This window comes from Coregonus lavaretus (assembly GCF_964263955.1).
Source record: "Coregonus lavaretus genome assembly, chromosome: 4".
NCBI classification, from domain to species: domain Eukaryota; kingdom Metazoa; phylum Chordata; class Actinopteri; order Salmoniformes; family Salmonidae; genus Coregonus; species Coregonus lavaretus.
The window spans coordinates 47,857,570-48,001,748 of NC_139991.1; the positions used below are offsets into that span (position 1 = coordinate 47,857,570).

The 144,179-nt window shown below is 44.4% G+C and overlaps 3 protein-coding genes and 1 long non-coding RNA gene across 5 annotated transcripts in view; 2 read left to right on the forward strand and 2 right to left on the reverse strand.

Annotated features, from left to right (window-relative positions):
• LOC311127128 overlaps positions 1-1,005 on the reverse strand; it is a 4,508-nt gene extending 3,503 nt beyond the window's left edge. Inside the window, exon 1 of the long non-coding RNA XR_014613091.1 lies at positions 867-1,005. This is a non-coding gene — a long non-coding RNA (uncharacterized lncRNA). The remainder of the gene's footprint in view (positions 1-866) is intronic.
• Positions 1,006-26,331: 25,326 nt separating this feature from the next.
• Positions 26,332-43,719, forward strand: LOC311127366 (gelsolin-like). Of its 2 annotated transcripts, none has more exons than XM_084159208.1 (16): positions 26,332-26,515; positions 31,680-31,877; positions 32,342-32,496; positions 32,811-32,972; positions 33,286-33,435; positions 33,630-33,719; positions 33,871-34,003; positions 35,072-35,376; positions 37,346-37,479; positions 37,565-37,655; positions 40,687-40,857; positions 40,976-41,150; positions 41,246-41,373; positions 41,461-41,538; positions 41,872-41,932; positions 42,133-43,719. In XM_084159208.1, exons 2-16 carry the CDS (start codon positions 31,685-31,687, stop codon positions 42,300-42,302), a joined length of 2,196 nt encoding a protein of 731 aa, XP_084015334.1. In that variant the 5' UTR covers positions 26,332-26,515; positions 31,680-31,684; the 3' UTR covers positions 42,303-43,719. The 2 variants fall into 2 exon arrangements, with proteins under 2 accessions (XP_084015334.1, XP_084015333.1); XM_084159207.1 differs by lacking the exon at positions 26,332-26,515 and adding an exon at positions 26,612-26,772.
• A 9-nt stretch (positions 43,720-43,728) lies between these two features.
• Positions 43,729-82,284, reverse strand: LOC311127367 (stomatin-like). Its single transcript, XM_084159209.1, has 7 exons — positions 82,164-82,284; positions 77,103-77,212; positions 57,644-57,716; positions 50,980-51,062; positions 50,683-50,886; positions 48,853-48,987; positions 43,729-45,503 (listed from the first exon to the last, which is right to left on the reverse strand). Exons 1-7 carry the CDS (start codon positions 82,225-82,227, stop codon positions 45,312-45,314), a joined length of 861 nt encoding a protein of 286 aa, XP_084015335.1. The 5' UTR covers positions 82,228-82,284; the 3' UTR covers positions 43,729-45,311.
• Positions 82,285-118,311: 36,027 nt separating this feature from the next.
• LOC311127923 (barH-like 1 homeobox protein) lies at positions 118,312-122,558 on the forward strand (the record flags this gene model as incomplete). The annotated part of the gene is made up of 3 exons (XM_084159822.1): positions 118,312-118,765; positions 120,910-121,135; positions 122,267-122,558. The coding sequence occupies 3 exons, from the start codon at positions 118,312-118,314 to the stop codon at positions 122,556-122,558; spliced, it is 972 nt and encodes a 323-aa protein (XP_084015948.1).
• Between the last annotated feature and the right edge of the window lie 21,621 nt (positions 122,559-144,179).

The window sequence follows — 144,179 nt, forward strand, 5'->3', positions numbered from 1 at the left end:
TAGCTAGGTGGCTAATGTTAGCTAGCTCGCGAACATTAGGGTTAGAGAAAGCGTTAGCTAAAAAAGTTACGTTTTTGCCTTAAGTAACCATCTGTCTTAGTAGTTAAAAAGTAGCTAAAAAATAAGTAAGTAGTTGAAAAGCTGCTAATTAGCTAAAATGCTAAAGTTGTCCGTGATGAGATTCGAACTCGCAACCTTTGGGTTGCTAGAAGTTTGAATTATACACTCGTTCTACCCCCACCCACATACAATATGTTACGTATTTGCAAAACGTACAATATGTTACGTATGATATGTTATGAATTCTAGCTTGGTGTTGGTGGCTAACGTTAGCTAGACTGCTAACATTAGCTAGACAAGGGGTTAGGGGTTAAGGTTAAGGTTAGGGTTAAGTTTAGGAGTTAGGTTAAAGGGTTAAGGTTAGGATTAGGTGAACGGTTAGCTAAAAGAGTTACGTTTTTGCCTTAAGTAACCATCTGTCTTATGTAACCATACCAAACATAAGATATCATACTAAATGGAATGCTCTGAGACCAGGTTGTGTTTCTCTACTGATTACAGTATAGGACATTGCATAACTGCTAAACTTTGGGTAGGCTATTGAGCTCCACAATGTCGTTAAGAACATAAATATACAATGTGAATCAAACAGACACTTGTTTGTCTGACATACTTCTATTGGTCTTTGGGTATACCTTTATGTCAAATTACGCACTGTTCATTGCGTTATGGCAGTTTACGCGCACAGGAAAAAACATTCAACACCTTCACACAGACTTTCGAAGCTACTGATTATATTTAAAACGAATTCAAATCGCACACAAATTAACACAATCTATTGGAAAATATCTCAAACATCGTCTTACCAAGGTTGATGTTCTAGCTCGGGAGGTGTAGGATACCTTTGTATGAATGTTGTCTTCCCTTCTAAAGTTACAAAACTTGTAGACTACAGAAGGCTATTTTCACTTTCGCTTTCTGATGCATTATGCCTCGATCACACCGACAGCTCTGGCACTTTGGTACACCAGAAGTACATTAATTTCCAGTGGAACGCTGTGTTTGCCTTGTAGCATTGCGTTGCAGAAGCAGTTGCAGTGCATTCTGTGTGGTGCATGCGTTGGATTTATCGAACGTATGAGTCAAACTGTATATGTATGGCTTGACGGAAATGGTAGCAGAAGGTGAATGTTGAACTTTTGTTACACACATATCCAGATAGTGCTGTTATGCTATACGTTTCATCGGTGTGATCGAGGCGTTAGTGTATCATCGGTGTGATCGAGGCGTTAGCCTATCAGTGCTGGCAGTTGTTGTTGTAGGCCTATAAAGGAATACAACCACATATGGTTGTTAATAAGAACTCAGAAATGAGATATGCATTCAATTTCGAGTCTAAGTTGCATGTCCTTCATAAATCACTGAACTAACCTCATTTACTGCCTTTGCCAGGACCGGCCCTAGCCTTTTGGGGACCCAAAGCGAGATTTAGCGGGCAAAATATTTTAGTGGACCCTGTCTTTACAGCAGAGAAACAGTTTTTAAAAGTTAATTTCCTGCAATTTGAAACATTTTGTTATGGGGCGGAGAGAAGTTGAGCAGTTTTAAAGCTAATTTCCTGCAATTCGACACATTTTGCCAAGACTTATGCCGTGTTAATGATATCTGAGAGAGAGTGACTAACAAAATCAATGGGCCCCCCCTGGAGGTCAGGGCCCCTGGGCACATGCCCTGCGTGCTGGTCGGTATTCGGCCATGATTACTACAAGTTTACATAGCTGGTTAGACTAATTTACCAATCTAAAAATTGTTAGCTAACATGGTTAATTGAGTGATTGTCAGAGACTGACATAACAAGAGATAAACTGCTGATGCACAACCACATTTCGAAATTGCACCTTGTGTATTATACTATTTGAACTCAACAGTAAGTTGAGACCCCGACTAAGGGACCACTTATGTCACTTATGTCTGGAGCCGGCCCTGGCCTTTGCAAATGTGTTTTTGTTGTTGCTAAAATACATAAAAAAATGTTTAGCATAGACCTAAGCTATATATTTCACAGCACAAATTATTTATGCAAACAAGACAAGAATATCTAGGCAATGACAAACAGCAAGAGAGAGCTGAACGAGTCCACTATTAGGCCTAGGTTCATGTAATGAAAAGGGGCCATATCAAATCCACAGGGATCTCCTGCCTCTGTGGAATCATATATGGAGTCAAAATACATCTGCATTTCAGCTAGGGCCAGCTCAGCTGAAATGGAAAAAGTTTAGGATTATAATTTTTTTGACCAGAGAACATGCTATTTCACAGTAAACAAATTATCAACTGACTTTCAGCAAGCTTACAAGGAAGGGCACTCAACATGCACGGCACTTACACAAATGACTGATGATTGGCTGAAATAAATAATAATTGATAATGTTTTGTTAGACTTCAGTGTAGCTTTGACATTATCAATCATAATCTGCTGCTGGAAAAACTTGTGTTATGGCTTTACATCCCCTGCTGTAGTGTGGATCGAGAGTAATCTGTCTAACAGAACACAGAGGGTGTTTTTTAATGGAAGCTTCTCCAACATTATCCAGGTAGAGTCTGGCATTCCCCAGGGCAGTTGTCTAGGCCCCTTCATTTTTTCAATCTTTACTAATGACCTGCCACTGGCACTGAGTAAAGCCTGTGTGTATATGTACTGTATGCTGATGACATAACATTATACATGTCAGCTACCACAGCAAGTGAAATCACTGCAACACTTAACAAAGAGCTGCAGTCAGTTTTAGAATGGGTGGCAAGTAATAAGCTAGTCCTAAATATTTCAAAAACTAAAAGCATTGTATTTGGGACCAATCATTCATTAAACCCTAAACCTCAACTTAATATAGTAATTAATAGAAATTCAGCAAGTTGAGGAAGGAAAGGAAAATGGATACCTAGTCAGTTGCACAACTGAATACGTTCAACCGAAATGTGTCTTCCGCATTTAACCCAACCTCTCTGAATCAGAGACTAAACTCCTTGGTGTAACCCTGAATTGTAAACTGTTATGGTCTACACATATTGATGCAACAGTAGCTAAGATGGGGAGAGGTCTGTCCGTAATAAAGTGCTACTCTGCTTTCTTGACATTGCTATCAACTAAACAAGTCCTGCAGGCCCTAGTTTTGTCGCACCTGGACTACAGCCCAGTCATATGGTCAAGTGCCACAAAGAGGGATATAGGCAAATTACAGTTGGACCAGAACAGAGAAGCATGGCTGGCCCTTAAATGTACACTGAGAGCTAACATCAATGACATGCATGTCAATCTCTCATGGTTCAAAGTAGAGGAGAGACTGTATCACTACTTGTCTTTGTGATAAGTTATGACATGCTGAAAGCACCGAGCTGTCTGTTCAAATGACTAGAACTACATGGAACTTTATTTCACATCAAGTAACTTATGCAAGCAGTAAAATCAGTAAAAAACTGATAAAACTACACCTTATGGAACAATGTGGATTATGAGGTGACACACACACAGGCACACACACATCCAAGTGTGTGTGCACACACACATCCAAGTGTGTGTGCCAACACACATAGTGGTGTAATAATGTTATATGTACTGTTTTATAAAATGTTTGTTTTTGCCTTAATTTGTTTGGACCCCAGGAAGAGTAGCTGCTGATCCTTAATAAATAATCAAAAGGGGACCATTGCGCTCTCCCAGAGGTTTGGTTGGTGTGTAAAACCAGTGAATCCAGATAAATAAAAAGGTGTGACGGGTCTGCACTCAAAAAGATGTCACATAAAGCTTACTTCATTTTTTATTTTTTTATTTTTTTATTTTCACTGCATCAGGGATAGTAAACACAGAGGTTTCGGCTTTGTAGACTTCTTCAGTGTGTAGATACAAATCTTTTTCATTCAAAATAGCATTTGTAGGGAACACAGGTGAGCAATCGATGAGCAGCAGGTGCTTCTAATCAGAGTTGCCACTCATCTGCCAATCAGGGATATGGCTTCTCTGGTCTACCTGTGGACAAGTTACAGTCACAAAGAAATACCGAATTATACGGTATGGGAGCGGACACGAAGGGCAATTGAGGGCATAAGGCGTGAACCATTCATTAATCAATTGCCTCAGGTGTCTGCTCACTTTGATACATTATATCAATTAATGAGATAGCTTATCACAAAGGACATAAATATGTGGGTCTAACTCATAAATGATAAGCAAAATCAGATATGGACAGCGTTCTTGTATAACAGTCTAAATTTGGCATATATGAAGGAGGTGATCTAGTTATTTGTTTACACCATGTAGGGATGCGGAATTGAATTTACACTGAACAAAAATATATACATTCAAATTACTAGAGATTAAATGCAATTGTATTCGTTGTCCGTAGCATATGCCTGCCCATAGCATAACACCACCTCCACAATGGGGCACTATGTTCACAACGTTGACATCAGCAAGCCGCTTGCCCACACAATGCCATACACGCTGTCTGCCGGATTCATCCGTGAAGAGCCCACTTCTCCAGCGTGACAGTGGCCATTGAAGGTGAGCATTTACCCACTGAAGTCGGTTACGACGCCAAACTGCAGTCAGGTCAAGACCCTGGTGAGGATGATGAGCACGCAGATGAGCTTCCCTGAGACGGTTTCTGACAGATTGTGCAGAAAGTCTTTGGTTGTGCAAACCCACAGTTTCATCAGCTGTCCGGGTGGCTGGACTCAGACGATCCCGCAGGTGAAGAAGCCGGATGTGGAGGTCCTGGGCTGCTGTGGTTACATGTGGTCTGTGTTTGTGAGGCTGGTTGGACGCACTGCCAAATTCTCTAAAACGATGTTGGAGGCGGCTTATGGTCGAGAAATGAACATTAAATTCTCTGGCAACAGCTGTGGTGGACATTCCTGCAGTCAGCATGCCAATTGCACGCTCCCTCAAAACTTGAGACATCTGTGGCATTGTGTTGTGTGACAAAACTGCACATGTTAGAGTGGCCTTTTATTGTCCCCAGCACAAGGTGCACCTCTGTAATGATCATGCTGTTTCATGAGTTTCTTGATATGCTACACCTGTCAGGTGGATGGATTATCTTGTAGACCCTCTCTATGTAGTCTTTTAACAGATAAGGGAAAACAGCGGGTTCACTAAAGTGCCAGGTTAGGACATCACTACACCATGTGCATGTGCTGAATGTGAAAATGTAGGCATATCATCCCATTTTGAAGGGGTGCCATGTTTCTCTGCCTGCTCCTGCCACGTCTATGATGGACCAGGCCCTCAAAGGTGCCCATGGGTAATCAATGTGGCCAGTTATGTTGAGCAGGAGAGTTCATCACTCAAAGGTCACTAAGTTCATCATCTCAATAGTCAGCAAGTAACATCGGAAGTTGCTGATACTGCAGCCTTCGCTACTGCCAGGCTCAACATGGTGGTGAAGCCCTCTATCTAGTGGATAATTTAGTAATGACAGCTCCAGGATGTATCTTTTTTTACTGACATTGATATGAAATTGGGTCCAATTCTATACAGAGAGTGGGGTTGATTGTTACCAAAGATGATCCTTACACTGATCCCTATGGGTTTGGAAATCAAACCTGTCACGGTTTCGGCCGAGGCGGCCCCTCCTCCTTGTTCGGGCAGGTTTCGGCGGTCGTCGTCTCCGGAGTACTAGCTGCCACCGTTCTATGTTTCTTGTTTGATTGGTTTTGTCTGTTTGTCACACCTGTTTTGTGTTATGTCTCATTAAGCACCCTATTTAGTTCCTTGTTGTGAGTTTAGGTGTTGTGTGTAATTGTTCCTATTGTCGTGTTGCTGCGCTACCCGTTTCGGTGCGCTATTTGTGGCTTACCTCCTTGTTTGTTTAGGAGAAGATTACGCACATGTTTAGTGCACCTGTTTGTTTACGTCTGTGCGCGCTTTTCTCGCCTCCGGGCTGTTTTTGGATTATATTTTGTGTGATCTACTAAAAGTCTTTGTTGGACTTAACTTCTGCGTCCTGCTCCTGATTCCACACCACACCTACCTACAGCAACACTTGACAGAATTACACACCATCGCATGGAATCAGCAGGAGCACCCACCGACATCATGGAGGAGCGTCTCCGAGGTCAAGACGATCGGATTAATCAGATCGGGCACGCCCTGGACCGGGTGATGAACATTCTCCATCGTTGGGAGACCAGCGATGTACCCACACCTCCACCTACCGCACCATCACCCTCGGTCAGCCCACCCGTCCAACAACCGGAACCCAGTGGGATTCGGCTCTCGCTCCCGAGGGCGAACGACGGCACCGCTGCCGGGTGTCAGGGGTTCCTGTTACAGGTGGAGCTCTACCTTGCCACCATACACCCGGCGCCCTCGGGATACGAGAGCGTTTCCGCCCTCATCTCCTGTCTCACCGGCAAGGCGTTGGAGTGGGCCAACGCCGAATGGAGGGGAATAGACGCCGCCACAGTCACCTATGCGGAGTTCTCCCGCCGCTTCCGTGCTGTCTTCGACCATCCACCAGAAGGGAAGGCGGCGGGGGAGCGTCTATTCTACCTCCGACAGGGGATGAGGAGCGCTCAAGAGTTTGCGCTGGAGTTCCGGACTCTAGCGGCAGATGCAGGGTGGAATGAGCGGGCCCTCATAGACCACTTTAGATGCAGCCTTTGGGAGGACGTCCGCAGAGAGTTAGCGTGCAGGGATACTACACTATCATTTGACCAGTTGGTGGACATGGCCATTCGGCTGGACACCCTGCTCGCGACCCGCGGACGTCCCAGGTGGGGGTCGCCCATTCCACCCTCCAGCGCCTCCGAGCCGAGCCCGATGGAGCTCGGAGGTGCTGGCGCTAGAGGGGGGAGAAGAAGGAGCCCGAGGGGGGCAGTCTCCTGCACCAACTGTGGCCGCGGAGGGCACACCGCGGCTAGGTGCTGGGGAGGGTCCCCTGGTGAGGGAGATGGCAGGTCACACATTGGGGAGTCCTCCCAGGTGAGTAGGCGCCCTACTTACCCAGAGCTTTCTGTCGTACACATAACTATACCTGTTTGTTTCCCACAGGTTGCACCTCGTTCCCAGCATAAGGCGCTAGTCGATTCAGGCGCAGCTGGGAATTTTGTAGATCGTAAATTCTGTGTTGAGTTAGGGATTCCCCTCCTTCCGGTCGATAAGCCTTTCCCTGTACATGCCCTAGATAGTCGTCCGTTAGGATCTGGGTTGATTAGGGAGGTCACGGCGCCACTTAGGATGAAGACGCAGGGGGGTCATGAGGAGACGATTCAACTCTATCTGATCGACTCTCCTGCGTATCCGGTGGTACTGGGGCTTCCCTGGTTGATTACCCATGATCCTACGATTTCGTGGCGAGAGAAGGCTCTTAAAGGGTGGTCTGCTCAGTGTGAGGGGCTATGTCTGGGTGTTTCCGTAGGGGCGACCTCGGTGGAGAGTCCGAACCAGATGCCAGCACTGCACATTCCGCCTGAGTATGAGGATTTGGCACTCGTGTTTAGTAAGACAAGAGCGGCACGGTTGCCGCCTCATAGACAGGGGGATTGTGCGATAGACCTCCAGGCAGGAGCTGCGCTCCCGCGGAGCCATGTGTATCCTTTGTCACAGGAGGAGAAAGGGGCAATGGAGACATACATTGCCGAGTCTCTGAGACAGGGATACATACGGCCCTCCACTTCTCCCGCGTCCTCGAGCTTCATTTTTGTGAAGAAAAAGGATGGAGGTTTGCGTCCGTGTATTGATTACCGCGGTCTCAATCAGGTACGGGGCACGGTTCTTCACAAAATTGGACCTCAGGAGCGCATATAACTTGGTGCGCATTAGGGAGGGCGATGAGTGGAAGACAGCATTTAGTACTACCTCCGGCCATTACGAGTATCTCGTCATGCCATATGGTTTAATGAATGCTCCATCAGTCTTCCAATCTTTTGTAGATGAGATTTTCCGGGACATGCAGGCGCAGGGAGTAGTGGTGTACATAGATGATATTCTAGTGTACAGTTCTACTCGGGCCGAGCATGTAGCCCTGGTGCGCAGGGTATTGAGGAGACTGTTGGAGCATGACCTGTATGTCAAAGCCGAGAAATGTCTGTTCTTCCAGGAGTCAGTCTCCTTTTTGGGTTACCAGTTGTCTGCGTCAGGGGTGAGAATGGAGGTTGACCGTGTGTCTGCCGTGCGTAATTGGCAAACCCCAACTACGGTTAAAGAGGTGCAGCGGTTCTTGGGTTTTGCGAATTACTACCGGAGGTTTATCCGGGGTTTTGGACAGGTGGCAGCTCCCATAACGTCTCTTCTGAAGGGGGGTCCTGTGCGCTTGCAGTGGTCGGCTGAGGCGGACAGGGCTTTTGGGAAACTGAAGGACCTGTTTACCTCGGCTCCAGTGCTGGCGCACCCGGATCCCACTTTACCCTTCCAAGTAGAGGTAGACGCGTCTGAGGCCGGTATCGGGGCAGTTCTTTCACAACGGTCCGGCACACCACCTAAACTCCGCCCCTGTGCTTTTTATTCTAAAAAGCTCAGTCCGGCGGAACGGAATTATGACGTAGGGGACAGGGAGCTGTTAGCCGTAGTACAGGCCCTAAAGGTGTGGAGGCATTGGCTTGAGGGGGCTCAACACCCTTTCCTCATTCTGACCGACCACCGTAACCTGGAATACATTCGGGCAGCTAGGAGACTGAATCCTCGCCAGGCTCGATGGACTATGTTTCTCGCCCGGTTTGTGTTCAAGATCACTTACATCCCTGGGTCCCAGAACGGGAAGGCAGATGCCCTGTCTCGGCGGTATGACACAGAGGAGAGGTGCGTGGAGCCCACTCCCATACTACCGGAGTCTTGTCTGGTTGCACCGGTGGTATGGGAGGTCGATGCGGAGATCGAGCGGGCATTACGCACCGACCCTAGCCCTCCACAGTGTCCGGTGGGTCGGACGTACGTCCCGCTCGAGGTCCGGGATCGGCTGATTTATTGGGCTCACACGTCACCCTCCTCTGGACATCCAGGTATTGGCCGGACAGTGCACTGCCTTAGTACAAAGTACTGGTGGCCAACGTTAGCCAGGGATGTGAGGATTTATGTCTCCTCCTGCTCAGTGTGTGCCCAGTGTAAGGCGCCCAGACACTTGCCCAGGGGTAAATTACAACCCCTGCCCGTTCCACAACGACCCTGGTCTCACCTCTCGGTGGATTTTGTTACCGACCTTCCCTCCTCACAAGGGAATACCACCATCCTGGTCGTTGTGGATCGGTTCTCGAAGGCCTGTCGTCTCCTTCCCATGCCGGGTCTTCCTACTGCCCTACAGACCGCTGAGGCTCTATTTACTCACGTCTTCCGGCATTACGGGGTACCTGAGGATATAGTGTCTGATCGAGGCCCCCAGTTTACCTCCAGAGTCTGGAGAGCCTTTATGGAACGGTTGGGGGTCTCGGTGAGCCTTACCTCGGGTTACCACCCGGAGAGTAATGGGCAGGTCGAACGAGTCAACCAGGATGTGGGTAGGTTTCTGAGGTCATATTGTCAGGGCCGGCCGGAGGAGTGGGCGAGATATGTGCCCTGGGCAAAGATGGCACAGAACTCTCTCCGCCACTCCTCCACTAGACTAACCCCTTTCCAGTGTGTGTTAGGGTACCAGCCGGTTCTGGCACCTTGGCATGAGAGCCAGATCGAGGCCCCTGCTGTGGATGAGTGGGTGCGGCGCTCGGAGGAGACGTGGAACGCTGCACACGTCCATCTGCAGCGAGCCATCCGTCGACAGAAGACGAGCGCCGACCTACACCGCAGTGAGGGGCCAGTGTACGCACCTGGAGATCGAGTCTGGCTCTCAACCAGAAACCTGCCCCTCCGCCTGCCCTGCCGGAAGCTGGGTCGGCGGTTTGTGGGGCCTTTTAAAGTCCTGAGGAGATTGAACGAGGTGTGTTACAGGTTACAACTGCCCATTGATTACAAGAATATTAACCCCTCGTTCCATGTGTCTCTCCTCAGGCCGGTGGTAGCTGGTCCACTCCAGGACTTTGAGATAGAAGAGACTCCTCCGCCCCCGTTGGACATCGAGGGGGCTCCGGCGTACACTGTTCGGACCATCCTGGATTCGAGACGCCGGATGGGGGGTCTCCAATATCTCGTGGAGTGGGAGGGGTACGGTCCGGAGGAGCGGTGCTGGGTGCCGAGGAGGGACATTCTGGATCCGTCCCTGCTGACCGAATTCCATCGTGGTCATCCTACGCGCCCTGCTCCGCGTCCTCCTGGTCGTCCCCGAGGCCGGGGGCGGCGCACGGCTGGAGCCGCGCGTCAAGGGGGGGGGGGGGGTACTGTCACGGTTTCGGCCGAGGTGGCCCCTCCTCCTTGTTCGGGCAGGTTTCGGCGGTCGTCGTCTCCGGAGTACTAGCTGCCACCGTTCTATGTTTCTTGTTTGATTGGTTTTGTCTGTTTGTCACACCTGTTTTGTGTTATGTCTCATTAAGCACCCTATTTAGTTCCTTGTTGTGAGTTTAGGTGTTGTGTGTAATTGTTCCTATTGTCGTGTTGCTGCGCTACCCGTTTCGGTGCGCTATTTGTAGCTTACCTCCTTGTTTGTTTAGGAGAAGATTACGCACATGTTTAGTGCGCCTGTTTGTTTACGCCTGTGCGCGCTTTTCTCGCCTCCGGGCTGTTTTTGGATTATATTTTGTGTGATCTACTAAAAGTCTTTGTTGGACTTAACTTCTGCGTCCTGCGCCTGATTCCACACCACACCTACCTACAGCAACACTTGACAAAACCAGAGCCCACATACACATATAGGTCTCTGACCTGAGAGTTGTTGCCTGGCCTTTTGTGAAGTTCGTTGATAAAAACATTACAATTAAATCCATTTTAATTCCACTTTGTAACACAACAAAATGTGGAAAAAGTAAAGCGATGTGAATACTTTCTGAAGGCACTGTATATATTATACAGCATACGTTATTTAAACAAATAAAACAAGAAAATGTAAGCAACGACACACAGCCAGAGGAAGCTGAAATAGTCCACTATTAGGCCTTGGTTCATGTAATGAATAGGGGTAATATCAAATCCACAGGGATCACCTGCCCCTGTGGAATCATATATGGAATCAAAATATATCTGCAGTGCAGCTAGGGCCACCTCAGCCCTAGACACAATAACATGTTTATTGATTCATGGTATGACAGATAAGACAATGTCATTGTAAATTAATTTCTAATTCATGTAATGTTGAAATTTAAATAAACTATCCTAAGGTTGCCCATCCTGGTCTCCAGAGCTGTCTTGTGTGTCTTCAGGAAATCATGGCCTGATGAGGGGCTGGTGTGCTGGGATGCTGCAGGCGAAGGGACTGCAAGAGAAGAGGACCGACCCACAGTTATAATACATTTTGGCCTACCAACTTACATCTGTCCATCAAGATAACGCAAATGGAAATATTTTCTAGCTGCGCAATGCGCCAGCTCGAACGATTGGTGTGATTGAGTTTTATGTTAATATTAGTCAATAATTTAACTTTCGTCTCTCATATGAGTACAATTCTCTGTCTTTTTATTTTGTGCTAAATCCTTGTTTAAAGTGTAGATTGTACACTACTCATCATCACCTGTATGATAATGGATTGCTCCAATGGTGTTACCAGTCATTATGGGAGCGTTGACACTGGCCCCATTCTGGGCTGAGATGTTGATGGATCAGACAGAAGAAGACCCCGATTCCAGACCAGATGCCTTTGTAGGTCACTAGACACAGAATATTAGGATAAGAGGGAAAACATTATCTATTTCATTTTGTAAAGTTGACTGAAAACATTGATTTATCAATGCAAACAGATATGGAGACAGTATGCACCCAGTTTGAGTCAAGTATCATGCAGACAAAATAGGATTGCTGATTTTATCTACAAACATCTACTCAGCCAATGTTAAGCATTGTCTCTCAACCTGGTCTCAGAGCATTTTGTATTATTCTGTACGTAAGTATTCTGAAAGTATGCACCCCTTGACTTTTTCAACATTTTGCTACGTTACAGCCTTATTCTAAAATGGATTAAAAAATAAAAATAATCTCATCAATCTACACACAATACCCCATAATGACAAAGCAAAAACAGGTTTTTAGAAATGTTTTCAAATGTATGAAAAATAAAATACAACTGAAATATCAAATTTGCTTAAGTGTTCAGACACTTTACTCAGTGCTTTGTTGAAGCACCTTCGATTACAGCCTCGAGTCTTCTTGGGTATGACGCAACAAGCTTTGCACACTTGTATTTGGGGAGTTTCTCACATTCCTCTCTGCAGATCCTCTCAAGCTCTGTCAGGTTGGATGGGGAGTGTCGCTGCACAGCTATTTTCAGGTCTCTCCAGAGATGTTCGATCGGGTTCAAGTTTGGGCTCTGGCTAGGCCACTCAAGGACATTCAGAGACTTGTCCCGAAGCCACTCCTGCGTTGTCTTGGCTGTGTGCTTAAGGACGTTGCCCTGTTGGAAGGTGAACCTTCCCCCAGTCTGAGGTCGTGAGTGCTCTGGAGCAGGTTTTCATCAAGGATCTCTCTGTGCTTTGCTCCGTTCATCTTTCCCTCGATCGTGACTAGTCTCCCAGTCTCTGCCGCTGAAAAACATCCCCACAGCATAATGCTGCCACCACCATGCTTCACCATAGGGATGGTGCCAGGTTTCCTCCAGACGTGACTCTTGGCATTCAGGCCAAAGAGTTCAATCTTGGTCTCATCAGACCAGATAATCTTGTTTCTCATTGTCTGAGAGTCCTTTAGGTGCCTGTTGGTAAACTCCAAGTGGGCTGTCATGTGCCTTTTACTGAGGAGTTGCTTCCGTCCGGCACTCTACCATAAAGGCCTGATTGGTGGAGTACTGCAGAGATGGTTGTCCTTCTGGAAGGTTCTCCAATCTCCACAGAGGAACTCTGGAGCTCTGTCAGAGTGACCATCGTGTTCTTGGTTACCTCCCTGACTAAGGCCCCCCATTGCTCAGTTTGGCTGTGCGGCCAGCTCTAGGAAGAGTCTTGTTGATTCCAAACTTCTTCCATTTAAGAATGATGGAGGCCACTGTGTTCTTGGGGACCTTCAATGCTGCAGAAATGTTTTGGTACCCTTCCCCAGATCTGTGCCTCGACACAATCCTGTATATGAACTCTACGGACAATTCCTTCGACCTCATGGCTTGGTTTTAGCTCTGACATGCACTGACAATTGTTGGATCTTATATAGACAGGTGTGTGCCTTTCCAAATCATGTCCAATCAATTGAATTTACCACAGGTGGACTCCAATCAAGTTGTAGAAACATCTCAAAGATGATCAAAGGAAACAGGATGCACCTGAGCACAATTTTGAGTCTCATAGCAAAGGGTCTGAATACTTATAAATAAGGTATTTCTGTTTTTTAAGAACCTGTTTTTGCTTTGTCATTATGGTGTATTTTGTGTAGATTGATGAGAAAAAAATTGATTTATTCCATTTTAGAATAAGGCTGTAACGTAACAAAATGTGGAAAAGGTCAAGGGGTCTGAATACACCTTGCCTCCATCTTGTAAAAGTTTTGGAAGCTATAGAAATGCATATATTGATGTCTACATTAGTTTTTGCCACATTGTACATAATGTTTCTGCCATCGTCTCTTATAACCAAAAAGAGCTTCTGGATATCAGGACAGTGATTACTCATCTCGTATTGGACGAATAATTTTTCTTCAACGAGGCGGCCGCGAAGGATATCCTACAGACACCCGACAAGGCCCAAATCCCTGTCATTCGCATGAGGAAGAGACTGAGATATCGTGGACGTAGGTCGGGGTGCCTTGTAAGGATCCGACGGCGAGCGAGTAAACTGCCGCTCCCATCAATCCTATTAGCCAATCTTCAATCATAGGAAAATAAATTGGATGACCTAAGATTACGGTTATCCTACCAACGGGACATTAAAAACTGTAATATCTTATGTTTCACCGGGTCGTGGCTGAACGACGACATGGATAACATACAGCTAGCGGGCTATACGCTACATCGGCAGGATAGAACGGCTGACTCCGGTAAGACAAGGGGTGGCGGTCTGTGTATATTTGTAAACAACAGCTGGTGCACAAAATCAAATACTAAGGAAGTCTCAAGGTTTTGCTCGCCTGAGGTAGAGTATCTTATGATAAGCTGTAGACCACACTATTTACCAAGAGAGTTTTCATCTATATTTTTCATAGCTGTCTATTTACCACCACAAACCAATGCTGGCATTAAGATTGCACTGAATGAGCTGTATAAGGCCATAAGTCAACAGGAAAACGCTCATCCAGAGGCAGCGCTCCTAGTGGCCGGGGACTTTAATGCAGGGAAACTTAAATCCGTTCTACCTAATTTCTACCAGCATGTTAAATGTGCAACCAGAGGAAAAAAAACTCTAGACCACCTTTACTCCACACACAGAGACGCATACAAAGCTCTCCCTCGCCCTCCATTTGGCAAATCCGACCATAACTCTATCCTCCTGATTCCTGATTATAAGCAAAAACTAAAGCAGGAAGCACCAGTGACTTGGTTAATAAAAAAGTGGTCAGATGACGCAGATGCTAAGCTACAGAACTGTTTTGCTAGCACAGACTGGAACATGTTCCGGGATTCTTCAGATAGCATTGAGGAGTACACCACATCAGTCACTGGCTTCATCAATAAGTGCATCGATGATGTCATCCCCACAGTGACCGTACGTACAGTGGGGAAAAAAAGTATTTAGTCAGCCACCAATTGTGCAAGTTCTCCCACTTAAAAAGATGAGAGAGGCCTGTAATTTTCATCATAGGTACACGTCAACTATGACAGACAAATTAAGGAAAAAAAATCCAGAAAATCACATTGTAGGATTTTTTATGAATTTATTTGCAAATTATGGTGGAAAATAAGTATTTGGTCACCTACAAACAAGCAAGATTTCTGGCTCTCACAGACCTGTAACTTCTTCTTTAAGAGGCTCCTCTGTCCTCCACTCGTTACCTGTATTAATGGCACCTGTTTGAACTTGTTATCAGTATAAAAGACACCTGTCCACAACCTCAAACAGTCACACTCCAAACTCCACTATGGCCAAGACCAAAGAGCTGTTAAACGACACCAGAAACAAAATTGTAGACCTGCACCAGGCTGGGAAGACTGAATCTGCAATAGGTAAGCAGCTTGGTTTGAAGAAATCAACTGTGGGAGCAATTATTAGGAAATGGAAGACATACAAGACCACTGAAAATCTCCCTCGATCTGGGGCTCCACGCAAGATCTCACCCCGTGGGGTCAAAATTATCACAAGAACGGTAAGCAAAAATCCCAGAACCACACGGGGGGACCTAGTGAATGACCTGCAGAGAGCTGGGACCAAAGTAACAAAGCCTACCATCAGTAACACACTACGCCGCCAGGGACTCAAATCCTGCAGTGCCAGACGTGTCCCCCTGCTTAAGCCAGTACATGTCCAGGCCCGTCTGAAGTTTGCTAGAGTGCATTTGGATGATCCAGAAGAGGATTGGGAGAATGTCATATGGTCAGATGAAACCAAAATAGAACTTTTTGGTAAAAACTCAACTCGTCGTGTTTGGAGGACAAAGAATGCTGAGTTGCATCCAAAGAACACCATACCTACTGTGAAGCATGGGGGTGGAAACATCATGCTTTGGGGCTGTTTTTCTGCAAAGGGACCAGGACGACTGATCCGTGTAAAGGAAAGAATGAATGGGGCCATGTATCGTGAGATTTTGAGTGAAAACCTCCTTCCATCAGCAAGGGCATTGAAGATGAAACGTGGCTGGGTCTTTCAGCATGACAATGATCCCAAACACACCGCCCGGGCAACGATGGAGTGGCTTCGTAAGAAGCATTTCAAGGTCCTGGAGTGGCCTAGCCAGTCTCCAGATCTCAACCCCATAAAAAATCTTTGGAGGGAGTTGAAAGTCCGTGTTGCCCAGCGACAGCCCCAAAACATCACTGCTCTAGAGGAGATCTGCATGGAGGAATGGGCCAAAATACCAGCAACAGTGTGTGAAAACCTTGTGAAGACTTACAGAAAACGTTTGACCTGTGTCATTGCCAACAAAGGGTATATAACAAAGTATTGAGAAACTTTTTTTATTGACCAAATACTTATTTTCCACCATAATTTGCAAATAAATTCATTAAAAATCCTACAATGTGATTTTCTGGAAAAAATATCTCATTTTGTCTGTCATAGTTGACGTGTACCTATGATGAAAATTACAGGCCTCTCTCATCTTTTTAAGTGGGAGAACTTGCACAATTGGTGGCTGACTAAATACTTTTTTCCCCCACTGTACATACCCCAACCAGAAGCCATGGATTATAGGAAACATCCGCACTGAGCTAAAGGGTAGAGCTGCCGCTTTCAAGGAGCTGGACTCTAACCCGGACGCTTATAAGAAATCCCGCTATGCCCTCCGACGAACCATCAAACAGGCAAAGAGTCAATACAGGACTAAGATTGAATCGTACTACACCCGCTCTGACGCTCGTCGGATGTGGCAGGGCTTGAAAACTATTACAGACTACAAAGGGAAGCACAGCTACGAGCTTCCCAGTGACACAAGCCTACCAGACGAGCTAAACCACTTCTATGCTCGCTTCGAGGCAAGCAACACTGAAGCATGCATGAGAGTACCACCTGTTCCGGATGACTATGTGATCACGCTCTCCGTAGCCGATGTGAGTAAGACTTTTAAGCAGGTCAACATTCACAAGGCCGCAGGGCCAGACGGATTACCAGGAAGTGTACTCCGAGCATGTGCTGACCAACTGGCAAGTGTTTTCACTGACATTTTCAACATGTCCCTGACTGAGTCTGTAATACCAACATGTTTCAAGCAGACCACCATAGTCCCCGTGCCCAAGGACACTAAGATAACCTGCCTAAATGACTACCGACCCGTAGCACTGACGTCTGTAGCCATGAAGTGCTTTGAAAGGCTGGTCATGGCTCACATCAACACCATTATCCCAGAAACCCTAGACCCACTCCAATTTGCATACCGCCCCAACAGATCCACAGATGATGCAATCTCTATTGCACTCCACACTGCCCTTTCCCACCTGGACAAGAGGAACACCTACATGAGAATGCTATTCATTGACTACAGCTCAGCATTCAACACCATAGTGCCCTCAAAGCTCATCACTAAGCTAAGGATCCTGGGACTAAACACCTCCCTCTGCAACTGGATCCTGGACTTCCTGACGGGCCGCCCCCAGGTGGTAAGGGTAGGTAACAACACATCTGCCACACTGATCCTCAACACGGGGGCCCCTCAGGGGTGCGTGCTCAGTCCCCTCCTGTACTCCCTGTTCACCCATGACTGCATGGCCAGCCACGACTCCAACACCATCATTAAGTTTGCCGATGACACAACAGTGGTAGGCCTGATCACCGACAACGATGAGACAGCCTATAGGGAGGAGGTCAGAGACCTGGCCGTGTGGTGCCAGGATAACAACCTCTCCCTCAACGTGACCAAGACAAAGGAGATGATTGTGGACTACAGGAAAAAAAAGAGGACTGAGCACGCCCCCATTCTCATCGACGGGGCTGTAGTGGAACAGGTTTAGAGCTTCAAGTTCCTTGGTGTCCACATCACCAACGAACTGTCATGGTCCAAACACACCAAGACAGTCGTGAAGAGGGCACGACAAAGCCTATTCCCCCTCAGGAGACTGAAAAGATTTGGCATGGGTCCTCAGATCCTCAAGAAATTCTACAGCTGCACCATCAAGAGCATCCTGACTGGTTGCATCACCGCCTGGTATGGCAACTGCTTGGCCTCCGACCACAAGGCACTACAGAGGGTAGTGCGTACGGCCCAGTACATCACTGGGGCCAAGCTTCCTGCCATCCAGGACCTCTATACCAGGCGGTGTCAGAGGAAGGCCCTCAAAATTGTCAAAGACTCCAGCCACCCTAGTCATAGACTGTTCTCTCTGCTACCGTACGGCAAGTGGTACCGGAGTGCCAAGTCTAGGTCCAAAAGACTTCTCAACAGCTTCTACCCCCAAGCCATAAGACTCCTGAACAGCTAATCATGGCTACCCGGACTATTTGCACTGCCCCCCCACCCCATCTTTTTACGCTGCTGCTACTCTGTTAATTATTTATGCATAGTCACTTTAACTCTACCCACATGTACATATTACTTCAACTACCTCAACTAGCCAGTGCCCCGCACATTGACTCTGCACCGGTACCCCCCTGTATATATAGCCTCCCTACTGTTATTTTATTTTACTTTTTTGTTGTTGTTTTATTTTACTCAGAAAGCTTAAATGATTGTTAATCTATCTGCAGTGTCCAATTTACCGAAGCTATTACAGCAAAAGAATACCATGCTATTATTTGAGGATAGTGCACAACAAGAAAACACTTTTATCTAGGCAACTGTTTTGATACATTCACCTCTGACAGTAAATAATATACTTACATTCAGTAATCTTGCTCTGATTTGTCATCCTGAGGGTCCCAGAGATAAAATGTAACATAGTTTTGTTTGATAAAATACATTTGTATATCCTAACATGATGTTGTATACAGCGTTTTACATGAATTCCGACTCTTTCAACTTGCAACAAAACAATTTATGTAATCTAATCTGCAACATGTTTTTTTAACCGGTCAAATTCGGTTTCTGTGCAATCCTTAGACACCCTAGAAGGCAACCGAATTTGTTTCATCATTCTACATCAAGTATTGGCTACACAGCACGTCAATTAGCCCATGAAGGTCAGCCATCATTACGCACCAATGAGACGAGCGGTGTTCACTTGATTGACAGTGTCTTGGTCCAATGACCACCTATCATTTTGAAACATAGCTAGCGAGATAGCCAATGAGCTGGGCTTTACAGTAGTATGTGAACGCCCTTTGTACGACAAACAGCCATCAAGCTAGACCTGTGCACAACCGTATTCATTCTAAAGGGGAAAGAAAACAGGACGAACAGTAGTTTACATTACGCAGTGGTTCGTTCTCTTCGACAAACTTTTCTCAAAACTGAAAAAGTAAAACTTGGCTACCAAGCGTGGAAAGGCTAAATCGAAGTCCAGTCAAAAGTTTGGACACACCTACTCATTCAAGGGTTTTTCTTTATTTTGTATTTGAGATTCTCAAATAGCCACCCTTTGCCTCGATGACAGCTTTGCACACTCTTGGCATTCTCTCAACCAGCTTCGCCTGGAATACTTTTCCAACAGTCTTGAAGGAGTTCCCACATATGCTGAGCACTTGTTGGCTGCTTTTCCTTCACTCTGCCATCCGACTCATCCCAAACCATTTCAATTGGGTTGAGGTTGGGGGATTGTGGAGGCCAGGTCATCTGATGCAGCACTCCATCACTCTCCTTCTTGGTAAAATAGCCCTTACACAGCCTGGAGGTGTGTTGGGTCATTGTCCTGTTGAAAAACAAATGATAGTCCCACTAAGCCCAAACCAGATGGGATGGTGTATCGCTGCAGAATGCTGTGGTAGCCATGCTGGTTAAATAAATCACAGACAGTGTCACCAGCAAAGCACCCCCGCACCATAACACCTCCTCCTCCATGCTTTACGGTGGGAAATACACATGCAGAGATCAACCATTCACCCACACTGCGTCTCACAAAGCCACGGCGCTTGGAACCAAAAATCTCCAATTTGGACTCCAGACCAAAGGACAAATTTCCACCGGTCTAATGTCTATTGCCCGTGTTTCTTGGCCCAAACAGGTCTCTTCTTCTTATTGGTGTCCTTTAGTAGTGGTTTCTTTGCAGCAATTCAACCATGAAGGCCTGATTCCCACAGTCTCTGAACAGTTGATGTTTCTTGCCCATGATGTAGAGTTATTGACCTCACAGTAAGCCAGATTCGACTAACTTACATTGTGGAGCTTAAACTTGAAGCAGCAGTGGCGGCACAATAAATCGGAAATTGACAGCTCATGGTGCTGAAAGTAGGCAAATTACAGTAGGCATAATTCATTTAAATTAGACTTTACTAACAAGAGGGCTGTGTGTTGGAGCCTATTACTTCTTATTTAAGAAATATGAGGTAGGCCTGTTTGACAGACGAAATTAGGCTATAGGCTGCGATATACACAGATTTGTTGACCAATTCCACCCACCATGCAATAGGCTAAGTTAAAACCAGGACTCGAATTGACGGGGTATGAGAGGGTATGCCATAGGCCTGCCTTTTAAAGAAAATGGCAAAAAGCTTAAGATTTAAGAAAAAACAGATCTGATTATATAAAGTAATCTATAACGGTGCTTTGGTCCTCAAAGCTTTATGCTAGAATCAAGCTGTAAAATACCGGGGAAAGACGTTTCTCCGATGCATATGGGGATATCATCTTTTCACATTGAAGAGGAGCTACAACCTATTGCAGAGGAGACAAAAATCACTTTGCGTTGACATTTTTCTGCATTGGTAGGCCTACTGTCTGGGGTGGAAAGGTAGACCTAACTTTTGAAAGTACCATGCTCAGATTCCTAATGTCTCAGATTTAATTATTTTCAAACAAGACACACTGATTTGGCAATGGAGAAACACATAAGATTAACACAATCTTAGCTCTGTCCATTCTTTAGACTATAATTTCAGTAATTTGTGGTGAAATGTAAAACAAAACTGCATTAAATGTTTATAAAAGGCAATGATAGATTGATGCAATGCTTTTACTGTAAAGGTAAAATATATTTTGCTCAAAGGAGGGCCATACATTTTCCTTTCAGAGATCTGATTTTCTCCATGTAAGACTTATAAATAATGCGCACTCCCTTAGCTCAGGGATTCTTCAAAGTCACAGGGATACTTTTTTTAATAGTTACATTGATTTTGTTGCATTATTTGAGCAAAATTTACATATGATTTTGAAATTAATCATTCTCACAAATGTTTGTATTGAACTATTTTTTAAGGCAAAAAAAAGAAGAAAAAAAAAGAAGGTGAGTATCTGTTGTCAACTCAGTCAGTGGCTTTTCAACTCAGTCACTGATGGCTAACCCCCTTGTAAAATAGCTTAAAAGTCTGGGTAGGTAGGGTGCGAGGTAACATAATGGGTATATCTGCAAGAACACAAGGAGAGGGTAGCCTTTGGACTTTTTATTAAAGCAGCTTTTTCTGTAGGCTTATAATGATGAGAAATGTCACAGGTGATGAAAGATGTAGATGAGGACGTTGAGAAATGGTTATGTCTAGGTACAGACAGAAACAATGTTAATTAAAATAAGAGGCACATTGTAAACATACCCAGAATAAATCCAAACACAGTGTTACACAATTGGCAAATAAGGGAAGTGCACTTACATGTACAACAATCAAACAGCAAACAATATAAATGTACATAACAACAACATGAACTAAAAACTTTAGCCACACAATACTCACAGTCAATAACACATCTCTAGTGGTTTGGTTGAAAGAGTATGCTTAAACAATTTAAGTATTTACTGTGCTAGACCTAAAGAATATTGTTTGCTTCATAAATGTTGTTTGTGGCAAAGGTCTCCTCATTTCTCCTAAGTGGAGATTTTCTATTTTCTCCCTCTCTCACCTGTCCATCTCCTCATTTGAATTCCATGTGTCACTGTCACTTGTCCACTCAAGCTTAACAGTATTGTCATCTATCGCCCACCAGGTGCCCTTGGAGAGTTCCTCAATGAGCTTGACACCTTGATAAGCTAATTTCCTGACGATGGCTCACCGCACTTCATAATTGGCGACTTCAACCTCCAGACGTCTGCCTTCGATTAATTTATTTCCAACTCTCTCTTTCCCCGTCTTGTCTCTTTTGACCTCACCCTTTCCCAATCCCCTCCAACTCACAAGGCAGGCAATATGCTTGACCTCATCTTTACTAGAGGCTGTTCGCCTACTAATCTCACTGAAACCCCCCTCCAGGTCTCTGATCACTACTTTGTTTCCTTTTCTGTCTCCCTTTCCTCCAACCCTAACCACTCAGCCCTTACCCAGATGGTCTTGCGCCATCGCAATCTTCACTCTCTCGCTCCCACTACTTTCTCCTCTTCTATCCTATCATCTCTCCCTTCTGCTAAATCCTTCTCCCTCCTGTCTCCTGATTCTGCCGCTTCGACCCTACTCTCCTCCCTTTCTGCATCCTATGACTCACACTGTCCCCTTTCATCCCGGCCGGCTCGGCCCACCCCTCCTGCTCCGTGGCTGAGTGACTCACTGCAAACTTGCAGAACAGGGCTGTGGGCAGCGAAAATTGAGGAAAATTAAACTTCTGGAGGACCTATCATCCTTTCACGTCCTCTCTACCGTCTCTTCCTTTGTATCCACTGCTAAAGCCACTTTCTATCACTACATTTCAAGCTTCTGCCTCTAACTCTAGGAAACTCTTTTCCACCTTCTCCTCCACCCCCTCCCTTCTCCCTCTCTGCGGACGACTTTGTCAACCACTTTAAAAAGAAGGTTGACGACATATGCTACTTATTCATTCAGCCTATTGAGTATACTGGTCTCACTCACATAGAACTACCCTATGCCTTGACCTCCCCTCTCTCTCCAGATGAAATCCTGCAACTAGTGAGGTCTGGCTGCCCAACAACCTCTACCCCATCCCCTCCTCCCTTCTCCAGACCATCTCTGGAAACCTTCTCCCATTCCTCACTTCCCTCATTAACTCATCCCTGACCACTGGCTGCGTCCCCTCTGACTTCAACATGGCCCGAGTCGCTCCCCTCCTCAAGACACCAACACTCGACTCATCTGACCTCAAAAACTATAGACCTGTATCCCTTCTTTCCTTTCCAAAACACTTGAGCATGCTGCCTCTGATCAAGTTTCTCGTTATCTCTTTCAGAACGATCTTCTTGACGCTAACCAGTTAGGCTTCAAGACGGGTTACTCAACCAAGACTGCTCTTCTCTGTATCACGGAGGCTCTCCGCACTGCCAAAGCTGACTCTCTCTTCTCTGTTCTCATCCTCTTAGATCAATCCGCTGCCTTCGACTGTGAACCATCAGATCCTACTCTCCACCCTCTCAGGGCTGGGCGTCTCAGGCTCACCTGGTAGGAGCATCGTACCTGGCAGGCCGCTCCTACCAGGTGATGTGGAGAGGATCTGTGTCTGCACCACGTACTCTCACTACTGGTCTCCCCCAGGGCTCGGTTCTAGGCCCTCTCCTCTTTTCTCTATACACCAAATCACTCCAAATCGACAAGACAGAGATGCTCTTCCTCCCGGGGAAGGCCTGCCCACTCAAAGACCTCTCCATCACGGTTGAAAACTCCACAGTGTCGCCCTCTCAGAGTGCAAAGAACCTTGGCGTGACCCTGGACAACACCCTGTTGTTCTCTGCAAACATTAAAGCAGTGACTCACTCCTGCAGGCTCATGCTCTACAACATCCGTAGAATATGACCCTACCTCACACGGGAAGCAGCCTAGGTCCTAATCCTGGCACTTGTCCTCTCCCGTCTGGACTACTGCAACTCGCTGTTGGCTGGGGTCCTTGCTTACATTTACATTTACGTCATTTAGCAGATGCTCTTATCCAGAGCGACTTACAAATTGGTGCATTCACCTTATGATAGCCAGTGGGACAACCACTTTACAATTTATATTTTTATATTTTTCTAATTTGTTAATTTTTATTTTTTATAGTATATTTTTAATTTTCATTTGTTTTATAAATGTATATATATATATATATATATATATATATATATACTTATTTTTTTGTGGGGGTGGGGTAGGGGAGGGGTAGAAGGATTACTTTTATACTATCCCAGGTATTCCTTAAAGAGGTAGGGTTTCAAGTGTCTCCGGAAGGTGGTCAGTGACTCCACTGTCCTGGCGTCGTGAGGGAGCTTGTTCCACCATTGGGGTGCCAGAGCAGTGAACAGTTTTGACTGGGCTGAGCGGGAACTGTGCTTCCGCAGAGGTAGGGGGACCAGCAGGCCAGAGTTGGAAGAACGCAATGCCCTCGTTTGGGTGTAGGGACTGATCAGAGCCTGAAGGTAAGGAGGTTCCGTTCCCCTCACAGCTCCGTAGGCAAGCACCATGGTCTTGTAGCAGATGCGAGCTTCAACTGGAAGCCAGTGGAGTGTACGGAGGAGCGGGGTTCCATCAAACCCCTGCAACTTATCCAGAACGCTGCAGCCTGCCTGATGTTCAACATTCCCAAGTTCTTTCATGTCACCCCACTCCTCCGCACACTCCACTGGCTTCCAGTCAAAGCTCGCATCCACTACAAGACCATAGTGCTTACCTACGGAACAGCAAGAGGAACTGCCCCTCCCAACCTTCAGTCTATGCTCAAACCCTACACCCCAACCCGAGCACTCCGTTCTGCCACCTCAGGTCTCTTGACCCTCCCACCCCTACGGGAGGGCAGCTCTTGCTGATCCCAGTCCTATGATTAAACAATCAAGGCCTTTAAAAATAATAATAAATAATAATATAATATGCCATTTAGCAGACGCTTTTATCCAAAGCGACTTACAGTCATGCGTGCATACATTTCTTTTTTTTGTGTATGGGTGGTCCCGGGGATCGAACCCACTACCTTGGCGTTACAAGCGCCGTGCTCTACCTGCTGAGCTACAGAGGACCACTTGTTGGACATGTAAACACTTGTTGGACAATAATTGTAAAAATGAAATGCCTTTTATGGTGTCTGCGGGAGTTTACATAAATCCAGTTAGTTGCATTTTAAGATACAAACATTAATAAATTGGAGGTTGTTCCTTTGGAAAAGAGGCCGTATGAAATCCACATTCTAGAATCACCTCAAATGACTGGGATCACCTTCATCCAACCATACTTTAGCCTCACCAGTATGGAGGACTAAAAGTGCCACAATTAAATAAATAAATACACCATTAAATAATTACTTAAATGTGTCATTAATTAATTAAAATTAGAATTAAATACATAAATGTGTTATTAAATGTGTCATTAATTAATTCAAATACCGATTCATTTTATGTAAAATACATATATAATTATTTCACTATTTACATTTACATTTCATGATCCTGCATTGCAGTGATTCATGAATTACTTAAAACTGTCAAACTGACCCATCAAAAGTTGGTAGGCGGAACCTAACGCCTGATTGGTTACCCTCTGCATCAAGCCAAGACAAATCAATTCCGGATTATGTCAGCAGGTCCTGCTTCTACATCCTCTGCTAAGTTTAAAATGTCTCTAACCAACTCCCTGGAAAGTTCACGGAGATCCTCCATTGTCTCTATCCAGGTTGGCCTACTCTACTTCAGACCAAAGCAATGGATCAGACTAGATTCGCGTTAGCCCCGCCCACTGACTTTGATGGGTCAGTTTGACAGTTTTAAGTAATTCATGAATCACTGCAATGCAGGATCATGAAATGTAAATGTAAATAGTGAAATAATTATATATGTATTTTACATAAAATGAATCGGTATTTGAATTAATTAATGATACATTTAATTACACATTTATGTATTTAATTCTAATTTGAATTAATTAATGACACATTTAATTAATTAATGACACATTTAAGTAATTATTTAATGGTGTATTTATTTATTTAATTGTGGCACTTTTAGTCCTCCATACACCAGCAGATGGTGCCATGGTCCTTCCAACTGACAGATTTCACTTGCCATCATAATGACTCACTCTAGTAGGGAAGATGTAGCTAAATCAAAACGGGATATTGTATATGTCAAACCAGGGGCACAACTTTCACTGGGGACGGGGACGGGGGGGACGGGGGAAATTACATTTTTGTCCCTACCAGTTTTATCATTGTAATGTGATACAAAACGATGCAACGGTGAGCTTTAGGACCATGCGGACGCCTCCGAGCAGTCGGGTAGGATGTTTGGAGTGTTTATACAAGAAGAAAAGAAATAATATATATAATGATTATGTCCCCCCCACTTCTAAAACCAAAGTTGCGGCCCTGTGTGAAACCTTTGTGGGCAATGTTTTCCAGTGTTTAGTCAATCATTTTTCAGTGTTTTATGGTCTCGTTTGGATGCATAACATTGAGAGAAAAGGGGCCATTTTTATAATGTGCTTTCAAACAAGCCATTAAAAACAGAGTATTTGCAAGACGCAGTTGTACTCCATATCCAATTAATACAAAAGTGGTGGGTTGTAATAGGCTATCATGCTCCGTTGTCATCTGTGGTCGTCATCCAGACAGGGAGGGGTTATGCCACGTTCATGTGCTAGTCGGAACTCTGAAATATCCGACTTGCTAACTGCTTGTAGTTATACACGTGCAGTTCCTACTAGCACTTGAACGTGGCACTAAATGCGAGCTTGCTCCCCCTGTAGCACTAGTGTCATAGACTAGCACTTGAACGCGGCACTAAATGCCAGCTTGCTCCCCCTGTAGCACTAGTGTCATAGAGGGAGATGCCCGGCACAGGCCAGACGCACAAACACACCCTGCCAAGCAACACTGTCCTGCCATATTAAACCCTATCCTGTCCCGCAGCCCCAAAACACCCGCCGCGGCTTAGAAAACGTCTAAATCAAACAGCATACGGTAAGCAATTCATTTTTTAAAGTTTTAATTTGTGGACCGCCCCTCTGGTGCCTTTGTTGCAATGATGCGTTAAATCAATGAAGCAAGATAGATGCCATTGACAGCGCTGATTTAACCAGAACCGGACCGTTATTCTTTCGATGATCATTAGGCTATACTCATAGGCTACGATTTAAAAAATAAACTAAATATGCAATCAGTCCTATTCTACTGGCGATGTTTCGCTGGTTTGATACTATTTGCTGCAACTTTTAGTGGTGAGTCGAGTGTTTTTTCCCCTTCTGTTCATGCATCCGATATTTGGTGAATGTTGATTTTTGTGCGTAAATGTGCATAATTGGAGTAAAACAACCATCATTATGAATTACGAAATGTTAACAGAGACAATTACTTAAATTGAGCTATGCCAAATTATTATATCTGAGGATGCCATATAATATATGGACCAACAGTGGAAAACTTGGATGAAACCATAGGAAAAAACAAGGTAATTTGCCAATAAAAAGAGAACAAAGAAAATAATCCAACATCAAGATGAGGTCAGATTACATTTAGATGCACAAACTGTTATAATATGTAAAATAAGATCTTACACTCTGATGATTCCCCCCTTTGTAAACTATAGTTAATGAAACTGTTACAACTTTGTAATAACATAATAACTTTGTTAAAGTTGTATAAGCCTTTATAGGTCTTGCACGACAGAGCGAGAGAGAGAGAGAGAGAGAGAGAGAGAGAGAGATGCTTCTGAATGCATGCTTCACTATGCACAGTGACTGTCAAATTATTAATGATCATTTTACAATATCAAAATATTCCTGCTAAATGTATATTGTTCGAAAGGGTGTGCAAGGGTGTGTCAATCAAATGGCACACATGATTGCCTGTTTGTCTATGCCTACTGTGCATATCCACTCAAATGCTGGGCATTCTCTTATCCATAAATGGACATCCTTAGTCACCATAGAAACACTCACAACTCCAAACACTGGCCTTGCATGATGAATAACCAATATAAGAGGAAGTTGGTGTCGCACTCAACACTGACACAGTGTTGCGTATTGGCCTGTGGTTGTCTATAAAAAGTAGTGTGTGTGTGCATGCATGAATGCGTGTGTGTGTGTGTGTGTGTGTGTGTGTGTGTGTGTGTGTGTGTGTGTGTGTGTGTGTGTGTGTGTGTGTGTGTGTGTGTGTGTGTGTGTGTGTGTGTGTGTGTGTGTGTGTGTGAGACAGAGCAACCTAGCACTCAGTCAGCAGGGGAAGTGTTGTGTATGATTCTTACACCCGCAGCTGTGAGAGGGCCCAGACCAGGGCAAGCTGTCTGACGCCACAGATTACAGCACACCTAATCCCCCTGTGCCTCACTTCATCACACTTTATCCACTGTGTTAGCTGGAGCAATAACCATATATAAGTGTGTGTGCGTGCATGTGTTATGTGTGTCAATACTTTAATGCGAGAGAGAAAGAAAGAGAAGCCAGGTAAATAAGATGTAAATAAGACTTTGGACCTTTTTAGAAACAGTACCCACCCGCGCACAAGTTTAATGTCCGGCCCTATAACCGGAGTTATGTGTCTACACTGCCATAAAGTGCAGTCTGGCTCTGATCCTCTTCCTCTCCAGGTGATGTTATACTCTGTGTAAACACTGGGCAGAGTTACAGGAGACTGCAGTATGTAGATAGAGTGAAGGGGTTAAAGGAGCCAAACGGAATGGCTATGTGGGGAGGCCTGTAGAGTTGAGGGTAGGCAGATGATACACACTTAGCTGAGGGAGAGGCCTGAGTGGAGAAAATGAGTCACCCCTAAATCCCCCTAGTACTGAGGAATCTCTCTTCCAAACCAAACTTTAGGAAACTTAGGATGGACATGAAGATCGTCATCAATGCATTGATTTGAGTACTAGACAGAACTCTATCAGACTGCTGAGAGCAAAAATGAGGAAACGGAAAACCCAAAAGTTATGATCGTGTATTTCATGTAATCTATAACATAATTGGTTTATAGCAACAGCTCTCAGTACAATGTAGTTTGTCGAATCCAGCATCCCTCTTTTCTCTGGGCCTCAGTTAAGGCCTTGCAGCAGCCAACCCAGAACACATTCCAAGCTTTTTTTCAGTTCATCTGATACTGAGGAATAAAAAGGGGCTGGTTGGTGGGGGAGGGGTGCAGCGTACAGGCCAGCAGCAAATCTCTGGGGGCGAGAATCCTGGAATGACTGACACATTTTTACGTGGTTGTGGAAAAGAGGGAAGGGTTATGACTTGCGGACGTCCTGAGGATTTGCATGGGGCAACTCTGTTATCCTCATGTGCCAATGAGACTGGGACCAGCAGTCAGGTGACCTGTTCTATTTATTCTCCCTCCTGTGGAGTGTGGAGTCTACCAAACTACCCTCTCTGAATCACTGACCAGAACACAGAGCAGATTATCATCAGAGAAGTGACTGAGTTACTGTGTATAGTTTGTGTTGACAGGGACACATAACATAGGTATATAGTATATAGTCATTTCTGCTAGTATAGCCTAGCTAGTCAACACTGTGAGGTCCAGGGACATGATTTTACAGTAAACAAATGACATCCCCTCACCTAGCACATAAGCAGACAAGTAATTACAGAGGAAGATACTGTTGCTTGTATCTAAGTAAAGTAGCAGCAGTGTCACTTGTCAGGTTGCTGCAATATATTTTGATTAATGCATGTATTCATATCATATACAGAAAATAATCATCTATGGAATGCAACTTCATTAGCTACTTTCTCTGATGAGACGTGACAGTGGGACCGGAGAGGAGCTGGCTTCCTGCTCAAAGAAGGATAACTTCCTGCTGGGTTCTTGCTCAGATGATGTTTCATATGTAAATACCTTGGTAGTGATCTAGCACTGGGGGCCTTGATGTTCTCACAGACAGACAAAACAGTCCCCTCTGTCAGAGTAGAGATCACAGTTACAGGTGTTTGGTTATGTAAAACCATACTTCATGGAACATCATACTTCATGCTGCAAGTACTTCCAAAAAGTTTTGAATTAACTAGTGAGAGTACATTTCCCATGATCATGGGATTGCATTTAATGCAAATTGATGAAGGTCAAATTGCCAGGGTTAGAGCTTTCAAGCCTGTTCTATTCATTCATATTTCTATGGTTCTCTCTATCTGGAGACATGGCAATGTTCATGGTGTTGGACAGAGTTTCAGGTAACAGCTGAGCTGGGCTTATCTGTCAATATACAGTAGATCCCTGTGAGCTGTAAATCTGACTTTATGATCTGGTGTTTATGAAATGGCTATATATTCAACTGAAACAGGAATCAATGTGTTGTTTATGGCCCATGGTTTGTTCTCTGTTTGCTCTCCACAGTGGCAGATTGTTCCCCCTGTGAAATGTGTAACAGGACAGATACTTGTGTGATTGAAAACTACAATACATCAAAATTGAACTTTAAGATGATTATGATGGCTATAAGACTTACTACCATGTCTTCATGTTAGAAAAGAGAAGAGGAAAATAAGTATGTGGCTGCTTGTGAAATGAGTCATAGGTTACGAAAGAGTAGAAGAGACAGAGGAAAAAGGAGCATCAGATTCTTTGGGGTTAGGGTTGCCTGAATTCTCTCCCAAACAAGGTCACGTGTGGATTTTTTCGATGGTTGTGGCCAGTGCGCTGTCAAGAATAATGGCAAAGCCTGCTCTGTTGCTGAGGGTTAGTCATATAAATTGAGAAGTAGCCCCAAACTGCAGTCTTTCCCTAAATAAATGAGTTGGAGACTTGAGTCCTGAGGCACGCAGATGGGCCCCAGTGCAGAAAACACTGTGTTTACTCTCTAGAACATGGCCTCATTTAGGAGCACAGAACAGCCTGTGTCACCACTTCCGCCGAGGCTGCCTCCCCTCCTTGTTCAGGCAGGTTTCGGCGTTCGTGGTCACCGGCTTACTAGCTGCTGCCGATCCATTTATCATCACTCCACTTGTCTTGCCTAATTAATCACACACACCTGGTCCTTATCCCCAATTAGTAATTGTATAAGTGTTCCCTCTGCTTCCTTATCTGTGTGGGTGATTAATTAGACAAGACAAGTGGAGTGATGATAAATGGATCGGCAGCAGCTAGTAAGCCGGTGACGACGAACGCCAAAACCTGCCCGAACAAAGAGGGGAGGCAGCCTCGGCGGAAGTCGTGACAGCCTGTTTGCGCTGTTTGGAATGTTAAGTGTGGATATAATTAATTCAGGGTGTGTTATGCTATGTGGATGTAGGCCTACCATAATAGTAATTTAACTTTTGATTTTTATGTGAACTGTTGTTGTTGTGTCTTTGAAAACGGATAAAAAATGAGGCCTTGTAATCTTATCTTGATCAGTTACTGTTTACGAAAAGCTGTAGCAAATATAGATGTCTGTGGGCAACACCTTATGTGTTTGTGTGCTTTGGAAACAGTGTGTGGCAGAGCTACTGTGTAAGTACAGGAACCAACTTGACGACTGACTGAACATTTTGACATGGTTTTCTGTGATCACTATAGTAACCTGCAAAGAGGATAGGAGGAAGGAGTTGTCTGCGAGTTAGATATTAACAGGATATGCTGCTCATGTCTTAAAAATTTCAAACATTTCCACATGCCAAAATGACCTCAAGTACAGTAGGTGATAATCTCACTGAGCGTAGGTGCCTCATGGCTTTTTGGTTTCTGATATGACTGAAGTGTGATATTTGTGGGCTTGTCCCATTGGGCTGAGTGCTGTGTGTGTGCACTGTGCAGTAGTTCATCTATTGTCTCTCGCCTCTCTTCTCTACACACACTTATTCTGTGGTGGCACCACTGCTGGGGCTGCCCATCTCAAACCGAATCACAGCACTTCCTCTTCCTGTTCAGAGAAAGGAGGAAACACCCAACAGCACAGGGCACCAATGAGTCACCACATCACACATTATTAACTCACTACTCAAAATGTTATCTTTATATCCATGACAACAGCTCTCAGTAAAGGGAGTGGCTCCCTTCTGCAAACTTTGTCCATAAATGATAGAGATGTCTTTTACTAGATCTTGGTCCTGAGGTCATATTTTTTAAATTATCTTAGTAGCTGTCTCAGTATAACTTGGCAATTGGTGAATTAACAGTGTTCCATATCATCAATATCGTTTGTTATTTTTCCATGCAGGCAACATGGTGGACCATCCTGAGTTTGAGAAGGCTGGCCAGCAGGCGGGCCTGCAGATGTGGAGGATTGAGAAGTTTGACCTGGTGGCCGTGCCAGAGAACCTGTATGGAAGCTTCTACACGGGAGACGCCTACCTCATCCTCAACACTATCAAGCAGCGCTCCGGGAACCTGCAGTATGACCTGCACTTCTGGCTGGGTGAGGACAGAACCAGGAGCAGGATGGGTTGCATTACAAACCCTGGTGGATATGATTGATGTCATATAAATACTTTTACTAGAATGGGCATCCTCCTTCAAGTCACTGTGACTTGTGGTGGGTGTGTACTGTAATTCTATCTCAGTGATTGATGTGCACAGACAGAATGCTGAGTCAGGCCCATGTCATTGTATTGATCATGCCTGCGTCTAGGCAGCCTGTTAGATAGAACCTTAGCAGAATGTTATGGGAAATGGACTAAGTGAGTGATACTCAAACTTGGTTCATTCGATGTACCGGTATGTGTCCATTGAGTTTTGCTTTAGGGAAATAGTCATCCATGACATCTGTGGAATCTAGCAGACTAAGCAGCCAATGGGGGTTGGGCCTCCGTTGACAAAGACAAGAGAGCAAACGTTACAATTCAGAGTGTGAGTTTAACCTCTGTGGTTTCTCTGCTCCAGGCGACTTCTGCACCCAGGATGAGAGTGGAGCAGCAGCCATCTTCACTGTCCAGATGGATGACCATCTGGGAGGTAAACCCATCCAGTACCGTGAGGTCCAGGGACATGAGTCCAAAGTATTCCTGGGTTACTTCAAGGCTGGATTGAAGTACTTGGTGAGGAGATGTTATTTGAGATGACAATTATAATTTTATTTGATAGTTTTAGCATTATTGCTACAAATCCTGGCCATGACACACATAATATTGCATTCATACCTCAGGCAGGGGTATTGTTATAAACTATACAGTAGTCTCTATACCTAAATGGCTTTGGAGTACATCAACCTTTTAATGGGAATAAAGTATGCCCTCCTTGTATTATCCCCTTGTTGGGATAATAAAGTTAATCTAATCTAATGGAGGAAATATGCCCTAGAAATGTGAATGGCTCCATAATAACTGTGCCATATCTTTTGTCACTGTTTTAGAAAGGAGGCGTAGCATCTGGGTTCAAACATGTTGTTACCAACGAGGTGGTTATGCAGCGGCTGCTACAGGTCAAAGGTCGGCGTGTTGTCAGGGCGACGGAGGTGCCTGTCAGCTGGGACAGCTTCAACCAGGGAGACTGCTTCATCCTGGACCTGGGCAGCGTGAGTTACCATTAGCATCCTCCTTCAAGTCACTGTGACTTGTGGTGGGTGTGTACTGTAATTCTATCTCATTGATTGATGTGCACAGACAGAATGCTGAGTCAGTATACTTTTAACTTCATAGTACATAGCGTCATCAAACATTGGCGGGACATTTCAATAAAATAAACAGAGAGAAAAGAGAAACTTAAGAGAAAAGACAAACTTTTAATAGAGAGATTGTCTGAATACAATTAAAATTCATGCAAACAAATTCCTGGTCGATGCTGACCACATCACTTGTCCTCTTTGTTGTGTATCCCTCCTCCCACAGGAGATCTACCAGTGGTGTGGCTCCCAGAGCAACCACTTTGAGAAGCTGAAGGCCACTCAGGTTGCCAAGGGTATCCGTGACAATGAGCGCAGTGGGCGAGCCCGCGTGTACGTGTGTGACGACGGGGCAGAGAGAGACAAGATGATAGAGGTGAGATCATAAACAGCTAAAGAACAGGAGAGTCTTCTTACTCTCTTTATCTCTCTTTGTTTCTGTGATTGGTTGATGCTTATTATGGTGTTTAATGGTGCATAATGGACTTTTGAATAAACTCCAGCTGTGGTTAAAGCATTGTTTAATTTTCTAAAGTATATCTAAAAGGGATCTTCTCTGTGCGTCTTCAGGTTCTGGGAGATAAACCCGACCTTCCTGAAGGATCTTCTGATGACATCAAAGCAGATGCCTCAAACAGGAAGATGGCCAAACTGTACAAGGTGTGAATACAGTGAACAATCTACTGAAACCAAGACCAACTGGTCTAGCTGCATTATGAGAACATCTCATATAGACCCTGAGGACTTTTCACATACACGTCTCTGATCTCTCCTCTAAAATTCTTCCTCTGTCGCTCCTCCTCTCCCCCAGGTGTCAAATGCCAGTGGAGACATGGCCATGTCCATGGTGGCAGCAGAGAACCCATTCTCTCAGAGTGCCTTGGAGTCCAGCGACTGCTTCATCCTGGATCACGGCTCCGACGGCAAGATCTTCATCTGGAAAGGTCAGCTGGGGTCACCCAATATCAAAGACGTTTATGATCAGCTGATTTTTCACAGTTTGTAACACTCTCCACCAATTCAGCCAGTCAATGAAAGCATAACACTGTAGCTGGACTTGTTTTGGCATGGTATGGCTGCTGTCATGTCCATTTGGTAACACATAGCATTACAGACCACATTTAGAGAATGAGACATTGTCTTGGACAGTGTCATATGATGAACTTCAACAGAGAGTATATGATGACTAGGTGAAAAATCTGTCGATGTGCCCTTGAGCAAGGCACTTAACCCTAATTGCTCCTGTAAGTCACTCTGGATAAGAGCGTCTGCTAAATGACTAAAAATAAAATAAATAAAATAATGCAACCAGGGGCGTAATTTCAGCTTAACCTCCAAGGAAGTTTTATAAAATTGAAGCTCATTTACTGCATTTTTACACCATTTAAAAACTGTAAAATGCTATTTGGAGAACAGCAAAAACAACTTTCAGCCATTATCACCTTGTTGCTGTAGCTTCTTTCACCTCCGTCAATAGGGGACTTAACATTCTACAAACACGTCATAAAATAATTAGTTGCTACGCACTAGCTCAGCACCGGGATTAAAACTCTAGTTTAGTTTAATGTGAAGTCAAACAGCAGTTACCTAGCCAAAGCCATCTACTATAGCCATCTTTACCTCTGCACTGTTTTGAGAAAAATTCTTGCTATTCCCTGCAGCTGCATCGAAGCGCTTTCCATAAAGCCAGCCAGCTACACAAACACCCTTCCCTCCAACTCTCAGGTGTCCGCATAGTTCTAAAGTCAGCCTTCTAATACCACTAAACTGCATTTGCCTTTTAATCGTGATTGGAATGATTTTAGTAGTCTATTTTAAATTGTTGGTGTTGAGCTAAGGTATTGCGACTGCCATACCCAATTGATGCCACTGGATGCAACTGAAAGGTGTTGTTCTTATTTCAAAAGATAACTGTCCTCCGTTATTTTTCAGTCTTTATAGTTTCTAAGTGGTTGAATTCATTAAACCCACTTTTTGTATTTCTCTCCCCTCTTCCACACACTCTTACCCAGGCAAAGAAGCCAACCTGGATGAGCGTAAGGCAGCCATGAAGGCAGCAGATGAGTTCATCAAGAAGATGGGCTACCCTAAACACACCCAGGTGCAGATCCTGCCGGAGATGGGAGAGACGCCTCTCTTCAAACAGTTCTTCAAGAACTGGCGTGACAAGGACCAGACGGAGGGTCTGGGTGTGGCCTATGTCTCCAACAGCATCGCCAAGCTAGAGAAGGTGCCATTTGATGCTGCCACGCTCCACGACTCCCCCGCCATGTCTGCCCAGCACGGCATGGTGGACGGCGGCAACGGAGACAAGCAGGTGGGTGGACAAGACGAACGGCTGGTCCTGTGCCCACATTGTACAGCAAGCCTTCCCAGTAATCTTTCTTAGAGTAACTATCAGGATGAGTATTGCTGTGAGTAACTATCAACTTTATGTATTAGGGATATCATACAGTAATAAGCATTCTGTGAGCTAATCTATGTAGACTGTGAGGGAGGTATGCTAGGGTTTCAGCCCAATGCAGCCAGTAGAGGAAGGATACTAAAGTAGGAAATCTCTGATGAACAGATAGCAACGAAATGAAAGGGGTATGAATTTGTATTTACATACAGTACAGTGGGGAAAAAAAGTATTTAGTCAGCCACCAATTGTGCAAGTTCTCCCACTTAAAAAGATGAGAGAGGCCTGTAATTTTCATCATAGGTACACGTCAACTATGACAGACAAAATGAGATTTTTTTCTCTCCAGAAAATCACATTGTAGGATTTTTTTATGAATTTATTTGCAAATTATGGTGGAAAATAAGTATTTGGTCAATAACTAAAGTTTCTCAATACTTTGTTATATACCCTTTGTTGGCAATGACACAGGTCAAACGTTTTCTGTAAGTCTTCACAAGGTTTTCACACACTGTTGCTGGTATTTTGGCCCATTCCTTCATGCAGATCTCCTCTAGAGCAGTGATGTTTTGGGGTTGTCGCTGGGCAACACAGACTTTCAACTCCCTCCAAAGATTTTCTATGGGGTTGAGATCTGGAGACTGGCTAGGCCCCTCCAGGACCTTGAAATGCTTCTTACGAAGCCACTCCTTCGTTGCCCGGGCAGTGTGTTTGGGATCATTGTCATGCTGAAAGACCCAGCCACGTTTCATCTTCAATGCCCTTGCTGATGGAAGGAGGTTTTCACTCAAAATCTCACAATACATGGCCCCATTCATTCTTTCCTTTACACGGATCAGTCGTCCTGGTCCCTTTGCAGAAAAACAGCCCCAAAGCATGATGTTTCCACACCCATGCTTCACAGTAGGTATGGTGTTCTTTGGATGCAACTCAGCATTCTTTGTCCTCCAAACACGACGAGTTGAGTTTTTACCAAAAAGTTCTATTTTGGTTTCATCTGACCATATGACATTCTCCCAATCCTCTTCTGGATCATCCAAATGCACTCTAGCAAACTTCAGACGGGCCTGGACATGTACTGGCTTAAGCAGGGGGACACGTCTGGCACTGCAGGATTTGAGTCCCTGGCGGCGTAGTGTGTTACTGATGGTAGTGTTTGTTACTTTGGTCCCAGCTCTCTGCAGGTCATTCACTAGGTCCCCCCGTGTGGTTCTGGGATTTTTGCTCACCGTTCTTGTGATCATTTTGACCCCACGGGGTGAGATCTTGCGTGGAGCCCCAGACCGAGGGAGATTATCAGTGGTCTTGTATGTCTTCCATTTCCTAATAATTGCTCCCACAGTTGATTTCTTCAAACCAAGCTGCTTACCTATTGCAGATTCAGTCTTCCCAGCCTGGTGCAGGTCTACAATTTTGTTTCTGGTGTCCTTTGACAGCTCTTTGGTCTTGGCCATAGTGGAGTTTGGAGTGTGACTGTTTGAGGTTGTGGACAGGTGTCTTTTATACTGATAACAAGTTCAAACAGGTGCCATTAATACAGGTAACGAGTGGAGGACAGAGGAGCCTCTTAAAGGAGAAGTTACAGGTCTGTGAGAGCCAGAAATCTTGCTTGTTTGTAGGTGACCAAATACTTATTTTCCACCATAATTTGCAAATAAATTCATTAAAAATCCTACAATGTGATTTTCTGGAAAAAATATTCTCAATTTGTCTGTCATAGTTGACGTGTACCTATGATGAAAATTACAGGCCTCTCTCATCTTTTTAAGTGGGAGAACTTGTACAATTGGTGGCTGACTAAATAATTTTTTTCCCCACTGTATATAGCTCTGTTTTGGTAGCCTGCCACCACTAGGGGTCACATAATGTGTATGTTTATGTACAGATCTGGCGTATTGAGGGATCAGACAAGGTAGAAGTGGACCCCTCCACACACGGACAGTTCTATGGCGGAGACAGTTACATCATCCTCTATAACTACCACCATGGAGGACGCCAAGGGCACATCATCTACATGTGGTAAGACAGACACTAAAGTAAAAGTACAATGAAACAGTAGAGAGACCATCAGAAGAGATACATTGCTAACTAGAATATCTCTCAGGCAAGGAAGTGACTCTTCCCAGGACGAAATTGGTGCTTCAGCCATCTTGGGTGCCCAGTTGGACGATGAGCTTGGTGGTGGGCCTGTGCAGGTAATGAATGTGTGTTTGTGAGTGGGTGTGTATAGAAGAAGTGGCTTTCTTTTCCCATCGCATATTCCTTTTTTCTATGGTTTCCTCTTAGCCTCATCAGTCCAGTAACCTCCTTCCTTACCAGTGTGTCACTCTCCCTCTTCCTCCTCTCCCTCCTCCTCTCATTGCTTCCTGTCCTTCATTTGCTTCCTGTTTGTCTCTCCAGGTTGCAGGTGCTCCTATTACCACCCAGGTACTCTCCTCTCAGGGCTGTAGAACTCAGTACAGAGCAGTGTATTTAACTGATATGGCTCAATGTGTTTACAGAGAAATCAGCTGGTTCAAATCAACAGGGACCCCAAACAGGACATTCCAGGGCCATGTTTATGAGGGAGTTCCCTTTATCCTCTCTGATTTTGTTGCTTCACCACTCTGACACATAGTTACTGTTCCCAGACGAGCCAATTCCCAGACCTGTTGTAGGGACAAAGAGCTGTCTTGCTTGTCCCTATGAGATGTATAGAGGCCACCAGTGATTCGAGGTCAGCGTTTCCCAAACGTTTTGGTTTTTGCCCTAGCACTACACAGCTGATTTAAATAAGGAACTCATCATCAACCTTTGATTATTTGAATTAGCTGTGTAGTGCTAGAGCAACAACCAAAACATGCACACCTTGGGGTCCCCAGGACCGAGTTTGGGAAACGCCGTTCTAGGTTGTCTTATATACTGCAGTTCTTTATGATTTAGCTAGATCATGCCTTGGCTCTGTATAAGGTTCCATGCACTGGGAATGTCTGCGACCACCTCTTTCTGTGTTTCTGTCTGTTTGTGCCTGTCAGTGTCTCACCTTCCTGTCTATAGACAGGGTGAAAAAGTGGGATCTGCAATACGTAGTTATTTAATTGATGTGTTATAATGCATGACTAACAGTAAAGCCCACCAGGGTGGAAACTTCAGGCACAAACCTGTTTCTGTTCCATCAAACTGTTCATGATGTCTAACAGCTGATGACACACATCATCATACATACATTTGTAACAGTGTGATTCATAGTCATGCAACAGAAACAGAATTTAGAGGAACTCAATGAATGGAAATACATGGCAATTAGTAATCACACTAAACATCCAAGATTGCAACATTGCCTCACACGTTTTCAGTACAGAGGTAGACTTCTTCATTAACTCTAATCTCTCCGATTAGTAGTCTCCAATTTTGAAAGCAAAAAATACTGAACAAGGCTTTGTGCAGGCTCACGCAGGTCCCAAAATGACAGGAATGGTGTTAAGAGGAGAACAAATGCACTCTTCAGTGACTAAACAGTGATAAATGAACATAGTCAGATTTTGGATAGCCCATCTCTGGTGATAGTTAGGGACTATCAATAAATTACACAATGTAAGCGGGATAATATTTTCATGTTCCACATCTTTTAGTTGTCTCATTAAATGCTTTCAATATTTGTATATGATTTTCTACAATTTATAGTTGATTTTAGGTTTTTAAGTCATTGACATTTGAAGCTATGGACCTTTTAAAATATTGTCCCATGTACATTGTGTAATTTACTGATGGTCCCTAACTTGCCCCCATAGGGAGATCGAATGTCAAACCAAATTGACCATGGGCATTACGTTTGGGTCGCATGCAGCTGCACTCTGAATTGACGATTACTTGGGTGCTGCCAGCTGTGGGAAGGATTCAAATTAACCCAACCCACGGAAAACTGTTACTGTACCCGTCATTCCGTGACATACTAAACAATTTTTTCCTATCATCTCGCAAATCTCAGTTTTGGACGAGACTGACACTATTTACACTTTGTAGTTAATTTTTACACTGAAATACATTTTTCTGACTGATATCGATGCCAGGACATTTTCTAAACAAGAAGTTGCTTTTTAGGAGCAGTTGCTCTTTAAGGGGAGGGGGAGAGAGCAGGCTTCTTTGTGCTGGCAGATGTCGTGTCAAGCTTGCTGCATCCACTAAACATGACGTCCTGCTGTCAGCCAGCCAGCCAGACAGACACACAGCATGCTGGGAGAGTAGGGTGGGGAGCGCTGTAGAACACTTGGCGCTTAGTGTTTTCGTGCCTTGTTGTTCAGAGCTCACTGCTGCCACCCTGTGGGACATTTTTGCAGACACATGCAAGGCTGCGTTGCAATTATGTCCGTAGATTTCCAAATAGATGTAATTAAATACAATTATATTCTTCCAAATATCCACTGCTTTTTGTTTTTCACCGCATCGGCCCATGTTGACCAATACTTCCCACAGTTGTGTCAAGTTGGCTAGATGTCCTTTGGGTGGTGGACCATTCTTGATGCACACGGGAAACTGTTGAGCGTGAAAAACCCAGCAGCGTTGCAGTTCTTGATACAAACCGGTGCGCCTGCCACCTACTACCATACCCCGTTCAAAGGCACTTAAATGTTTTGTCTTGCCCATTCACTCTCTGAATGGCACACATACACAATCCATGTCTCAATTGTCTAAAGGATTAAAAATCCTTCTTTGACCTGTCTCCTCCCCTTTATCTACACTGATTTTAAATGGATTTAATAAGTGACATCAATAAGGGATCATAGCTTTCACCTGGATTAAAAATCCAAGCTAATCATGGCTACCCGGACTATTTGCATTGTCCCCTCCACCCCACCCCTTCTTTTTACGCTGCTGCTACTCTCTGTTTATTATCTCTGCATAGTCACTTTAACTCTACCCGCATGTACATATTACCTCAATTACCTCGACTAACCGGTGCCCCCGCACATTGACTCTGTACCGGTACCCCCTGTATATAGCCTCCCTACTGTTATTTTATTTTACTGCTGCTCTTTAATTATTTGTTATTGTTTACTTATCTATTTTTTACTTAACATGCATTGTTGGTTAAGGGCTTGTAAGTAAGCATTTCACTGTAAGGTCTACACCTGTTGTATTCGGCGCATATGGCAAATAAAAGCTGATTTGATTTGATTCACCTGGTCAGTCTATGTCATGGAAATGTTCTGTATACTCAGTGTAACTAGTTTGCTCTGTGTGGTCCAGGTGAGGGTGGTCCAGGGCAAGGAGCCAGCTCACCTCATGAGCCTCTTCGGGGGGCAGCCCATGGTGGTGTACAAGGGAGGTACGTCCAGAGATGGGGGCCAGTCCGCCCCCGCAGAAACACGACTCTTCCAGGTGCGCTCCAACTCTGCAGGGTGCACAAGAGCTGTGGAGGTGAGTGACATGGGGACAATGCCTCTCATATTTCAGAAATTAGCTACTAAACTGCAATATATTTACAGACATGACACTCGTGGTCATTTTCTACCCACCATGTCTCATCCACCTCTAGATTGATGCTGTGTCCTCCAACCTGAACTCCAACGATGCCTTCCTCCTGGTGACTCCTGGAGCCTCCTTCGTGTGGGTTGGCCAGGGGGCCAGTGACACTGAGAAAAATGGCACACAGCAGCTCTGTGTTATCCTGGGGGTGTCCTCCTCAGAACTGCCTGAGGGCGGAGAGACCGGTATGTACATTGTACCAATGGACATTGGCTTTTCTTTGCTCTGTGGCTGTCTGTGGCATGTCCTAGCTAACTGACTATTGTGTGTCTCTATGCAGATGATTTCTGGGAGGCTCTGGGAGGGAAGTCAGCGTACCGCACCTCCTCCAGACTCAGAAGCAATGACAAGATGGACGCCCATCCACCCAGGCTCTTCGCCTGCTCCAACAAGACTGGAAACTTCATTGTGAGTCCCATTATTATTACCATAAGCCATTCATGGTTAAACCTTTAACCCTGGTTTTTCTAATGCCTTGTCGACTTCTCCACCCAGATTGAGGAGGTGCCTGGGGAGATGACCCAAGAAGATCTGGCCACTGATGATGTCATGATCCTGGACACATGGGATCAGGTAGATAAATTAGCATGTGGTATTTTCTGAGATGTGAACGTTATTAAGTATGCAGATATAGGACCTTAATTTGACCTATACTTTAACAGCAAAATAAGGTGGACGAAAGTAGACTACATAAAAAGTGCAATACTCTTAATATAACCCTGTCTTAGTGTGGGTTGTCAGTGAATTTATGTAAATCACAAAGCTCATCAGCATTTCCTGCGGTAAAGGAACATTCTCAGCAACAAAAGAGTGATCAAATTAAGATCCTACACCTGCACAGTAACACAATGGATAACAGATGAATTGCTGTACATAGTCTAATAAAAGTTGAATATCCTCTTCTAGGTGTTTGTCTGGATCGGGAATGAAGCCCAGGAAGAGGAGAAGACTGAGGCGATGGCCTCCGGTAAGTAATAAAATGCAAAACAACTGCTAAATTTAACAAATTCTTAATTAATTATCTTGTAGACGTTTTTACATAGAGAATGTTCATGCCATCTTGCTTTTTTGAGTGCATTACTCAAGACCAAAATCATTTGATTGAGAAGCTTCCCACTGGGAAAACTGCTCTCTATAGAACTACAATTTAATCCCCTCCTCCCCCAGCTGTGCGTTACATTGAGACGGACCCTGCCAACCGTGACCGCAGGACACCCATCGTGAAGATCAAGCAAAGGTTCGAGCCACCCACGTTCTCCGGCTGGTTCCTGGGCTGGGACCATGAGTACTGGACCAGCAACCCCCTGGAGCGGGCCATGGCTGAGCTGGAGCTGTGAACCGTCACCTTTAACCCCTAACCCTGCCGCCTGGCTTTACCGCACGCACTGAGCAGCTCCAGTCATGAGACTTTCAATGGGGAAGCCTCTATGCCCCGCCAACCTCCTTTCTTCTGACTGCCAGTGGGAGAATGATTTTTGTTGAATTTTTAAAATTTTGAAAGAAATGTGTCAAAGAATATTGAGCTTTTAGGTTTGAATGTGTTGCTTTGATTAGAGAGTAGAAGAGGCTTTCATACCCCTGTATATCTGATACAGAGCACAGGTGCACTATCGCAACGCCATTAAGGTACTGTGATAGACTAGCTCTACTCCCCCACCACATGTAAAACATATGTTTCTCATTTCATGTTTTCGTATTGTCATGATAATGTTTTGTGTCATTATTTCAGCCCACCCCTGCTTCTAAATTCATCCAAGGATATTTAGGAGCAGTGACCAATGGATTCTCCTGATAATAAACTGGAGACTTTATTAGCTTTTATACATATGGAAATAAGCATGCAAGTGACCAATAACAAGGGCTTTAATGGAACCACAGGCTTAGATAAGGCTTTGCACCTGCTACAATCTGCATGGAGATTGAAATATATTTTTTGTATGAGATATTTTCTACGTGTTTTCTACGATGCCAACAACAGTAGGCTGTTTCTATTCAGTATCTCACCATTAAGAAACCTAGCATATTACAATCATCTGAACCAAGAGGCAGGGAGCCAAAGCCTTTGAGGAAAAAACACTGCCAGACATAAATAAATAAATAATATGCCATTTAGCAGACGCTTTTATCCAAAGCGACTTACAGTCGTGCGTGCATACATTTTTGTGTATGGGTGGTCCCGGGGATCGAACCCACTACCTTGCCGTTACAAGCGCCGTGCTCTACCAGCTGAGCTACAGAGGACCACACCAAACATAACATAACCTTACTTAAGTAAGGTCTCCGAAAACGCAGGAACATTGCCTTTAAATTTCAATTGGGCTTTAGCGCTGAATTTCTGCGATACGGATTGAAGTCCCTAATGTATGATACTTCATGTTCGGTATGAAGTGACACATCAATTCAGGGGTTCTCTGCCATAATGGAAAGGAACGCAGGGGAGAGGGATTGAGGGAGTGTAGCAAGCCATATTTGTTTTTATTTGGTGTCAGCCAGTCAGGAGTAGGAGGCTCACTCAATTAGTGCTTCTATTCTGGGTATTATAGACAGAAATACTCAGCCTCACTCCTCTCCTCACTGTGGTCAGTGCATGTTCGCTTGCCTCTTTCTACAGCCTCTAATACTATTCTTCATGGGGAATCCAAAGCTTTGCTGCTAGAACCATCACAAGCCACACCTAACAGCAGTCAATGTCAAGTTCAATGGTTTTCCCCAGGCCTTACTATTGTTTCAATAAAACCTCTTATGTAACTGACACTAGATGTGTTCATTTAAAGTGTATATCATTTTTATTTAAAGGCTGAATCATAGTGAAAATAACAATACAGCTTTGAAGGACAACAGTTTGTTTTGAAGTGCAGTTTCAAATGTATGTCAATACATATACAATTAATCATAATTAACATTGACCTTTATAGAAAATGTTTACCAGCAAGTTTGCATGATGTGGATATGAAAATATGAACATGATAAGAAATAATTTAAATATGAGAAAAATAGGTTACAACAGAGCGGTTTAGTAACATGAAATAATGTAACTGTGTCCTCCTTTACACATACAGTAACACTATACACTATAAAACCATAAAACAGAACACATACACTGACTATACAAAACATTAAGAACACCTGCTCTTTCCATGACAGACTGACCAGGTGAATCCAAGTGAAAACTATGATCCTTTATTGATGTCACTTACATTTACATTTACATTTACGTCATTTAGCAGACGCTCTTATCCAGAGCGACTTACACTTGTTAAATCCATTTCAATCAGTGCAGATGAATGGGAGGAGACAGGTTAAAGAAGGATTTTTAAGCCTTGAGACAATTGAGACATGGATTGTGTATGTGTCATTCAGATGGTGAATGGGCAAGACAAAAAAATGTAAGTGCCTTTGAACAGGGTATGGTAGTAGGTGCCAGGTGCACCGGTTTGTGTCAAGAACTGCAACACTGCTGGGTTTTTCACGCTGAACAGTTTCCCGTGTGTATCAAGAATGATCGATCACCCAAAGGACATCCAGCCAACTTGCCACAACTGTGGGAAGCATTGGAGTCAACATGGGCCAGCATCCCTGTGGAACACTTTCAACACATTGTAGAGACCATGCCCCGACAAATTGAGGCTGTTTTGAGAGGACGCAATTCAATATTAGGAAGGTGTTCCTAATGTTTGGTATACTCAGTGTATAACACATACCATGTTTTATACAGTAAAGTAATGTATACTGTATAGGTACTGTAACAGCATCTGAAGAGCGTGTAGTCTTGATTATAAAATATTGGTATTTTAAAACAGATTAAAATGAACTTCCAATTTCCATCGAGATATGCATAGAAAGTGTATGAGATGAGTACATCGACTCCATGGCAATGATTTAAGGCTTTGAGCTGATTAAATGGCCATAGTAAAGAGGTTGCTTCCCATGGAGACAGACAGACAAACAGGGTCCCTAGTACATCCTGGTCTCATAGCAGTGCAGGAAACACCACACCCCAGTAGTACTGGCGAGTGGCGACTCAGTTTCCCTTGGTTTTGTTCAAACCCTGCTTCTCTGTTCCATTCAATGGGAATTCACAATTCAGAATATAGTCTTAACACACAAAATACTTACATTAAGTTATTTGACCCATAAAGCGCAACCAAGCTGTGTAACTATCCTCCTCTGCACCAGCTGGCATTGACATAATAACATTTGACACAAGGGAAAGGGTTTGTTCAATCACAGCCACTTCATTTCTACAGCCGATTCCCAAAGCAGCACACTATGATATATGTGGGAATGTTTGTTTCGTGTGTGTGAATGTGTGTAACAGCACTCTCACAGCACCCAACAGGCTCTCCTCAGTCTCTCTTCATGAAGGCCTGCATCATGTCCATTGGCAGGGGGAAGATGATGGTGGAGTTCTTCTCAGCAGCTATGGTGTTGAGGGTCTGCAGGTAGCGCAGCTGCAGGCCCGATGGAGACTCAGCGATCACCAGAGAGGCCTCCTTCAGAGCCCGCGAAGCGTTCATCTCCCCCTCCGCTGCTATCACCTACACACAGAAGGCAGGAAGGAGGGGGACAGATAGAGAGATGAAGGGAGAGATGGAAGAAAAAGAGGTTAGGTAATGACCATTAAGTAATGAAGATAGATAATGGAGAGAGAGAGAGCAAGAATTCCACATTGTCATGGAGCGCATGTCCATGACTTATAGACAATGACACTGAAACAAATTATTGGTTGGAGAGACTCTTTATTGTACAGTGGGGAAAAAAAGTATTTAGTCAGCCACCAATTGTGCAAGTTCTCCCACTTAAAAAGATGAGAGAGGCCTGTAATTTTCATCATAGGTGCACGTCAACGATGATAGACAAAATGAGAAAAGAAAATCCAGAAAATCACATTGTAGGATTTTTAATGAATTTATTTGCAAATTATGGTTGAAAATAAGTATTTGGTCAATAACAAAAGTTTCTCAATACTTTGTTATATACCCTTTGTTGGAAATGACACAGGTCAAACGTTTTCTGTATGTCTTCACAAGGTTTTCACACACTGTTGCTGGTATTTTGGCCCATTCCTCCATGCAGATCTCCTCTAGAGCAGTGATGTTTTGGGGCTGTCGCTGGGCAACACAGACTTTCAACTCCCTCCAAAGATTTTCTATGGGGTTGAGATCTGGAGACTGGCTAAGCCACTCCAGGACCTTGAAATGCTTCTTACGAAGCCACTCCTTCGTTGCCCGTGCGGTGTGTTTGGGATCATTGTCATGCTGAAAGACCCAGCCAAGTTTCATCTTCAATGCCCTTGCTGATGGAAGGAGGTTTTCACTCAAAATCTCACGATACATGGCCCCATTCATTCTTTCCTTTACACGAATCAGTCGTCCTGGTCCCTTTGCAGAATAACAGCCCCAAAGCATGATGTTTCCACCCCCATGCTTCACAGTAGGTATGGTGTTCTTTGGATGCAACTCAGCATTCTTTGTCCTCCAAATACGACGAGTTGAGTTTTTACCAAAAAGTTATATTTTGGTTTCATCTGACCATATGACATTCTCCCAATCCTCTTCTGGATCATCCAAATGCACTCTAGCAAACTTCAGACGGGCCTGGACATGTACTGGCTTAAGCAGGGGGACACGTCTGGCACTGCAGGATTTGAGTCCCTGGCGACGTAGTGTGTTACTGATGGTATGCTTTGTTACTTTGGTCCCAGCTCTCTGCAGGTCATTCACTAGGTCCCCCTGTGTGGTTCTGGGATTTTTGCTCACCGTTCTTGTGATCATTTTGACCCCACGGAGTGAGATCTTGCGTGGAGCCCCAGATCGAGGGAGATTATCAGTGGTCTTGTATGTCTTCCATTTCCTAATAATTGCTCCCACAGTTGATTTCTTCAAACCAAGCTGCTTACCTATTGCAGATTCAGTCTTCCCAGCCTGGTGCAGGTCTACAATTTTGTTTCTGGTGTCCTTTGACAGCTCTTTGGTCTTGGCCATAGTGGAGTTTGGAGTGTGACTGTTTGAGGTTGTGGACATGTGTCTTTTATACTGATAACAAGTTCAAACAGGTGCCATTAATACAGGTAACGGGTGGAGGACAGAGGAGCCTCTTAAAGAAGAAGTTACAGGTCTGTGAGAGCCAGAAATCTTGCTTGTTTGTAGATGACCAAATACTTATTTTCCACCATAATTTGCAAATAAATTCATTAAAAATCCTACTATGTGATTTTCTGGATTTTTTTTTCTCATTTTGTCTGTCATAGTTGACGTGTACCTATGATGACAATTACAGGCCTCTCTCATCTTTTTAAGTGGGAGAACTTGCACAATTGGTGGCTGACTAAATACTTTTTTCCCCCACTGTATCTCTTTAAGGTATAGCCAAGAATCCTGAAACAAAAGAGAATATGTTGGATTGAGTAGCACATTCCGTTTGCCAACAATACTTTGACATAAGGCGCCAAAGTCGAGTGTTTGTTGTGCACACCAATTACTAAAACAATGTAACTTGTTAACCATGTTTCTACAGTGTATAAAGCTGCCCATTTAAACGTACATGCTCTAGCAATGTGAAATATATTAATAGAATAACGATCAATGTGTTGGTAGAGTATAATCATATCATTTAACATACCTTGTGTGTTTGTCTGAAGCGCCGCGCTGTTTCCTTGTTGAAGTGCCGCTGTGCTTTACGCATGACGCAAATTAGTCTACGAGTCATCGAGGAACATTTATTGGTTGACGGGAATAACCAAAGTGATGAATTATCCCGGGGGTGAATTACTTCATGAATGTGTATTGTGTGACTTAAAGAAGAAGTTATGGCACAAGTTATTGAAGTGTGTGTTTATGTAAAACAGTTGTTTATGATGTTATATGTCCATGGGAAATTACGCATTTATGGTAGAAATTTGTTTTGGGGCTATCATGATGGAACATTCCTAGCTGAAGGGAGTTCCTGGAAAGAGTACTTAGGATGTTGTTGGCTTTTGCCCGGGGGAGAGCAGGCTGGGCAGGTAACAGGTTGGCTAAAGTAGAGTTATACCCAAGTTTTGTTAGAGGCAAAGAGTTGTTGCCAGAATAGTTTATACTGAGAATATCTTTGAAAGTCTTTGTCAACATCCTGTTTGTTATTTTCTGTACAAAGTTTATTGGCCAATTAGTCCTGCACCTGTTAATATTGTAAATAAAAGCCTCTAAGAGAGGTGAGCACCAGAACATCCTGTCTGTCTCCTCACTGTCCGATCCGCCGCTTCGGCTTCTTCTTCACACACATCCACAGATCAAGTGAATGTAAGCATATAGAAAGTACCCAGAGTGAGAGTGAATGCAAGCATATAGAGAGTACCCAGAGTGAGAGTGGATGTAAGCATATAGAGAGTACCCAGAGTGAGAGTGAATGTAAGCATATAGAGAGTACCCAGAGTGAGAGTGAATGTAAGCATATAGAGAGTACCCAGAGTGAGAGTGAATGTAAGCATATAGAGAGTATCCAGAGTGAGAGTGGATGATTAAATAAATCAATCCCAGGGAGCCCTCTTATCTTTAACCAGCAGATTGAAGATGATATCCAATTTGTGTAATGGCCGATGGGAGGAGACTCGGGCAGAGGAGCCCCAGCTTTTGACCTGCTATGCTCTCGGGTTCTTACGACATGACCACCGGTTGCTAAGGAACAAGGGAGATGACGTGTTGACCCTTCAAGAAAACATTTTCATCTGGATGATTTATTTTGGGAGTCAATAAAATCAACAAATGATATAATAGAAGACAAGTGGGATTTTTCACTCAGAGGAAAAGGATTACCTCAACTCAAGGGACTGAAAAATAGACTAAAGACCAATGCCTGTATATTCAAGTGTGTGTGTTACCCTGGTCTGTATGTGTGTCAGTACCGTACCTTTGCCCTGGCCTCGCGGCTAGCCTCGGCCTCTGCAGCCATGGCCCTCTGGAGCTGCTGGGGCAGTTTGACGTCCTTGATCTCCACTCGCTCCACCTTGATACCCCAGTCATCTGTAGCGTCATCCAGGGTAGTCTGAGGAAACGCAGGGGATAAGACATTGAACTCTACATCCAACACGGTCCTTTTGAAACCTCAGGTCCTAATAGGCCCAGACAGGGCTCTAAAGTGCAACCATTATGGTCGCATATGCTCCTAAATGTTTTGCTGTGTGACCTGAAATTAAATGTAATTTTATGAGCACCAGTGCGCCTAGAAAAAATTGTTGTCATGATTAGGCTTCGTTGTACCGTTGTTTCCGAGTGCCCTCGAGAAAAAAGCGAGTGCAGATTCGTTACTGTCACGGCTGAACCATTACTACAGAGAAAACGAATTGTTTCTAGCACAAACAGATAAAAAGTTATTACCCGCACCATTACTAGTGGGTTTTGTCCAACATGTCTCGGGACATACGCATTGCCACAATCATAACCTGGATCTATGTTTGTCCCGTGGAATAGATATTGTGGATCTAAATGTTTTTCCTCATAATCCTTGACTATTGAATCACTATCTTATTACGTTTGCAATCGGAACAAATTATTCGCTCAGACCCCAACCAAGGATTATCAAAAGCAGCACTATAAATTCCTAGGTGCACTTCCAGACTCCCTCCACCTACCCAAGGGCGCCGGAGTAAAACAATCTGTTAACCACCTAACCGAGGATCTAAATGTAACCTTGCGTAATACCCTAGATGCAGTCGCACTGCTAAAAACATTCATCAAAAGAAACTAGCTCCCTGGTATACAGAAAATACCCGAGCCCTGAAGCAAGTGTATTTTTAATTTTTGGACTGACTCTCTTGCACTGGCTCTATGCACACTCACTGGACTCTACCCACACATACTATACTGACACTCCAAAACACACACACACACATATTGATGTCACACACACACACACTTCCACACTCTTCACATACGCTGCTGCTACTCTGTTTATTATATATCCTGATTGCCTAATCCCTTTTACCCCTACCTACATGTACATACTGTATTACCTCAATTACCTCAACTACCTTGTACCCGGCACATTGACTCGGTACTGGTACTCCTTGTCTATAACCTTGTTATTGTTTTTATTGTGTTACTATTTACTTTTTAATTTAGCAAATATTTGTCTTACTTTTTAACTCTGCATTGTTGGGAATGGGCTTGTAAGTAACATTTTACTGTAAAGTCTACAGCTGTTGTATTCAGCACGTGACCAATTCAGCGCATGTGAAGCGTTTTCCTAAGATTTCCTTCATTAAAGTCCCCAGCTACAATAAACACGGCCACAAGATATGCGGTTTCCAGTTTGCACAGTCCATTGTAGTTTCTTGAGAGTTGTCGTGGTGTCGGCTTGGGGGGGGGGGGGGGAATATACACGGCAGTGACAATAACCAAACAAAATGATCTCGGGAGGTAATTGTTGAGGTATTCCAGATCGGGAGAACAAAAGGACTTGAGTTCCTGTACGCTACCACAATCACACCATGACTTGTTAATCATGAGACATACCCCTCCACCTTTGCTACCTAGTGGCATTTAGTGAACTCTAGCAACATCTCCTGTTTTATGGCAATTATGGCTTGCTGCAAAGTGTGGTATTAAGTTGCTATAGCAAGATTAAACAAAGAACAGACCACAGTGCATTAGAGTACCTGCATGCTGTGAAGTATGGTGCGTGTGTATGGCCAGGTTATGGTCAGTACAGAGTGAGTAGTAGGATGCTGTGGTCCAGTACCTGCATGCTGTGGGCTATCTCCTCACGGTCAGACAGGATTTCAGCCAGGTTCTTGGTGCCCAGGACATTCCTCAGGGTGGTCTGTGCCAGCAAGCGGGTGGCAGCGTCAGCATTGGTGATGTTGGCCACAGCCAGGATGGCATTCTGAACACGGTAGTACACCACACCATCAACACTGACCGTCACTGAGTCCTTAGTCAGAACCTGGGGAGAAGGAGAAATGAGTTACTACTGACAACACTGATCATAACTGGTATTACATGATAGAGTAATCAAGGTAATGGGGGGGGGGCTCACCTCTTGTGGCGGGATGTCGAAGGTGATGGTGCGCATGTCCACGTTGATGAAACTGTCTGTGCACGGCAGGATGAAGAACAGGCCTGTGGGGTGCACACACACACACACACACACACACGTTTAACAGCCACGCTTAAAGCTAGTTAGTCTCACACAACCAGACTGTTGTTGATCATGACAGTATACATATCCTGCATTCATTAACTCCTCTTTGTTTGCACACACTCCGATTCATCATTGTACAATACAGTACAGTACAGTGCAGTACAAACACAGAGTGCTGGGCATGATGGTGTGTAAGATAATGTAGCTTAGGCCAAAGAAAGGGGATTAAAAGGATACTTCGGGATTTTGGCCTCACTGCCAAAATCCCCAAGTATCCCTTTAACAGAGGCATTTGTCCCATGCAACTTTCACTAATGTAAACATTTCCTTCTCTTTCTAGAATAATTCTTCCCAGCTGGGACTTCAGCCAAGTGCCAGCTGCTGGCCCTGGTTCTACTGTACTGCAAGTCTGCAACACAGGAGTATACTCTGAATTTGCTATGCAAAGCATCATGTGATATGATGGAAAATTCCATGGATTCCCACCCTAAAAATGGCACTGGATCACTCACCACAACAACTTGGTTTAGGCTAATGCAGAGTAACACCAATGCATAAAGCATCAGGGAAACCTCTAACATAAAATGCAATGACTACTGACTAGCCCATAGCCTGACTTAAAACAGTTGATTCTGTTAAAAGATCTTATCTGGCAGTTGGACAAGACGTGCTATGGAGGGAGAAGGGAAGACCATGAAGATAATGAGCAGAGTTTAGTTGGCCAAACCAAATATTAAACTAAACTTTGGTGTTTGTGTCTCCGGGCAGCAGGGGAAGTTGAGGGTCCCTCCGTGACAGATGGACAGGGTCTATTATTACCTCAGGCTGTTATCATGCGGCTGTTCCGGAATCCTGCTAGATCATGTTTCATCCATGGAGAGCAAGGCTTGAGAGTTTGAGGTCCATAACCTGGCTATGGTAGATAGACTACTGTGGCCACTTTATAGTTACACTGAAGGTTGGAGATTTGTATGGGAATAGCGTATCTTGCACATTGTTAAAGTGTAAATACAGCTAATCAATCAACTATCTTAAGAATGCCACTATATACTGAGGGTGAAATGTTAACTTTTCCACTCCAACTACAAAGAGATAGGCATGCTCTCTGCTCAGCTAGGGGGGAATTCCGACACGAATTAAGCGCATAAATGGAACATAATTCTCTTTTTATAGACTTTTCTCTCTACGTGTATTCTGACCTTGAACTTAAGCATGAGAATAGCATGCTATTAACCCGCTATACGTTTGGGGTGGAGATCAAAGGAATGAAGGTGTGACGGAGGTGTGTCTGCAGATACGCCGTATTCTGACCTTGACTTCATTCCCTCATAATTCCACCACCTTTACGCACGATGAATAAGGTCAAGCAACCTGTCGGTTCCAAGTGGAACAACATCTACTTTCTTTTTTTTCTCTGATAGAAATAACACCAGTTTCCATGCACTGTAATTTACTAATTGATAAGAGCTATTGATAAGAGCTAGGTAAATGAGTAAGCCGTTTGGATAAGGGGATTGTAAATATAAATGACAATTGTTTTAGATCCATTTTACCTTATGATCACTGGAGACAAAGGTCAAACCAGTCATATGGCAGCAAACTGAAGCAAATCAACACCTTTTCCACAGTGAAGTTTACGAAATACTGGCCTTATAACTTGCAGGGATGACATTTGGAGTCCCAAGTTATAGGCTTCTTCCCAAGTTATAGGCTTCTTTAGCCATGCGCAAATGACAGTTTAGCGCCAAATCTACAGAGTTGATTTTTGATTAGTAGAATGCTTCAATTATATGCCCAGACTTTTCTTTACACTGTATTCTTTTACAATTTGCATCGTTTTAAATATTAGTCACTATCGGTAGCCACCGTTAGTTATACCCACATACATTCCTAACTGTCACTTTAGTGTTAGCTTCCTTACATTTTGCATCATTCCATTACATCATTAGTTTACCTTTCTTTCCTCTGTCACATTCGTGTGGTTGTTCCTGAGGATCGCTAGCAACAGTGGATCATATTAGGCAAATGCAAATTGCAAAGACAGGCAATCCAGCTCATAAAGTTATACATATATAGGTAGGAGCTACCAAATGTCATTTTTGGTGAGTTTGGACATTTACAAATGAATGTGAACGAGAGACATTGTCCAAATGAACAAAGTTATGACGCATGCTTGTCTGAAGGAAGAACAGTACTGGCTCTCCAGCAGAATGTCTAGATGCTGTGTCTGTGTGGAGTCTGGAGTCGCTAGGGCAACGAGCCTGCCGTGCTCAGAGAGGAAGGGGGAGGAGCAGATAGGCCGAGAACGGAGAGGAGAAAAAATGCAAGGAAATCAAGATAGAAGTGGCAGCTGTACAAATAACCCATCCAAAGGGCTTTGACTTCTCAAACACGTCAGAAAGCTAACCCAATATGATGCCCCGTCGCCTTATTAATTCAGCCACTTACATTACCAGTCAAAAGTTTAGACACACCTACTCATTCAAGGGTTTTTCTTAATTTTTTCTATTTTTTACATTGTAGAATAATAGTGAAGACATCAAAACTATGAAATAACACATATGGAATCATGTAGTAACCAAAAAAAGTGTTATATATATTTTATATTTGAGATTCTTCAAATAGCCACCCTTTACCTTGATGACAGCTTTGCACACACTTGGCATTCTCTCAACCAGCTTCATGAGGTAGTCACCTGGAATGCATTTCAATTAACAAGTGTGCCTTCATAAAAGTTAATTTGTGGAATTTCTTTCCTTCTTAATGCGTTTGAGCCAATCAGTTGTGTTGTGACAAGGTAGGGGGGTATACAGAAGATAGTTGTATTTGGTAAAAGACCAAGTCCATATTATGGCAAGAACAGCTCAAATAAGCAAAGAGAAACGACAGTCCATCATTACTATAAGACATGATGAAACTGGCTCTCATGAAAAATGCCACAGGAATGGAAGAACCAGAGTTACCTCTGCTGCAGAGGATAAGTTCATTCATGTTATCAGCCTCTGAAGTTGCAGCCCAAATAAATGCTTCACAGAGTTCAAGTAACAGACACATCTCAACATCAACTTTTCAGAGGGGACTGTGTGAATTAGGCCTTCATGGTCGAATTGCTGCAAACAAACCACTACTAAAGGACACCAATAAAAATATGAGACCTGCTTGGGCCAAGAAACACGAGCAATGGACATTAGACCGGTGGAAATTTGTCCTTTGGCCTGGAGTCCAAATTGGAGATTTTTGGTTCCAACCGACGTGTCTTTGTGAGACGCGGTGTGGGTGAATGGATGATCTCCGCATGTGTAGTTCCCACCATAAAGCACAGAGGAGGAAGTGTGATGGTGTGGGGGTGCTTGCTGGTGAAACTGTCTGTGATTTATTTAGAATTCAAGGCACACTTAACCAGCATGGCTACCACAGCTTTCTGCAGCAATACGCCATCCCATCTGGTTTGGGCTTAGTGGGACTATCATTTGTTTCTCAACAGGACAATGACCCAACACACCTCCAGGCTGTGTAAGGGGTATTTTACCAAGAAGCAGAGCGATGGAGTGCTGCATCAGATGACCTGGCCTCTACAATACCCCGACCTCAACCCAATTGAGATGGTTTGGGATGAGTCGGACGGCAGAGTGAAGGAAAAGCAGCCAACAAGTGCTCAGCATATGTGGGAACTCCTTCAAGACTGTTGGAAAAGCATTCCAGGTGAAGCTGGTTGAGAGAATGCCAAGAGTGTGCAAAGCTGTCAAGGCAAAGGGTGGCTATTTGAAGAATCTCAAATATAAAACATATTTTGATTTGTTTAACACTTTTTTGGTTACTACATGATTCCATACAATTCTAATAGTTTGCCTAACTTCTGTTTATGTGACAAAACAAGCAATGTATACTGTAGAAAATCCGCTATGAAATCTATTTTCAATAACCACAAATATTGTATTTTCAGCATGCATGTTAGAGCAAAAACCAAGCCATGAGGTTGAAGGAATTGTCCGTAGAGCTCCATGACAGGATTGTGTTAAGGCATAGATCTGGAGAAGGGTACCAAAAAATGTCTTCAGCATTGAAGGTCCCTAAGAACACAGTGGCCTCAATCATTCTTAATTGGAAGAAGTTTGGAACCACCAAGACTCTTCCTAGAGCTGGCCGCCCAGCCAAACTGAGAAATCGGGAAAGAAGGGCCTTGGTCAGGGAGGTGACCAAGAACCTGATGGTCACTCTGACAGAGCGCCAGAGTTCCTCTGTGGAGATCGGAGAAACTTCCAGAAGAACAACAATCTCTGTAGCACTCCACCAATCTGGCCTTTATGGTAGAGTGGCCAGATGGAAACCATTCCTCAATAAAAGGCACATGACAGCCCGCTTGGAGTTTGCCAATAGGCACCTAAATGACTCAGACCACAAGAAACAAGATTCTCTGGTCTGATGAAACCAAGATTGAACTCTTTGGCCTGAATGCCAAGCTTCACATCTAGAGGAAACCTGGCACCATCCCTATGGTGAAGCATGGTGGTGGCAGCATCATGTTGTGGGGATGTTTTCCAGCAGCAGGGACGGGGAGACTAGTCAGGATCAAGGGAAAGATGAACGGAGCAAAATACAGAGAGATCCTTGATAAAAACCTTCTCCAGAACACTGAGGACCACCAGACTGGGACGAAGGTTCACCTTCCAACACGACGACGACCCTAAGCACACAGCCAAGACAATGCAGGAGTGGCTTCGGGGCAAGTCTCTGAATGTCCTTGAGTGGCCCAGCCAGAGCCCAGACTTGAACCCGATCGAACATCTCTAGAGAGACCTGAAAATAGCTGTGCATCGACGCTCCCTATCCAACCTGACAGAGCTTGAGAGGATCTGCAGAGAAGAATGGGAGAAACTCCCCAAATACAGGTGTGTCAAGCTTGTAGCGTCATACCAAGAAGGCTGTAATCGCAGCCAAAGATGCTTCAACAAAGTACTGAGTGAAGGGTCTGAATACTTATGTAAATATGATATTTCCGTTTTTTATTTGTAATAAATTTGCAAAAATGTTTTGTATACTCTGTGTATTTTGTGCGTAAAGGCTCTCCAAACTTTTTTTTTTATTATTCATAAATACTTTCCTAACCCTAAATAATATACAAGATCAGAGTATTTTAAAATTGACCAATTGGTACTGAAAAGGAGACGAATATGTGTGTATTTACATGGGTTTCTTTCATTGATCCCTAATATTCTGAACCATTCTCTCCATATATTAGTAGTAGTGAGTCTGTCGAGGAAATTCTAATTAAAAGGTACACCAAATTTAAAGAGATGCTTTAGATAAATGTACTAAAAACAGCATTGAATGAAAACTCCACGAGACAAAGTGTTGGCCAGCAAGTGGGGTGGTTTTCAACGGTTGAAATAAATGTGCTCAGTGCACGCAAGGGAATCACGCCTGCAAAGCCTGTTATGCTCCTGCATAAGGTAATTCTGAATACCAACTACTGAGAAGTGCGTAGGAAAGGTGTGCATAGAAAAAAAGCGTACATTTCCTAAGACTGAATCGGGCCATTGGAGAAATTAGGAGAGATTGCAACCACAAATACCCATTGCAACCTCAAGTTAGCATCAATCAAAGGGTAATATCATTAGAGTGAAGGAAAGCACAAACAGGAAATACACTAAATGGTCTTCCGAATAGGCGGTTGGTAGTAGGCAAAAGAAAGATCAGAGAGAGCTGAGGAGGGATGTGGGTGTTTATTCTGCACTACCAGTTCAGTACTATGACTCAGGCCCACTGCTTCTCATCAAGACATCAGTTTGTATCTGACAGCAGCGGAGCTCTCAGATCACTAATTTAGACAAGAGATTTAGTTTAAGCCTCTTAAGCTCATTAGTTAATTGATTGCAATTGCTGCCAAATTCTGTGACTAATTGTTAAATAGAGACCTCTCAAAGTATTCCATGAAGATCGATTTGAAGGCCAACTACTGGTATATTCAGTTTGTCATACCAAATATACCCCAGACGTCTTTTACAGTGTTACCAAGGCAAAAATCCTACCACACAAACTATGCTTTTGAAAAGAAAGACCGGCACTATTTTAACTAATGTGCTTGCTGAAAGTATTCCAGCATGAACCCTGGAATTCGGTTTACGTTCTGGAATTCTGTTTAAACATAAGCTACAGCAGCACAGGAGTGTTTAAACTAGAACACAGGAAGTGCATAACAGATCCGTTGCAGTGAACTCCTACACAGTGGTTCAATGGAAGAACAATAGTAGTGTGGTAGCCCACCACAATGTAAAACAAATAGGTGAAAGCAGAATTACCCCATACCACATACAAACTAAGTAGGGTCTTGACTCCTCCTCCTAACGTACTTTCACAGCTAAGGTGGTTTCAAGACAGACCCACATTCGGTTTAATGCGATTTTCGTCTATCTCATACTCTCGTCTATATCATACTCTTACAGACTTTAAAAAGTCATTTTATGGGACCTTGAGAGAATCATAGCTAATAGGCACAGTGTTAGGCACAGAGTTTCTCCAAGGACAGTGGGTGTGAAGGTGATGATGGGAAGTATGCTACCTGGCCCTTTAGCTCTTCCTCGTAGGATCCGCCCCAGCCGAAAGATGATGGCCCTCTCATACTCCTTCACAATCTGGGAGAGAAAGTAACACAGGCTGGGTAATCATTATAGTTCTCCCCTCTCCCCTATTTGACTAACTTTTCACTACACTGGTAATTAAGATATCATATTTAAAGTCTAGGAACATACAGAGAAGGAACTGTCAGATGCGTCACAATACCCCCTGAACTAGCCACACTGGGAGCAAAATTTGAAATGGAATACATTGAATACATGGAGCAGGGTGGAAAATTAATTATAAACAGGAATTTAAATGCATTTTCGGAAGGTCTGTGGTCACCATTCATATAATATATTAAATATACAGTTGAAGTCGGAAGTTTACATACACTTAGGTTGTCATTAAAACTCGTTTTTCAACCACTCCACAAATTTCTTGTTAACAAACTACTTTGTGCATGACACAAGTAATTTTTCCAACAATTGTTTACAGACACATTATTTCACTTATAAGTCACTGTATCACAATTCCAGTGGGTCAGAAGTTTACATCCACTAAGTTGACTGTGCCTTTAAAGGTTTCCATTTATCATCCTTGAGATGTTTCTACAACTTGATTGGAGTCCACCTGTGGTAAATTCAATTGATTGGATATGATTTGGAAAGGCACACACCTGTCTATATAAGGTCCCACAGTTGACAGTGCATGTCAGAGCAAAAATCAAGCCATGAGGTCGAAGGAATTGTCCGTAGAGCGCCGAGACAGGATTATGTTGATGCACAGATCTGGGGAAGGGTACCAAAACATTTCTGCAGCATTGAAGGTCCCCAAGTACACTGGCCTCCATTATTCTTAAATGGAAGAAGTTTGAAACCACCAAGACTCTTCCTAGAGCTGGCTGCCCGGCCAAACTGAGCAATCGGGGGAGAAGGTTTGCCAAAAGGCACCTAAATACTCTCAGACCATAAGAGACAAGATTCTCTGGTATGATGAAACCAAGATTTAATTATTTGGCCTGAATGTCAAGCGTCACGTCTGGAAGAAACCTGGCACCATCCCTACAGTGAAGCATGGTGGTGGCAGCATCATGCTGTGTGGATGTTTTTCAGTGGCATGGACTGGGAGACTAGTCAGGATCGAGGCAAAGATGAACAGAGCAAAGTACAGAGAGATCCTTGACTAAAACCTGCTCCAGAGCGCTCAGGACCTCAGACTGGGGCGAAGGTTCACCTTCCAACAGGACAACGACCCTAAGCACACAGCCAAGACAACACAGGAGTGGCTTCAGGACAAGTCTCTGAATGTCTTTGAGTGGCCCAGCCAGAGCCCGGACTTGAACCCGATTGAACATCTCTGGAAAGACCTGAAAATAGCTGTGCAGCAACGCTACAGTGAGGAGAACAAGTATTTGATACACTGCCGATTTTGCAGGTTTTCCTACTTACAAAGCATGTAGAGGTCTGTCATTTTTATCATAGGTACACTTCAACTGTGAGAGACGGAATCTAAAACAAAAATCCAGAAAATCACATTGTATGATTTTTAAGTAATTAATTTGCATTTTATTGCATGACATAAGTATTTGATCACCTACCAACCAGTAAGAATTCCGGCTCTCACAGACCTGTTAGTTTTTCTTTAAGAAGCCCTCCTGTTCTCCACTCATTACCTGTATTAACTGCACCTGTTTGAACTCGTTACCTGTATAAAAGACACCTGTCCACACACTCAATCAAATAGACTCCAACCTCTCCACAATGGCCAAGACCAGAGAGCTGTGTAAGGACATCAGGGATAAAATTGTAGACCTGCACAAGGCTGGGATGGGCTACAGGACAATAGGCAAGCAGCTTGGTGAGAAGGCAACAACTGTTGCCGTAATTATTAGAAAATGGAAGAAGTTCAAGATGACGGTCAATCACCCTCGGTCTGGGGCTCCATGCAAGATCTCACCTCGTGGGGCATCAATGATCATGAGGAAGGTGAGGGATCAGCGCAGAACTACACGGCAGGACCTGGTCAATGACCTGAAGAGAGCTGAGACCACAGTCTCAAAGAAAACCATTAGTAACACACTACGCCGTCATGGATTAAAATCCTGCAGCGCACGCAAGGTCGCCCTGCTCAAGCCAGCGCATGTCCAGGCCCGTCTGAAGTTTGCCAATGACCATCTGGATGATCCAGAGGAGGAATGGGAGAAGGTCATGTGGTCTGATGAGACAAAAATAGAGCTTTTTGGTCTAAACTCCACTCGCCGTGTTTGGAGGAAGAAGAAGGATGAGTACAACCCCAAGAACACCATCCCAACCGTGAAGCATGGAGGTGGAAAGTCTTTGGGGATGCTTTTCTGCAAAGGGGACAGGACGACTGCACCGTATTGAGGGGAGGATGGATGGGGCCATGTATCGCGAGATCTTGGCCAACAACCTCCTTGCCTCAGTAAGAGCATTGAAGATGGGTTGTGGCTGGGTCTTCCAGCATGACAACGACCCGAAACACACAGCCAGGGCAACTAAGGAGTGGCTCCGTAAGAAGCATCTCAAGGTCCTGGAGTGGCCTAGCCAGTCTCCAGACCTGAACCCAATAGAAAATCTTTGGAGGGAGCTGAAAGTCCGTATTGCCCAGCGACAGCCCCGAAACCTGAAGGATCTGGAGAAGGTCTGTATGGAGGAGTGGGCCAAAATCCCTGCTGCAGTGTGTGCAAACCTGGTCAAGACCTACAGGAAACGTATGATCTCTGTAATTGCAAACAAAGGTTTCTGTACCAAATATTAAGTTCTGCTTTTCTGATGTATCAAATACTTATGTCATGCATTAAAATGCAAATTAATTACTTAAAAATCATACAATGTGATTTTCTGGATTTTTGTTTTAGATTCCGTCTCTCACAGTTGAAGTGTACCTATGATAAAAAATGACAGACCTCTACATGCTTTGTAAGTAGGAAAACCTGCAAAATCGGCAGTGTATCAAATACTTGTTCTCCCCACTGTATATATATATTTTTAAGCCATTTTGAATTCATGATGTAACACAACAAAATGTGAAATAAGTCAAGGGGTATGAATACTTTATATCCACACATTTTTGAATGATCTAAATGATGATGATGGTGAAGGGGTGATTGAAATTAGAATTTACAACGGCGGTTGGCAACTAGGTTTGGCCTCCAGCCAATTTGTTCCTGAGCTAGTAGGTGGGCCAGAACATAATTAGCCTACTAGCAAATAGCCTACTAGCGGCCCAATTAATAGCCCTACACATTTAACACGTGGTTAGTGGGCTAATCAATTCAATGACAATAACATGATAAGTCAAGTTTGACTCATTTCTCTCTGCCTCCTTCTTTCCACTCCTCTCCTCTTTTGACCTCACCCTCTCACCGTCCCCCCCTACTCACAAGGCAGGCAATACGCTTGACCTCATCTTCACTAGATGCTGCTCCTCTACTAATCTCACTGCAACTCCCCTCCAAGTCTCCGACCACTACTTTGTTTCCTTTTCTCTCTCACTCTCCTCCCACACTACTCACTCTGCCCCTACACAGATGGTAATGCGCCGCCGCAACCTTCGCTCTCTCTCTCCCACTACTCTCTCCTCTTCCATCCTATCATCTCTTCCCTCTGCTCAATCCTTCTCCCTCCAATCTCCTGATTCTGCCTCCTCAACCCTCCTCTCCTCCCTTTCTGCATCCTTTGACTCTCTGTGTCCCCTATCCTCCCGGCCGGCTCGGTCCTCCCCTCCAGCTCCGTGGCTTGATGACTCATTGCGAGCTCACAGAACAGAGCTCCGGGCAGCGGAGCGGAAATGGAAGAAAACTAAATTCCCTGCCGACCTGGCATCTTTTCACTCCCTCCTCTCTACATTTTCTTCATCTGTTTCTGCTGCTAAGGCCACCTTCTACCACTCTAAATTACAAGCATCTGCCTCTAACCCTAGGAAGCTCTTTGCCACATTTTCCTCCCTCCTGAATCCTCCCTCCCCCCCCCCCCTCCTCTCTCTCTGTGGATGACTTCGTCAACCACTTTGAAAAGAAGGTTGACGACATCCGATCCTTGTTTGTTAAGTCTAATGACACTGCTGGTCCTGCTCACACTGCCCTACCCTATGCTTTGACTTCTTTCTCCCCTCTCTCTCCAGATAAGATCCTGCGACTTGTGACTGCAGGCCGCCCAACAACCTGCCCGCTTGACCCCATCCCCTCCTCCCTTCTCCAGACCATCTCCGGTGACCTTCTCCCCTACCTCACCTCGCTGATCAACTCATCCTTGACCGCTGGCCATGTCCCTTCCGTCTTCAAGAGAGCGAGAGTTACTCCCCTTCTCAAAAAACCAACACTCGACCCCACTGATGTCAACAACTACAGACCAGTATCCCTTCTTTCATTTCTTTCCAAAACTATTGAGCGTGCCGTCTTTAGCCAACTCTCTTGCTATCTCTCTCAGAATGACCTTCTTGATCCAAACCAATCAGGTTTCAGGACTGGTCATTCAACTGAGACTGCTCTTCTCTGTGTCACAGAGACTCTCCGCACTGCTAAAGCTAACTCTCTCTCCTCTGCTCTTGTCCTTCTAGACCTGTCTGCTGCCTTTGATACTGTGAACCATCAGATCCTCCTCTCCACCCTCTCCGAAATGGGCATCTCCGGCGCGGCTCACTCCTGGATTGCGTCCTACCTGACCGGTCGCTCCTACCAAGTGGCGTGGCGGGAAGCTGTCTCCGCACCACGTGCTCTCACCACTGGTGTCCCCCAGGGATCGGTTTTGGGCCCTCTCCTTTTCTCCCTATACACCAAGTCACTTGGCTCTGTCATATCCTCACATGGCCTTTCCTATCATTGCTACGCTGACGATACACAACTAATCTTCTCCTTTCCCCCTTCTGATAACCAGGTGGCGAATCGCATCTCTGCATGTCTGGCAGACATATCAGTATGGATGACGGATCACCACCTCAAGCTGAACCCTGGCAAGACGGAGCTGCTCTTCCTCCCGGGGAAGGACTGCCCGTACCATGATCTCGCCATCACGGTAGACAACTCCGCTGTGTCCTCCTCCCAGAGTGCGAAGAGCCTAGGCGTGACCCTGGACAACACCCTGTCGTTCTCCGCCAACATCAAGGCGGTGACCCGCTCCTGCAGGTTCATGCTCTACAACATTCGGAGAGTGCGACCCTGCCTTACACAGGAAGCGGCGCAGGTCCTGGTCCAGGCACTTGTCATCTCCCGTCTGGACTACTGCAACTCGCTGTTGGCTGGGCTCCCTGCCTGTGCCATTAAACCCCTACAACTCATCCAGAATGCCGCAGCCCGTCTGGTGTTCAACCTTCCCAAGTTCTCTCACGTCACCCCCCTCCTCCGCACACTCCACTGGCTTCCAATTGAAGCTCGCATCCGCTACAAGACCATGGTGCTTGCCTTTGGAGCAGTGAGGGGAACGGCACCCCTGTACCTTCAGGCTCTGATCAGTCCCTACACCCAAACGAGGACATTGCGTTCATCCACCTCTGGCCTGCTGGCTCCCCTTCCTCTGCGGAAGCACAGCTCCCGCTCAGCCCAGTCAAAACTGTTCGCTGCTCTGGCACCCCAATGGTGGAACAAGCTCCCTCACGACGCCAGGACAGCGGAGTCACTCACCACCTTCCGGAGACATTTGAAACCCCACCTCTTTAAGGAATACCTTGGATAGGCTAAAGTATTCCTTCTAACCCCCCCCCCCCCCCCCCCCCCCCCCCCAAATTGTAAAGTGGTTATCCCACTGGCTATAGGGTGAACGCACCAATTTGTGAGTCGCTCTGGCTAAGAGCGTCTGCTAAATGACGTTAATGTGCCCTTGAGCAAGGCACTTAACCCTAATTGCTCCTGTAAGTCGCTCTGGTTAAGAGCGTCTGCTAAATGACTAAAATGTAAATGTAAAATGTAAAATGTAATGATAAATTCGATCTGATTACATTTACATTTTAGTCATTTAGCAGACGCTCTTATCCAGAGCGACTTACAGGAGCAATTAGGGTTAAGTGCCTTGCTCAAGGGCACATCGACAATTTTTCACCTAGTCGGCTCGGGGATTAGAACCAGCGACCTTTCGGTTACTGGCACAACGCTCTTAACCACTAAGCTACCTGCCGCCCCGGTGTGCCAAGCTTGTAGCGTCATACCCAAGAAGACTCGAGGCTGTAATCGCTGCCAAAGGTGCTTCAACAAAGTACTGAGTAAAAAGGGTCTGAATACTTATGTAAATGTAACAAAATGTGAAAAAAGTCAAGGGGTCTGAATACTTTCCGAATGCACTGTATATATACATATTCATAAGTACAGTTAAATTAGATCTTTAGAAAGAGAAGAGGCGCTGTGATACAAGATGTTTATCTGTTTTTTAAAGCTAAACTTGTTTTAGCCTGAGCATTCCACGATGACATGGCTCTATACATAACTGATCAACGCATTAAATCTGTTTTGGGTTTGGGTACCGTGAAGAAACCCATAGTGGCGTGTCTGGTGGGGTATGTTTGAAGTGTAAGAATGGAAGTCCAACCACTCAAGCAATATCACCACCAAGATGGTCGCCGGTGCTGAAAGTAATCTATTTACCGGAGCACATCTGCACTCTTCCCCAAGATGATTACAGTGGTAAAATCACCAGTCTCTATTAATAGGCTTACCTACTCTATTAAAAATATATTAATCTTACTGTATTTCTCCAATGCCAAACCAGTGTGTCTTGTTTGCAACGGAACTGTCACTGTTTGCAAAGAATTCAATCTTTGATGTCATTATGAATCTAAGCATGGTACATTCGGAAGTCGATTTTCCACCCCAGACATAACATTTACATTTACGTCATTTAGCAGACGCTCTTATCCAGAGCGACTTACAAATAGGTGCATTCACCTTATAGCCAGTGGGATAACCACTTTACAATGTTTTTTTTTTTTTTTTTTTGGGGGGGTTGGGGTAAGGGGGGGTAGAAGGATTACTTTATCCTATCCCAGGTATTCCTTAAAGAGGTGGGGTTTCAAATGTCTCCGGAAGGTGGTGAGTGACTCCGCTGTCCTGGCGTCGTGAGGGAGCTTGTTCCACCATTGGGGTGCCAGAGCAGCAAACAGTTTTGACTGGGCTGAGCGGGAACTATGCTTCCGCAGAGGTAGGGGAGCCAGCAGGCCAGAGGTGGATGAACGCAATGCCCTCGTTTGGGTGTAGGGACTGATCAGAGCCTGAAGGTACGGAGGTGCCGTTCCCCTCACAGCTCCGTAGGCAAGCACCATGGTCTTGTAGCAGATGCGAGCTTCAACTGGAAGCCAGTGGAGTGTGCGGAGGAGCGGGGTGACGTGAGAGAACTTGGGAAGGTTGAACACCAGACGGGCTGCGGCATTCTGGATGAGTTGTAGGGGTTTAATGGCACAGGCAGGGAGCTAAGCCAACAGCGAGTTGCAGTAATCCAGACGGGAGATGACAAGTGCCTGGATTAGGACCTGTGCCGCTTCCTGTGTAAGGCAGGGTCGTACTCTCCGAATGTTGTAGAGCATGAACCTCCAGGATCGGGTCACCGCCTTGATGTTAGCGGAGAACGACAGGGTGTTGTCCAGGGTCACGCCAAGGCTCTTCGCACTCTGGGAGGAGGACACAACGGAGTTGTCAACCGTGATGGCGAGATCATGGAACAGGCAGTCCTTCCCCGGGAGGAAGAGCAGCTCCGTCTTGCCAAGGTTCAGCTTGAGGTGGTGATCCGTCATCCATACTGATATGTCTGCCAGACATGCAGAGATGCGATTCGCCACCTGGTTATCAGAAGGGGGAAAGGAGAAGATTAGTTGTGTGTCGTCAGCATAGCAATGATAGGAGAGGCCATGTGAGGATATGACAGAGCCAAGTGACTTGGTGTATAGCGAGAATAGGAGAGGGCCTAGAACTGAGCCCTGGGGGACACCAGTGGTGAGAGCACGTGGTGCGGAGACAGCTTCTCGCCACGCCACTTGGTAGGAGCGACCGGTCAGGTAGGACGCAATCCAAGAGTGAGCCGCGCCGGAGATGCCCAGCTCGGAGAGGGTGGAGAGGAGGATCTGATGGTTCACAGTATCAAAGGCAGCAGACAGGTCTAGAAGGACAAGAGCAGAGGAGAGAGAGTTAGCTTCAGCAGGGAGAATGTGGCAAAGAGCTTCCTAGGGTTAGAGGCAGATGCTTGGAATTTAGAGTGGTAGAAAGTGGCCTTAGCAGCAGAAACAGATGAAGAAAATGTAGAGAGGAGGGAGTGAAAAGATGCCAGGTCCGCAGGGAGTCTAGTTTTCTTCCATTTCCGCTCAGCTGCCCGGAGCTCTGTTCTGTGAGCTCGCAATGAGTCATCAAGCCACGGAGCTGGAGGGGAGGACCGAGCCGGCCGGGAGGATAGGGGACATAGAGAGTCAAAGGATGCAGAAAGGGAGGAAAGGAGGGTTGAGGAGGCAGAATCAGGAGATTGGAGGGAGAAGGATTGAGCAGAGGGAAGAGATGATAGGATGGAAGAGGAGAGAGTAGCGGGAGAGAGAGAGCGAAGGTTGCGACGGCGCATTACCATCTGTGTAGGGGCAGAGTGAGTAGTGTTGGAGGAGAGGGAGAGAGAAAAGGATACAAAGTAGTGGTCGGAGACATGGAGGGGAGTTGCAGTGAGATTAGTAGAACAACAGCATCTAGTAAAGATGAGGTCAAGCGTATTGCCTGCCTTGTGAGTAGGGGGGGACGGTGAGAGGGTGAGGTCAAAAGAGGAGAGGAGTGGAAAGAAGGAGGCAGAGAGAAATGAGTCAAATGTAGACGTAGGGAGGTTGAAATCCCCCAGAACTGTGAGGGGTGAGCCATCCTCAGGAAAGGAACTTATCAAGGCGTCAAGCTCATTGATGAACTCTCCAAGGGAACCTGGAGGGCGATAGATGACAAGGATATTAAGCTTAAATGGGCTAGTGACTGTGACAGCATGGAATTCAAATGAGGAGATAGACAGATGGGTCAGGGGGAAAATTGAGAATGTCCACTTGGGAGAGATGAGGATTCCTGTGCCACCACCCCGCTGACCAGATGCTCTCGGGGTATGCGAGAACACATGGTCAGACGAGGAGAGAGCAGTAGGAGTAGCAGTGTTTTCAGTGGTAATCCATGTTTCCGTCAGCGCCAAGAAGTCGAGGGACTGGAGGGTAGCATAGGCTGAGATGAACTCTGCCTTGTTGGCAGCAGAACGGCAGTTCCAGAGGCTGCCTGAGACCTGGAACTCCACGTGGGTGGTGCGTGCAGGGACCACCAGGTAAGAGAGGCAGCAGCCACGCGGTGTGAGGCGTTTGTGTAGCCTGTGCGGAGAGGAGAGAACAGGGATAGGCAGAGGCATAGTTGACAGGCTGCAGCAGATGGCTACAATAATGCAGAGGAGATCGGAATGAAATGAACTAAACATCTGGGAAAGGAGAGAGCGGGGCCTCCCTCACCACAACTCCCAAATATAACTCTCCCAACTTCCACCTCAGAAACTATAATTGTTGTAAACTACAGCGGTTCAAAGTTTTCTAGGAATAGACTAACTTAGTTTATTCAGCTAGCTAACTAGGTGCAGTATTATTCCGTGAAAATCGTCCGGGCACCTAGTCATAAGACGCCACAGCCAGCTAGCATGCCGGACTCCAACAACACGGTTTAGCGCCAATACTCGGCCACAACAAACCACCAGTGTATCAACACGCAAGCAGATCGTTCGTGTCTGTGTCTAACGTTGTGGGTTAGTCCCGACAGCTTGAGCGAGTCCGTCGTCAACTTATTCAGCCAGTTAGTTAGCTAGAATAGTTAGCAAACTAGCTAGCCATTGCTTTCAGACAAAGAAGAACCCCTCCTTTCACGGCACGAACACACAGAGAGAGCCAAACTAACGTTAACTAGTCACCCATGTCCCGAATTCCTTGAACGACTCGGGCTATCAATATGTAAAAAACAAAACACAAATGTAGGTTATGACTTACCCCTAGCAGCTACTGTTAGCTAGCCAAGTGCAAAGCTAGCCACTGAATTGACTCAGCCAGTTCGCGTCTGTTCGCTCGGTCGTTCCAGCTATTGTTTACTAGTAGCTATCCAGGTAGCAACAAGCTAGCTAAATTTCAAGCACAGTAGCCACTTGCTACCTAACGTTAACGGTTCAGACAATGAGGTTAGAAAACAGCTGAATGGTAGGCAATTATTGTATGTAATTATTGTAGGCAGCCAGCTGGCGTAATTACAGGCACTCTCAGGCGTGAAACAACTATACCGTTGCTAATAGCTACTCGCCAGCTAGTCCAGGTGGTGGGTTAGCTAGCTAGCTTCGTGCTACACCGGGCACAGCCTAATACAATACTAACCTACAATAATTACATACAACAACCCACGATAACTACCTACAATACCTAACTACAATCTAAATACATAGTTTAAGCCTTATTCGACAAAGCCCAAGCTATGTATAAAGCCAAGCTTACCCGACGCCAAGCTTACCCGACGACATAAGGCCCGAGTCCGATGCAGAAAGGAGGTACACTGTAAGACTTGTATGTAATCTCAACAGTAAAACACTGTAGAATGCACAGTAAAATACATTAATGTTGTTACCAATTTGAGTAAATGTAATTTGTTCCAAATTAAAGTATTAAGCTGGCAACTCTGGTGCCAGTATAATGATGTCAATGTACAGGGAAATGTCTTACAGTGTAGGCTAGGCCTATTTAAGGAGTGCATGGTGACAGTATTGGAGGAAATAGCTATACTGCCAAATATATGGCTAACATAATTGTGTCTGTCAAACAGGTATTATTTCTTAGTGCTCCAACAAAGCCCTGTTGTTAGTAAATTTGCCTACTCAACTTTCAGCACCGGGCACTGGGTAAAATCACTGGGGAAGCCAACCCAAGCCAGTAAAAAAGCCATATTACAATCTAGGTTGTGATAATTGCGTTGTTTGCTCTATAACCCATTCGTTCATATGCCACCGTGATATACAATAAGGCTGAGACAACGAAAAGACAACAGTCACACAGTGGCGGAATAAATTCAACTACACATTAATTTGTATCATCACAGACCCGGAGAACAACATCTGTACAAAGTCCACAAAGCAAATATTGCATGTAACAAACAGTTACATGACCTAATAGCATGGTCCAGCAAGTTAATGTTTTCTACAGTTTACTAAACAACTACTGATTTAGAACCACGGAGTTACCGCAAGTCAGCACAAAGACAACAGGAGCACTGCCTCCGCTATTCTAGCACCGTTTCATTGAAACATCATCAAATCAACTAGGCTATAATACAGCAAAAACAAACTTAAAGACAATTTAGTCCAATCAATGTTACTAAATATAATGTGGCTATCCATGGCACTGATGTCTGTCTGTGTGGGTGTGTGTGTGTGTGCACGTACAAGTAAAAACATTTGACTCACCCTACTTGTGAACGCTAATTCCATCCTCCTCTCTTTCATGTTGGCAAAACGGTCTATGGCTCTGTCATACAGTACGCTTTTAGTTTTTGTTGTCATAGGCTGCCTAGCTAAAATGCTTGCTAGCCTAACTTCCTCGCATGGGCAACAATGCTAGCTAGTTAACGTGAGCCTATTAGGCTACATCTAGGCTACATATTGAACTTCAATCATCTCAGGCCAGTGGCACAATATATGAATTTATGGTTAGATCAGAATCGCCGTCATAATCATTGGCCTGTACAGATACTGTAATTAAGTCAAAACCACATGTCCAAATCCCCATCTCAAATCAATGGCTTAGCAAGCTAGCTACTGCAGGACAACAACACAAGCAGACTAGAAACAGACATGTTTTTCTAAGAATGACGTTTTTCTTTAGATGTGATTTGATTGGTGTGAAGCCAAATACAAACTGGCCTCCCTTGGGGGGCATTTTACGGTGCCTGGACAACCCACAGTTGAGCTCAACTCAACGCTGATTGGCTAATTATTTTAGACTTAAAAAAAAAAAAAAGCTTGCTGGCATCAATCAATCAATCAAATGCTACGGTGGCAACATGTCACTCTTTTGGTCCAGACAGCATCAGATACATGGGCTACACATACTGAGACAGAGGGGCACTGTTTCCCTCACTCAAATTATTTATCCGGTGAGATTCAGCCACTTGTGAATTGAAGGGAAATTATGAAAACACAAAGACTAAAGATAAATGATTTGATCATTTTTATTGCTCAAATATTTTGGGAAGCAGGGGGATTGGAGGGACGCCATGTGCGACTGACGTGTTTTCCGTTTGCTCCCGTGGTATTTTTAAAGTTTATGTGAATTTTGCAGCAAAACCGTATTTATTTTCATATATTATTTTGGTGATCCCTTCCCGTAAAAACCAAGACTACTTTACTTCCAAATATCAGCATGTCGACGAAACATAAGGCCAAAAGCATGACTTTGAGAAAACCCGGCCTACAAGACACACTCTCATCACCGCCCTCCCCTGAGCCTGACGACCCGGGGACTGATACTCTACCCGGGGGGGCGGCTTGGCCTGGCGGCGCTGAAGTGAACATTCTCGAGGCCATCAAACTACTACGCTCTGAGATAGTTGAAATGAAAACGGAGGTGGTTGCTACGATTGAGGCCCGAATAAAGGAGGTTTCTGATACTTTAAAAGCAGATCTAACCATCCTGCGGAACGAGACGGTGCCGGCAATCGCATCACTCAAAACAACAATGGAGTCGCACACTACAACGATTGCAGCACTGGAGACCTTCGCTACAAATGTCTCCGACTTAACTACATCCCTGGAGGCTGACGTGAAACGCCTAGCTGCGGACTTGAAAAAGGTGAAGGAGAGCTGTGTAAGTTTGGAGGGATTCTCTCGCCGCAATAACCTGAGACTTGTATCAGTCCCAGAGTCAGCGGAAATGCCTCGCGCCACGGATTTCGTTTCTGGGCTGCTGAAGGATGTTCTAGCCTTGGATGAAAAGCCCCTGATTGATCGTGCCCACCGGTCGCTGCGCCCAAAGCCCCGGGATGGGGAGAGGCCCCGTGACATAATTCTTTGAGTGCACTTTTTCCATGAGAAGATGGAGATTCTCCGACGAGCCCGCAATACCACTCTGAGCTTTCAAGGACAGAGCTTCTCCATCTACCAGGACTACTCCCCCACTGTTTCCAGGCAGCGCGCAGCTTTCGGACAGGCCAAACGACTACTTCGGGACCATCCAGGTGTGAAGTACGGACTGCGATTCCCGGCCCGTTTATGGCTATCTCATGATGGTAAAGACTACACATTTGAATCTCCGGATGAGGCTCTCTCTCACATTCAACGTCACATCAAGAAGTCTTGAACTTGCTCATAGTTCAGCAACTGTTGCTAGTGAACTGTGGATAGTAAGTAACCCACCTGTGGTACAACTATGTTTAGCTACAACATGCTAATTTTGTATAGTTGGGGGGTTGGCGTACCCATTCAGGCTTATTTGATGTGATCTAATGTTTTGATCATCTAGTGTGCTTGCCTTACAAGCATTCAGTCATTTTAATCTCATTGTATTGCGGTTTTACTATACTCCTGTGTTTTCTAGGCTGTCTTGCTCACCTATTCAGTTTGTTTACATAGTGTCTCAGTGACTCAAAATATTCTTGGTTATTTGCTTACTGCATCTGTTTGCATTGACCCAGTAAACAGTAAATGCTTCCCGAGGCGACACGTTTTTTTGGGGTCTTCACTTAAATTTTAAGGCTCAGAGCGTCATTTATGCCCAGCAAGCGTTAAACGTTGCGCACACGTAGTTTTTTGGTCTTGGTTGTAAGCTGTCTCAGCATTCAACTAGACAACTATTATAATAATAATTATTATTATCATTTTTGATTGTCTTACTACGATTTCCTTACTTCAAATTAGGTTTTCGGCTGAGAGCCGTTACACATTCTATTTATTTTCTTTATTTTCTCTCTCAAATGCCTGTTATAAGACTGGGAATATAATTATATACATCTACAAGTGGTGCTTTTGTAATTTCGTCTGCACAAGGGATTCACCTTAATTTATTTTATTTAAAAAATGATTATCTCTTTTTGCTGTTTGATCCACTAACAAAACACGACTTTAAAGAGCGGGACTGTGGGTTTAGGTTTAAGACCGCACTCTCACAGACATACTGTGCGAAGAGAACATGCTCTATTTAGGCTTGTACCTCGTTTGGGGAGGTACTGTCTGGGATGGGGGGAGGGGGTGGGGGGAGGGGTTTAATTGTTCAGTTCTAATGTTGTCATTCTGTCTTTTTTTTTTTTTTTTTCGGTACTTTTTCTCAACATCTACCACCGTACATTATTACTCTGAGACAAGTTATTCTGGGGTTTCTGGGCGCTCATTGCTTTTCCATTCTATGCTCTAATGACGGGGTTGTATAACGGGAATGCCCAGAGGGGCCGAAACAATGCGATCAAATACATTTCGTGGAACACCAAAGGGGTTAATAACCCAGTGAAACGTAAGAGGGTGTTGACACACTTAAAGGGTTTGAATGCAAATGTTGCATTTCTACAAGAGACTCACTTGAGGACTGGTGAGCACTTTAGGATGCGTAGGGACTGGGTTGGTCAAGTGTTCCACTCTAACTTTCATAGTAAATCAAGAGGGGCTGCCATTTTGGTTGATAAAGTCACTCCCTTTGTAGCTTCTGAGGTTATCGCTGATCCTAAGGGACGATACGTCATAGTAACCGGTAAACTGTTTTCTACCCCTCTTGTTTTGGCTAGTGTTTATGCTCCCAATTGGGATGACACAAGTTTCATTTCTTCCTTTTTGTCTGCTATACCCAATTTAGATTCTCATTTACTGATTTTAGGGGGGGATTTCAACTGCAAAATGTCCCCAGTTCTTGACAAGTCCTCACGAACAACTACAGGCCCATCTAAATGTGCCCTACTTATTCAAGCCTTTCTTCAGAAATATGCCATGTTTGAGGCCTGGCGTTTCCTACATCCTACAGATAGACAGTATTCCTTTTATTCTCAGGTTCATCAAACATACTCCCGGATTGATTACTTCTTTTTGGACAAAAAACTTTTGCCTAACCTTCGGCAGTGTACTTACAAGAGTATTGTTATTTCGGACCATTCACCATTAGTGCTTGAACTAGAGTTTCCCCAGCGACCTCCTATGTGTTATCAATGGCGTCTTAACCCCATTTTACTCTCAGATAAGGAGTTTGTCAATTTCATTTCTTCTGAAATCACCTTATTCCTAGAAACTAATTCAACACCAGGTATGTCCTGCTCTACCATATGGGAGTCTCTCAAAGCATACCTACGTGGCCAAATTATTTCTTATACAGCCAACCAAAACAGAGTTCGCTCTCAGCGACTTCGGGACCTGAGCGAATCCATAGCCACATTGGATGAGAAGTATGCCACGGTTCCTTCCTCTGATCTGCATAAAGAGCGCCAACTACTCCAATCTGAATTTGATGAGCTTTCTACCAGGCAAGCTGAACAGCTACTCTTGCGAGCTCGGTACAGAGTGTATGAACAAGGCGACAAGGCCAGTAAACTCCTTGCACATCAGATCCGTAAATCTGAGGCCTCACGTTTAATCCCACAAATAAGGACCCCGTCTGGTGCCACCACAGTTATACATAAAGAGATCAATTATCAATTCAAACAATTTTATTCTGCGCTATACACCTCTGAATCCCCTCAAGACCCTTTGCTGATTGATTCCTTCTTTAATGGCCTGAATATGCCTTCAATTGATACAGACACCCATGACTATCTAGAAGAAGAATTTACACCTGAGGAGATTGCAACAGCAGTGTCCGCAATGAAAAGAGGTAAATCACCGGGTCCGGATGGTTTTCCAACCGAATTTTACAGGACGTTTTCTGGTCTGCTTTGCCCATTCTTGTCTCGACTATTTGCAGAGTGCCTTAATACCTCAAAGCTACCGCCTAGTCTTTATCAAGCTTCAATTTCATTACTATTAAAGAAAAACAAAGACCCTCTGGAATGTGGATCCTTTCGCCCAATCTCGCTTTTAAACTGTGATTACAAAATCCTAGCCAAGCTTTTAGCCATCCGTATGGAAGGCTCGCTGCATCAAGTAATACACTCTGACCAGACTGGCTTTGTGAGAAATAGGCATTTGTTTTTCAATATTAGGCGCCTTATGAATATACTGTACTCCCCTGCGTCGGAGGACCCAGAGGTGGTGGTCTCACTTGATGCAGAAAAAGCGTTTGACCGCGTTGAGTGGGATTACCTAACAGCCACCCTTTATAGATTTGGCTTTGGCCCCAAATTCATTGCGTGGATAAAGATTCTTTATTTTTCCCCCATGGCTTCGGTACGGACTAACAACTTGTCCTCTGACTATTTTCCCTTGCACCGCGGATCCAGACAGGGCTGTCCACTCTCCCCCTTGTTGTTTGCTTTGGCAATCGAACCTCTCGCCATTGCATTACGCTCTAATGATGCCATTCAAGGAATAATCCGGACGGGCTCAGAGCAGAAAGTCTCGCTATATGCGGATGACCTCCTTTTGTTTATCTCTAACCCTGATACCTCATTGCCACGCGCCTTATCTGTTCTTAAAAGGTTTGGATCAATCTCAGGGTACAAGCTGAATCTAGGCAAGAGTGAGCTTTTTCCTGTAAACAAGGCTGCTTTAAAGTGCTCTTTTACAAGCTTTCAGTTTAGGATTGTCCGGGATCAATTCACCTACTTGGGAGTTAAAGTGACAAGGAAATATTCAAATCTGTTTCAGGAAAACTTGGTTGCTCTAGCAGACAGTTTGAAACAATCTTTTGCTTTTTGGAATGCGCTACCTCTTTCTCTTATCGGAAGGATTAATGTCATTAAAATGAGTGTGTTGCCCAAATTTCTATATTTATTTCAATGTCTACCCATTTTTATTCCAAAATCTTTTTTTATTTCACTGGATCAAACATTCATGCATTTTATTTGGGATGGCAAGGTACCACGGATTGGTAGAAAACATTTACAGAAGCCTAGGTCATTGGGGGGTTTAGCTCTACCAAATTTTCAGACATACTATTGGGCTGCAAATTTCAGAGCCCTTCTGTACTGGCTGCAGACTGATCCTACTGGCCCTAGACCAATCTGGGTCCAGATGGAGTCTGAATCGTGTAAACCTGCTGCACTTTCTTCTGTGTTGTGCTCGTCTCTCCCAGTGTCCCTAGGCAAAAGGTGTGTCAACCCAATTGTAAAGCAGTCTCTTAAAATTTGGAATCAGTTCCGCTTAGCCTTTGGCCTCCGAGGCTTTTCTCTATCAGGCCCAATCAATCAGAACATTTTATTTCCTCCATCTTTGAATGATGGGGCTTTTGACATCTGGCACTCACTAGGCCTCTCCTCACTAGCCCAATTATTCTTTGATGATACATTTGCCTCTTTTGCTCAGCTACAGGAAAGGTTCAACCTCCCCCAATCCCACTTTTTCCGCTATCTCCAGACTAGGAACTTTGTCAGAGCTAACACACCTGAATTTCCCCATAGGCCTGTGAATACAGCTATAGAGAGCATCCTGGAGCTGAACAAGCTTCCTAGGGGCGCAATTTCAGATGTATATACAATCATTCATGACTTACAGAACCCTTCTTTGGTGCCTTTAAAGACTCGATGGGAAAAGGATTTGGGGGAGGAACTTGGGGAAGACACCTGGGAATCTGTGCTGCGCAGGGTGCATTCGTCCTCTTTTAGCACTAGACACAGCCTCATTCAATTCAAGGTGGTTCACCGTATCCACTGGTCTGGGGCCAGACTTGGAAGAATATTCTCTGATTTTGATCCTACCTGTGTCAGATGTAAAATTGAACCGGCCACACTGTTGCATATGTTCTGGGGCTGTCATAAACTGTCAGGTTTCTGGGAATTAATATTTAAATGTTTCTCTGATATATATAACACTGTTATAGATCCCTCTCCCCTTACAGCCCTTTTTGGAGTACTGCCCATAAGCACCCCCCTGTCAAGAATCCAGTCGGACACTGTTGCTTATACAACTCTTTTAGCTAGACGGCTAATACTACAGAACTGGAAGATGGCAGCTCCCCCATCTTATAAATATTGGGTGAGAGACGTGTTGTGCTCTCTGAAACTAGAAAAAATTAAATTCAATTCACGTGGGAACCCCAAACTGTTTAATGAGGCTTGGGCTCCATTCCGGTCTTACTTTAAACAGTCCATCCTCTGATAGCATTCCTATTAAAACCAAAATAAGTCTGTATTTGACCCCCCTGTGACTTAGGGGTTGGATGAGCGTTTCTCTGTGTTTTTTTTCTGGGGTGGGGGTGGGGGACATTAAGGTTGATGTGCTTATTGATTGTGACCTGCGGATGCCTTGTTCATCTCGCCCGGGCAGAGACTAAGGTGTGAGCTTGTTTTTCCCAGTTATTTTTATTTTTTTAATTCTGTTCACGCCTACATAAAATTATCAATATTCATTTTTTATTTTAAAGCATTGTAACTTTTTATTTTTGGTCCAGTGGATGATTGGTCTGTGGCCTTGACTGTCTGTGAGTGGTTGCATTTCTCCACCCCATCCCTTAACTGTTTACAGGAACAATGGTGAGGTGTTTGCTCTGTCCCTATACTATAGATTGCCCTTTAACCTTTTGTAGCCTTCTGCCTGGTGTGTTTAACTTGTCTAAAGTATGGTATCTTTAAAGTTATTTTTATTTTTTATTTTTTTATTTTTTTATATGTATTATTTGTATTTTTGTCTAGTTGAGTATATTATTTATATTGCTTTGTCTTGTCTGTGTGTGTGTAAAACTTAATAAACAGAGTTCTCAAAAAAAAATATATTTTGGGAAGCCTGGCTTCCCATGGCATCCATGAATACAGATGTGAGATTTTTTTCACTATAGAAGTACTGGTCCTCTTAAATTGTAATTCCAAGATGTACATCAAAATATTTAGGGTCATATGACGGTCTGCTCTGCCATTCCTCCCCTTCACACCAGGGCTGCCAAGAATATAGGGTTGCTATAAGAGGTAAATAGGAAAATAATGGACCTTGTCAAAAAACTTTCAAGCAGCTTCCCACTACCATGAGATGTAAATATTAAATGTATTACATGAATGGTGACCCAGCCCTTGCGAAAATACAGTACATTCAAATCATGTTTTTTTTCACCCTGCTCCATGTATTCAATGTATTCCATTTCAAATTTGGCTCCCATTGTGGCTTTTCTTCCGGGCCATTATGCCACATCTGGCAGTTCCTTTTCTCTATGTTCCTAGTTTAAAGTGAGTAAATATCTAACAATACAACCCTGACCGATTGTGCTGCATCACGAGTAGGAGAGAAAGGCCATTTCCATGGGCAGGCCATTTCCATGGGCAACGAGGCATGCTGGTTCGTGATCAATTCACAGAATAAATAGAATCACACAAATGACACCCCTAACCAGTTCTCAGTTGACGGACCATCCATCTTGTGTGGATGTATAGGTAATGACTGTACCTTAATACACATCCATATGGAGAGAGGCAGAGTCGCGAGCATCAGAAGGAGGGATAATCCGACTATGATCCACCCACATAAGCCAATGCCAGTATCCGGGCTCTCCAAGGCTGAAAGACAATACAAAAACATACCAACGGCATGAAATACAACTGCATACAGAAAATGTACATTCTCACATCCCAGCCAACCCAAGAGCAGCCCCTTCCACATCATGCATTTATGGAAACGTCTTTCTTCTAAATTGTTCAGCCGTATTCTTCTGTGATTTGCCAAGTCTATGTAGCTGAAATTGTGCATCAGATACCTAGGCTACAAACAATTAGGCTGAAAATTGTTTTAGAACTACTGGTAATACCCAGATATGCATGTCTCAAGTTAGCAACCAGCGAAAGCATCCAATCCAGATCACTGGGATATCACACTAACTTCTCCCTAGATTCACACTCTGAACCACCTACCACAACAATTAATCAATCAGATTGTTGTTAGATTCGGAGGAATATAAACAGTCTAGAAGAGATGAAGCTTATCCACTGAGAGACTGTTTAAATTAAATGTGGTTAATGCAAACAGCCCTAAAGCTTTACTTGTTGAATTAAACCTACCTAGTTAGCTATCTAACAAGCAGCTAATTCCACTGACATACTCCAAGGCACCTACCTGTATCAGAATCAGCAAGCAAACTACAGAGATACTGTATGCCATAATATACAAAAGACTCACAATAGTAACATTACAAGCCTTGGCATTAACATGAGGGGGGATACAGGGTTGGGTCAATTCTGAAATGAGTTGAGTGATTCCACGCCAACGGGAGCGGAAAATATTTTGGGTATCTCAGATTGTTCTGACAATTCTCACATAGGAGCTTCAATGGGAGGAAGGATATTTAACATGCTTTTTACATTTGTATCACAAACCATTTTTTTTGAAAATCATGCTGAAAGTGGCCATTTTAGAACCTTTTTAGACCTATTCGTATGTCTCCTGTAAGACCCTATGATCTGTGAATCGTACATGATACAGACAACAACTTGGTGTCATTATACTCCTTATAGTGTTCTCTCAAATATGGAGCATGTCTAGGTCTAAAAAGGGCCTAAAATGGCCACTTTCATCATGATTGTCTCAAAAATGTTTTTTTGATACAAATGTAAAAAGCATTTCAAACAGCCTTCCTTCCAATTAAGTTTCTATGTGAAAATTCCCAGAACAATCTGAGATACCAAAAATATTTTCCACTCCCGCTGGCATGGAATCGCCCACTTGCGAATTTCTCTTTAATTCCAATTAAATTCTTGAATTAAATTCAGAAATACCTAATTGACCCTAACCCTATACTATAGGGCTATACAACCTGGACTCAGGGGTAGACGTAAACATAGTAAATGTAATTCCGGGACATTTCAATTAGTATGATCAGTTACGTTTCGTATGGTATGTATTAATTTGTGGTATGATATCTTACGAATTACAATTCATATGATATATTACGAATTGCAATTTGTACAATATATGCCCACCCATCCACCCCGACCAACCACCCTACTTTCGTTTTTTGCCTTAAGTAACCTTCTGTCTTATGTAACCATACCAAATGTAACATATCATACTATAGGGCGTTCACGCATTGCTATAGAATGTAGTGAAATATGCGTAAATTCAAGAGGGTGCTACTAAATTAATGTATACACGTAGTTTTCTTTAGCCTATGTCATTGTGAATCACATACAATTCATCATTAAATTGTTCTCTACAATATTATAACCTTAATATGCTTGTTCCTAACAGTATTGACTAAATAAAAACGTTAGTTTGTTGTGACCGTTTGCTAATTCAGACCGTGCCCCTTGGTTGTATCTCTTTCATATTTCAGAGTTGAGAGGTGGTAACATTTGGACGTGTTTTCGCACTTTGGACCAATCAAAATCAACTTGATACCGTCGTCATTTTCATTAAATCGTCATTTTCATCTCCCGGTCCATGGCTTTCTATTCCTCTAACCCCCATCAATCAACATGTTGAGAGGGGTAATTTCTATGGCGATTTAAACGGAAATACACCATCAAAACTGGAACAGACCCTTTGTTGGCAATGACACAGGTCAAATGTTTTCTGTAAGTCTTCACAAGGTTTTCACACACTGTTGCTGGTATTTTGGCCCATTCCTTCATGCAGATCTCCTCTAGAGCAGTGATGTTTTGGGGATGTCGCTGGGCAACACGGACTTTCAACTCCCTCCAAAGATTTTCTATGGGGTTGAGATCTGGAGACTGGCTAGGCCACTCCAGGACCTTGAAATGCTTCTTACGAAGCCACTCCTTCGTTGCCCGGGCGGTGTGTTTGGGATCATTGTCATGCTGAAAGACCCAGCCACGTTTCATCTTCAATGCCCTTGCTGATGGAAGGAGGTTTTCACTCAAAATCTCACGATACATGGCCCCATTCATTATTTCCTTTACACGGATCAGTCGTCCTGGTCCCTTTGCAGAAAAACAGCCCCAAAGCATGATGTTTCCACCCCCATGCTTCACAGTAGGTATGGTGTTCTTTGGATGCAACTCAGCATTATTTGTCCTCCAAACACGACGAGTTGAGTTTTTACCAAAAAGTTCTATTTTGGTTTCATCTGACCATATGACATTCTCCCAATCCTCTTCTGGATCACCCAAATGCACTCTAGCAAACTTCAGACGGGCCTGGACATGTACTGGCTTAAGCAGGGGGACACGTCTGGCACTGCAGGATTTGAGTCCCTGGCGGCGTAGTGTGTTACTCATGGTAGGCTTTGTTACTTTGGTCCCAGCTCTCTGCAGGTCATTCACTAGGTCCCCCCGTGTGGTTCTGGGATTTTTGCTCACCGTTCTTGTGATTATTTTGACCCCACGGGGTGAGATCTTGCGTGGAGACCCAGATCGAGGGAGATTATCAGTGGTCTTGTATGTCTTCCATTTCCTAATAATTGCTCCCACAGTTGATTTCTTCAAACCAAGCTGCTTACCTATTGCAGATTCAGTCTTCCCAGCCTGGTGCAGGTCTACAATTTTGTTTCTGGTGTCCTTTGACAGCTCTTTGGTCTTGGCCATAGTGGAGTTTGGAGTGTGACTGTTTGAGGTTGTGGACAGGTGTCTTTTATACTGATAACAAGTTCAAACAGGTGCCATTAATACAGGTAACGAGTGGAGGACAGAGGAGCCTCTTAAAGAAGAAGTTACAGGTCTGTGAGAGCCAGAAATCTTGCTTTTATACTGATAACAAGTTCAAACAGGTGCCATTAATACAGGTAATGAGTGGAGGACAGAGGAGCCTCTTAAAGAAGAAGTTACAGGTCTGTGAGAGCCAGAAATCTTGCTTGTTTGTAGGTGACCAAATACTTATTTTCCACCATAATTTGCAAATAAATTCATTAAAAATCCTACAATGTGATTTTCTGGAGAAAAAAATTCTCAATTTGTCTGTAATAGTTGACGTGTACCTATGATGAAAATTACAGGCCTCTCTCATCTTTTTAAGTGGGAGAACATGCACAATTGGTGGCTGACTAAATACTTTTTTTCCCACTGTATATATACAGTACCAGTAAAAAGTTTGGACATACCTACTCATCCAAGGGTTTTTCTTTATTTTTACTATTTTCTACATAGTGAAGACATCAAATCTATGAAATACCACATACACGGTGTGGGTGAACAGATGATCTCCACATGTGTATTTCCAACCGTAACGCATGGAGGAGGAGGTATTATGGTGTGGAGGTGCTTCGCTGGTGACACTGTCTGTGATTTATTTAGAATTCAAGGCACACTTAACCAGCATGGCTACCACAGCATTCTGCAGCGATACGCCATCCCATCTTGTTTGGGCTTAGTGGGACTATCATTTGTTTTTCAACAGGACAATGACCCAACACACCTCTAGGCTGTGTAAGGGCTATTTTACCAAGAAGGAGAGTGATGGAGTGCTGCATCAGATGACCTGGCCTCCACAATCCCCCGACCTCAACCCAATTGAGATGGTTTGGGATGAGTCGGACGGCAGAGTGAAGGAAAAGCTGCCAACAAGTGCTCAGCATATGTGGGAACTCCTTCAAGACTGTTGGAAAAGCATTCCAGGTGAAGCTGGTTGAGAGAATGCCAAGAGTCTGCAAAGCTGTCATCAAGGCAAAGGGTGGCTATTTGAAGAATTTGTTTAACACTTTTTTGGTTACTACATGATTCCATGTGTTATTTCATAGTTTTGATGTCTTCACTATTATTCTACAATGTAGAAAATAGTAAAAGATTATGAAAAACCCTTGAATGAGTAGGTGTGTCCAAACTTTTGACTGGTACTGTATATGCTCAGTTTTGTTTTGTATTCCGTGGATTTCATTTAGAAAAACCCCATGCTATCATGATAACGTACAAACCTGCAGCCACTAGCTAGCTTGTCAGTTGACATTCGAAGTTAGCACCATTCTGCCCCCGGAGGAGTGATCGAGTTCGTTCTAGTGAGCAGCGACCACTTCCATAATGACATTCTATTCACTCTAATCATAGTAAATTCTCAGAGTAAACCGCCTGTAACTTTTTAACCATATATGGTAGAGACGGTTTTTTTTTAATGCAATTCTCTATTGAATTAACATATTTTCATAAACATTGAATGAAATAATAATTTTATGGGTGAACACCCTACATACGATTTCAGTGTTGCGGATTTACGTTTCCTATGTTAAGTCTAGTCTATGAGACCAGGCTGGGCTATGATACTAACTATAACACTCAATTATTAATTTTATCTGGCAAATCCACGTTGGGCAAATAGCCTAGCTATGCTACTGCCCAACACTGCAGGCAAACTGTATTGAATGCAAAAACGTAATGTGGCATCCGATACATTGTCGTAAAAACGCGTGCGTCGCACAACACAACGGTGTTTTGTAGGGTGGGTCTCTGTCTCACCTCTTTCTTTGGTCATGTGTTGTCTTGACCAACTAAAGATGACCAAATGTAGATATTTTGTCTATGGAAATAACCATATCAGCAGGTTTAAGTAAATAAACTGGATTAGGCCTACCTGCTTGACGTTCCCGTCTTTTACTCTCTCTAATTGAAATGGTTTCTTTGCGGTCTTCCTCCATTTTAAAATACAGTTCAGTCACTGATCTCAGTACTGTCGCTTCAGTTTAGTATGTGTATAAAAATGAGCGTGTTTGTGTCACAAGATAAGACGTCATCGGCGGGAGGTACTGACATATTGTTATTCATTTTGATGTACTTTGTCACCCCCTACTGGGTTTAATGGGTCAAGCACACAATAAAATAATAATCCATGATGAAATGTGCCTTTATCCCAACAAATGATTTAGCCGGTAATTTGGCCTGCTGAAAAGGAAAATGACACAGCTACAATATTCAGCAACTCTTGGAGGACAGTTGATCAAAGTTTTTTTTTAAAGCGCTTCGGCCCTCATTTGGGTTTTACACACAGAGAAATGAGGAGGGTTTTATATATCAAGTTTCAAGTTTTAATGTCACTTGCGCAAGTACAGTGAAATGCCTTCCTTGCAAGCGTTTAACCCAACAATGCAGTAATCAACATCAATAAAGTACTAAAAAGAACATAAGGTAGAACAAAAACACACAATAAATAAAATAAGAAATAAGAAAAATATGAGAAGTAAGTAAGCTATATACAGGGTCAGTTCCAATACCATATTTAAAATGGAGTGATAGAGGTAAATATGTATAGGGGTAAGGTGACCAGGCTTTGGGATATATGACAAACAGAGTAGTACCAGAGTATATGATGACTGTATGTGAGTGTGTGCTTGTGTGTAGAGTCAGTATAAATGTGTATATGCATGTTATGTGTGTGTGTGTGTGATAGTCAGTGTAGCCATTTTGTTATCTATTTAGCAGTCTTATGGCTTGGGGATATAAGCTGTTCAGGAGCTTATTGGTGTCAGGCTTGATGCACCGGTACTGCTTGCCATGCGGAAGCAGAAAGAACATTCTATGGCTTGGGTGGATGGATTCTTTAACGATTTTCCAGGCCTTCCTTTCACACCACCTGATATAAAGGTCCTGGATGGCAGGGAGCTCGGCTCCAGTAACATACTGGGCTGTCCGCACCACAATCTGTAGCGCCATGCGATCGAGAGTGGTGCTGTTGCCATAACAAGCAGTGACTGCAGCCAGTCAAGATGCTCTCAATGGTGCAGCTGTAGAACGTTTTGAGGATTTGAGGGCCCGTGCCAAATCTTTTCAACGTCCTGAGGGGGAAGAGGCGCTGTCACGCTGTGCACGTGTGTGGACCATTTTAAGGCCTTAGTGGACCATTTTAAGGCCTTCCTTAGCCACTGAGGAACTTGAAGCTCTCAACCCGCTTCACTGCAGCCCCGTCGATGTGGATGGGGGCATGCCTGCCCAGCAGTTTCCTGTAGTCCACAATCAGCTCCTTGGTCTTACTGATGTTGAGGGAGAGGTTGTCACTAATCTCCCTGTAGGCTGTCTCATCGTTGTCACGATCGTCGGGAAGAGAGGAGGACCAAGGCGCAGCGTTGCAGACGAACATACTCTTTATTTATGATACACGATCAAAAACAACAAAACGATAACGTGACAGTCAATGGTCAAACACGAACAAGATCCCACAACCACTGTGGGCAAACAGCCTGTTTAAATGTGGTTCCCAATCAGAGACAACCAGCCACAGCTGACACTCGTTGCCTCTGATTGAGAACCACACTGGCCAACATAGAAATGAAATACATAGATCTACACACCCTGGCTCAACATAACAGTGTCCCCAGAGCCAGGGCGTGACAGTACCCCCCCCTAAAGGCGCGGACTCCGACCGCGCCAACTAAATACCACAGGGGAGGGACCGGGTGGGCACTCCGCCTTGGCGGCGGATCCGGCTCCGGGCCTGATCCCCACTCCCTCTCCAACCCCCCAAAGTACCCCTGGTCCGGTCTGGCCCCGCTGGCCGGAGCTGGACAGTACACTGATGGAGCGGATTGCTCTAGCTCCGGCGTAACACATCTGACCGGTGCCGGACCAGGCACCAGTTGAACAGGCACGGGCCGTGCCGGACTGACGACGCCCACCACTGGCTTGGTGTGGAGAACAGGCACGGGCCGTGCTGGACTGACGACGCACACCACTGGCTTGGTGTGAGGAGCAGGAGCGGGCCGAACCGGGCTGGCGACGCGCACCATTGGCTTGGTGCGGGAAGCAGGAGCGGGCCGGACCGGGCTGACGATGCGCACCCCTGGCTTGGTGCGTGGAGCAGGAACGGACCGGACCGGGCTGACGATGCGCACCCTGGCTTAGTGCGTGGAGCAGCAACGGGCCGGACCGGGCTGACGATACGCACCCCTGGCTTGGTGCGTGGAGCAGGAACGGGCTGGACCGGGCTGACGACTCGCACCCCTGGCTTGGTGCGAGTGGCAGGAACAGGCCGAACCGGGCTGGCGACGCGCACCATAGGCTTGGTGCGGGGAGCAGGAACAGGCCGGACCGGGCTGACGATACGCACCCCTGGCTTGGTGCGTGGAGCAGGAACAGGCTGGACCGGGCTGGACACTCGCACCATTGGCCTGGTGCGGGGAGCAGGAACAGGCCGGACCGTACTGGGGACACACACCACTGGCCCTACGCAGGGATCTGGAATGGGCCGGACCGGACTGGTAACACACCCCAGTACCTCTCGCCGTGCCTCTACACCTTCCATCCCCTCTTCGACCAGTGGCCCCCGTAACCTGGCGGCCTCCTCTGCCAACCCGCTGGGCCGCTCTGTCGCGGTCTCCTGCTGGCCCGTCGTCCACGGCGTTAGCCCCCCCCTAAAAAATTTCTGGCCGTCTCTCCTACCCGTGGACCAGGTCTCCATGTCCCTCGCCAGACTTTCGCCCTTCTGCTTCCAAGTCCGGCCCTTCTCTTCCTCACCCGGCTTGACCCAGTCGAGGAGGCGAAGGAGATCTGCTAGAGATCTCCCTGGCGATGGCTCCTGGACACGCTGCTTGGTCCAGTCTTGGTGGGATCTTCTGTCACGATCGTCGGGAAGAGAGGAGGACCAAGGCGCAGCGTTGCAGATGAACATACTCTTTATTTATGATACACGATCAAAAACAACAAAACGATAACGTGACAGTCAATGGTCAAACACAAACCAACACGAACAAGATCCCACAACCACTGTGGGCAAACAGCCTGTTTAAATGTGGTTCCCAATCAGAGACAACCAGCCACAGCTGACACTCGTTGCTTCTGATTGAGAACCACACTGGCCAACATAGAAATGAAATACATAGATCTACACACCCTGGCTCAACATAACAGTGTCCCCCGAGCCAGGGCGTGACAATCGTCGCCTGTGATCAGGCCTACCAATGTCGTGTCATCAGCAGACTTGATGGTGTTGGAGTTGTGCGTGGCCACGCAGTCGTGGGTGAACAGGGAGTACAGGAGAGGACTAAGCACACAACCCTGTGGGGTCCCCGTGTTGAGGGTCAGTGTGGCGGAGGTGATGTTGCCTACCCTCACCACCTGGGGTCGGTCTATCAGGAAGTCCAGGATCCAGTTGCAGAGGGAGGTGTTCAGTCCCAGGGTCCTAAGATTGGTGACGAGCTTGGAGGGGACAATGGTGTTGAACGCTAAGCTGTAGTCAATGAACAGCATTCTCACATAGGTAATCCTCTTATCTAGGTGGGTGAGGGCAGTGTGGAGTGCAATTGAGATTGCGTTGTCTATGGATCTGTTGGGGCGGTATGCACATTGGAGTGGGTCTAGGGTGTCTGGGATGATGGAGTTGATGTGTGCCATAACAAGCCTTTCAAAGCACTTCATTATTACAGATGTGAGCGCTACATGGTGGTAGTCATTGTGGCATGAAGCCTTAGAGTTCTTGGGAACAGGAATGATGGTGGTCATCTTAAAACATGTGGGGATTATAGACTGGGACAAGGAGAGGTTGAAAATGACCATGAATATGCCTGCCAGCTGTTCTGTGCATGCTCTGAGAACGCACCCAGGAATACCGTCTGGCCCCCCAGCCTTACAAGTGTTGACCTGATTAAAGACCTTACTCATGTCAGCCTCGGAGAGAAAGATCACCCAGTCCTCTGGGTCGGTGGGGGCCCTCACGCACGGCACGGTGTTGTTATTGTCGAAGCGTGCATAAAATGCATTGAGTTCGTCTGGTAAAATGCATTGAGTTCGAGAGGCATGGAAGAGTGGCATCGTTGGGCAGATCACAGCTGGGTCTTCCATTGTAATCCATAATGGACTGTAGCCCCTGCCACATGAGGCGGGCAGCGGAACCTGTGTAATATGATTCCACCTTATTCTTATATTGTCCTTTTCCTTGTTGGATGATTCTGCAGAGGTCATAACGTGACTTCTTGTACTTGTTCCTGTCCTCAACCGTAGCCTCAAGGTTGTCTGCAATAGCCTTGTAGCCCTGTCCTTTAGTTTAGCGGCAACCTCTGTGTTAATCCAGGGCTTTTGATTGGGGAAGCAGCAAGCCTTCACTGTGGGGACAACATCGCCGATGCATTTCCTAATGAAGCCGGTAACGGAGGTGTTTAGCTCGTCAATGTTATGGGCGGAGTCTCAGAACACATTCCAATCAGCGCTAGCATAGCAGTCCTGTTGCATAATCTCTGATTCTGATGACCATTTCTCAACGGAGTGAGTCACGGGTACTTCCTGTTTGAACTTCTGCTTGTAAACAGGAAGCACGAGTACGGAGTCATGATCTGATTTACTGAATGGGGGACGAGGGAGGCCCTTGTATGCTTGTTTGAGGGTAGAGTAACGGTGGTCTAGGACTTTATTGGCCCTAGTGGCGAAGGAGAAGTGTTGATGGAAGTTGTGCGTCACGTTTTAATTAAATTCGCCAGCAACAAGGAAAGAAGCCTCAGGGTGCAGGTTTTCCTGCTTGTTCATAGCCTCGTATAGTTCATTAAGTGCCAGCTTGTTATTTTTCTTGCCCTTATGTGGAATGTATACAACAGTCACGATAACAGCTGAAAAATCCCTCGGGAGGTAGAACGGTTGGCATTTGACCATCAGGTATTCTAAGGCGGGTGAACAATGGGTCGAGACTTCCACTGCAGTCGAGTAGGCACACCATTTGTTGTTGATGAAGAAGCTAACCCCCTCTCGATGTCCCTGACTCCACTGTCCTGTCCGCTCGGTGAATGGAGAATCCATTGAGTTGGATAGCAATGGGTGTTATCTTGTCCGAAAGCCATGTTTCAGGAAAGCAGAGAATATTGCAGAGAATATTGGAAGTGCTTTATGTGAAGCACTCGCTTATTTCACACAGGTAGGCCAACGAGCAAAAAATTGTCTGGTCAATGATATGCCTATTGACAAATGAATAGCCCACTGGCTTGCAGAGGTAGGTGAACTACCCAGTTCACCTAGCCCAGTCTACAGCACACTATAGCTGTGTGTTCAAAGTGACCCGGGCCCACTGCCAACCATTCCTCTACTGGGCCTGTCTTTTCCAAGCAAAAAAAAGCCCTGCAATTCCTGGAGGTGCGATTATCCTGGGAAAGCAAGGGGATGGAAGCTGCCTGCGCGTGTTGGAGTGGCCGGGAAAACTCCATGCCGGCTAATCCTCTTTTAATTAGGGTAAGGAGAGGGGATCTGGGACCCCTCCTGGATTAGTCACAGCACATTGACAAAGCACCAAGCTGGGACCAGCGCACTGGACTGGCTGGCAGTAGCCAGTTAGGGCCCGCCAACGCCCACTCAGGCGTGAAAAAATGCTTTTCCCTCTCCCAGTGGCTACCTGGGATTTGACCTTTTCCTCTAATGCTAAAGGTTCTTTGGTCTCTGGTGGGCCTGGTGGATAAGTTACAGAATATGATTCACTCGTTTTTCCATTATCTCTCTCCCCCCTTTCTCTCTCTTGGTCTATCCCTCCCTCTCCCTACTATCATCCCCCTTTCTATTCCCATGTCACTCTCTCACTCTATTTTCTCGCTCCTATTTCCCAATTCCCCCTCTATTCGTCATCCCCTCATCCCTTTCTCTTTTCCCTGACCTTCTTTGTTTCTACTGTACAGTACTAATGGAGGTGAGAACCCCTTCATGAGAGTAAGGGGTTGAGGACAAAAGGATGCTTGAACCAATCACATGTCCACACAAAAAAAGGCACTTATGGTTCTCTAAATATCGTCATGGCTGTATTGCAACCTATGGACAGCCTTGTGCAAATACTAGAACATTAGTGGTAAATAAAAAAATTGATATTCTCAGACTAATTTGTTTAACATTTTGTAGTTTTTTATGTGAATCTGTTGCAGCAACATCAAGGCCAGTGATATGTGTCACTGCTGGTGGATGATTTAGTTGTGTGGTCTGTACTGGTGAACGGTTCTGAACACTAGAGAGCAGTGTTGCTCTCCAAACAAGATCATGTCAGCTTGGTGCATGCCATGTAGAACAACTGGGACAAGGGACAGAGCAGAGTGAGGAAAGAGTGGGCCTGCAAGCTGGGACACACATTTAACAGCTCTAGTAATCAATTAGCACTTTTTGTAGGAGATATGCCTGCAAAAAATATCAGTGGAAACATTTAAACTTTTAATGGGGTACAATTTTTCTATATCATTTAGGGTTTGAAACGTATGTTCCACATAGGAATAAAGAAGACTAAGTAAGTAAAGCAGGTCATAGAATAGGTGTTCAAACAGTTCACATTTGTATTCACTTTAGTCTGAAGATCACACTGGTCTCCATGTATTAAATACACATAGAACAATAGAATAGGTGTCCACACAGTCGATGTTTGTATTCACTGTAGTCTCAAGATCAGACAACATTTCATGTATTAAATTCACATTCTGTATACTACATTTACATTTACATTTAAGTCATTTAGCAGACGCTCTTATCCAGAGCGACTTACAAATTGGTGCATTCACCCTATAGCCAGTGGGTTAACCACTTTACAATAAATGAGAACAGTTTCCTCCTATTACAGTGATACATTCTTACTACTGTCTTAGTAAATATAGAAATCAGCTGGATGAAAAAACCATGCTCACTGTGCTAACATAATCACTTGTACATAACACGTTCAGCGATCAGTTCACCCTATCATACAGTCACTGCTTGATAACCCAAGAACCTTTGCATTTCATGGACTATTTTGTGATTTTCCTGCAATACCAGTATGTGTAGTGCTGTTCCTGAGCATTATGATAATATAGTAGCCCACGTAACCTCTGATTTCCATTGTTCCTGTTGGTATCCAGGTAGTGTGCTGCTGCCTTGACAAGCGAGGCGCCTGCCTGCCTGCCTGCCTGCCTGCCTGCCTGCCTGCCTGCCTGCCTGCCTGCCTGCCTGCCTGCCTGCCTGCCTGCCTGCCTGCCTGCCTGCCTGCCTGTGTTTGGCATTCTGCTCCACTTCTCCCAGCGAAATTAGTTCTCTCTCTTAACTTACAGAGGATGTAGCGCCCACACAGCTGTTCTCCCCTGAGCTGGCGTACATAAAACATAAAAGCCGGGCCTATATGAAAAATGCACAGAGCGCTGAAATATAATGTGCTTGATACCCTGCTGCTGTGGAGAGAGGCAGAGATAAAGAGAGAGGCCTGCCCTGGATAGATTCTCTTTCTCCTCAATTCGTTTGACTGCAGAGCTTGGATGGCTGCCTCCGCAAACATTTACTCAACGTACTCCAGCCGCGTATCACATTACAAAGATTGATTGCTCGCTTGCCTCTCACCCACTGCTGTTTCATTGGCCAATATGAAATCAAATGGGATTCTTGAAACAAGGCAATTTGAAGGGTAGAATAATGCAGAGAACAAGTGGCTGCCTCTGCCAAGCGAGAAAATACAGACTTAGTAGGCCTGTGTGTGTTTCCAGGAAATGTATACCATTGTTCTTCTTGTGTATTGAAGATTCATTGAATACTGGGTCCAGTGATAACAGATCAAGATGAAAATGACAGTAACTGTGCATAAAGGGGAACAGACGACTATTTGTACTTAGATGGTAATTATGTTGAGAGATCAAATTGATGTAGAGGCATCTACATCAAATATAATTAAAATATGACTTAAAATGTCATGTGAAATGGTATCTGAAAATGTTTATTAAGGTATAGATTTGTGCGTCATCTATATTCAGGTCTACTGTCAATTAAAAGAGCCACCAAAGCACAGCAGCTGAAATTGGCGCTGCAGGATGCAACTACTACAGGTATTTAAGGTATCTATAATTTCATGGGTCTTGGGGCACTGCAGAAGGAAAAACGATCTAAAAAACAAATGTTCCAGAGACAGAGGGAGCAGGAAAACTCATACCAAACAATAGAAAGTGCCTCCGGTCCCAAGATGCAGCGCTCAGAGCAGATCGAAACAGACATTACTCTCAGTTCAAGGTGACCCACAGCTTTTACCCCAGTCTTTTCCGGCCAACTACACCAGCCAACGCCGAATCAATCTGCAGCATCTAATTTCATGTAGTAAAAGAAGACCCACTCCCCCATGTTTTAATCAATAGTGGCGTTAAAGTAGGTAAAAATGAGCATACCGAGCCCTGGTGGAGAGCCGGGCTGAGCAGAGCACAGGGCTCTGGGCAGCTGCCGTGTGTCAGAGCAGCTCGAATGGAAGTAAGAGGACAGATCAGGTGCTTTGACCCTGGGGATGGAGGGTCAACACACATGATGCTGTGTTTCTCCTCAGCTAACCCACTCTCAAAATAACCAAACCACTCTCTGGGACCCCAGGCAACTGCAGATTAGCCCCCCTCTGCCGCATCGTGTCCTCCCTCACCAACATATCCCCTCTCCTCTCTCGCTCTCGCTCTCCTTCTCTATTCTCTCTCTCTCTCTCACTTGCTCCCTCACATCGTTAGCATTTAGATAGACGAGAGCAGAGAGGCTTGGGTAATAGGCTTTACCTCCATCCCTCCATCCCTCCTTACCGTCTTGCTCAAATCAGCTGAAGTGAGAGGGATTAAATCAAAAGAACAACAGTGATGATGAGAGAGAGCGAGGGAGAGAAAGAGAGAATCAGAGGGGAAGGAGGAGAGGAAGGGGAGCATCATGCTCGATCGGCTGTGAGCTCATTAACCGAAGCCTTGACAGAATTTATGTTAGAGGTGATTGGAGATTATCACATTTAGGGAATACTTCATTCCCTTCTCTCCTACCCCTCCCCTCTCTCTCCATCTTCCCTCTCGATTCCATCCAGGTCAGCTGTCCCCTGCTCAATTCTCCAAGCCCTAGGGGGCCTCACAGATACCACCAACACTAGCTGTCTGCTTGATCTCCTAATTCTGCTTCATTTAAACTTCATCAACTGTTCCACTGGACCGGAAGAGGAGAAGAATTGAAACAGCTTGGGTGGAAACAGCTTTTCTTCCTCTCCCCCCTTTTGTTGTAAGATCTCTGATATGACATCCCGTAGCTACCCCCTCTTCTCTCTCCTCCCAACACACACTCTGCACATATATGCGTATACCCCCCCCCCAGAACCTGACCGACCCCAGAGATACACAAAAAAAATACACTAATCCTACACCCCCGTACCCCCTGCCCCCGTCCTCACACAGGGAAATTTAGCATGCCCCTTCGGCTGATGCAGAAAATGAGATTACTGTATTTAAATGACTATGGTAATAGAAAGCGTGCTGTCGGGCCCCTGTAGGATAGGGGCTTTATACTGCGCTCATTGTTAGCAGTTTTGCTAAGCGCCATCGTCCTGCTCCTAGTTGCAATAGGGATGTAATCTGAAATATATATTTTTCTTTTTCGTTCTCCTCTGTTCCCTCATTTCCCTCTGCCCCCCCCCCCCCCCCCCCCCCCCCACACACTATGTTCCGCTCCCCTCAATATCAGTTCCTCAAAGGACTCAAGTGTGTGTGTGTCACCCTCTCCAGTCCAGACCAAGGTGAATGTTGTTCATTCAAAGCCTCACTGCTCTGATTGGACACGCTCGGTCTGTCCGTAATCCATTTTATGTTTGCAGTGAAATGAACACCCAAGGGACTCCCAGCTCCATTTTGACAACAGAGGCCAGGTGTCCAGTAAGCCAGTAGTCAGGTGTTTGGTCATACCTGTGTGACTCTTCAACTGCCCTCCCAATAGCAAAGTTTCATTCCATTGTTTTGTCTCCCCAAGAAGTGGTGGTGAAGGTAGAAGTAAAGCTAGAACGAGATTGCCAAGAGATTAGGAGAGAGAACACTTCTCTATAAAACATAATTACCATTTTGACAGGGCTCTTTTGGGGTGCTATGTGTCTGAGTCAAGCAGTCACCCCCTACCCCCCTCCCCCCCCTCCTCCCACCGCCCCAATGTGCTCCCTCATGTCAATGATCTGATGACCAATACAGAAATGGCTCACTTCCAAAACAAACAAATACTGGACCCATAAGAGCACTGTCACCCTTGTCTCTCCATCAGTCCTTTTTCTTTCTCCGTCACTGTGTGTCTCTCTCCCTCACTGTCTGTCTCCCTCACTGTCTGTCTGTCTCCCTCACTGCTCGCTGTTTGTCTGTCGATCTGTCTGTCTGTCTGTCTATCTTGGACAGCTAATCCATCACACCTCAAAAGTTGGTTGTTGATGTAAGTCCTGATAGAGTAAGGGATAAAGGAGAGAGGGATCGGTGGAGAATTGAAGATAAAAAAACAAGATAAGTAAAAAGGCCTACAGCTGCAGAGATGTAGGAAGTAGGATCTAGGGAGAGTGAAAGAGAGTGAGATAAGCAAGAGAGATGTGTGTATGTTGTGCTGTATGGGATGTATTCAGTGGAGACTGTATGATAGCAGGACACCGGCTGTGAGCACAATGCTGCCGTTGGTTTTTCCTCTGCCTCTCAAAGTATTTCATCATAGGTGAGGTTTTCTACCCCCCCCCCCCCCCCAGAGCCCCCATTCCCTCTAGCTGTCCCCGTCCCTGTCCCCCATCCCTGTCCCCCATCCCTGGTTCCTCTCTGCCTCCAAGGCCCCCCGCTGCATGGCTGATCTATTGGTTTTCACCAGCGGAGGGAGCGATAAATCATGGGAAATGGGGGCCGCCGATGATTGGGCTGCGGGGCGCAGAGAGAGTTAGAGAGCGGGTGGAGAGATAGATCGGAGAGGAGCAGGAAGAAGGGAGGAAAGGAGGAGGGGAGGAGAGGAGGAGGGTAAAGCGTGGGCTCTGGCACGATGCAGTGCAGCGCCATGCGTGCATCAGACAGGTTACTGATGGTGTTGGTTTCTCAGAGGAAGAGCTGTACCTGTGCAGGGGGTAGAGTGAGAGTCCCCTGGGTGTTATATAAAGGAGCTATGGGTCTGTTATGGATCTGTTATGGGTCTGTTATATGTCTGTGGGGGGACACAGAGAGCCTCCAGGACACATAAACTGGGGGAGGTGACAAGAATTACCTTCGCGCTGAAAAATATGGGCACAACATTGCTTATTCTGGCCAAGCCATTATAACAGCACTACTCTAGAGAGCAGAGAGAGAGCGAGAGAAAATGAGGGTGGAGGGGGGAAATAGCCCCTGGGGTAAAAAAAATCAGGTAAATAGCGTTGAATACATTAAACACAATTAAAACTTCATTTGTATAAATCTGTGGATTTTAGCCTCATTTAAGCCCTGGGCCCGTATAAACAAAGAGTCTCAGAGTAGGAGTGCTGATCTAGGATCTTTCCATATAATCGTATTCATTATGATCTAAAAGGCATAACTGATCCTAGATCAGCACTTTGTGGATACGGGCCCAGGATGGCTTGCTATAGAGAGTGGAATTAAGAGAAGCGTTTAACGAAGCTGCTTAGTAAACATTTACAGCTTACATCTAGAAGCTTTTTGTTCTGAAACATTTTCAAAATGGGTACTAGTTTAGCATCTTTAGGCCAACTCGAGACAGTCAGACTGGCTATGCGTTATTAATGACTTAAGAATTTGATTATGGTATAAGGGTGAATATTGATGAAGAAACTCCAGCAAGATAGGCTACACTGTAGCCTCTGTCTGTCATCACATTGTCAGAGTGAGAACGCCAGTCACCCTGTCACTTCTGCAGCTGTTTGTGATAAGCACCGCCACACGTGTGCCGTGTGTCTCTGTCTGAGCCTCAGCCTGAGAAGTCACAACACAAACTCAACGGTGCCTGCCAGGGATAATGAACCACAGTAAGTGTGACAGGGAAGCCTGAACAAGCTCTGTTGTATTGTACAGGCTTTTACAGTACAGCGTTTCCTGTTGCATTCCCATTTAATGGACGTTCTCAGTTTCAGTGTGTTTCATCAGCGTTGGCGAGGTGGCAGTTGGGAGGGATCCTGCCTTTGGAGGAGCGGAGAGGGCTTTTGTTTGCTTTAGTTTACACACTGCCACTCGTTGTGTGTGGCGTGTTCGGCAGCCAGCTCTATGCCATCAGCACTGCCGTCATCGAGGCTGACAGCTCGCTGCCATGTTGTGAGGAAGGAGGAAGAATTACAAAAAAGAACAGAACAACAGACAAAACAGCCTTACACCTGGGCCATGTGGGCCATTTAGTAAAACTAAATGTAGGCCAAAGTGACAAAAATGTACGAGATTAGATTTTTACATCTGCTCTGAAGATCTAATCTCGTAAATGTTTGGCCTGCATTTAGTTTTACTGATTGAGTGAAGCTACATAAGAGCTAAGTGATAAAGAGTGATTTTTTGGGAGGGAGAAAAAGGGGGGGGGGGGGGGTCTGGGATTATAGAGATCATCCTGCTATTCATCCTAGCCCTAAACAGACCCCGTCTTCCCTTCCCAAACCCTGCTAATTCCCTTTTGATGAGCCGTGCTAAATAAATCCTATTTCCACGCCTTTATTCCCTGCTGGCTCCCACAGCGCTGATCAGGCAGGCAGATTTGAGGGCTTCTGCTGCCTGCTGTGTGTGACCCACAATGGAGCCTGTCTGCATCGTGTATGGCCTGCTCTGCTCTGTCCACTCAGCAGCCTCATTATGCTTTCACCCCAACATGTCTGACTGGTGGCCCACAGACAGACACTATGGCCAGACATATGGAATAACACACAAACATGTTTACACAGAGATGTAGCCAACGAAGATACATTTTGTATGATTGCAATGGGCTGATCACTGACACATTACATCAACCTTAGGACTGTGGCTGAATTGTGTGCTTGTATGGAATGTGTTGGTAGTGTTTAAATGCATGGCTTCTGCCTGTTGTGTGTACTGGACTGTACATCTCCCTCCTGTTCCCTCTCTAGTCCTACTCGCCCCTCCACTCCCGTCCCCTCTCCCACGCTGGGCTCCTGTGCTCGGCTATGACGCTAACAAGCTTCTCTGTCTCCCTGCCTCTGTCTGCCTTCCCCACTGCCTGCTGCCCGCTGTCAGGGCCCAGTTATTAATGGGGACCAGCTGGGAGTGGTGAAGGTACATGCACAGCCAGACAAAGCCCCATATATAACCATAAAGTAATAACAAATCACCTGATGTAAATGAGGAAGGCGGTGGATGGAGCGAAGAGGGACAGAGAAACTATGGCGGTGGAAGTTATGTGAGATATGTGTTATCTGACGTAATAATGGCCACGCCCTCTCGGCTGGAGGGGAGAGAACTGTCCGCCCTGGCCTTTGACCCTCTGGACACGGCAGGTTGGAGGTCAGGCCTTGAGAGTCATGGCTGAGTATCTCTTGGACGGGTCATTTGGGCGCTGAATGGAGCAGTTAGCCAGAGAAGACAGCTGCTTGCAGAGTGGCTACCGTACGTGTTCAAGCAAACAAAGGGAGGCTTTGGAGTCCCTGCGTGCTGCTGCTATAGACCAACCATGACTGACTAGCTACCACTCTGAAAACACATAATAATAATGTTGAAATCATTACACCAATATATTACTGAGATGATGTTTTAAGGGCTAAATTGTTGAGGGGAGTGATATATTGAAGGAGGATGGATTTGACGTATCATTACCAGAAAGAGATGGTGATTATGAGGGTATACTGTACGGTATGGCAGGCAGAGAGTCAGAATCCTGGCCTGCTCATCTGCAGTATGGAGGCGTCGCCAAGGCTTACCCAGACACATGCTCCCAATTAGCTGGCCTTCTTCATGTAAATGCTTCATAAATTATCCCCCCTGCTCCGGGATTAGGTGCTCATAAAGAGAGTTAGCATCTCAATAAACAGCCAGGTTGTGCATGGAGAGCAAATTAGTGGGACAGGAGGAGAGATGAGGGGTGTATGAGGGGGTTGTAGACTAGAGGTGGAAGTGGTGGCTATGGATTGGGGTAGTTGGTAGGAAGGGGGTGGCATATACATTAGGAACAGGCAGAATGTTGTGGTTGGAAGTTCTGAAGATAGTGTGTATATGTGTGTTACTCAAGATCTCCTTTGTCAGTGGATTTTACAAGGTGTATTCTGATGTGAGGTTGAAGCAAATTTGTTGTCCACCACCGGCTGCACAATAACATTTATTACCAAGCATACCATTCTTCAGATGATATTGATACACATAACTATTTTCTATATACTTGACATTACAGAAGGCAATCTTTTATATGTCTTATGGTAAACCAGTGTCTCTCTGTGGGATCTAATATCTGTAATGGCTGTGGCATTACGGGGATTAGACTGCTGAGTGTGTGTGACAGTGGGTGAGAGAGAGAGAGAGAACTCTGAATTCTGACGGGTATGTAAAGCATCTGTAAACACACGACACAAAGAGCCTTAACTCTCTAAACAACAGGCCATACTGCCCATACAATGGAACGCCTTATTGAATTGGCCCAATGCTGCCTGGGGGAGAGACTGGCTAGCTAAGAAGAGAGCAGCGTGTGAGCTAAGCTGGGAGGAAGCAGCATGGTGGACACTTGTCCATGTAGGGACAGTTTCTCAGCAACGGTACTCTGACAGACATTAATAAATGCAAACTCACTTTTCATCTTTGACTGTGACACACATACACACACACACATACACACACACACACCAAAACAGACAGTCAATAAACAGAGCGGGGGGTGAGATTAATACTAAGCCTGCCTTCTTTTCATATAGCACAGGAGCTGCTGTCCCCAGATCAGGCACCAGATGGCGCTGTGCCGGTGGGTGCCAGGAGATAATCGGGACAGATCGGGCCGCATTACTCCCCATTATCTTCTAATTATTCTTGTGTGGAGCACTGATCCTGCCGTTTGTGTAAGAGGATGGCACAGAGAGCCTGGCTGTCGCCCCTGGCAGCATGGAATCCTCCCGCTCGCCTCACCTCCTCAGGGACAGAGAGAGATCAGCTGGGGGTGGGGGAGAGGAAAGAGAGGGGAGGTGGCCACCTAGAGGGTTAAGGCAACCAACCTTATCCAGAGGAGACATTTTTATAAGACATTATCTATATTAGCAATATTCCTTAAAGAGAGGAAGGACCCTGGCACAGGAAGAATGCATTGTAACCTTTGACCTGTGCCAAGGAATATGTGGTTTCATGCCCTCATACTGTATTACCTACCATAAGTTTGCAGCTATTACTAGATTGGGGTCATCCTTGATCCCTTCCCTTGCTTCCTGGTGTAGCCTACATAAACAGACTTAAGATGCAGTCCTTCCCTCCTAATGACTCTATAAAGTGACGCAAGGATATAGTTAAACTCTCTGAGGTTCTATTTTGACAGTGCCTGTGCAGAACAGACTTTCACCCCCACCCCAAAGCACAGCACTAACTGCTCGGAGGCATATGGCTTACCATGTGCTGGGTCCCACTTGCACGCACTTAAGCGCGACACTACCCAGAACATCTTCGCTTAATTATCATCATTTTGTTCAGCATCCTCCTATTTTGCATATTAATATCTGTCAGCTCAGTAGGCCTAAGAGAGGAAAGGATAGATCACTGCCAAGATCTTACAGTAAAATCACCATTCCTCTGAGTGATAGCAATCTGCATGCTTACCATCTACCATTTACTCTAACTGGACATGATATACAGACCAAATGCTTAAATGCATTTTTCTGACTCATAAGTATATCTGTGCAATGTGTGCATATCCACAGGCTTTAAAGTGTGTATTTACAGTAAGTTGAGTGTTTGTGCATTACGTGTGGATGTTTTGTGTGCCTGTGTGCGTGCGCATATACCTGTGCATGTGCGTGTGCATGTGCGTGATGAAGAAAACATGTTTACCCACTAGTGTACACGGCTGCGTGTGCTGGTGTGCATGTGTGTGCCCACTGCGTCTGGTAGCAGCCTCCGACTGACATGTAATAAAACACACTGCGGCGTTCTTGATCAATCTCACCGGTTCGCAGGCCGCACAGCAAGGGCATGTACATGCAAATGAGAATAGCTAAATGCCACTGAGGGGGCGGGAGAGAGAGGCAATCAGTTCAGCTGACAGAATGCACAGGGAGGGAAGGCGGCTGGGGGATGGGATGGGAGGGGGCATCAGGAGGGAAATACATGCAAGGTGAACCAAGAGGAATAAGGACAGCAGGCTTAATTACTGTAGCCCTATGTGGGGTGAATCGGTCCACGGCCAGTCGACTTTAAACCTATGGGTTTGTGTTAGAGAGATCCATTGGCTCCTAAAGAGCCCCTGTCGATTATCAAAATGTCTATGGCACATTGGATGATGATGTGTAGTGAAGAGGGGACAAATAGGAAGCATTGTTTATGTTAGTATTTGTGTGCATGTGTATATGGGGGATGGAGAAAGAGAGAGTGAAATACAAAGATTTAATGAAGAGTGAGAGAGAATAGAAGAAGAGTGGAACTATTCGTGCCATTCCGAGGTCAGGGCAGCTAATCTGGGCCACTTGGCCAATCCCAAACGCACACACGGCCAGAGAAAGGAACAAAAGTGCTTGGAGCTGCTGGTAAAAGGATGATAGAGGTGGCCCATGAGAAGATGATCAGCCAGGGAGATCATGACAGGAGAGCAGATTAGGATGGATGCCTTTAGAACTCTGGGAACCATCGGAGGGAACCAGCCTAGAGCTCTACAAACCCTGACCCTTACACAGAGACTCATCCCTGGGAGCGCCTCCACAACAATCCCCATCCTCTAAGCTGCTCCAGGCTGGTCTATTGATGGTTCATTAAACAACAATGAGAACATATAACTGCTGAATGGGAGTATAGAAAGTTTTTTGTTTACCTTTAGGAGGCTTTAAACTTACTTCATCTCCCATTTGAGAGAGGAATCGTTTGCCTCTTGTCATTCTCTCCCTTGTCTTTGTAGTACTAAAAACCACAGATAGTAAGATCACTTTCTTTTCTTGCAGTCAATTTCTACCCTTTCAAGCTAGATGTAAAAAACTCTTTAGGTGCTTTGACTAGTCTTGATGAAACCAGACACATCATCATCCTTAATTTAATCTCCCAAAGATAATCACACAGTTGGACGGTGCAAAGAGGGGGCTGAGCGAGGGGGATGTTCCAGAAATAATGCCTGAGCTCGGGGCTTTCTCTCTGGGCACTCCCTTCAAGGGTGTAAGAGCTGGGGTGGACAGGAGGGACATGTTTCCCCCAATGTTAGAAGCAGGTAAAATGGTCCCTCCCAGTTATGTTTTTATTTGTATTTTTTAATTTATTTTGAAAAACTAGTCACTAGGTTAATTGAGGGTCTTTTAATTTGAAAAGGCCTCTGCTGCTGGAACGTAAGTCACTTCCCCTGCCCCAACTGACTGCTTTGTTCTCACTCTCGGTTGTTGCATGCAGTGTGGCATTGTGTGAGTGAGAGAAAAAGCACTGTGTAAGTTAAAGTACGTTTAAGTAAAAAGTGTATGAATGGAAATAAACGTTGATATGTTAGAACAAACGTGAGCAACTATAAGCTTTCTCCTGGCTAGTAGCTAGTTAGCTTTACATTTACAGTTTAGTCATTTTCAGCTGTGTCAGGTTTTATCTAACTAGCTAACGCTGGGTAGTTCTGGTTGTGAGAAAGTATATTGAAGCCAAGAATACTTGCTAGCTACAGAATGACTTGCACATTCACTATCTTAGGGCTCTATTTAATCAGATCCGCTTTACCGACATCCGCATAGCGATTGTTTTGGCGGTGTCGGAGGTGGAACTGCGTTAGGGCTCCTGGCATTATACCTAAAGCGGACATTGCCATTGGCTGCATGGAGTCGCATTAAGACAAATCCCATGTAGCCTTGTTTACAATTTCGAACACTGGAATTTGAGATGTAATCTACAGCTCTATTAGGATGATAGAAATCCTCATTATTTAATTTAATGATTTTCTATTTGAGCGTCATTATTTCTATATTGCCTACACGTTCTCATTCTGAACTTCTAACGTGAGTGGGAGGGGTGTGGCTTTGTGACAATGATCAACAGCAGCTGCACCGATTTGACATCTCCAACAGAGTCACACCTCTGACATCGCCAAAACATTAGCTATGCGGGTGTCGGCTATCGCCGGTTAACGCTTGACCTAATTGAATCTAGGCCTTAGTCTTCATTATAGGGTCAGCAAGTTAGCAATGGATGTGCCACCAGTCAAGAAGATTTAAAAAAGAGGAAATAAATGTTTTTGTTCAAAGGAGTGCAAAGGAGTGCACACCACCTCTGGCAAACTAGCTGGCAAATTTGAGTGCTTTCAGCTTAGATGTCTAACTTCAACACAGTGATTATGGGTCATGAAGGTCAGTTCCATGTGTTAAGACATTGTTTGGTGCTATCATGATCATGGCAGGAGAGTGACAGCTATGAACAGATAGACAGGCAGAGCGGGAGAGAGAGAGGCCACAAACCAACAGGTAAGCTAGTCAGAAGTGCCTCTCCAAGCCCATAGAGTTCATTGACTGATGACCTGTCATTGTGTGAAACAATCGGAATGATCATATGATCTCTGATGAAATGACAGCAGCTCAAGTCTAGAGGATGTACTGAATGTGTTAACCTCATGCAGGAGAGAGGCAGCCATGATGATATTACATGTTTGACAATTGTATAGAATGGAGATTGATTCATTTCAGTTTGACCTTTCATGCCTACCTTTTTTTTTATTAAAACAGTTTTTAACTGTGTATGTTGTGGTTATTATAACAGTACAATAACTGTATTATAAATTGAAAATATTACGTTAAAGTTTCAAACCATACAATATGTAGAGTAGCAGTAGTCACAACCTGACATTGGGGAAGTGAGAAAAATACTAAGAAATTAATCATACTAGTTGCAGAGAAAGAGTACAAAATGGTTGTTTAATTAAATATATCCACATGAACAGTCACACTGGTATTCTGTACAGAATGGAAGGCCATGGCCCTTAGACTGATTGGGCTACCAGAGTAAGTGCCCCTCTGCAAGGCCTGCCCATTTGTAAGTTAAAAAAAATGTCTGTATCATTTTCTCAAAAGTCACTAGAAATGGGCATTTAAAACTTCTTTTTTTCTGAGGCATGTCCCCGGACCCTCGCGGCAAAATGTGTCCCCCCAAATGCCAGTCACACTTACGCCCCTGTCCATCGTGCTTTAGAGGGCCTGCTCTGGATCAAAGGCGAGCTCCAGTGATGTGTGTGTGCAGTGCTCTCCTCCTCTCCCCAGTGGCCTTGTCATACGTGCTACTCTCTCCTCCACCCTTTGATATTGCTCCCCCTGCCCACACGCTCCATCCCTCTCAAAGGATATAGCATTCCTTCAGTAGGGACTAGAGAAGGTTGGCCCCTTCCCTGAGGCCCTGTGTTCATCATCAGACAGAGTCTGTCAGGGGCAGAGGGGTCCAGAGGGGTCCAGAGGGGTCCGGAGGGATCCACTTTAGAACAGGAACAGCCTTCTGTTTATCCGGCCTGGGACTGCCAGCCAGTCACAGAAATCAAAGTGAATAGAAGAGGCAGCCAGGTGGTAATTGTGTAATATTTAACTTACTAAGACCATGCCATACTGCTCTAGCCTATTGGCTAAGGGCTGTTCTTCGGCACGACGCATGTGCCTGGACACAGTCCTTAGCATACCACAAACCCCCGAGGTGCCTTATTGCTATTATAAACTGGTTACCAATGTAATTAGAGCAGTAAAAATAAATATTTTGTCATACCCGTGATATACCACGGCTGTCAGCATTCAGGGCTCGAGCCACCCAGTTTATAATGCAATTAATTAACATCTCAGAGTTTGGCACCTGGCTTTCTCCACCCTCTCTCACCATTTTGTCTCTATTTCTGGAACTTTGAGAAGCAGTGTGTGTGTGTGTGTGTGTGTGTTTGTGTTTGTGTGTGTGTGTGTGTGTGTGTGTGTGTGTGTGTGTGTGTGTGTGTGTGTGTGTGTGTGTGTGTGTGTGTGTGTGTGTGTGTGTGTGTGTGCATGTGCCTGTGCATGTGTGTGTATATACAGTTGAAGTCGGAAGTTTACATGCACTTAGGTTGGAATCATTAAAACTCGTTTTTCAACCACTCCACAAATTTCTTGTTAACAAACTATAGTTTGGGCAAGTCGGTTAGGACATCTACATTGTGCATGACACAAGTAATTTTTCCAACAATTGTTTACAGACAGATTATTTCACTTATAATTCACTGTATCGCAATTCCAGTGGGTCAGAAGTTTACATACACTAAGTTGACTGTGCCTTTAAATAGCTTGGAAAATGCCAGAAAATGATGTCATGGCTTTAGAAGCTTCTGATAGGCTAATTGACATAATTTGAGTCAATTAGAGGTTTACCTGTGGTGTATTTCAAGGCCTACTTTCAAACGCAGGGCCTTTGTTTGACATCATGGGAAAATCAAAAGAAATCAGCCAAGACCTCAGAAAAAAAATCGTAGACTTCCACAAGTCTGGTTCATCCTTGAGAGCAATTTCCAAACGCCTAAAGGTACCACGTTCATCTGTACAAACAATAGTATGCAGGTATAAACACCATGGGACCACGCAGCCATCATACCGCTCAGGAAGGAGACGTGTTCTGTCTCCTAGAGATGAACGTACTTTGGTGCAAAAAGTGCAAATCAATCCCAGAACAACAGCAAAGGACCTTGTGAAGATGCTGGAGGAAACAGGTACAAAAGTATCTATATCCACAGTAAAACAAGTCCTATATCAACATCACCTGAAAGGCCAGAAGCCACTGCTCCAAAACCGCCATAAAAAAGCCAGACTAAGGTTTGCAAATGCACATGGGGACAAAGATCGTACTCTTTGGAGAAATGTCCTCTGGTCTGATGAAACAAAAATAGAACTGTTTGGCCATAATGACCATCGTTATGTTTGGAGGAAAAACGGGGATGCTTGCAAGCCGAAGAACACCATCCCAACCGTGAAGCACAGGGGTGGCAGCATCATGCTGTGGGGGTGCTTTGCTGCAGGAGGGACTGGTGCACTTCACAAAATAGATGGCATCATGAGGAAGGAAAATGATGCGGATTTATTGAAGCAACATCTCATGACATCAGTCAGGAAGTTAAAGCTTGATCGCAAATGGGTCTTCCAAATGGACAATGACCCCAAGCATACTTCCAAAGTTGTGGCAAAATGGCATAAGGACAACAAAGTCAAGGTATTGGAGTGGCCATCACAAAGCCCTGACCTCAATCCTATGGAACTGTCACGCCCTGACTCAGGGGACTCGTATATGTTGAGTCAGAGTGTGTATGTTCTATGTTGTGTATTTCTATGTTGGTTTTCTAGTATGTCTAGATCTATGTTGGCCAGTGTGGTTCCCAATCAGAGGCAGCTGTCGCTCGTTGTCTCTGATTGGGGACCATACTTAGGCAGCCTATTGGCACTAGTGGGTTGTGGGATCTTGTTCCGTGTTAAGGTATGTTGTGTTGTGCTGCCTTGGACTTCACGTTTTGTTTTGTTTGTTATTTTGTCGTTGTGTTTGATATTTAATAAACATGTACGCATATCACGCTGCGCCTTGGTCCGTCCCGTCTGTAAGCAAACGTGACAGAAGATCCCACCAAACGAGGACCAAGCAGCGTATTCAGGAGCAAACGCCGGGAATTCAACAGGAGGTTACATTAGTAGATGTCCTCCTCGGTTGGGGGAGAATTACGGAGGAGGAGGCCGTCCATTACCGGAAGGTGATGAAGGAGGATGCCCAGGTAGGAGAGGAGATCGGCGGCAACAGTGCCGACGACGGAGACCCGAGAGGCAACCCCAAGAAAATGTTGGGGGGGGGGGGGGGGGGGGGGGGGCACACGGTGTGGACGACGAGGCAGCAGGAGGCCGTTAAAGGGCGGATCTGCAGGTTAGGAGAGGAGGCCACAATGTTACGGGGGCTATTGGTTCAGAGGGAGCAGGAGTTATTCGGTCAGAGGGAGGTGCTACAGGAGGCTAAAAGGGAGAAGGAAAGTGTAGAGGCACGGCGAGAGGAGCTGGTTAGGCAGCAGAAGGAGCGGGGGTTTATAAAGGAACCCAGTCCCGCTTCTCGCACCAAGCAAGTGGTGCGTGTCGCCAGTCCGGTCCGGCCCGTTCCTGCTCCCCGCATCAAGCCTGTGGTGTGCGTCGCCAGCCCGGCCCGGCCTGTTCCTGCCCCTCGCACCAAGCCAGTGGTGCGCGTCGCTAGCCCGGTCCGGCCTGTTCCTGATCCTCGCACCAAGCCAGTGGTGCGCGTCGCCAGCCCGGCCCGTTCCTGCCCCTCGCACCAAGCCAGTGGTGCGCGTCGCCAGCCCGGCCCGGCCTGCTCCTGCCCCTCGCACCAAGCCAGTGGTGCGCGTCGCCAGCCCGGCCTGGCCTTTTCCTGTCCCTCGCACCAAGCCAGTGGTGCGCGTCGCCAGCCCGGCCCGGCCTGTTCCTTCCCCTCGCACCAAGCCAGTGGTGCGCGTCACCAGCCCGGCCCGGCCTGTTCCTGCCCCTCGCACCAAGTCAGTGGTGCGCGTCGCCAGCCCGGTCCGGCCTGTTCCTGCCCCTCGCATCAAGCCAGTGGTGCGCGTCGCCAGCCCGGCCCGGCCTGTTCCTGCCCCTCGCACCAAGCCAGTGGTGCGCGTCGCCAGCCCGGCCCGGCCTGTTCCTGCCCCTCGCACCAAGCCAGTGGTGCGCGTCGCCAGCCCGGCCCGGCCTGTTCCTGCCCCTCGCACCAAGCCAGTGGTGCGCATCGCCAGCCCGGTCCGGCCTGTTCCTGCTCCTCGCACCAAGACAGTGGTGCGCGTCGCCAGCCCGGTCCAGCCTGTCCCGTCCCTCGCACCAAGGCAGTGGTGTGCGTCGCCAGCCCGGTCCGGCCTGTTCCTGTCCCTCGCACCAAGCCAGTGGTGCGTGTGTCCAGTCCGGCACGGCCCGTGCCTGTTCCACCGGTGCCTGGTCCGGCACCGGTCAGCTGCTCCACTCCGAAGCCAGAGCAATCCGCTCCACCGGGGTCCAGTCCAGCTCCGGTCAGCGGCTCCACTCCGGAGCCAGAGCAGTCCGCTCCACCGGTGCCTGATCCAGCTCCGGTCAGCGGCTCCACTCCGGAGCCAGAGCAATCCGCTCCACCGGGGTCCAGTCCAGCTCCGGTCAGCGGCCCCACTCCGGAGCCAGAGCAGTCCGCTCCACCGGTGCCTGATCCAGCTCCGGTCAGCGGCTCCACTCCGGAGCCAGAGCAGTTCGCTCCACCATCGTCGGGTCCAGCTCCAGTCAGCGGTTCCAGTCCAGACCCAGACGTCAGCCCCTCTCCAGGTTCGGGGTCTCCCACACCAGGGTCCAGACAGGGCTTGGTACTTCGTGGGAGGAAGGAGAGGGGAAGCAGCGCGCCGAGGTCCAGACCAGACCAGGGGCGCAACAGGGAGGCGGAGAGTAAGAGGTCATCACGCCCGGAGCCGGATCCGCCTCCGAGGCGGAATGCCCACCAGGCCCCTACCCTGTTATGTTTATGTTGCGCGGTAAGAGTCCGCACCTTTGGGGGGGGGGGGGGGGGGGGGGTACTGTCACGCCCTCGTATATGTTGAGTCAGGGTGTGTATGTTCTATGTTGTGTATTTCTATGTTGGTTTTCTAGTATGTCTAGATCTATGTTGGCCGGTGTGGTTCCCAATCAGAGGCAGCTGTCGCTCGTTGTCTCTGATTGGGGACCATACTTAGGCAGCCTATTGGCACTAGTGGGTTGTGGGATCTTGTTCCGTGTTAAGGTATGTTGTGTTGTGCTGCCTTGGACTTCACGTTTCGTTTTGTTTGTTATTTTGTCGTTGTGTTTGATATTTAATAAACATGTACGCATATCACGCTGCGCCTTGGTCCGTCCCGTCTGTAAGCGAACGTGACAGGAACATTTGTGGGCAGAACTGAATACGCGTGTGCGAGCAAGGAGGCCTACAAACCTGACTCAGTTACACAAGCTCTGTCAGGAGGAATGGGCAAAAATTCACCCAACTTATTGTGGGAAGCTTGTGGAAGGCTACCCGAAACGTTTGCCCCAAGTTAAACAATTTAAAGGCAATGCTACCAAATACTGATTTTGTGTGTAAACTTCTGACCTACTGGGAATGTGATGAAAGAAATAAAAGCTTAAATAAATAATTCTCTCTACTATTATTCTGACATTTCACATTCTTAAAATAAAGTGGTGATCCTAACTGACCTAAGACAGGGTAACCTGAGTTTAAATGTATTTGGCTAAGGTGTATGTAAACTTCCGACTTCAACTGTATGTGTGTACGTGTGTGTATGTGCAATGGTGCGTGCATGTGTGTGTGTGTGTGTGTGTGTGTGTGCACTCTGGGGGCAGTCAATACATTATCAGCTCTTGTTGAATGCTGACACCTTGACAGCAAATTATTACTTTTTCATGACGCAACCAGGTGCAATTACAGCAACAACTGTCAGAACACAGCAGGTAAGACATCAGGCCCTCCCAGCCCTCCACACACAGATAGACGGACAGGCAGACCGACAGACAGACAGACCGAGAGGATCGAGGAGGGGAAACTAAATACTATCTTTTACAAGGGAAGTGTTGAAAATATTTCTAAAGATATCGCAAATTGTCCTTTTCTGGCCCATATTTTATTTTGTATTGTTTCAGAGTGCACCGTTTTCTTTCCATCTAGAGGTTTGGCTTTGGGTTGTTGACTGACATTAAGAATGATAGCATCTTGTAGAAATTCACTGATATTCAATTCAAATGAACAGCCGAAACGTCAAAAGAGATTGTTTGAAGCTGTCAATACTACAAGTAAAACACTTAATATAGGCTTATGAATATGACCCTGTAAAATTGACTATTGAGCTGTGACTAATGTATCACAAACAACCCAGGAAACAGTATGGTTACAAGCACACAATAATATGATTATTGTGAATAGTCAGATTAATATAATAGTTCAATTTAAACATTCACATTCTTTGCAAGAAGAAACATTTCCCTAATATTCCTTTTTATATCAACATATCTGAAATCAGGCTACCTGATGGGACTTTGATAAATGCAGAAAATTCCACCACACGTTATTTTTGGGAAGCCTTTTTGTTCGGAGATACAGTGCATTCGGAAAGTATTCAGACCCATTCCCTTTTTCCACATTTTGTTACGTTACAGCCTTATTCTAAAATCGATCAAATTGTTTGTTTTTTCTCATCAATGTACACACAATACCCCATTATGACAAAGCAATAATAGGTTTTTAGATTTTTTTGCTAATTTATTACAAATAAAAAACTGAAATACCTTATTTACATAAGTATTCAGACCCTTGGCTATGAGACTTGAAATTTATCTCAGGTGCGCCCTGTTTCCATTAATCATCCTTGAGATGTTTCTAAAGCTTGATTGGAGTCCAACTGTGGTAAATTCAATTGATTGGACATGATTTGGAAAGGCACACACCTGTCTATATTAGGTCCCACAGTTGACAGTGCATGTCAGAGCAAATACCAAGCCATGAGGTCGACGGAATTGTCTGTTGAGCTCCGAGACAGGATTGTGTCGAGGCACAGATCTGGGGAAGGTTACCAAAACATTTCTGCAGCATTAAAGGTCCCACAGTGACCTCCATAATTCTTAAATGGAAGTTTGAAACCACCAAGACTTCTTAGAGCTGGCTGCCTGGCCAAACTGAGCAATCGGGGAAGAAGGGCCTTGGTCGGGGAGGTGGCCACGAACCCGATGTTCACTCTGACAGAGCTTATTTTTAATACATTTGCAAACATTTCTAAAAACCTGTTTATGCTTTGTGATAATGGGTTATTGTCTGTAGATTGATGAGGGGGGGAAAACAATGTCATCCATTTTAGAATAAGGCTGTAACGTAACAAAATGTGGTAAAAATCAAGGGGTCTGAATACTTTCCGAATGCACTGTATAAAGTGAAAAACCATTTCTAAGATGCATACTTTCAGTTTTTACAAACTCACGTCACTCGCGCATAAGAGGGAGGCTTGCGCTACCGGTGCTGGCACATGCTCAGATCAAATACACCACTGGATCTCCGATTAAGCTGTTTACATGTCCTAATAATTTGAAAGATTGCTCAGAAAATCAGGTGTACCTTACGACGATTAAGAAGAAGAGTAAGGTGTTTACATGACCAATGCCATACTCGGCCTACTGCCATAATCAGTTTAATATCAAATTATTAGTGTGCATGTATACATACTTTGGAGTAAAGCTCAATTAAGAGTGTGACTCTCCCCATGGAGAGTGGAGAGGAGTATGACACAAAGAGTCAGAAGTGTGTGAAGCCCCCCCTGTGGATAGAGCTTCCAGACAGGGTGGAAACTTTCCATCCTGGAGGTGGATGTTGCCTCATGTCTCTGTGTTTGGTGGGTCCCCCGACTGGGACTAGTGGAGTGTGTGTGTGTGTGTGTGTGTGTGTGTGTGTGTGTGTGTGTGTGTGTGTGTGTGTGTGTGTGTGTGTGTTGGTTCTTCTATCCTTGTGGGGACCTAAAATCCCCAAAAGTCCCCAGAAGGATAGTAAAACAAGGAAAAATTTCCCTTGTGGGGACATTTCCCACTTCCCCTTGAGGACAAAGGCTATTTTAAGCTTAGGGGTTAGGTTTAGGGTTAGGGTTACAATTAGGGCTAGGGTTAAAATTAGGGTAAGGGGTTAGTGGTTAGGTTTCGGGTAAGGAGTTAAGTTTAGGTTTAGGGAAAATGTAATTTTGAATGGGAATTAGTTTTAGGTCCCCAAGAGGATAGAAGAACAGAACAGAACAGAACAGAACAGAACAGAACATAACATAACATAACATAACATAACATAACATAACATAACATAACATAACATAACATAACATAACATAACATAACATAACATAACATAACATAACATAACATAACATAACATAACATAAAACATAACATGTCTGTCTGTCTGTCTGTCTGTCTGTGCGTGCGTGCGTGCGTGTGTGGTGAGGTGGGGGGACAGGTAAGCGAGACCAAATCCGTACACACCACTAAGAAGCCTGAGAACGAATGTCTTTCATCTCAGACTCATCATCATCGCTGCTCCAGCACTGATCCCCCTTTCCCTCCCTCTCTCCCTCCCTCCCCACCGAGCCAATTTCCTCAGTTTCCCTTTTACGCTCCTTGTGTCTCGCAGACACTTACAGTGGAAAACCACCGCTGACTTATGTAGCTAATGACACCTCAGTGAGCTATTGGGTTTTCTGGGCTCTCTGTGTGTTTTTTCTACTCCTGTCTTCTTCTTTCACCCATCCCCTCTCCCTCCCTCTTCCTCTCTCTCGCTCTCTCTCTCTCTCTCTCTCTCTCTCTCCCATCCTCCATCTCTCGCCAAGACCCCCTCCCTCCAGTCTCACTGTACTCCCTCTGGCCTCCCCTCCCTCCTTTCCCCCTTCCTCTTTCTCTCTCTCTCTTTCTCTCTCTCTCTGCTCGGTGTGTCAGAAACAGATTTATTCTGCCTGTGATGCGTGTAGAGCAGAGCAGTGTGAGTGAGTGGGGACGGGGGGAGAGGGGGATGGGGTCAGTAGGAGGGAGGTGTGTATACAATAAAAGATAAGATCATGGCTCCCCAGGGGCTTGTTTGGCCCTGTACTCCATCTATCAAACGCCGACCAGAAATGCCAAGGTCAACTCTAATGAGCATGTTCTGGGGTCTTATTCTCCAACCCCCCCCCCCCCCCCCCTAACACGCGCACATAGGTACACATGTGCATACATACGAACACGTATGACATACATGTACTGTACCTCCTCAGTGCGATGTATTTTGCAATTGAAAACATGAAAAGCAATCCATTGATCTCTACTCATGTGTAAATGGTAGCCTGAGTAATGTTTATAGTAAATGACTTACAGTACAGAGGATTGTGAGGGTACAGGCAGGATAATATTCACGGATTCATGTAGACTGTTCTAAGGCTTGGTCAATGAGCCCCATGCACCCCACTACTCCCATCATCTTTGTCCCAGGAGCAGGCAGGCAATGTAGGCCAGGATGGTGCAGTGTGGTGCAGTGGGTAAGGGTCCGCTCATCATCCCCTAGTCTGCCCAAACTTGTTAGGGTTTGCGGGCTTGTGGAGCGTGGGTGTGCCCTGGAGCATGTGGAGCCTACTAATGAAGCAATAAAAGTCACGGCGGGTGGGGCGAGAGTGAGGGTGGGATGTGAGGGAGGGAGGGATGGGTTGTGGTTATAACGGGAGGATTGGGAGCCCAGTTTAACCACTGACAGGAGGTGTGATAATTGAGATGTTGCGACCCCACATATTACCTGCATATTGACCACATTATGAGCTAGAGACAAGGGCTGAGAGCTGAATGGTGGAACCCCTGCCAAGCTGTGTGTGTGTGTGTGTGTGTGTGTGTGTGTGTGTGTGTGTGTGTGTGTGTGTGTGTGTGTGTGTGTGTGTGTGTGTGTGTGTGTGTGTGTGTGTGTGTGTGTGTGTGTGTGTGTGTGTGTGTGTGTGTGTGTGTGTGTGTGTGTGTGTGTGTGTGTGATTCTGAATTTCACTATCTTACTGTCCTTTATTATTTTTATAATTTTTATAGAATGTACCCACTGAGCAGCTGGACCTGCTATTTTATAGGCTTTGCCTTGGGAGCGAAATGATGTCATAATGGCATTGACATGACACAATAGTGATATGTTTACATCATTTGCATTATGACAGCTGAGTCTCCTGTAGTAACCTAACCGGGCCATTCCAAACACAAAAAAACTGGAAAATAAATTAAAATACAAAACACAGTGGAACATAAAGTTGACAGTAGGCCTGCCATGTAAGAGGACAATGCACTTCTTTTTAGCCTCTGCGCTAAATAGGAGTAGACCCTCCCGTAGCTTAGAAGGCTTAGCGTATTATAGAAACATTTAAAAGATGGTGAACTTCAGAATGACGACTACATTTCTGTGTTGACATTAAGCCAATGTTATCCATCTAACAAGGTCATTAAATTCAACATACTGTATAGACTTCCAAGGTATCCATTCACACAGCTAGCTGAACACAGAAGTCATTAGTCTTGTGAGTAGAATGTGTCCTGTCTGCTGACACGTATGCAGTGATTCATTGACATCAGAGTAGCTTCCCTAGCCACAACCCCCCACATGGAGGGAAGAGGGTAAGGGTGCAGCCCTGGCTCTGTCTCTGATGGCGGGTTAGAGGCTGGGGGCAACCCTGGTTCTCCACCCCCTGGAGGCCTGAGGGCTAGAGGGGCAGCATATCCGCTGTCCACCAGCTTGTGTGTGTCTCCCCGTGGCAGCTGGAAGGGACCCCGGCCCAACCTGAGCCCACCGACCCACCGTCACTCGGTTGGGGATGGGGGGGGATGGACGACAGGCTAACATTGAACTATGGCTCCTTACAGAAAAAATATACTCTCTCTCTATCTCTAGCCCCAAATTTCCTCAGCTTTTTATTTCCATTCTACTGTGGGATAGCTAATTACAGGACAGGTACTCATTAGGGTTAATTAAGTTCATTGTAAATATTGTATGCAATGATGTTTTCTATTACAATCATGCCCCGTATTCCTACATCACTCTTTGAAGCTGATGACTCTACTTGTTCACCATCTCAACAATCCTTCTCGATCAAAGTAAAAGCTATAGTTTCTATGTAATAATGAGCTCTGTGATGGTGCTGGCTCAGACCTTGGCCTCATGACTGTGGGGTCAAGGGTCATGGAAAGGAGGGTCAGGGATGGTTTAGGGGAGTTGGCTTTCTTCACCAGAGGCTGATATGATGGATGGTTGGAGCACCTCGTCCTCTGCCTCTCCAGACTCTCCTCCATCCTCGGCCTCCATCCTCTCGCTCATCTCTTCCCTGTTGGCACCTTCTCTCCATCCAGTCTCTGCCTCAGACCAGATGTGTTCATTGAACTCTGTCAAGAATAATAAACCACTGGCTTGTAGAGGCACACTGGGCATAGAGAGCAGGAGGACCCAGGGTGAGGAGGCCAGGAGGGCCTGTGTTCTGGAACATGGATGGACCCATAGTCATGAGACACACTGTACATAGACTAGTAGATCAAGACAGTAGGCCAACATCAGTCCACATTATTTGATTTTTGTTAAATTAACATACACAGATTCCCACAAACACAACTAATATGAATACACAGAAATGCAGATAAAAGTCCATAGTGGAAGACAATCCACAGGCACATACCGCACATTCACATTTACTCATAAGTCACTCACTCTATCAAGTGAGCTCACACATACTGTACACATAGTCATCATGTTGATTCTGGTTCTAAGTTGTAATCAATATTGCTGACCACTGCTCTGTGTAGAAAGGCATGTCATCATAGCTGGGTCAGCCTTTCCCTGGTCTCATAGACAGTACTGTATCAACCCTCCTATGTTAGAAAGGAATCACTCATTGAGTTCTGCTCTGATGGCATAACCCCGGGCCAGGAGTCCCCCTGGGACTGAATCAAACCCTGTCTCCACTCCTGAAACCCTGATGCCCTGGGAGGCCAGCAGCTGCTGACCACCTAACTCTCTCCTGGCTCTCGCCTGGCATCTGACTGACCAGGGATGAGAGAGGGGCAGTGAGGGGATGAAGGGAGAACAACTGAAGGCTAGAGTGATGATTTCTTTCACAGACAGACTGAACCGCACACACACACACATGCCCCCCTTACCCCTGCCCTTCAGTGATCCCCCCCATTCACTCACTCACTCTGACACACACATAGGGCTGTGTCAGTCATGGAATTCTGGGTGACGGTTATTACAGTGACCGCGGTCATTTGGCTTGCCAATAACTATCAAACAGAATATACAAATAAAGTTTAAAAAATATCACATTTTCTCCTCTCGTCCACTCCGCTCCTGACTGCATGTGCTGCCATAGAAATAAAGATGAATAGAACGGGCATCCCCATTCAAGTTGCCCCAATGATGGCATAATGGGTGGACTGGTGGCCATTGCGAGTGTACCCATAGGGGCAAAGCAGGAAGTAAAAGCAGGAAGCGTATCCATCAATATGTGCTGTGATTTGTTGATTCATCTCAACTGGCATTACAAAAAATATATTCCATTGTATGAGCCACATCAGTTAACATCATTAGAATTAATATTCTACATTACCATGGAAATTATTGCATCACAATACCAAGCAGCCATTGAGAGTGTACCCATGATGAGTTTACAAGTCGAATTGCCAGGGTTAGAGGTTCCAAGCACATTCTATTCATTCTATTTATATGTGTGCTGTTGCTGCAGGTAGCGGGGCATTGCCTAGGCAACCGAAGACTTGTTTGCTACAACACCTTGCTTGTTTCAGCAACAAGCAACAACGTTTCATCATGTTGTTAAGAGTCCATGTTACCGCAGAAACGGACTCAACCACACAAATGCCCAGCGTCCAGTCTTCAGTCAGCTGTATATTTTCATGACTGTCTTGACTGTCTTCATCCATAACAGTCTGTTACACAGTTATAAGGTAGGCCTCTCCAATTAAATCAAAAGTGGTTTGTTTGTATTGGTCTTTTGGGCTGACAAGTGGGCTATCAACCTGACGGCTCTACCTGTCAGTGACTGTCTGAAAATCCTCAGTTGACAATGCCCAATGCTTCCAATTAGAGGAGAATCAGACTCCTGGCGTGCTAGCCATCTTTCCACCCTCCCCCAAGGCCCACCTTCCCTCTCCCTCACTCTTGAACTCCTCGTAATTTCTACCTTCCCTCTCTCTACTGCTCTCTTTCTGGTGGTGAGAGGTCTGTCTCCGCTGCAAATTACCAACACAAAACGAGGTGGCGCGCTGCCTGGCGCTGAGAGCTGCCGGTCCTGGGCCCTGTCAGCTTTAATGAGACGATGAAGGTTTATTTCGCCCGCATGCGTGTGCTAAATTCTTTCTTGTGTGACAGCTGACTGGGAAATGTGAGTGTTAACCTTATAAAAGATTCAGCGATTCTCATTATTTTCTGTCAAGTCTTTTTAAGGTGCATAATTTGCATCCCTGACTGGTCCAGGTGTGTGCCCATTCCTGCCAGTTTTTTTTTAATGCTATTTGTTTGTTGTGTAAAGTCATATTTTTACATATCTCCTCTTGAAAGCGATGTTTTACTCTATGTTCCAAAACGATAGAGATGCCAAAGTTTATCCAAAGGCGAGACATATTTTACAAACCAAATCTAGATATATATATAACAAATGAATAAATAAAAAGTTCCACATTGTTTTTTTTAACCACATTTCCCAGAGTGATAAGCCCCAGTAGGTGTTATTACTCACAATGGAGTGGGCTTTGTAGCAGCAGAAATGAGTAAGTGTCCAGAAACAAAATTAATTAATATAAGTGACAGCTAGTCTAGATTTATAAATATTCTTCATTTCAGCTGCACTTTCTACAGTATGAGGAAACCATTAATTTTTTTAACTTCACCCCTTATTGAAATGAAAGAATCCTCATGGTAAACCATTGGTTATGCACATATTATTCAAATACACAATTATTAGTTAGGCTAATTAAACTGAAAAAAATTGACAGACCATATTTAGCAGTACTTACACCTGTGACGCCGACCTTGATAAAACAAACAATTGACAACCACCCAAAGAGTGTGCGCAAGACACATATTTTGGGTTTTATCCACAATGTCCTATTTGACCACAATCTTTTCCATTTTAGACAGAAAAGGTTATCATATCATAGCAAATCATATGCATTAGATCTCTCAAACATTAACACACACACAAACACACTTCATCTGAAATTCATCCTCCACATATTGGGGATTTATGATATCAACAACACTGACTCACAGTCATTCCATTGGCTGCAAATCTCTGCTTCCTCTGACCAGACACTTGTCCAAAACCAGCAGCTAAAGTCATTACACTGCAGACCCATCTTTCTCGTTCACAAACACACACACACACACACACGTCTTGTACAGCTAACCTTGTGGGGACACACAATTCAGTCCCATTCAAAATCCTATTTTCCCTAACCCCTAACCCTAACCCTAAACCTAACCTGTACTCTTACCCTTACCCTTACCCTAACCCTAACCCTAACCTTAACCTTAACCCTAACCCTAACCCAAAAACCTAACCTTAACCCTAACCCTAAACCTAACCCTAGCTCCTAACCCTAACCCTAAAACGAACCCTAGCTCCTAACCATAAGCATTAACGTAATTCTAACCCTAACACTAATTCTAACCTTAACCCTAAACCCCCTAGAAGTAGCATTTGACCTCGTGGGGACAAAGAAAATATCCCCAGTTGGTCCAAAAAAAAAATGTTTACTACTCTTTTTGGAACCACATGAGTAGTTAAACACGTCCACACCACACACACACACACACAAACACACACACACACACACAGGATGTGTACAGCTGGCCATCCATACACCTGCAAAGGACAAGTGCAGCACTGCAGTAGAACATAATGACTGAGAGATCAAGACACCATAAGTAAGTCTACAGTCTAGTCTCATTCCCTTGTGAGGAATTGTTCGATAAAGTGGGAAAGTGTACAGAGAATTACTTTAAATTACTCTTGCAAGGGAAGCTTCAAAATATCAATTTACAAATGTAATCACTCACATTTTTACAAAAGACAGATCCAATCCCATTTGGAGCAGCAATGCATATCCACTTGAATTATTTTGCATACTATTGTAACGATTTTATGTAGGCTACTTTATATATTAGCCATGTAATTGTTAATCTGAAGATTATAAACTACATCCATTTTTGTAAACACATGCCAGATTTGATTCGTGAAATGGATAGACCAACAAAAAATATATAGGCCATTACTTTTTATTTTCGAAAATATGGCAAGGAAGAGGAGTTGTTCGAAAGCAATCTCCATAACCCACCTCCGGAGCCCAAGTCAATTGTTAAGAAAGGCAACGTCAGGATGGGTGTGTAGGCTACTCTTTCCCATCTCTGTCCCCGCCTCAATGTGACAGCTTGCAGCCGCGATAGGACCCCATGGGAGCGGGGAGCGGATTCACTAACCTGCCGGTGTCTGAGACCGACGCGCGCCTCCAATCTGGTGGTCACATGGGGGGTTCGATTATTAGGGCCTGTCGGGGAGTCATGTGGGGCTAACTGTTTTGGAAAAAGAAGCGAAAGTGTAGACAATGGTATTTCATGCACGTTAAAGTTTGCGTCACGCCATCCTTTCAGCGCATGCTGTTCGGACTATTATCCCTCATTAGCATTGTATTACTATTAGATACGTATTATGAGCTAAACGTTGACTATTCGATGCTGGTGCTTTGTTCTCTCCCAGAAAAGTGTGTGGAGTAGGATTTTGAGGCCCAATTATTAATGTATGAAATTCACTTGCTCTCGATGCATAGCGCAACAACAACACATTTATTCGAGAAAATATAATGATTTTTGAAACGTTGACTTTACAGGGTGAAATTCAAGAAAATAGCACTGGCTGCGTCCTCAATTCATTAGAAATGAATGTAGGCTACATTAAGTATGTGGGAAAATTATAATGATATGCATTCCTCATAACAGTAACACAACAACAACAACAACAACAACAACAACAACAACAACATAATAATAATAATAATAATAATAATAATAATAATAATAATAATAATAATATACAATATACAATTCCTTTCGGAATATATTTTGAACCAGAAAAATACACCCGATGCAACAGCATATAACAGCTGATCTGTGTCAACTAACGTCAATAAAAGCTTTTTGATATTCATAAAACAACGTGAACATAAATTGAAAAACAATTAACCTAAATTTTGAACCTTGTCAATAAATGCAAAGGTGGGAAAATTCCGATAATGTAAAAAAAAAAAGCCTGTAAAGTATTGACTGAACACGCGCGTAAAGAGAGACGAGAGACAATACCTACCAGCTCCACATAATAACCCCATTATAAGCCTCATCAATGATGTAATGAAAGCAAACAGTGTGAAAATTGGCTGTAAACAGTTGGATCTGAGTCGCCTGATGAATTCAGTGTCTCTTTTAATCAAAGAGAGGGGGCGAGGGGGAGGGGTTGAGTGTAGGTGTGTGTGTGGGGGGGGGGGTCCACTTTCCTCTCCGCAAACCCGTCAACACCCAAAAATCCCCCTCAACCAATGAAGGCTTGTCACTAGGGACTCACGTGGACGGGGCGTCCTTAAAAACCTAGCTCCTGAGTTTTCCTCAAGTTCCATTTTTTGAGATTTTCCACACATCTCTGTGCGTTAGTTCCCAGTTGTGTCTATTTAACCCGCGTTACCACTGTTTTACTGTGCGCGTCTTCTCGACTGCAGCAGCCCACCGGTTTCGACACTCTTGTTGCATCTTTTTGCTGGCGCAGAATGCCTCTACCTTCCTCTACAATCGAGCGCCGCACCGGTCACACCAGCGAACTACTTTTTAAGTGATGACAATTTCAGCAATTGTGTCCTCGCGCTGCGTCATTTGCAGGTCTTGAATTCCACCTGCAATATTCCACCTGCAATACGTTGTGCTGAATCGCCTGCCTATTTAACTTGCACTAATGCTGCTTCACTGCCCCTAATCATTGCAGATTTTGTCTCAATATTTGAAATAAGTTGATAAATAATTTAGAAGTCGTACCGGCGTGTTTTCATTTCTAAAAAGAAAAAATTGGATCCAGAAAAATCTATCAAACTTGCCAACAGAGCTAAGCTGCATCGATTTCATGAATTGTTCTGTATTTAGGACAAAATAGTTGGATGTAGGGTCGATTTTGTAGCCTATTCTTATATAACGTCGAGAACCTGGAGATGTTGCTATTTTGACAAGTATAACAATCAATCAAGAAGAGGAGAAAACCTCTTGGTTGAATATTTGTGATTTCCGAATCATCTTTGGATTTTCCTGCTGGATAAATTGAGGCAAAGTCTCATCTCAGCAATCACCTGAACTTGCCTCGAACACCAATGATAGTTTGAGTTGAGGCCTCGAAGAACTTAGCTGTGCTGGTAAACAATGGAGGCATCCACCAATGGGTCCAGCTTTGGGATCGACTCTTTACTTTCCCACAGACCTGGAAGTCCGGTCATGTCGAAAGGGGACAGTTTGGTGGGAGAGTGCCGGTCACCGCTGGAGTTCAGCCCGAGGTCTGACCTAGAGAGCGGCTGCTCGTCTCCCCCGTCGCCGAGGAGGGAGTGTGTGGATGAGGCATTGCAGAGGCAAGGTCATGCTATCGGGTTGCCGCCCCATCTCCAACACGGACAGATCTCCGCCGGGTCACAGCCGCGGACCGTCACCTCATCCTTTCTGATCAGAGATATTCTAGCTGACTGCAAACCGCTAGCCGCCTGCGCCCCATACTCCAGTAATGGCCAGCCAACTCAAGAAACGGGGCGACTTGCCTCCAAGCTCGCAGACGACTTCATGGACAAAATCCATAGCAACTCATCGTCAGACAGCGAATACAAAGGTAAAAGAGTGATGTAAACAAGCTTAATGTTTTGAAATCTATTAGACTTTGCCACATTATTTCTAATGAAATGTTTGTAGTCCTACTGTTCTATATCCGTTGTATTTGTGTTAGCTTTATGCAGATATTAGGCTAACCTGCAGTTGATTTGCTAGATCATTAATTTTAACTCAATATTTTCTTATCATAATCAAACGTGTTAAAACACCTGTCCAGGTTTCAAAGTGTTTCTGAAGGTGTAGTGATCGGTTAATTAGGCTATGGGTGTAAATTGTGATTAGCCTCGGAAGGCAAATAGGCAACTGGGGAAAGTAGGCTATAGCCTAGGCTAGAAGAGTTGCACAAAAGGAATCCCCTATAGAATGTATCTAATCAAATATTAAATGATGCACTTTTACATTATCCCAGTAAACCCAATAAGAGATTAATCGTTTGTGTGCCCCCCCAAAAAATAAATAAATAAAAATAACAATTATAATAACAATAATAATAATAAATAAATAAAATGCTAGCAAATGGTGAAAGTTGATCAACAATATTATCCTGGACACTAAAGCTCTTTATCAGATTGGCTATAGTTACAGTAGGCCTATAAAGGATGACACTAGCCTATTATTTTCTTAACTGTTGATATTCTCCAATGATTTGGAGGATAAACATTAGGTGTCAAACCGTTTTTCCTTTCAGACGCATTTGCTTGCATTAGCAGACGTCTTGAAAGCATCTGTTGATGTCAGGGAGGCAAGAGAAGAGCTGCATGGGAAAAGATGACAGGGTTGCCTCCAGATAAATGCCATCAAGGGTCTGTCTGTTTCCAATCATGTCAGCCATAACAGACATGTCATCTCCATTGACAGTTTAATGAAGCAGCGCCTGGATACAAATAAGTGAACCGTTGGTATAGGCGAGGACAATTCCTGCTCGCAGGAAATAGTAAATAGAAATGTGCTTAGAAATATAAAACAAAAATACAATAGGCCTACTAAATATTGACTTGATTAACTTATATAACAAAAACCCTAAATATATCCACCCTCCTTATTGATTAAAAGAAAATGCCAGTTTACAGTAAAAGTGTATAATAAGGATAGGCCTATATTATAATGTATTTATTGTATTATTATTATTATTAATAATAATAATCTTTCGACTATTTATTAATGTGAATAATATAATTAACATGTTATTTATAGCCTACTAGTGAACAATGTTATTATATTAATCCATTATAGCAAGGGTTTTACAAAAAGTCCTGACACCTCAGTTTTAAAAAAGGATCATGAACATAAATAACCTCAATATATTTTGGATACAGTGTGTGTGTGTGTGTGTGGGTGGTGTGTGTGGTGTGTGTGTGACAGATTGTCATCTCAACGCAGTCAATTCAGCTCCAAAGCCCTTGTAGGGAGTAGTATGCTGCTTTGATTTCAGCGAATCCGCCTCCTAATATTTTGGGGATTTGATGCAATTTGTCCCAGTGCTAATCAGATTTGTAACGCGCAAGGCCGGCCGGCTCTTTATTTCGCTCTCATCCGCGGCCCTGTGAAGTTTCTCCGGTCGCGGTTGAAAGGCGCCCATCCCTTGTGGCTCAATTAGCCGGATTATTGTGCTTCTTGAGAGACGACTCAACTATTCAACTAGCAAGAGCTCTCACGTCGCGTCTCCTCTTTTTGGAGGGTACGGGGGAGAATAAACTGAGAAATGTATATTACAGTTCAAACCCCAACACGACAGCAAAGGAAATAATAGAACAAAGGGGAATGTTACACACATCCAATTGCAAAAACAATGTGCTAATAAAAAAAAAATATTTTCATTTGTAGATAGTCCTAGGCTACTTCTTCATAAAAACTAGGCGCAATCTTAATCAAATGGAGAGTGGACTAAAGTCCTCCAACACAACACCCAAACAAGGCTATGAAGTTGTATAAAAAAGTTAAACTTTGAAATAGGCTTACGTCCATTTGTAAATGTAGAATTTAAACGAAATCCCAATCCTTTTCATAAATGGGCATATAGCCTATAACCGAGCCCTATATTGATTTTTGATTAGGCCCTACCCATCACTTTCTAGGCTTTATGAACATTTGAGATATTGTTGTAAATTTGAGTTTTTCATATTTGTCCTATTCTTGTGTTTGCAGTGAAAGAGGAAGGAGACCGAGAGATCTCGAGTAGTAGGGACAGTCCGCATCACGTTCGGATGAAGAAACCCAGGAAGGCGCGAACAGCCTTCACTGACCACCAGCTGGCCCAGCTCGAACGAAGCTTCGAACGGCAGAAGTACCTGAGCGTGCAAGACCGAATGGAGCTGGCCGCTTCCCTCAACCTCACAGACACACAGGTCAAAACCTGGTACCAGAACAGGAGGTAAGCACTGCGACGCTTGGTTGTCTTTAGTGTAATTACACAAATTATACCAATTTAAAATCACGAAAATTATTTTGATAGTGCCTAATGGTAGAATGCAGTAAGCCTAGTAGGCCAACAATGGTGTGTGTGCACGCCTGCACCTGTCATTAGGATTTTAGGGTAAACGCTCTTCACCTCCAGACAGACTATATATTTTCTCATGTCAGTTAGACAAACTCATTGGTCACATATGAGGTCCAATTTCTTTCTTAAAAATTGTGCACACTGCATCAATTCCTTAAGAATAAAGGAGAAAATAGAACAGAAATAAAAACAAAACCATCTTAAAATACTGGCAATTTGGCACTGCATGAAACCTTTGAACAATGTGATTCAAATACTGACAAATAGCCTTCTACTAGACTAGAGACTAGATTGTTTTTAATCATTCAGACATTCAGACAGCAAAACGATATTAATAAATAGGTATAAAAACAACACTTTGGTGCATGAATAATATATCGATTCATGTAGGACTATGCCATATCAATAATTCAGCCACGCTACTATATTTACTCAATGATTATAATTATGAATAATTTACCTGATTGAGGAGTGCTTTTCAATTGACAATCTGACAGATTAACCCTCCGCCACGTGAATACAAGTGACAGAGGACTGATTTATCAGAATAACTGAAGTGCGTAGCTGGGTACAACCACAATTTAGATCTTTCTTGGAAACATAAAATAATTAGACTAATTTCAGACCACATGATGAAACCAATACGATCCCAACCGAAAGTGAATGCACGCTGTAATATTGCGTAGGCTACAGATGTTTCCAACTGACTCCGACTGAACATCAACTTTGCACTTAAAACACCACATTTTGGTAACGCTTGTTATTACAAAGCAGGCCTAAATCCATTACGAAAAAACAAATTTCGTTTAAATTGAACCATGCAGCCTATCTTATTTGATATTTCAACGGGTTTTCCCAAACTGCATTTTACTCAGTGCAGATTTGATTGAATTCTAAACTTTAGAGTCCTATAATAAAAAGATTCTAACTGCACTTTTCAAACTTGTTTATAACTTTATGACGAGAGTTTCAATTACTAATATCCACTGTTTCTTGTCCGAATAGAACAAAGTGGAAGAGGCAGACGGCGGTTGGACTGGAACTGTTAGCGGAGGCTGGAAATTACTCAGCCCTTCAGAGAATGTTTCCTTCACCCTATTTCTACCCTCAAAGCCTGATGTCCAACCTGGACCCCGGAGCGGCGCTCTACCTGTACAGAGGCCCCTCAGCGCCCCCTCCGGCTCTGCAACGACCTCTCGTTCCGCGGATTCTTCTGCATGGTCTGCAGGGTGGTAGTGAACCACCCCCTCTCCCCCCTCTCTCCGGTGTGCTTCCCCGGCCAACACAGCAGCGGTGAGCCGGTCGCTCCGGATATATGCCATACCTGGCAGACTAGGACTCTATGTGATAGAGAAAAAAAAAAAACGATCTAAAATGGTGACAAAAGAAGTCATGGCATTAAACAATGAACTTCATGACTGAATCTCGAACTCTCTAAAGTGGACAGGTTTTTACCATACTGAAGTTATTTATTTATTTATTTATTTTTCTCTATGCATTTAACTTATATATTTATATTTTTGCTTACCATATCTTCAGTGTGGGCAACATCAGAAAGGGCACGATGGTTTTACTGAAATAATCGTTGCTGGCACCAAGGTTTATGGCAATGGCACTTTTACTCAGAATCATGAAAATATTATTATTATTATTATCATTATTATTATTATTATTATCAGGCTAAGTTGTCAGGATACAATTATATAAAAAACATGCATAACAAACCAATGTATTGGTCTGCAAACTGAAATAGCATTCCAAGTTTAGTTGAATAGCTAATTAGATGATCCAAAGGCATTTCATGACAATGATGATTTCGTTCTATTTCTCTTCACAAAGACGAGTTGAGTTTCATTCACTTTTTACAAACGATGAAAATAATAATCACCAGACATAGGCTATAGACATGTAAATACGAATATTTAGAATTTTATTCAAAAAAGTATCTTGATATGAAGATATTTTTTATTCATCCATTTTTTATTTCCTTCAGATGACAGTGATCCAGTACAAAAAGCTATAGATTAGCCAGAGATAAAAGGCTAATTTCCTATCATTTCAGTGGTAATCTGGATGGGAATAATGAAACTCCATGAGAGAAACAACATAAAATACCAAATTGTAACGAAATGTATTTCAAAATGTCTAATCATAATGTTTTTAGTTGAAGTTTTAGCTAACAGCCCAATTATATACAATTTGAAGTCAGAGTAAGAGGTAATTCAATTTATCAAGTAGCAATGTATCCTTGCAAACCCTTCACTTTTGCTAAACAGATAATGACTGAAGACTGAGTCGGTTGCCAATTTGGGTCTTTCGCCTGTTGATTTGCTAGGTGTATTTAAGCAGACGTTGTGGATTACTTATGTTATTTCGTATCAAACCGTGGAAACCTTGTTACTCTCTTTGGTGAAAATGTGTATTGCAGATATTAATTTGTGGAGTGGTTCTCGTATTTCTGGATCGTTTTTCGTTCCTCGCCCCCATTAGCTGAAATAACTTTTTGTCAAACTGTTCAAACAGCTTAAATCGGAACTATAGAGGGGGATTTGAAGTAAAAAATAATTACTTTTATATATGTGCAAATAAAGGTATTTCATGTAATAACGTGACTCAGCTATATCTTGCCAAATCCATGATTGACAAATACAGGGCCACAATTTTTTTTGCAATTGGAATACAAGTAGGCTAATCATCATCATCAACATAATCAACAACATCAACCAGGGGGTGTATTCATTACTGCCGAAGCTGTTGCAAACGTTTCGTCTGTTGCAAAAAAATTAAAAGGACTCCAAACTGAAAATGTTTAAAAATGAAAATAAGAGTTTTTATTGGACAAATGAAGGTATAGGTCCCTTCACGTTTCGTTCCGTTGCTTCCGTTTGGTTTCCTTTGCAAGAGGGAATGAATAGGCCTACATCCGAGGAAAGTTGGGTTATTCAAGGTCTGGTAAGGGGCGTCCTATTCTCTAAAGAAGAAATGGACGAAAATGGTCCTGCATGCAATCATTGCTCGTGTCAAAGGCTCACTTTTCACCTTATCAATTGATTAATTAATCACATTGATCATTAGTCACACAGAGTAACATTTCTGATGTATAGTTTAATGTCATACAATGTAATTACAAACAAAAATAATAATTTGCCATATTTGATAGTTAAACAACAAAACATGTTCTGTTGCGACAAAGGAGAGCCAACGTGTAAGCCTGTGATAAATCAGCCAAGTATGCCTGATAAAATCTAATTAAGGTTCGTAGAATTCTATTAGAAGCACCATGTTTGAATAATTTTGAACATGTCTGTCAAACACTTCCCTCACACCCCCTCACTATTTGGTTAGTATCGTGGATTTAATTTGTCAAACCTGAAAAAGTTAATAAGAATGTCACCATCAGAGCATGAAACATTCACCGCCTTAACCTTTAAAAAATGCCTGGATATTTATCCAAAGATTCGGAGTGGTGAGAGTTCAATTTGGGAAATGTAGGCTGGCTGGCTAATTCTGCCTTGATATCTAAAACTTTTGCCTATCTAGTAAGTTATGACTAGAAATGTGTTTTGGTATATATTTGGTATAAAGAAATATGGATTTCAACGTTCATTCACCTTAGGATTTGCTAATAGTTCTGTCAAAAATATACATTGATGGGAATGTGTATATAATAAAAAACACACACAGACAATTAAATATATGCATGCTTGATCACGCACGCACGCACGCACACACACACACAGACACGCACACACACACACACATACGCACACACAACAGCCATGTCTCAAAAGTGGACTCGGTTAAACCTAACATAGGTCCATACCAAATAAAAAATCATGAAATAGTCTGCTACGGATTTGAGCAATTGGATCGAGAGACGATCATTGGTAAAAGAAGTCAATTAATTCAGCTAGGGGATAGCCTACATGTTGCAAATAGGCTAATACAGTAGACAGTAGGCAAACTGAATTAAGAATGCCATTTAATTCCTTTTCCATAAACAATAAGCAGATTAAATATTAATGCGAGGCTAGTGCAATTGTTTAAGTGCCTTAAATGATCCCATTTGGAAATGGATTGTTTCCATGCCTCTTTCTTGGAGTGTTGGTGCTGTGCTCTTTGCCAAACAGCTCCAACAGCTGGTGACCGAGGATGCTGACTGTGGGCCGGATCAGCGAGGGGACATCTGGTCAGCGGCTCCGCATGGCCCTGCTCTACCAGCCCCCCACCCGTCGGCCCAACCTCACTCCTAATAGGAGTCTGACTTTAAACCAACCGAAATATCAGACCATAAAGGATGGTTGGGTAGTTCAGTCTGACGAACGGGCTATTAACGATTAGACAAAATACTTTAATAGCGTTTAATTGAAGGTCGATAATGGGTGTGATATTCAGACCCCCGCTGCACCGCTCGCATGGCACATGTTCTCCCTTCTCCCATTGACCATCTCTTCATAAAATAGGCCCATTAGTCTGACTTTGACTAATTGACACATTTATATTGCGTACATTTGCTATAACTGAGAAATATTCTATGTCTAGGTACATCGCACTGAAGGTGGGTGGGACTTGGAAAAAAGGGAGAGGAAAACCCCCACGAAATTCCCAACTTGCCAAAAAATCATATGGATCCGTGACCGATTCAAATAAAGATGACCCCCTCAACATTTATGAAAAGGGATATTCTTGCGAAGTGCGCAGCTGATTACAGGGAAAGCTCCCTGTGTTGATGGATGACGCGGATATTTTTGCATGTGAAAGGATACGGGCAAATCCCTCGGCTCTTACCGCGGATTGTCCCCCGCTCAGGGTTAATGAAGTGCGGATAGAGTCTCGTTGAGCTCCCGACAAACAAAAACACAACACGGGGAGGCTTAGACCCAGATGATCAGTGACTCTGATTAAGCTCATTGACTCAGAATAAAAACTAAACAAAACAACCTTCAGATGAAATTAAGATTCAATCAAAGCGCAATTTGTGGGCAATAGTCTTTTCTCCTAGATGTATTTTCTCAGTGCCTTTTCAATCGGTATTATAACTCTAGATTGGGCTACCACATCCTTCTAAATTAACAGGCAACGTTATTTCACAAGTTTTTGAATCCAGGGGAAGCCTTGGAGGATGGAAAACATACATAAATGCAAAACAGAATAGCATATTTTGCTTTTCCTTATGGACAGTTCTAATAAAAGACTTGAGGCTATTTCTTCCATTTAGCAAGTGCATATCCAATTGAATTTCAAATTAATAACTGTTTTGTGATGTATTTCTTTAAAACTGAATCATTATAACTTCTTATTGTAATTTGATGTCCACAACCTTTAAAAAACCAAGTAAAGTTTCCCATACTTGTTAGAAAATGAAATTAATAAATGCAAAATTGATTGGACCAAATTCAGCTTAAATATAGGCCATGAATGGCTGCACTGTTGCTGTGAACAATACATTCCCACTATACCCATAGACCTATAATAATGGAGTGAAAGAAAGTAAGTAAGCATTTGTTATTCATATTTGATTAAAAATACAGACTAACAGTAAAATTGCATGATACTATCACATAGCCTACTATTGAACATTTGCAACTAAGCTGTGGATGAACTGTAAAGGTGAATATATTCACTCAGTATGGTGGGCTAGGGGTAGAAACTAGGACAGGTGCATCCAGGTGGGTTATCACTCCATGGGGGTGGTTGGATGACCTCTGTGAACCAAGGTAAAACAGACCCTAACCCTGGCTCTCTCACCCAAGTATATGCCCTCCGTTCTGTCACACACAAAACAAAGTCAAGAACAACACACTTTACTCTACCATATCATTCGGTAGGGTGGGAAAGGGGACAGGAAAGAGAAAAAAAACAAGAATTTGGATTCTGACACAGTGCTACAGAAACATTTAGGATAGACAATTTAAATATCAGAAGAAAATATAGAGGGAAGGAGTGCGGGGAAAAACAGTGAGTCAAGTCTTTCCCATGGCAATGTCCTGTACAGCAAATCTTCTCCTTCTTCCTAGCCTGAAGGTATGAGTTGGGGAGAGTGAGGAAGAAATGCTTTGTAGTGCGGAGGGGAGATAACCACGCTAATCATTTTCCCAATAAAATGGGGAGAACTACAAACTTGGGTCAGGGGCGCAGGGATCCCAATCTCAGCAAACAATGAAAGCTTGAGCTTTCTGCTTCCCTCTCAGAGCTGGAGGCAGGGGTGGACTGGCCATCTGGCATTTCGGGCAAATGCCAGATAGGCTGGTCCATTTTTAGCCAAGTGGGCCTGTCTAACATGTTTTTTGTTGTTGCGCAAACTGATGAACATCCGACTAATAATAATGGCCTCAAGGGAAAAAATGGGCCGGTGTGGGGGCCTCGAGGAAAGAAATGGGCCGGTGTGGGGGCCTCAAGAAAAAAAGTGTGCTGGTGTGTTAGAAATGCCAATTCTTGGTCCCAGTCTGCCACTGGCTGGAGGAGAAAAGAAAAGAAGAGAGAAGGAAAGTGGAATCAAAGCAGGACTAACAGATGAAGAGGTGGTGCCTTATGTTCAAGGCAAGCATCCCCCCCGCCCTCCCACTCACCCCCCCCAGTCAGTGATTACTGCCATGTACCCCAGCAGGGATGCAGTGTAAGCCACACCGCCATCAGATGACACAGAGATTATCTAATCAATAAATTGTGGTGTTAAGGCCAACCTGAGCGCCTGTCTATCGCAGAGGTCCCTAAGCAGCCTCTCAAGGAAATGTCCACCCCTCCCCTGACCCCCCTCTACCTGACCAGGGAAGTGCCTCTGAGATAATACACCCCTGAGCAATAACAACATCTCACACAGGACTGACCATGACCACAACAGAGGCCTACAGTAGAGTGAGGGACAGCAGCCTCAAAGACCCTCAGTGTCCTCCAGTCTCCACATCACACTACAGCGCCTCCTGCTGGATGGGGGCATTCTACTGCCTCCCAATTTACTTAGGTACTACAGACCTGGTACCATTAGCAAAGCTAAGTACCTAACTACCTGTAGTTACCATCTGGCTTGAGGAAAAAATACCTAAACCTGAGGATGGTGAAATTCCCTAAATATCTACTAAATTCTGAAACTGTATCTTTGTGTTCTTATCTTTGTCTTTGTCTTCTACAGTAAGAGCGGTAACACTGATCCACCATATTATGTCAATTTCTACCCAAACATGACACTACTTAAATATGTTTCCCAATTATGATAAATGCAACTCCTAGACAATGGAGGAGCTCCTCTTCCAATGTAGCATTACTATTTATGTGATCCCTGTGTACAGCATGCATATATGGAGGAGTCCACATGTTATGGTCTCATTTAAAGTGGACAGAAAATAAGGAATAGGCAGTGTCTCGGACTCACCGGTGGACCCATGGGTCAATGTACAGGACCACGGGGAGGCCTCTCACCTCATAAACATAAAGGGAGGATAGAAGCATCAATAAGTCATGAGGTGTGGCATGCATGTATTTTTAACACCCTTCTGTGTGAAGTCTGGCAGCCGCTCATACACTGTCTGCTGGTACAGGGCAGAGACCAGGAGGCTTTTGTCTTACAGTTCTCTGGCTGTTCAATGTATGTGTGTGAGTGGGGGTCGGGGGGGGGGAGACCAAGGAAAGTGAAGTTATCGGGGCTAAGAACAGAAGTTCAACAGAGGACAATAATGCAAATTCCAGTACAGGGAACTACCAAGCTAAGTATATGGCCAGGTGCTCTTTTGCTTTAGATAGTAATTTGAGGTGCAGACGTAGAGCCATGACGGGGAGAACATGATGAAGACATCTTTGTCTCAGGGGCCCCATTGCACCATCAATAGGCAAAAAGACCCAAGGGTGGTGTAGAGGGCTATTGTCTTAAACCACAGGACTCCCCTATACCTCTTACTGGGTCAAGGTGGCAAGTGCCACCAGCTTTATAACAACTATAGTGAGAGCAGTGTGGATAGTGGGCAACAAGGTCTCAGTGAGATTGTGTGTGTGTGTGCGCACGTGTGTGTGTGTGTGTGTGTATGTTAGCGTGCGTGTGTGTATGTGTGTTGGGTATAGGCTGGTCCAACACCCCATAATTGGACATGTGAGGCCAGTACCAGCAGTGAGGCTGACTGCTGCGGGAGACGTTCTACCTCCAATGATCAGTCCTTGACTTCCCATTCACATTTGTGGACCCCTAGGGCTGGCCAAGCAGCTGCCCGGCTGAGCTATAACGCCATGCCAAGGCGAGGACCCCAGGCTAACAAGCCAAAGATAGAGAGCTGGGAGGAGAGGAGGAAGGTAGAAGTGAGGAGAGAAGACAGCAGAGAGAGGTAGAAAACAAAACAGGAAATAAACCAAGAAGTCAAAAGAGGCACAGAGATGGACTATGACATTTGTGCTTAATAAAAGTTTATTCCTTGACACACACAGAGGTGGTGAATTTCAGACCATGAGAGAGAGTAAATGGCATGGTCCCCTGGCTTGCTCCTAACTAATACTCATTTCATCAACAGACAAACTGACACAGTGGAGATCAGAGGGCTGATTTCTATAATGGAGGCAGCTAGCAACACAACCGCAGCACTGGGCTTCCTCACCCTGCTCCACACAACTGAACAGGGGGAAACACACTTCACACTCCTCTCTGGGGGTTTGAAGTAAGTCTGGAGTGGCAAAACGGATAAAGTCTGAGGAGTGTGATACCAGGTAGAGGAGAGAAGCGTCTTCAAACGGTTATCAATACAATTGGCTGTGCCTGGCGTAGCAGTTTAACCTCTTAGCCCGTTGCACGTCTGCTAACTGGATGTGACGCCTCCTCGCCGATGCCTTCTGTGAGCCTTACAACACTGGAGGATTATGGGTACTGAGAGTCCCAGTTTAACTCCGTACGGTCCCTTTGAGAGTCCCCAAACTGAACTGCTATAGTGTCTTAGCAAAAACCACATATACAGTGCATTCTGAAAGTATTCAGACCCTTTCACTTTTTACGTTACAGCCTTATTCTAAAATGGATAAAATATTGTTGTTACTCATCAATCTACACACAATCCCGATAATGACAAAGCGAATGACAAAGAGAAAACGGGTTTTCAGAAATGTTTGTACATTTATTACAAATAAAAAATAGAAATACCTTATTTACATAAGTATTCAGACCCTTTGCTATGAGACTCTAAATTGAGCTCAGGTGCATCCTGTTTCCATTGATCATCCTTAAGATGTTTCTACAACTTGATTGGTGTCCACCTGTGATAAATTCAATTGATTGGACATGATTTGGAAAGGCACACACCTGTCTAAATAAGGTCCCACAGTTGACAGTGCATGGCAGAGCAAAAACCAAGCCATGTTTATACCCTGATGAAGACAGCTTCTGTCGAAATGTTGGTTATTCGGTTATTAAATGATTGCATCTGAGCTCCTAGAGTGTGCGGCTCTCCTTTTCTTTTTCAAGAGCAAAAACCAAGCCATGAGGTCAAAATAATTGTCCGTAGAGCTCAGAGACAGGATTGTGTTGAGGCACAGATCTGGGGAAGGGTACCAAAAAATGTCTGCATCATTGAAGGTCGCCAAGAACACAGTGGCCTCAATCATTCTTAAATGGAAGAAGTTTGGAACCTTCCTAGAGCTGGCCGCCCGGCAGAACTGAGCAATCGGGGGAGAAGGGCCTTGGTCAGGGAGGTGACCAAGAAACCGATGGTCACTCTGACAGAGCTCCAGAGTTCCTCTGTGGATATGGGAGAACCTTCCAGAAGGACAACCATCTCTGCAGCACTCCACCAATCAGGCCTTTATGGTAGAGTGACCAGACGGAAGCCACTCCTCAGTAAAAGGCACATGATAGCCCGCTTGGAGTTTGCCAAAAGGCACCTAAAGACTCTCAAACAATGAGAAACAAGATTTTCTGGTCTGATGAAACCAAGATTGAACTCTTTGGCCTGAATGCCAAGCGTCACGTCTGGAGGAAACCTGGTACCATCCCTACAGTGAAGCATGGTGTGTCACGCCCTGACTCAGGGGACGCTTATATGTTGAGTCAGGGTGTGTATATTCTATGTTATGTTGTTCTATGTTATAGGTTCTAGTATAGGTATTTCTATGTTGGCCGGTGTGGTTCCCAATCAGAGGCAGCTGTCGCTCGTTGTCTCTGATTGGGGACCATACTTAGGCAGCCTATTGGCACTATTGAGTTGTGGGATCTTGTTCCGTGTGAGGTATGTTGTTTGTGTACCTTGGACTTCACGTTTTGGTTAGTTTGTTGTTTTTATCGTTGTTTATTCGGTTCAAATAAACATGTATGCATATCACGCTGCGCCTTGGTCTGACCCGTCCTTCAACGAACGTGACATGGTGGTGGCAGCATCATGCTGTGAGGATGTTTTTCTGCAGCAGGGACTGGCAGACTAGTCATGATTGAGGGAAAGATGAACGGAGAAAAGTACACAGAGATCCTTGATGAAACCCTGCTCCATAGCACTCAGGACCTCAGACTGGGGTGAAGGATCACCTTCCAACAGAACAACAACCCTAAGCACACAGCCAAGACAATGCAGGAGTGGCTTCGGGACAAGTCTCTGAATGTCCTTGAGTGGCCCAGCCAGAGCCCAGACTTGAACCCGATCGAACATCTCTGGAGAGACCTGAAAATAGCTGTGCAGTAACGCTCCCCATCCAACCTGACAGAGCTTGATAGGATCTGTAGAGAGGAATGGGAGAAACTTCCCAAATACAGGTGTGCCACGCTTGTAGCGTCATACCCAAAAGACCCGAGGCTGTAATCGCTGCCAAAGGTGCTTAAACAAAGTACTGAGTAAAGGGTCTGAATACTTATGTAAATGTGATATTTCAGTTCTTTATGTTTAAAACATTTGCAAAAAACTTTTTTTGCTTTGCCATTATGATGAGGGGAAAAAACAATTTAATCCATTTTAGAATGAGGCTGTAACTTAACAAAATGTGGAAAAAGTCAAGGGGCCTGAATACTTTCCGAATGCACTGTATATGGAAAAAATGGTGAATAAAAGGATGGCACTCCTGAAATTTTGCGAAACCAGAATATAGTTTTTTAAACAGTGGCGGCCGCTGATTGGCTGAATACCCTGTGATTTCATTGGGGCAGTTCCCCCTCATAGCAAATAGCTGGCAAAATAATCCAGCAATGTTCGCACGGCCTATGCAACCGTGGAGGCGGAGCTGCTGCTGCTAGGGCGCCGCCTCTAACACCCTAATGGGCGGACCGCCACTGGATTTAAGGCAGCCATTTTCTTGCATGGATACACTTTTCCTGACTTCTCACACAACACTTTCTATTGAATATGTTTTAACGTGCAAGCGATTCACGCTATTACATGATATATAATAACCATGTAACTAATTTACATGGCTTATTGACACTTAATATAGACCAACCTTCTAATCATGTGCCTATCAGTCAAACAACACTGATATAACCTGAGGCCTGAGGAGAAGAGAAGAGGAATAAATGCATGAGAAAAACCTCCTTATTGTGCCAAGAAGAGGAGCAGAGAGAGAAGGGCAGAGGCCCAGGCTGCCAAGGATGTGGCAGAGGCATTAGGGACTGCAGCTGGCTTGCGATCAGGCTGGCTCTCCGCACTAGCAGCCCTGCACCCCTTGATCCTGCACAGAGGCAGGTCTCCACAGACCTAGGGGTGCCAAGAGTAGATGCTCCAAACCAAGAACCCTCAGCCTCCATACGGACACATGCAAACACACAAACACTCACTTGCATGCAAAAAAAACGTGTGCGCATAAATATATACAGACACCAGACACAATGCACACACATATCCATGCGCGCGCACACACACACACACACACACACACACACACACACACACACACACACACACACACACACACACACACACACACACACACACACACACACACACACACACACACACACACACACACACACACACACACACACACACACACACACACACACACACACACACACATTGCACATGCTGTCTCTCTGATTGACAGGCTATACTAATCATGTGCACCAGAGACAATTATGACAACAGTGTCAACACATAACCCACATCCAAGTCATATAATAGAATGCTGGTAGACAAGGAACATAGGATTTCATCTTCAGGGTGAGAGGACCATTGCTGTTTTTCTGTGCACAAGGAATGTATCCCCCCATGCTATCCTGTAAACCATAGAGAGAGAGGGAGAGAGGGAGAGAGAGAGAGAGAGAGAGAGAGAGAGAGAGAGAGAGAGATGGGGTGGTGTAGGGAGTGTAACATGCTCCTCAGCTTTAAAGGACACGTACCATCAGTGCCTGACCCATTAAGCAGATACTCAGTAATTAGGCTGCGTAGAGGATTACCTGACGGCTGAGTGAAAGAGACATGGGGTGGGGGAGACAATACAGAACAGACAGATATACAGTAGTTTGGGTGGCTAAAAAAGGAGCAGTGAGAAGAAAGGTTGAGTCATCACACAGAGAGAGGGGAAGTAAGGAGGAGGCAGTGGGGGATGGTAAAATAAAATAGACCACTAGATAGGGGACATAGGCAGTGCAGTAGGTATGCCTACACCATGTGGCGCAAGTAGAAAACACGTTCAAATGCACACGTCCTCACAGACACTCATCAGACACAATAGACTCATTCTACCTCCCCGAAGACACCAAGGAGCTCCTGAGGTCACACACTGGGCCGTTTCACTACTGTGAAGGCGTCTGCTGGACCAGACACAGACTGGACATTCAATGATGAACAAAGAGGAAGAAAGGAGTGTGGGTAGGGGGCAGAGGCTCTCCAATAACACTACAGCTGCCAGGTACATCCCGCCCAGAACACCCTATCTCTCTGGTTCTAAGGTTACCCTGCTGTACCCAGTGACATGCAGCACGCTGTTTAGTCAGCCTTGAAAGTCTGCTAAACAATCAAATAGTCGCCGAAAGACTGTACCTTTTTCTGTATTTCCTAGGACTACCAAGACTTGACTCTGAAGTTTGAATAATTGAAGATTTGACAATATAATCTAACAAACTTTTCCTATTGTCACCAAATCACATTAAGCCTCAAACGGCCAACATATTTTTTTACACCAAGAAGAAACAATTGGAAAAAGCAACAATCATAGCAAATTATCAACTTCATTCTCATCAAAACATCATTAGACATGTAATCAGTGTTATCTGAAATAAACATTTACCAAAACATACTGCAATTTTAGGAAAATTACAGTTAATTTTCATATTCTGTGAAACAAAAATAGATTTTTTCCCCTTTTATAATAGCTTTTCTTTCAACAATTAAGTAATAAAATGCAGATTTACCATCATTTCATTGTAGTATCATTTAGTTTTTAGAATTGTGATGTAAACATTTTTTTATTCATATTTATGTGGTAAACATTACTGCCATTTGAAGGGCAGTACAACAAATTTTGAAATATACTTAATTTTATTGACAAAAAGTTATTCATCCATTGATCCTGAAAGATAATGACCAAAAAGATGGCTTAATTTACTTTATTTACCTACCCCACAGCCAGCATTAGCATACCGAGGCTTGCAAAAGTATTCACCCCCCTTGTCATTTTTCCTTATTTTGTTGCCTTACAACCTGGAATTAAAATGGATTTTTGGGGGGTTTGTATCATTTGAGTTACACAACATGCCTACCACTTTGAAGATGCAAAATATGTTTTATTGTGAAACAAACAAGAAATAAACTTGAGTGTGCATAACTATTCACCCCCCCCCATCTAGCCACTGGGATTTTTGCCCATTCTTCAAGGCAAAACTGCTCCAGCTCCTTCAAGTTCCTTCTGGGCTTTGACTAGGCCATTCCAAGACATTTAAATGTTCCCCCTTAAACCTCTCGAGTGTTGCTTTAGCAGTATGCTTAGGGTCATTGTCCTGCTGGACAGTCTCAAATCTCTGGAAGACTGAAACAAGTTTCCCTAAAGAATTTCCCTGTATTTAGCGCCGTCCATCATTCCTTCAATTCTGACCAGTTTCCCAGTCCCTGCCGATGAAAAACATCCCCACAGCATGATGGGCTCCCGAGTGGCGCAGCGGTCTAAGGCACTGCATCTCTTTGCTTGAGGCGTCACTACAGACCCCCTGGTTCGATTCCAGGCTGTATCACAACCGGCCGTGATTGGGAGTCCCATAGGGCGGCGCACAATTGGCCCAGCGTCGTCCGGGTTTAGCCGGTGTAGGCCGTCATTGTAAATAAGAATTTGTTCTTAACTGACTTGCCTAGTTAAATAAAGGTAAAATAAAAAAATTGAAATTATACTGCCACCACCATGCTTCACTGTGGGGATATGTGTTCTCGGGGTGATGAGAGGTGTTGGGTTTGCGCCAGACATAGCGTTTTGCTTGATGGTCAAAAAGCTAAATTTTAGTCTCATCTGACCAGAGTACCTTCTTCCATATGTTTGGGGAGTCTCCCATATGCCTTTTGGCGAACACCGAACATGTTTGCTTATTTTTTTATAGCTTTCATTTCTCAGAACAAGACTAGACTGATGAGTTTCAGAAGAAAGTTATTTGTTTCTGGCCATTTTGAGCGTGTAATCGAACCCACAATTGCTAATGCTCCAGATACTCAACTAGTCTCAAGAAGGCCAGTTTTATTGCTCCTTTAATCAGCACAGTTTTCAGCTGTGCTAAAATAATTGCAAAAGGGTTTTCTAATGATCAATTAGCCTTTTAAAATTATAAATTTGGATTAGCAAACACAACGTGCCATTGGAACACAGGACTGATGGTTGCTGATAATGGGCCTCTGTACGCCTATGTAGATATTCCATAAAAAAATCAGCCGTTTCCAGCTACAATAGCCATTTACAACATTAACAATGTCTACACTGAATTTCTGATCAATTTTATGTTATTTTACTGGACAGAAAATGTGCTTTTCTTTCGAAAACAAGGACATTTCTAAGTGACCTCAAACTTTTGAACGGTAGTGTATACTGAGATCATGTGACAGATCATGTGACACTTAGATTGCACACAGGTGGACTTTATTTAACTAATTATGTGACTTCTGAAGGTAATTGGTTGCACCAGATCTTATTTAGGGGCTTCATAGCGAAGGGGGTGAATAGATATGCATGTACCACTTTTCTGTTATTTATTCTTTAGAATATTTTGTTTAGTTTTTGTTTAAGTTATTTTTTCATTTCACTTCACCAATTTGGACTATTTTGTGTATGTCCATTACATGAAATCCAAATAAAAATCCATTTAAATTACAGGTTGTAATGCAACAAAATAGGAAAAAAGCCAAGGGGGATGAATACTTTTGCAAGCACTGTAGCTGGTAGGGCCTGTGGCAGGATGCTTCAAAAAGCATGCCCAAATCCTGAAAGTCACTTCAAACCAAGTGTTATAGCAACCAAAGCACCATATCAAGTTGCACATACACCGAGTGTACAAAACGTTAGGAGCACTTGCTCTTTCCATGACATAGACTGACCAGGTGAATCCAGGTGAAAGCTACGATCCCTTATTGATGTCAGCTGTTAAATCCACTTCGATCAGTGTAGGTGAAGGGTAGGAGACAGGTTAAAGAAGGAGAGCCTTGAGACAATTGAGACATGGATTGTGTATGTGTACCATTCAGAGGGTGAATGGGCAAGACAAAATATTTAAGTGCCTTTGAACGGAGTATGGTAGTCAGTGGCGTGTATTCATGGATGCCAAGGGAAGCCAGGCTTCCACCCAAAATTGACCAATAAAAATAACAAAACATATAAAATAACTGATATTTTGTCTATGTGTTTCAAAATGTTCCTTCAATTCGCAAGAGGCTGAATGTATCTCACTGGAGAAAGCATCCGAGCGAGCGAAACAGCGCCCCTCTGTCTCTGTATGTGTAGGCCATCTATCGGATACTGTCTGGTCAAAAAGAGTATGACATTGTTGCCGCCCATAGCACTGAATAAAATAATAGCCAATCAGCATTGAGCTAAACTGAGTAAGCTGAACTGTGAATGGTCCTGGCACACCCAAAAAAAGTTTCAAGGGAAGCCAGTTTGGATTTTGGCTTCACTCCAATCACATAACTTCGAGAACAAAACATAATTGACAGAAACAACTTGAATTGTTGACTTGTGGTTTTACTTAATTCTCCGTACTGGCCAATGATTATGACGGTGATTCTGATCCAACCATAGATTCATACATTGTGCGCCTGGCCTGAGAGGATGGAAGTTCTATATGTAGCTAGGTGTAGAAGGCTAATGTTAACTAGCTAACGTTGCCCATGAAAGGAAGTTAGGCTAGCGAGCAAGCATTTTAGCCAGGTAACCTAGGACAACAACAAATAAAAGCATGTGCTGTATGACAGAGTGATAGACCGTTTTGTCAACATGAAAGAGAGAAGGATGGCATTACTGTTTCTCTACAAGTAGGGTGAGTCAACATGTTTTTTCTACTTGCACGAATGCACACACACGCACACACCAGTGGCGGTCAGTGCCATTTATGATGAGGGAGGACAATTTTTTTTTTCATGAGCATGGCCTTATTTCTATTACAGCATGTTGGATAACTGTCATTCATATTCCATTCACCCAGTTCAATGTAACAGTGATAGGTTTAGGCTACTACATGATACTGAAATGTTTCCTATACCCATCATGAGGTTGCTACAACCTAGCCTATGAATGAAAGTTTACAATGTAGGTGCACACAGGTCGAGAGAAGAATTTGAGATGACAGACAGTGACACATGGACAGACAGTGACACATTCAATACTGCCTTGCACACTCTTGCCTGCATCTAGCTTATCTAGTGTTATCATTAGTCAAACAGTGGCAAACGAGAGTTTCTATTGGACAAATTCTGGTATTTTGATCCCCGTTTCGTTTGATTCCGTTTAAGAAACGTTTTTCAACAGAATCGGCGGAATGAATACACCCCTGATCACGCATAAACACAGTTCACTTTCATACGTAGCAGCCACGTTGTATTCATTCTAGCCTCTATGCACTCTCCTCTCACCTTTTCCCTTTGTTTGTGGACTCCAATGAACAACACATCAGCTGTATGTGACCAGGTGAAAAAACCTTTCCCAACAATGTCATAACCGCTACACACAGCCTACATCGTTGTCCCCATATTAGCTAAAGTAACGTCCTAGTAAACATAGCTAATATAACTAATGCTTAGTAAACCCCCTACAATCATGCAGTAATGTTACAGTGTATAGTCAGTAAGCAGTTAGAACGGCGGGCCCCAGTGGCAATAAATTAATACAACCAAAAGCTTACCTTGACTTGGAAGAGTACCAGTGTTGTGTTGAATAGTCATAGCCAGCTAGCTAACATAGCATCCCTCTGTTTGAGCCTGGTGTATTGAAGTCAATGTACCCAGAGGAGGACGGAAGCTAGCTGTCCTCCGGCTACACCATGGTGCTACCCTACAGAGTGATGTTGAGGCTACTGTAGACCTTCATTGCAAAACAGTGTGTTTTAATCAATTATTTGATGATGTGAATATATTTACTATAGTTTTGTCTAAAAAGGATAACTTTTTCAATGTTTTTCAAATTTTATTTTTATGAAATTCAATGAGGAGGATGGTCCTCCCCTTCCTCCTCTGAGGATCCTCCACTGACACACACACACACACAGAGAAATCAGAACCATGGACAGCCACATCATCTTTAGCTTACGTTGATTGGACTCAATTGTTTTTGGTATCTTTTAGTTGTCACTGTATTAGGTTAAGCATAACTGATTTTATGATGTTGAAATGTTGAAGTTGAAATGGTGCTGGAATAGTGAAGGCAGCTCCTGTTTTCTTTGCGACTTGCGGTAACTCTCTGTGGTTCTAAATCAATAGTTGTTTAGTAGTCCGAAATGTCGGAAACATTAACTTGCTTGACCATGCTGTAGGTCATGTAACTGTTTGTTACATGCAATGTGCTTTGTGGACTTCACCAGACAGAGGTTGCTCTCCGGTTTTGTGATGAAACAAAGGTGTGGTTGAATTTATTCTGCCACTGTGTCTTCTTATTGTCTCTGCCTTAGGCCTATATATATATATATCACGGTCGCAAGGCATATGAACTAACAGGTTATAGAGCAAACAACGCAATTATCACAACACATACAGTGAGGGAAAAAAGTATTTGATCCCCTGCTGATTTTGTACGTTTGCCCACTGACAAAGACATGATCAGTCTATAATTTTAATGGTAGGTTTATTTGAACAGTGAGAGACAGAATAACAACAAAAAAATCCAGAAAAATGCATGTCAAAAATGTTATAAATTGATTTGCATTTTAATGAGGGAAATAAGTATTTGACCCCTCTGCAAAACATGACTTAGTACTTGATGGCAAAACCCTTGTTGGCAATCACAGAGGTCAGACGTTTCTTGTAGTTGGCCACCAGGTTTTCACACATCTCAGGAGGGATTTTGTTCCACTCCTCTTTGCAGATCTTCTCCAAGTCATTAAGGTTTCGAGGCTGACGTTTGGCAACTCGAACCTTCAGCTCCCTCCACAGATTTTCTATGGGATTAAGGTCTGGAGACTGGCTAGGCCACTCCAGGACCTTAATGTGCTTCTTCTTGAGCCACTCCTTTGTTGCCTTGGCCGTGTGTTTTGGGTCATTGTCATGCTGGAATACCCATCCACGACCCATTTTCAATGCCCTGGCTGAGGGAAGGAGGATCTCACCCAAGATTTGACGGTACATGGCCCCGTGCATCGTTCCTTTGATGCGATAAAGTTGTCCTGTCCCCTTAGCAGAAAAACACCCCCAAAGCTTAATGTTTCCACCTCCATGTTTGACGGTGGGGATGGTGTTCTTGAGGTCATAGGCAGCATTCCTCCTCCTCCAAACACGGCGAGTTGAGTTGATGCCAAAGAGCTCCATTTTGGTCTCATCTGACCACAACACTTTCACCCAGTTCTCCTCTGAATCGTTCAGATGTTCATTGGCAAACTTCAGACGGCCCTGTATATGTGCTTTCTTGAGCAGGGGGACCTTGCAGGCGCTGCAGGATTTCAGTCCTTCACGGCGTAGTGTGTTACCAATTGTTTTCTTGGTGACTATGGTCCCAGCTGCCTTGAGATCATTGACAAGATCCTCCCGTGTAGTTCTGGGCTGATTCTTCACCGTTCTCATGATCATTGCAACTCCACGAGGTGAGATCTTGCATGGAGCCCCAGGTCGAGGGAGATTGACAGTTATTTTGTGTTTCTTCCATTTGCGAATAATCGCACCAACTGTTGTCACCTTCTCACCAAGCTGCTTGGCGATGGTCTTGTAGCCCATTCCAGCCTTGTGTAGGTCTACAATCTTGTCCCTGACATCCTTGGAGAGCTCTTTGGTCTTGGCCATGGTGGAGAGTTTGGAATCTGATTGATTGCTTCTGTGGACATGTGTCTTTTATACAGGTAACAAACTGAGATTAGGAGCACTCCCTTTAAGAGTGTGCTCCTAATCTCAGCTCGTTACCTGTATAAAAGACACCTGGGAGCCATAAATCTTTCTGATTGAGAGGGGGTCAAATACTTATTTCCCTCATTAAAATGCAAATATATAAACATTTTTACAAGCGTTTTTCTGGATTTTGTTGTTGTTATTCTTTCTCTCACTGTTCAAATAAATCTACCATTAAAATTATAGACTGATCATTTCTTTGTCAGTGGGCAAACGTACAAAATCAGCAGGGGATCAAATACTTTTTTCCCTCACTGTAGGTTGTAATATGGCTTTTTCTTCTGGCTTGGCTTCCCCAGTGATTTTACCCATGCACCGCTACTGATGGTAGTAGATGCCAGGCGCACCGGTTTGAGTGTGTCAAGAACTGCAATGCTGCTGTGTTTTTCACACTCAACAGTTTCCCGTGTGTATCAAGAATGGTCCACCACCCAAAGGACATCCAGCCAACTTGCCACAAATGTGGGAAGCGTTGGAGTCAATATGGGCCAGCATCCCTGTGGAAAGCTTTCAACAACTTGTAGTCCATGCCCCAACGAATTGAGGCTGTTCTGAGGTCAAAAGGGGGTTGCAACTCAATATGTGTTCCTAATGGTTTGTACACTCAGTGTACAGTATATAATATTGGAGGGTATTGTAGGAATTATTGTATTTACTGTATATAACACGTTCCGTTCATTAACTATTTTTCAGAGAATACACACCTATACAGCACTATGTGTACATATATAATATAATATGCCATTTAGCAGACGCTTTTATCCAAAGCCACTTACAGTCATGCGTGCGTACATTTTTGTGTATGAGTGGTCCCGGGGATAGAACCCACTACCTTGGCATTACAAGCGCCGTGCTCTACCAGCTGAGCTACAAAGGACCACATTCAGAGGGTAGCTGGTTTCTGTATTACAGTTCAACCATGTATTTATACCTCTGAATGAAATTCAATGCATGCAAAATGCTCATAAGATGTCCAGAGATGCCTGAGTAAATGTTCAAAGACTATACTCTTGAAATGTTCATGACGTATATGTCACATTGGGCATATTGATGCAAACCATACATTTGCATAGATTTTTTGTAAAGCAAAATCATATATTTTAATTTTTTTGTCAGACATATGTTATTTGGGGTCTCCTTGGGCAGTCCAAAAAAATAAAATAAATGAATGCAAGGAAAACTGGGATCTGGGTTTCTAATGGTTAAGAAATCAAACATAATTTGATGTTTGAGAAACATGGATGAACGTCTAATTCTGACGTGAGACTGTGAGAGCTGGTAGAAATTTACTGAGGAAGAAAAAGCCATAATACAACCAGTTGTGATAATTGCGTCGTTTGCTGTATAACCCGTTAGAAATACCATCATAGGCTACGCCTCAGTGATATATAATGTAAATGTAAATGTAAAAAAAAAATATATATATATATATATATATAGGGCCGATAAGCCATGTCCAAGAAAATGTTGAACTGTTGGCCCCTACTTGGTTGTCGTTGTCCTTTGTGTCTTTGTGTTGCACAGAAAAATAACCAGTAAGTTTTAGGGGTGTAACGATCCATCTACTACATCGATGTATCGATTTATATTCCTATGATCCAACTACATCGATCTGTGCTCGGCGAGTTGGCCTTTTGGACAACATATATCAATCTAACATCATTTTTAAAATGTAATAAATCGATTGTATCGATACTAGGAAATAACCCATTGGATTTAAGCACGTCAGACTTTATATGGATGTTTTTTCTTAGCACTTTTAATGATAAAGGCTTTAAACATTACTCGATTCAGTCTGCCTATCCGTGACGTCATCGCCCCGCGCCAGCAGCAGCGCAAAGGCGCAAAGACAACAAAACATAGCATGGCGGACGACAGAGGAGAAGCCGACGAGCGAGAAATTATCAAGCCACCATTGCGGTCCTTACAAGAAACAGGAATCTAGGAAACTTCACCTGCACTGTCCAGTATCCAGGTATTTATTTCAGTCACACTGGTTGAATTTTTGGCTAAAAGGTTACTGAATCGATTTCAAGTCACTGAATCGTTTCGGATCGTATCGTTCTAAATGAACCAATATCGTCCTTGAATCGTATCGACAACCACGAATCGTGATACAAATCGAATCGTTGTTAAAACAAATCGTTTACACCCCTAGTAAGTTTAGATACTTTTCATATCATTTCTCGCTCCCGCATTTTTTATTTTCTGTAATTACATTTTCTGGGCCCCATTCAGTCCACTCTCACTTTTTCCCACCATTTTCACTAGCTAGCAAGTTAGCAATATTTTTTTTCTCACGGTCACAGCAGACAACGAAAACCACATAGGCCTACACCTACACATGTGCTTTGGTTAACAGCTTTGGATTATGAATCAACAGGTCTCACACAATTTACCAGTCACATTGATTTATTATGCAAATTGTTTATATATATATTTCTTTATAAATCAGTTACCCAATCAAGGCAGCCCCCCCCCCCACCCCCACCCCCACCCCCAGTTACCCACGTGGGCCCCCTACCTCCTCTCCTCCCCCCCATCTGATGATTAGCAGAGCGGCAGAAGGCTATCTACACTCATTGACAGCGGGCTCCTGTGGTTGTAAGCCCCTGCATTAATCTGGCCCTATGTAAATTATTGTCCCAATAAGTCATTACAGTTCCCCTCTGCCATAATTCTACTAACAGGAGATTACATCACTTCCTCTCTACAACACTGGTTCAACAGTCCTGTAAAACTGGATGGATAGATACATGTATAAGAGCTGGTGAGCCAGACCATGAAGATTAACTTTAATACAAAGCAATCAATATAAAACTGACCTAACTCTATACAAGTTAGAAACCTGATGGTTTTCACTTTCATGCTACAATAACATCCATCTAACCTCTTCTCAAAGCCATTAACTTTAAGCCACAAAGTTTACTGGTGACGCAACACTCCACTTCAACAAGAGCTATAAAAATAGAGAGAAAAGAGAAACGTATTGTTTTTATATGAGAGATATTCCCCCGGTGGTCCGGTCAATAATGATTTGATATATCAGTGACTGCCTTGCTATTTGCACTGTTTTCCCCATGTTTTCTCTGCCTTTGATTGAGTGGAGCTATTTTCATGTGTGGAGAGAGGTGGTTCAGGACCAGGGAGGCTAACGTCTGTTTGATCAAAGTTTATGTGAAATTTCCCGGGGCCGCCGGGGGAGCTGGTGTTTATGAACTGTAATAAAAAGAGTCATTTTGACGGCATGACCCCGGTGCCGTGGCAGGGGGGATTTGGTTATATCTCTGTTTGCCAGGGAGGAGCGGAGCTCAGAGCAGATCTCTGAGAGACAGAATATAGAGAGAGGATGAAAGACAGAGAGAGAAAGAGAGAGGACAGACAGAGAGAGAAAGAGAGAAGACAGACAGAGAGAGAAAGAGAGAGGACAGACAGAGAGAGAAAGAGAGAAGACAGACAGAGATGGAAGAGGAGGGTAT

Coding starts and splice junctions, on each gene's coding strand:
- LOC311127366 (XM_084159207.1), top strand. CDS start 26,706: ATGCAATCAGTCCTATTCTACTGGCGATGTTTCGCTGGTTTGATACTA. Junction 37,480..37,564: donor GGGCACATCATCTACATGTG/GTAAGACAGACA, acceptor AATATCTCTCAG/GCAAGGAAGTGACTCTTCCC. Junction 41,539..41,871: donor TCCTGGACACATGGGATCAG/GTAGATAAATTA, acceptor ATCCTCTTCTAG/GTGTTTGTCTGGATCGGGAA.
- LOC311127367 (XM_084159209.1), bottom strand. CDS start 82,227: ATGGAGGAAGACCGCAAAGAAACCATTTCAATTAGAGAGAGTAAAAGA. Junction 57,717..77,102: donor CCATATGGATGTGTATTAAG/GTACAGTCATTA, acceptor TTTCTCTCCCAG/ATTGTGAAGGAGTATGAGAG. Junction 51,063..57,643: donor AGGAAGAGCTAAAGGGCCAG/GTAGCATACTTC, acceptor TGCACCCCACAG/GCCTGTTCTTCATCCTGCCG.